The sequence below is a fragment of the Dipteris shenzhenensis genome, chromosome 10 (genome assembly GCF_047967505.1).
Source record: "Dipteris shenzhenensis isolate YYH24624 ecotype China chromosome 10, Dip_SZ_1.0, whole genome shotgun sequence".
NCBI classification, from domain to species: Eukaryota; Viridiplantae; Streptophyta; class Polypodiopsida; order Gleicheniales; family Dipteridaceae; genus Dipteris; species Dipteris shenzhenensis.
Window position 1 is genome coordinate 39637813 of NC_141605.1, and position 144179 is coordinate 39781991.

Sequence of the window (144179 nt, forward strand, 5' to 3'; positions counted from 1 at the left end):
TGTGCCCTTAAATAGAAGGAAGCCATAATTTCCCGCACCCAAGAACTTTGTGATAGGGACTACAACAAAATTGTTTCCATCTTCATGATCGATAGATTTTTTGCAATTAAATCATGATCGAAAAAGATCCCTCCCTTGAATATAGAGAATATGCAGGATCCTATCACTAAAAGCAGCAGACCATGAAGGAAAGCGTTCCATTGCACACAGAGAAACCCCGCATCGCACACAGAGGATGCCAACAAAAATTAAAGAACTCAAAAAACCCTGAATCATCGCATGCAGATGACGCCAATGAGCATAGGAAAAGCCTTAAAGTGCACATGCATAACTCCTGCACACCAACACAAAGAACACACGTGGACCAATTGAAATTTGAGCACACCAATAATCTAGAAAATCAACATTTTTTGGTTTGCCAAAAAGCAGTCGTTGCTTAGGCTACCCCCCAAGGCAGGCCAAAAAGGATGATGCAACGAAGCTACAACTTTAGCTATTGTATTGAATCAGATGCTTGAATGCTCTAAAAGCCATCTTTTTTGCTATTTTCCATCTGAATACGTAGACATTTTGAAAGTTAAGAGCATTGAAATTGTATTCTATAGCCCTCATTGCATTTTTGTTGTAATCCAAAGTCCTCTCAAGCCAACTCAAGTAGCTCAACTGAGAAAGCTAGCCAATGGTAAGTCAATAAAATCCCTTTGACTCCTTTGTATGGACTAAGCAATGTATAATTTGATAGTAAAATCTTCACAAAGGGTTCATTAACATGCTTTTAGGGATTGCCTTACTGCCATTACACTACTACTTGCAGACCTATTTCTGGCGAACATATTTGTGCATTGAAATAGCTTTTATTTTATCTCCCATATGTTTGTATTTGCCATAGCAAAAGTAATGATGTGCCCTTATGAGTATATGTGATGGTATTTGCAAGGGTATTTGTGACGAGTATATGCAATGGTATAATTGATGGACCATTGACCATACCAATCGGTCACAATCTAATTATGTAAACAATTATGTAAACTAGCACGAGTGATCAACACAAGTGTAAGTAATTTAGTAAGGATTTACAAAATATATGTTTTATGAGAAAACCAAAAATTGGTTTACAAGAGGGAATTTCTAATTCAAAAATTTCTAGAACACAACTAGAGTGAAGCCGCAAAGAACTCGAGTTGAGCTCCAGTTCACTAATTTTTGAAAAATAAAAGAAACATGTGGATTATTACACAACTTTTCCTAAAAGCCCCCAAATCCGAATGTGTGCTTAAAGCATTGGGCTGTAGCGAGCTAGTCTAGTAAAGTTAAGTTGAGGCATGATAATTAGATCTTTTGGAAGATCGAAGGCTACAATTCTAACAAGTGGCTTAATGACAAACTACCGTTGAACAAACTTGGAATTGACGTAGGGAATGCACTTGGACACAATTGCAGCTACACCATCATCCATGGCCTCATACTCCCATTCAATCGTTGAGTAGTCCTCGTATAGCTCTTCTGCAGAGACATGGGTGCGCAGGCGGACTTATCAATCGTTAAGCCTTCCGATACGCTCACGATCGATCCCGCGTTTGTTCAACCACCTGAGCATCGCCCTTCCCACTCCCACGATTTTTACAAACACACCCATGATCGTATCCCTCTCATCGATCTCGCTCCCCTCCTCTCTTCCCCCCAAGATCAGAAGGTCATTCATACCTTAGCGAATGAGATTGGAACGGCTTGCGAGACGTGGGGTTTCTTCAAAGTCATCAATCATGGGATACCGCCCAGCCTTGTCACCAGGCTGAAGGAGGAAGCCGAAGCCTTCTTCGCGCTGCCTCTGGACGAGAAACGAAAGGTAAAGAGGACTGCGGATAATCCCTTGGGCTACAACGACAGTGAGCTTACCAAGAACGTGAGGGACTGGAAAGAGGTTTTTGATTTCGCAAGTCGAGGAGAGTTAGAACTCCCGGTGGATTTTGAAGGAGATAGAACAGAGACTCAAACTGTCGAAAATCAATGGCCTACAGGTCTGCCTAGTTTAAGGTGATTCTGTCTGCCCCTTTTTCCTGCACTTCCGTTCATGCAGTCACTTTATGGAATCTCACACAAAAGAATCAGGTCTAGAGTAAACCCGCCATCATATTTGGGCTTGCGAAAATCGAATTGATTTTTGCTGCAGGGATGCTTGTGAGCAATATACTGCTGCAGCTGAGAAACTTGCGTTTTACCTTCTTGAATTGATATCTGAAAGCCTTGGACTTCCACGATACTGTTTCCATGAGTACTTCAGCCCGGGCTCGAGCTTTGTGCGTTTGAACCATTACGCTGTTTGTCCTGCTCCTGGGCTAGCCTTGGGTGTTAACAGGCACAAGGACGCCGGAGGTCTGACCGTTCTTTTCCAAGACGAAGTTGGAGGGTTAGAGGTGAAAAGGAAAGATGGAGAATGGATTGGTGTAAAGCCTGATTCTGAAGCGCTTGTCATCAACGTGGGTGATATGATACAGGTTGAAACTTGGCTCCACACCCATATAGTACAGAAGGATCAGTCTTCAATTGTTGATTGACACACGTCGCTATTCTCCACCTTCGCATACAGTTCATGAGTTGTTCTGGTGTGCAGGATTCTGAATTGTCTGATGAACTGTTTTTGCAGGTATGGAGTAATGATAGGTATCAAAGCGCAGAACACAGAGTTGTGGTCAATGAGAACAAAGATAGGTACTCGTTCCCTCTGTTCCTGAATCCCACCCATTCTGTTGACCTTTCTCCGATTCCAGAACTGACGGATGAGCAGAACCCTCCTAAGTACAAACCAATCAACTGGGGAAGGTTTCGGAAGAGGAGGACGGACAGCAACTTCAAGAATTTAGGGGTTGAAAATCTTCAAATCTATCACTATGCAATCAACACATGAAGAATTTCAGAAGATGAGAAGGAGATCACTTCCAGAGTGCACTGGTTGAGAATGTTCAGATCTAGCACTATGCAGACGATGTGCACGTCTTTAGTATGTAATATATATGAGATGAAGGTAAAGTTGTTTATTCAATCTAGCGGTGTCCAACATTGCTATGAATATCCATTGCTACAATGGATGTGATCAACATTGGAGAGATATGTGTTTGCGAAATATTTATATATACCATCTTGGCCCTCGTGCACATTTCCTTTCAAAATTCAGAATCTGAAAGGCGAGTTCGTCAAGTACTTGTGCTTTTGCAAGCCAACCCCACAGTTCATGGGTTCCTCACCTACCTTGAATAGGAAGCTTGTCATTTATCACTTAGTGAAGCACTTACCAGGTGAACCACATTTGCTCATTGCATAAATTTAAATATAGCAAGTATGTCCTGACCAAGAAGCTTATCAAGCAATTGAAGTGTGGTGCACCACATTTGGCATAAATATCCACCAACAAGTAAGGATTCATGTGCATCAAAAAAGGTTGTGTGTTGACATCCTTTAATACTTTGCATCCGTTAGAAACAATTCAACCATTGCCTACCCTACACAGGCAATGGTTGCCTTGCACGATTAAAAAGAGCATCTGAGTGACATGTGAATGCATGTAGTGGAAGGTGATGTCTCTTTGACTTAGAGGCCCTACATGTGAAACATTTGAGTGCTCAATAACCTTCTCTTGTTTGAGAGGCCCTAGATTTGATACATTTGTGCTCATTTTTAAGCACCTTTTGAGCTTTCCCACCTTGCAAGAGACTACACCCCAAATAGAAAGCTTGTCAACAACTTGTGCTTCTACAAATTCACCATATTTATTGTATACACCCACCACAGCAATCCCTCATCATGGAAAGATATCAACAATTCACTCTGCAATCCCTCATCATGGAAAGATATCAACAATTCACTCTACAACATAGCATTCTACAAAAAAAGCATGTCAAGCACTTCATGGTTTAGCACGCAAGACTGCATAATACTAGAAAAGAAGCACTTGTGCTCTTGCAAGTCCATATTTACAATACTCATGTATCCCAAACAAATTATCTTTACATGTGTTTGATCACAAATTTGTGGAAGCAATCTTTTCGAACAATTTGAGTATAAAGACCTTTACCCTAGTACAATTTGAATTCAAAAGTGTACTAAATATATCAAGTCCTACCCATCATATCCAAATAGAGGAGCTAACTCATGATGGTAATGGAGACTCTCTCTCTCTCTCTCTCTCTCTCTCTCTCTCTCTCTCTCTTTCCCCTCCTCCCCCCTTGGAAAGCTACATAACAACAAAAAGAAGCAATCATGGATAATATACAAATTATATATTCTATTTATAAGAGAACTGCAATCAAGCCTACAATGAACTTCTATTCATCAGCCCTCATGAACCATCAGTCTCCTCATACAATCCAAAATGCAATCGTGAGAGTGTGTCTGTCTCCTTGTTTGAATATGATGGTGAGCTAATGAATCTTTCAGTGTCCTCATATGAGCCAGAGTCTTCGAAAAGGATTGATCCAAAAGAAGTATTGTAGCGGTTCCAAAGTCACCAGCGCCTGCCTAAAGTTCATTCTATTACCACACAAGATATGTTAGAATATGAAGCCAAGTTGAGTCAGTTTGGTGTGTTTTAGTGTGAGTTCTAGTCTAGTATGTCCTATGGATGCCACGTGTCACATTGGGAGTTATCCCATATGCATAAGTGTTCATATGTGTGTGTGTGCTCTATATAGGAGTTGTACTTGTCTAGTCTCAATTTTATCAAGTATCAAGCTACAAGCTCTTTGGTCTACATGTGAGTACTTTCATTTTGGGTCATTGCTCTAGTCATTTCATTTATGTCTCTCTTTGCCTCTCCACCATGTGCCTTCATGTGGTATCAGAGCCTCCCTTCCTACCTTCTTCTTGCTCTATCTAGAGGATGAGAGAAGCCCGCAAAATATGGAAGCTCCCGTCTCCTCTAAGGTAGAGCCTCCCTTTCCTTAGCCTCGCCATGGTTCCTCGTCAACTGTGGGAGCCATATATTGATAGTGATAGGGTCTAGTTATCGGCCTGGCATATGAGTTCCAGGATGTTGGTGCATTGGTCTTCTAGACCTCTGAGTTGTTCATGCATCCACGCTGAAACATTAGCCTTTGAGTCATGTTTGGGATGTAAAGCCATGTGAGTGCTCAGTCCAACCTCTGAACCATGCTCAGACTTCAGCCTCTGAGTTGGCATGGGAGCCATGTCTAGTTCATACATTGCACAGTTTAGTAGTCATGTCTCACTGTCATGTTCTATCCTTGGTTCCATTCCAGTAGGGGGGATGTTAGAATATAAAGCGAAGTTGAGTCAATTTGGTGTGTTCTAATGTGTTCCAGTGTGATTTCTAGTCTAGTATGTCCTATGGATGCCACATGTCACATTGGGAGTTATCCCATATGCATAGGTACCTGTTCATATGTGTGTGTGTGCTCTATATAAGAGTTGTACTTGTCTAGTCTCAAATTAATCAAGTATCAAGCTACAAGCTCTTTGGTCTACATGTGAGTACTTTCATTTTGGTTCATTGCTCTAGTCATTTCATTATGTCTCTCTTTGAATATCACTTCTTGTCTCCCTAGCCTACCCTCTCTCTCTCTCTCCCTCTCCACCATGTGCCTTCAAGATATGGATGCACAGCAAATGCCTATGATAACTCTAGTCTCAGTTGTGCGTTTGCCTTCACAAGTTCAACAAAGTTCATCTAACCCTCCAAAGGACCTAATAAAAAAGGGAAGGATGCACACTGATAAAAGATTCATGAGTTACGGTAGGAGAAGAATGTAATTTCAGACAATTGAGGCTCAGTTAAAGGAGACAGGCAGTACTATGTGTTGTTTTCAAAATTGTTTGGGGAGATTAGGTGTGAGAAATTTGAAAGCTGTCAGGACATAGTGCTTTGGTTTGAATCATGAGGATGCAGCAATCATCCCCCTAAAGAATGAGCAGGTGGAGTATCGTTTAGGGAGTATGCAAATTAGAAGATCATCCTTTAAAACCATCATAGCTTGGGGAATGCAAGGCTTGCACATGTATAAAAGAGAACAAAGTGTTTTAGGAGTCCACGTTTGATTGGGCCTGTTGGAAACATGACCCTATCATGAATGGAAAGCTAATTTGCTTTGAATGCAAAAGTGCATCCCACAATAGGAAAACTGCACTTGATGGATAATTACAAGAGGTTTTCATGCTCTACAAGGAGGAGATGCCAAAGGGCAATGAAAAGTTGCTAGCTATAATAATTTCAGTAGATTATGGAGGAATTTCTTCAATAATGTGAAGATGGGGTATGTAGTGTATGTGCAAACCTCAAGATTCGGTGACAAAGGGAAACAACCTCAAGTAAAAGAGATACCAAGGTATTTTATATGTACAGTGTGGTTCATTAAAACATTTAGGATGCCTATTATTAATAATATTTGACTGTTTTGACATGCAAACCAAATCAATAGTTCTCTTAAGCACCATAGAGAGAAACATGCCCAAGAACGATCAAAGTTGGCAAAGCATAGAAGAAAGTGCTTGAAGAATCCAAGGACCTTGGTCTCTTTATGGATGGTCTAGATCAAAATATGACCTATTTGCCTCACTTTATGGGAGTACCAAAAGATGTGAAGAAAGAGACATTTGTGCAAATGCATCTCGTGGGATGTCTAGTGTATCACAAAAGGATCAAGCTAAGGTGTTTTTCACCTATCCAAATATGCATAGTGATGCAAATCTATCAATCACAATAACTCATCGCATTCTTGCATCATGGGAAGGCCACCTTCCAATAACCCTATATATCTAGCTTAACAATAAACAAGAGAAAACAAAAACCATACATTTCTTGCATATTTGTGCATGCTAGTGGATAAGGGAGTTGCTGATAACATCAAAGTTTTATTTCTCTTAGTTGGTCATACTCAGTAGCAAATAGATCAAATGTTTAGTACATTCTCCAAGAAGCTTGGAAGAAATAATTTGCATTCACTTTGGAAGAGATGACGGATCCTGTGAAAGAATCTTATACTCCACGGCCTCAAGTTTGTCACTTGAGAGAGACTTCCAATTTCAAGAGATTTATTCAAGGTGGGCCAAGTGATGAATTTTGCATCAAGAGATTGAATGACTTGAGCTTTCAGCATCAATTTCTCATAAAGAAAAAAGAAGATCAAAGAACATATCTATATTATGGTAACCAATATGCCTCTTCCCCAAATTGTGTACCCATGGATGGCTTGCAATTTCTATCTTTCGTGAAATTCATGCTTTAGTGCAAGAACCTCTAGTGATTGAGAGTGAGGTAAAGCAAGCACAAGCTCAAGGAAGGGATGTTGACTATGAAAGGTGCATGTCTGAGAAGAGAGGTTTGATAGAGAAGGCAAAAATGTACTCTAGAAGTGTAGACAATGGAATGTGGTGGAATGCTTTCTTCAAAGAACAAACCCTCATTCTTGAATGGTTCACTACTTTGTGGCAATGATTTTGTATGGCCAACACCTTGTCCTCCTTCAAAAAAAGTTGTACAACCTCATAGTCTATCACTTGAGGTTGAAGCTTTAATCAACACATCTACACAAGAGATGTATCTTGGTGCACGATGATCTCATCAAAGATGAGATGAGTGGGCAGGTTCCAAACAAGATTTGAAGGTTGGATCCATGATTGCAAATCTTGCTCAAGAGGACCCTCTTGGGTATCCATTCTAGATTGCAAAAGTGAGAGAAATTCAAAAGTCTATGCAAGGGCAGCCGTAACTCCATTGGTCCTTCTTACAACTTTTACTTAATAGGGTGTGACATTGGAAACCCTCTCTCAACCTATCTTGATAAAAGAGTTTCTTCAAAGAAAATTATTGAAGCAAGCCATCAAGGTAGTTTTGCCAACAATGAAACCCCTTTGAAGTAGGTCTTCCAAGGTAGTTTCACTGGCGAAACCACCTTAGACAACACTTTTGAAAGTGACATAACTTTCACATCCAATGTCCAAAATAGTAATTCAACCAATCAAATTGACAAAAAAACACCATTTGAGCGCATCTATGGGGTTAGATTTTGGAAATCTTTCATATATAGTATTAAATATTACATGTACTTTATGAGAGTGATATATAAGCCCAAGTTAATACTTATTTATAATAATTTAAACTTATTTAAAAACCCATCCATAAATATCTTGTTATTTATGCTATAAAACACTAGAAAGCTCTCGTCATATTGAATTGATATAAATGTGTTTAATAAGTAATTATATATGTATAATATTATTATATTGAGGGTGATTGTGAGGGATGTTTCTTAAAGGAGTTATTTTTCAACACTTGTTTTACACAGGTACAAAGGATGCCTATGAATAAGAAAATTTATGTTATGTAAAAATGAATGAGTGACTATTCTGTACATTTTTATGATAAAGGGATCTAATTCTAGTGAAAATAAAAGTGTTACAACCATGTTTCCTAAAGAAATACCATTTTTTAAATGTCTTGAAAAACACGCTCGGATAAACCTGCTCATAGGTTTTTGCTCGTAAAAATGACGCATCCCTTATGGTGTGAGCTGGCTTCACATAGGTGGGGTCCTTGATGTCATCAAATGGAATCCACCCCTCGTGGCATCTATTGTCCCAATCGACTAAGGGGGCTATCTTCTGTTCGAAATGGTTCACCTTCACAAAGGTTCAATCATCATGGGGAACCCAAAAAGTTCCCTGATGGTGTCAATGCTTAGCTGAAAATGATGTGTGACTCCCCATTAATTTGTGAAAGAGGTAACTTTGGTCATGTGATTGTAGTTGTCAATAAATTTCATGACTAGTTTTAGATCCAAGTAATAGGGGAGACATTGAATGAGAGGCATTAGGCCAGCAGCTTGTAGATAGGGCTTGACTTTGGGGTCATGGAAGGCCTAGTAACAAGTATAACTATGGTAGGACACTTGAAAATCAAGATTGGGCTTATAACGGAAAGAGGAATGGATGGAGAGGCCATTGAGAGAATTAACCCATTCATGCCTAGGGGAGAGGTATTGGTGTAGTGGTCATTGAAAGTTCTATATAGAGCGAGGCTATGGGGATGACTTTCCTTCGTTTGGTTTGGGTGGAAGTTAGATGCTTGGCTATATTCTTCAAGGCAAGGCTGAGCATTAACTTGTCTTGGGTAACATTACTAGGGAGGGGCAGAGAGATGGGAAGAGTGGACGATTGGGAAGAGATAGGGGAGGATGGACTTATAGTAGTGGTGGAAGGATTGGTAAATGGGCTAGGTCGGTTAAGGGTATTGACCAGTATTCGGCTAGACTCCATGGGGCCAAAGGAATGATAAATTGCAAAAAGATCATGGAGGGAGTTGTCAGAGCTTTCTGAGGTGGAACTCATGCGGAAAGTGACAGCTTGGGGGGATGGAAGGCAAGCGATGTGGCTTGGAAGGAAGATTTGCTGGCTGGGAAAGTTTATTTATTTATTTGCAAGAGTCTTTTTACAAATTTTAATGCAATATATTTTTACCTAAGAGGTCTATTTTTATAGAAAATTAACCCGATGCACGTTGCGTTATCTATCCTGGTGGATGTTGCATTAGTAGGCTGGCGTGTACAACAGTAGCATCTCGATATGCATGACCTTGATATCCCTAGGTGTGCTACGTTAGCAAGTCGGCATGCACCATGTTAGCAAGCCGGCATGTGCCACGTTATTATCTTGGTAGGTTCATGGGGTTACACATAATGCATCTTTTTTCCCCTAGTGGACCATTCTAGAGTTCTTCTTGATTTTTTTGGATATTCCTTGACATTTACCCAAAGTGTGTGAGGGATAGATCAGCAAGGGGGTTGATTATTTGGAGATCCCCTGGACCATGCTTGAGACTGACTCATGGGGGGATGAGACATATTCACCTAAGGTTCTTTGTGACTGTGGATTCTTAGGGGTAAAAATGGTGCCATACTCATCTAGGGCATGACATTCTGTGAAGGGGACTCCTATTTTCACCTTTTTGTGGACCTACTATTATCACCTATATCTAAGGAATATGAGTGGAGTCAACCATGTGAGGACTTAGCATACCTAGCGTCTCTCCAAGCCGCACATTTGATGAGTGCATTGGCAAACATGGAGGAGAGTTGTGCCTTGGAGTTATGAATAGACGATGTCCGACTGCAAGTCATCTTTATTGAGTTGTGTAGGTTGGGCACCAGCATCTATTAGAAGTAGTATGGCTTGAAGGTCCTGATAAGCTTAAGGTACTTCTTGGGACCTGATAAGCTAATAATGATAAGCTTGAGGAAAACAAGGAAGCTTTTGTTGTATTTCATGCTGGTTGAGTAGGCCTAGCGCATTGTTGGACTTACAAGTTGCCTATGGGTCTGAGATCCTGGAGCTCATTGAGATGGCTGAGGTGCATCCATCATTCGTCAGTGCTACTATGCCCTCACACCAGCCAATTTGGCAATTAACCTCCCAATGCCAAGTTCTACCAAGAATGACCTATTTTTTCAAGGCACCTGTAGGCACACCATAACATCTACTAGCCACGCTATGGCTATTTACTAATATAGGCAATCCCACATAACCTATTGCAGGAAATGTCTTTCCATTCACTATGCCTACCATGACAGGAGTAGGTGCCAGGGTTCCCTTAAATGTCAGGAGCTAAGTACACATCTCGTACGATATCAAGTTATGGCTTGCCCCAAGGTTGATGAAGGCTTTCACAGAGTAAATAGTATCGATACATACTTGAAAGTCCTCTTGTACCCTAGCCAAGTGAGATCATCCATGGGGTTTAACCCTTCCACGAATGCTTTGCAAATTGTTATTAGCCCTAATTTTTTCTCAATTTTTTATCCTTGGCTCTGTCTTCCTCTATTGTTTGTTGCTTCATATGAGTGACTTCCTTCTTTAGATCTTTCTCCAAATGGATGGACTATAGAATTTGAGCACTAGGGGACCATAATAGTGCCTGAGCTTACTGCTGTTAATGTAGCCATCCATCTCAATTCCATCAAGGGTTACAATTCAGCATGACCCTTGTGGTGTGATTTCCATGATTTTGTATGGACACATACCACGATATTTCAATTTGCATTTTGTGTTCCTTACGCTATATAATAATGCAAGGTCGAGCCATTTCCTGTGGTGGAGTTTCTCAACCTTAATGTTGTATGCCACTCATCATCATATAGGAACTTAGTGGTCATCATCACACCCACTTTCTTTGTGGCCTTGGCTTCTATCCACTTTATAAAATATATGTGGCCACGATAATATATCGGGCCTGAGTCCCTTCGGCTACTGGACTGGTTGCTCCTAGAAAATGTTGAGATATCGAGCTCCACTCGTGATATGCCAGGGTGACCGTTGTGCATTTATGTCACCGACTTGTTAGCTGCAGATGCGGTTGGTACACCGCCCATGAATAATAGCTAGATGACAGCTATCTTTATGTGCTTTAGTTAGTGGATCAATTAGTATGCCACCTAGGTTAGCTGAGTTTGGTTGGAGACCCACATATAGGGTTCACCTATTCCTTTTGTACTAAGTGAGTTCTTTTGGCTTTCACAACTAAGAAGAGGAAAACTATTTTCAGCCTCCACCCTTGTGTGTATTCCCCCATTGTGTATGTGAGAAAGCTGCAAGTGAGACTCCTTACTTCTCTCCCACTCTCTTCACATGGTATCGGAGCTCAGTTCGTGGTAAGGAGCTCAAGAAAGCAAACCAAGTTTGTGGTGTCTTGGTAAGAGGATCAATGTTGCTTTCCTTTTTCGAGTTTGGGAGCAAATCTCTGCAGGTAGCACAGCCGGAAAGTGCAAGAGTGCACTCAGATTGGGATGCCCTTCGCGGTGTGGCGAGAGGCAGTATATGCTACAAGACAAGGCAAAGCCCTGGGTGACATTATTTTTTTATTCAAGGCCATTTTAGGGCCCGTTTTAGTGGCAGAAGTTTTTCACAGGCACTCAAAAAAGCGCCTTGTTTTTGCTGTGCAACCACTGTTCTGCAGGTCGGTGAAAAGTTGCCCTAGAAATTGCATCGTATGCCTATGCGCAGAGATATTGGGAGTGACAGAATCATTCTTATTGCTTGTTCATGCAAAATCGTCACTAGGAAGTGACTGTGTGGTCAAATACCACTTTCGTCAGTTTTGCAGATTTGCCCTTGTGAGGCAGAAGTTGTATTTTTTGCACTGACAGAATATTTTTGCAGTGTTCTATAATGGCGTCTGATACTCTTTCATAGATAGTCACTGAAAAGCTTGACAAGAATAACTTCCAAGCATGGAAGTTTAGAATGATGAATTTCCTTAAGGGAAAAGGCAACTGGGAGTTCATTACTGGAGCTAAACAAGAACCAGTTATTCCACAAATATGCAAGCCAGGAAAATGCAGCTCAAGCAAGAGTTGCATAATGTGCAGAGAGAAAATATGAGCATCAATGACTACCACATGAAGGTGAAGAAGATTGCAGATGCACTTGCTTCCATTGGGTTGCCAGTGGAAAATCATGATTTAGTTTCTGTGACCTTGAATGGTCTAGGAAAGGATTATGCACAATTCCGGACATCCATTGCCGTCCGTGAAAAATTTCCTTATTTTGAGGAGTTGATTGCTTTTCTAATTTCTAAAGAGCAGAGAAATCGTAGTGCATCTTCTTCAAGAGGAACTTCAAAAGAAACTATCTTCTACTCAAATGCTGGGCAGAAATCAGAATATGCAGCAAATTCAAGAAAACTAGTCCTATGGAGGAGGACATGGTAACTTTAGAGGCAAGGGGAGCCAAAGAGGTCGTGGTGGATGGTAGAGAGGACAAAATGCAAACAGCAATGTTGAATGCTACTACTATGGTAAAATGGGTCATATGGTTAAAGACTGCTATAAAAAGCAGAATGACATCATGACTGGAAAATTGCAGCAAGGCAATCATGCATCCTCTAGTAGACAGGGTGATGACATAAATGAGCATTTGTTTATGGTGCGGCACATGACCAATTCTATGACAAGTGCAGAAGAAAGCAATGATGTGTGGTATGTTGACTTAGGTGCGTCAAACCACATGACAGGTCATGCAGAATGGATGCAGGATGCAAGGAAAATGGAAAGACTAGGATTTGTGGAGACTGGTGATGATACTGCACATCCTATTGTGCAAATTGGTAAAATTCCTTTGTCTATGCAGGATGGAAAAAAGAAATACATGTCTCATGTATTTCATGTCCCGAATATCACCAAGAACCTGGTTTCTGTTGGTCAAATGGTTGAGCAGGGCTTGTAGGTCAGATTTAATCCTCATGGATGCTTTGTTGAGGATATGAAAAATAAAGGTCGCCTGATAGCAAAAGCGAAGAAGAAGGGCAGGATGTTTTTATTGGATGCAGACATGCCTGAATTGAGTGCAATAATGTTTGCACATCGGACCGGTGTAGTTGCAGATATTGATATCAGGCATAAACGCATTGGTCATGTTAATGTACAGTGACTCAAATTAATGTAGGCCCAAAATATTATTGCAAGATTGCCTAAGTTTAAGGTTGCAGAAATGCTTAAGGTATGTGAAGCCTGTCAATTTGGAAAACAGGCAAGGAAACCATTTCCTAGACATGTTAAGAGAGTAAGAGGCCATTGGAATTAATCCACTCTGATGTGTGGACTACTAAAGCTGCATCTATTGGAGGCTGTCATTATTTTGTCACTTTTATTGATGACTACAGCAAAAAAGTTTGGGTGTATTTTATGAAAAAGAAATGTGAAGTGTTTGGGCATTTCAAAGCTTTTAAAGCTATGGTTGAAAAAGAAATAAGCTTGCAAATAAAATGCCTGAGGTCAGATGGAGGGGAAGAGTACCTCTCAAATGAGTTTGCAAGGTTCCTACAGGAGCATGGCATAAAGCAGCAATATTCATGCAGTCATACCCCACAACAAAATGGACTTGCAGAAAGGAAAAACTGGCATATTGGAGAGGTATCTCGTGGCATGCTCAACGAAAAGGCCTGCAAGATTATTATTGGGCTGAAGCAGTTGCTACAACAGTCTACATAATAAACAAGACTCCGACTGCAGCAATACATGGCATGACGCCAGAGGAGAGGTATACTGGTAGGAAACCAGATATTTCTCATTTGAAAGTTTTTGCCTATGTTCATGTGCCAGATGAGTTGAGATCCAAGTTGGACCCAAAAGCTGAGAATTGCATCTTTATTGGTTATTCTCTACAACAGAAAGGGTATAGATGCTATAACCCTTCTACTCGTAAGTTTACAGTGAGCAAAGATGTTTTTGATGAGATGAGCAGCTGGTATAAACCAGTAAATGTGATTGATGATGTAGATGCACAAAATGGTAATGCTACACAGAATTCACAGCAACAATCACAAAATATTAGTGGACCTGTAGTGTCCTCTAGCAGTGGTTCATATACTTTGCCATGGACAGGCAGATTGAGATCAAGAGGATCTCCTCAAAGCAGTGCAGATAGTGGTATGCAAGTATCACGAAAAGGAAAAGAGAAAGTAGATCAGCCCATGGTTGATGTGAATCCAGGTCACTCTTATGTGGATGGTGAATCCAGTGGCTCTGAACAGAGCCTTGATGATGAGTTGGGTATTCCTTCTATTGTTACACCTGGAGTAAGGAAGACAAGGGATGTTTTGAGAGCACCTGGTAGTGAGCCTATTTTGCACAGGTCTACCAGAGTTAAGTATCATGTGGATAGGTTGAAATATGATGGATTTACAACCATTCACTATGCCTATATGGTCAAAGTGATACATGAACTAGAACCCACTTCTTTTAAGCAAGCCATGGGAAAAGAAAAATGGGAGAAAGCCATGGATGAAGAAATGGATGCCTTGGAAGCAAATGCTACATGGGAATTGGTTCCTTTGCCTAAAGACAAGAATGCAATTGGCTGCAAGTGGGTTTATAAGATGAAGTACAATGCAGATGGTTCTGTGAACAGATACAAGGCAAGATTAGTTGTCAAGGGATATGCACAGACATATGGCATTGATTATGAAGAAACATTCGATCCCATTGCAAAAATGGCAACCGTAAGAGCAGTCATTGCTATGGCTGCATCAAAGGGATGGTCTTTACATCAGATGGATGTAAAGAATGCCTTCTTGCATGGTGATTTGCAAGAACAGGTCTATATGGAGCAGCCACCAGGTTATGTTCATGCTGTTCATCCTGAGTTTGTTTGCAAGTTGAAGAAAGCCTTGTATGGCTTGAAGCAAGCACCCAGAGCATGGTCTAACAAGATAGGACAGTATCTTGTCACTATTGGCTTTCAGATTTCCACGGCAGATGTCTCACTTTATGTGAGAAAAACAGAGAAAGGCATTATGCTGCTTGTCATTTATGTTGATGATTTGATCATCACAGGTGATAGTGATGAAGATATTCTTCATATGAAAATGCTATTGAAGTAGAAGTTTGAGATGAAGGATTTGGGAGAGTTGCGTTACTTCTTGGGCATTGAGGTGATTAGATCCACAAGTGGGATATGGCTCTTGCAGAGGTAGTGGATATGTGTTCTCTTTTGGGAGTGCTGTAGTCACTTGGAGTAGCAAGAAACAACCTATAGTTGCCTTGTCGAGCACAGAGGCTAAATACAAGGGTGCAGCAATGGCTGCATGTGAGACAGCTTGGTTGCATAAGCTACTTTATGATACGAATCAGTCTATAGATGGGCCAGTTGTCATTTATTGTGACAACATGAGCAGTATACACTTGGCAAATAACCCAGTCTATCATGCTAGAACAAAGCACATTGAGGTGCATTATCACTATGTGCGAGAGAAGGTTCTAGTAGGTTTTATTGATCTAGTTTATGTTAGCACAGAGGATCAAGTAGCTAACATATTCACGAAGGCATTGGGCGCAGAGAAGCTGCGCAAGTTCAAAGACCTACTTGGTGTGTAGGAATTGGGATTGAGCTCGAGGGGGAGTGTTGACATATCGAGCTCCACTCGTGATATGCCAAGGTGACCGTTGTGCATTTATGTCACTGACTTGTTAGCTACAGATGCATTTGGTACACCGCCCATGAATAATAGCTGGATGACAGCTATCTTTATGTACTCTAGTTAGTGGCTCAGTTAGTATGCCACCTAGGTTAGCTGAGTTTGGTTGGAGATCCACATATAGGGTTCACCTATTCCTTTTGTACTAAGTGAGTTCTTTTGGCTTTCACAACTAAGAAGAGGAAGACTGTTTTCAACCTCCACCCTTGTGTGTACTCCCCCATTGTGTATGTGAGACTCCTTACTTCTCTCCCACTCTCTTCACAGAAAATCAATACCCCACTTCTCAAAGGGTTGATGTGTATATAATTTTGGTTGTGAGGTATGAAGGCTCGTTGGTAGGGGCCATAGAATTTAACAAACTTAGTAGCATTGACGAAGAGAGATGACCATCATAATCATGCTTGCACTACCTTATGGGCTATAAGTTCTCTTGCAGAATGACCACCTGTGATGCACCCAAATGGGCTTCATCCAACACCTACACAAATTCACCTTTTTAAATGCAATAAATTGACTTCCACTCTCATCTAACTTTTGAAAAACTTGATCCAACATCTCTAACTACTCCTTACAATCACTATAAACACAGATATCATCAATAAACACCTTGTAGAATTTATCAAGAAATTATGCCAATACTCCCTAACTAGGTAGACTCTCCGTCAACATGTCTGAAGGGTTATCATTTATATGAACCTTGACAAGCTCTATGCGTTTGTCCTCAAGTAACTCCCTGATGAAATGGTACCTGACCTCAATGTGTTTCATCTTTCCATGAAAGACCAGATTCCATGCTAGCTGAATAGCACTCATGGAATCACTATGCAATGTCAGTACACCTGTATGAATCCCCAAATCTCCCACTAGTCAATCAAGCCATATAGCCTCCTTACAACCCTCTGTGGCTGTAACATACTCGGCCTCTATGGTAGACAAAGCAATGCACTTCTATGCACAAGACATCCATGACACTACACCACCTGCAAAGGTGAACACATAACCAGAAGTCACATCTCCTACTATCCATAGGCCCTGCATAGTCTAAATCTGTGTACCCAAGTACAAGCATCTCTCCTCTACCCAAAGTAGATGCACATCTCCTTGGTACCCTTCATGTACCTCATCATGCACTTAATTTCCTCCCAATTCCTCTAAATACTTGGATTAGCCATATACCAGCTAACAACTCCCACTACAAATGCAATGTGTGGTCTAGTAGTTATCATAGCATACATAAGACTCCCAACTGCTAATGCATAAGGAACCTTGGCCATCATGGCCCTCTCCTCATCTGATTTGGGACTATATGCTTGACTCAGTTTCACATATGGAAGCAATGGAGTACTTACCCCTCCATATTGAAACACTGCAACACTTTTGTAGCATACTCCTTCTGTGAAAGCCAAACGAGTTTCCTACTCTAGTCACACGTGATGCACTTAGTGTTCTTGCTTGCCAATGGCATATCATCCACATAAAGTGGCACGAGTATCAGGCTACTATCCTTAGCCCTTTTAGTGTAGAGGCAGTGATCAATCTCACTTCTTCTAAAACCTTGGGACCAAATGAATGCATCAAACTTCTGATACCATTCTTTAGGTGCTTACTTAAGGCCATAGAGACTCTTTTTCAGCTTGCAAACCAAATGCTCTTTGCCCTTTTCTTCAAATCCTTCCGGCTGTACCATGTACATTTCTTCATGCAAATCCCCATGCAAGAAAATTGTCTTGACATCCATCTGCATAAGCTCCATATCCTCTGCTGTAACAAGTCCAAGTACACATCTAAGTGTGGTCATCTTTACAATCGGAGAGATCTCATCAAAGTCCACACCCTTCTCTTGCTTGAACCCTTTAGCAACCAAACAGGCCTTGTACTTAGGCACATCATCACCTGTGACCTTTATCTTGTAGGCCCATTTACATGGCAAAGCTTTCTTTCCATGTGGCAAAGAAACCAAGTCCCAAGTCTGATTTTTCATGAGTGAATTCATTTCTAATTGCATATCATACTCCCACTTACACTGATCCTCACGCATCATAGCCTCCCTATAGCAAGACGTCTCCCCACAATCAGTAAGCATCACATAGTCTACCCTTGGAACAAATCTCTTAAGCGGTCTAGACACTCTAGCTGATCTTCTCAAGGGCATTTCTGATTGTTGTCCTACATGCATATTAGACACATTTGGCTCATAATTTCCACCAATAGATGATCCATCATCTTCCCTTGATTGTGTACCTGTGGGAGTACCTGGTGGCACCATTTCCTACACATTCGGTGCATGGATAGCTTGCTGTCTATCAACATATGTGGGTGGATTCACATCGTGGAAGGTGATTCTCCTCATTTCCACATCCCTCATGGGTGTCTTATGCGTCTTCTTCTCATTGAAGACCACATCATGGCTTCATATGATTTTCTTTTCTTGTGGATCCCAAAGACGATAGCCCATCTCTCCACTTTCACCATAACCCAGAAAGATGCATTTCCTAGACTTAGGATCTAGCTTCTTTCGAAGCTCTTTTGGCACATGTGTATATGCCTCACACCCAAATATACACAAATGAGAGTAAGAGGGCTTCTTGCCACTCCATGCCTCTTCAGGAATACCACCGCCCAAACTCTTACTAGGTGATCTATTGATCACATGCATTGTAGTCTTCATTGCCTCAACCCAAAAACCACCAGAAAGACTTGCATTGGAAAGAATACATTGCAACCTTTCCTGAATGGTGTGGTTCATCTATTCTACAATTGGATTTTTCTCTGGAGTACGAGGGGATGTGAACTCCCTCTTGATCCCACATGTATCACAAAAATGCTGAAAGTCATGAGAGAGATACTCTCCACCATTGTCAGTCCATAAGCATTTAAGTGTTCTACCTATTAACTGATTTTTAGCCAAAGCCAACCATTTTTTAAATACTTGGAACACATCACTCTTCCGAGCTATAGCATAAGCCCACACTTTCCTAGTTGCATCATCAATGAATGTCACATAGTATTCAGCCCTGCCTAATGATCATGTAGGCATCGAACCACATACATCTGAATGGACCAAATCAAACCTTTCAAGCTCTTTCTTTCCCCTTCTTTATGGGCTGATTTAGTCTGCTTCCCATAGAGACAATGCTCACAAAATTCAAAGTCACAAAAACTCAAATGTGGTACATAACCCAAATGGCATAAGAGTTTCATTCCATTCTGGCTCATGTGCCCCAACTTGCAATGCCACAAAGAAGTACTTGGCTGCTCGGTTATTGCAACAACACGATCAAACACCCCCAATACATGTAAGGGATACAATGTCCCACACTTAGCACACCTTGCCAAAACCATAGAGCCCTTCTAAAGTTTCCAACTCTCAAAGCCAAAACTGGTTTGAAAACCAGCATCATCTACCTGACCCATTGAAATAAGACTCTTGGTCAGCTTAGGCACATGTCTCACATTTTTCAAAACAAATGCAGACCCATTTGCAAAAGAAAACTTTATGTCACCTACTCCCACATGCATAGTTATTTCCAAGATGCACACAACCTGTCTTTCCACTATCATAAGTGGAGAACCATTCCCTGTGGGGAGTAACATGGAATGAAGCACCAAAATCCAAAATCCAATCCTAGGAATATTCATCATCTGAAGTGGTAAGCAAGTCTGCAGGTATACTAGACATGAAGAGAATGTCATTGTCACTATTATCATTAACTGCATTGATCTCCTCCATATTCATTTTTCCTTTGTCCTCCCTTGGACTCTCTTCCTTCTTATTTGCACCCCAATTTTCATTCTTTTTCTTGTCTTTTTGCTCTCTTTTCAGCTTGTAGCAATCCTTTTTTATGTGGCCCTTCTTGCAACAATGGTAGCACTCAATGTTCCGTGCCTTGGATTTGCTACGAGACTTCCCTCTTTCTTGGGACTTCCCTTGAACTGTGATCTGCCCCTTTGCACATTTAAGGCTCCATCTTGCTTGTTGCCTTCCATAGACTTCCGTCTACTCTCCTTGGCCAACAAGCTACCCACAACATCATCAAACTTTAGTACTCCACCAGGTGCAGAGAATAACTGATAGTTGTATGGAAGGTATCCCATGAGGATGGCAATGAACACAAGAGAAATATTATCTTAGTCTCCACATCAAAATTCATCTTCTGAGCTTTAAGCTGGCTGAAAATAATATTGAGTTCATTCAAGTGAGAAGCAATGGAGACCCCTTCCTTCATCTGCAGCTCAAACAACCTCTTCATGAGGTAAACTTTATTAGATGTAGTTTCCTTCTCATAAGTGGCACATAATTTCTTCCACAAATCTTCCGTAGTCTGCTCATTTACTATTGTGAAATAGACTGACTCTACAAGATGAAGTCTAACAGTAGACTTTTCTAATGCATCCAAGTCATTCCAATCATCCTCAAACATATCTGCAGGCCTAGCTCCAATCCCCACCAAGGGTTTAATCTGCTTCTTTTGATAAGCACATCCCTTATATGTTCTTTCCACAAAGAAAAGTTTGTCCCATCAAACTTTTTAATGTTGAAAAACTCCTTTTTATACATGGAAGAGGATGCCATGATGCAAATAAAACAAACCTACCAGAACCAAAATGTTGACGCCATCCTAGATGGGGGAGCGGGTGTGAGTGTCTGCACCAAGTAATGTTGGGAGAGGTGGGGAAACTTGACTTTGAAGACAACCCTCCAAACGAATAATCAAAGCATTATACTTAGATGCATTGTTAGTTGCGATACTTGGAAGCTCTTGTCCTCTTGCCCACACCTCTTGACCTTCATAATTCATCAAGACTATCCCCCTGGCTCCTTGTTGGCATGAAGTGTAAGAAAATAATACAACGTCTATGCTCAACAGATAATAGGATCTCGTATGCAAGAGAGAAAACAAGATAGTATGAAGAATCAAAATTTTGATTACTGTAGAACTGATACAATAGATGGTGCTGCCTCCCAACCATGCACTCCTGTGAAAGAAGCTTCGATGGTGTGCTGGAAAGAGTAGAAGACGGAGGCTGGATGCTAAGGAATCACGGTTGCTATAGTCAGTGATGAAATGGGCTTCACGGGCTTGCTCTTATATAGGCTCAATTGGGTGACCGACCCAGTCCGCCCAAAACGACCGACTGGGGGTCAGTCTTGAAATAGGCCACCGACCATACGATAGAACCGGTGCATAAAACAGAGCAACTAACCTACAGTCCCCGTTTGGCCCAGAGCCCATCCGGGATCATTTGAGGCTCCAAACGGGCCCCGCAACTCGAGAGTGGGCTGCCTCGGGACATGCTCTATCTACCCTCAGTGTGGTCAGTCAAGGGATGCCTTCCTGCACTTACATGTAGCCTAGTTGGCGGTGTGCCAACTCTATCTGAAGCTGTCCAACCACTAGGCCACACATGGCCTCCAGCTGGTGTCCAAACTAGGACCTACCGGATAACCGAGCTACTCAAATGCCTTCTTCTCATATGGGGGGCTTACAAGTAGAGTTAGTTGGTTCCCGCGTAGTTACATGAGAATGGAGCATTGATATCTACACACACAGTTAGCACCAGGTGATTAGAGTCCATTCTTGCATTTTTACAAGTGTTCATGCTCTAGCACACTGATCTCACTATTACGTTTGCACCGCACAAGTGCACTTTGCTCAGTCACCCTTTTTTCTGCCCCCCCCTTTTTCCCCCCACCCCACACACCACTCCTTCCTTCCTTTCTCTCTTTTACACAGTCACTACCCCGCCGGCCGTCGCCAACCTAGTACACCGCCGACTGTTGCCAAACAAGTACAATGTCGATCGTCGCCAAACAAGTATAGCGTCGATCGTCACCAAAAGAGTACGTCGCTGATCGTCATGATCCCAATATTCTGTCGGTCAATGCCAAAGACAAACGCCGCCGCTCATTGCCATGAAGGAATAAAAGCCCCATCAAAATACAAAACAAGAGCTGTTGGTGGTGTATCCCTTTCATCTTTAATGTTCTCCTTACATTTCTTTTCGTCTCCCAAATCCTCCCATCCTATGAGCAAATCTGCCATAGTGGACCTAGTGGTATATTCACTGAAAAAAGAGAAAGAGAACTCTTGAAGCTCTGACAACCATTTTGCAAATCTCCCCCCAGGATTAGGCTTGCGAACTAGATATGCTAATACAGACTAAGAGGTAAGGAAGAAAAATGGCCAAGGTAATAAATAGGAGCAAAACTTTCTGACTGAAAACACCAAAGAGAGAGCTTGCTGCTCCATTTCTTCATACCTTGTTTCCACCTCTGTAAGCTGTCGGCTGGCATAATAGATGGGTTGCATTCTACCTGCCTCTCCTTTTTGTAGCAATACAGCACCAACTGAATGCAAAGATACACTTGGATTTACATAAAAGTCTTGAGACCAATCACAGGGCTTCAATATTGGGCCTACTCATGGCCTCCTTAAGTTGCTGAAAAGACTCTTGTTGCTCCACATCCCATTGGAAAGAAACTCCTTTTCTTGTCAACAAATTCATGGGATGCACTATCTCTATGAAATCATCACAAAAGCGTTGATAATACTTGCTCTTTCCTAGAATTCTGTGAACACCAGTGACACTCTTCGAACTTGGCAATGCCATGATTGCTTGAACCTTGTCAGGATCCATTTGTAGGCCTTCTTCAGAAACGATATGCCACAATAAGGCTACTTTTGTTTGAGCCAAATGACACTTGCTAGGATTTAGACACCCTTTTGCTTCATCAATCCTAGCTAAGGCCATCTTTAACTTCTCCATGTGTTCTATGCGTCGAGAATAAATGCAAAAAAATCCAAAAACACCCTTATGAACTTTTCCAAGTAAGGCGAATCCAGACCTGAGGTTCCTCAAGAAGATGGATAGGGTGCTTCACATAGGTTTTGCTACTTTTCCTCTTTCTATAAACATCTTTCTTATTGGGGGACACTCGTGTTTCGTGAGTCAAAAATGCAGACGTAATATCTTGAACCTCCTGTGTAATGTTCTTGCATCGTTGTTGTTGTCTTTGGCAGGAGGATAGCGACAACATTCCATGTTCTTCAATGGGCAAGCGAGATTTTGCAGAGTAGAAGTTTCTCATGTGGACACCCAAAAGCTTGGAAGTATTTTCAATGCTAAAATCTTGGCATTCTTACTACCTATAAGAATTCGTCAACATCATCATAGTAGACCTTTTGAAGAAAACTTCATCATGGCTCCATGGTGACATGGGTTAAGGTGTTGCATATATTGAATACGATTTCTCTCTGCAACAAATGAACTTCCTTATTATAGTTGGTGCATTGGTCAACCCAAAAGGCATCACTCTATAAGCAAAAACTCCCCAAGGTGTGACAAATGATGTTTTCTTTTGATCTTCCTCCCGAATATGAATTTGAAAGCACCCAGAATACCCATCACATATAGAATACATCTCATGCCCTGCTACTTGGTCTAGTATTTCATCTTGGAATGGCAAAGGAAAATGATCCTTCTTAGTGCATGCATTCAAAGGACGAAAGTCCACACAAATCCGCCACTTATTTCCTTTCTGTGGTGTGACAACTATAGGAGATATCCATTCTGAATTATCAATAGGAAAGATGAATCCTGCCTTAAGTAGTTGTGTTACCTCTTTCTCTAGTGCCTCAACTTGGATCACCCCCAATCGCCTTAAGCGTTGTACAACTGGCTTGCTTTCTGGCTTCAACTCAATCTTGTGCTCCACAAGAGAGACTGGTCGAGCCTGTGAATAGCTTGTTGCAAAGAGACATGGAAAATCATATAACATATCCAAGTATTGGAGCAACTCACTACCTGATAGAGAATCACCAAGAAGCTCTTCATTGCGTTGGCATCATTTAGTGTGCTCCACATCCTCCACATGAAGTGTCTCTACAGGATCTTCTTGCACCACCACCTTGTTCCTTCCTGACTCATCCCGATCAGCACCAAGACAAAGACCAAAGGCCACTCTTTCTAGCTCATCCTTTGAGCTTTTCTTCTCGGAGCTACACCTTGTCTCTTCTTCTTCATCGGTTAAGTCAGAGCTCGAACTCTCTGATGTTGAAGACTCCTCCTTGACAACTTCCTTTTTGTGACTTCTGATGTTGTAGTGCACCTTCTTATCATTTCCTTGCAAAATCAATTCTCCAGTATCCCACTTTTGAACAACCTTCACCTTGCATAGCCAAGGCCTTCCCAAATCAATGGATAGGCACATGCATCTGGCTTGGTAGGGATCACTTGAAAAGTAGTCACCACAGAAATTTCACATACATCCACTTCTAGATTCTTCACAACTCCCAAGGTCTTTACCTTAGTGTTGTCAGCCAATTTGATACGATAAGGAGAGGTAGTACTAGAGTATTTTAAATCAGCATCTATCATGGTATTCTCACTCATAACATTAATCGATGCACCTCCATCAATGTACATGTTAGAAATCACTTGACCATCAATGATCACAACAACCACAGGTACATCATCATCAACATCTATATCTACCTTTTGAACAATAGGAATGGCACTTTTCTTCTTTTTCTTCTTTGACACTCTTGTGCTTGCTAGCTTTCCCCATTCCTTTCGTAGTTTTGGAGACAAAGCAAGTAATTGACCAAAGGTGATATGAGCTTCCTTTTCTTTAAGGTCGGACAACAAGTCATAGCTTCCAATGCCTTGGCCTAAAGGAAAGTTTGACTGGCTAATTCTCCTTCTAGATGCCCTCTTTTTCTTACTACGATGTTCCTCTCGCTAATGTTTCTCATCTACTTCTTCCTTGCTTTCTTCTTCTTCTTTTGCTTTACCACGCCCCCATTTAGCCATCATTACCTCTCTTTCCTCATCCTCTGAAGAAGCTTCTAATAAGGATACTTGTTTTTCTTCTTTCTTTCTCAATCTAGGACACTCGGGGCGATAGTGACCTTTTTCATTACATTCATAGCAAGTGACCCCACTCTTATCTCGAGGCCTATCTTCACTCTTTGGTGCTCTAGGTTGTCGTGCATTAACCAAATGCAATTTCAAATCAGCAAACTCTGCCATCAATTGGGAGATATTATGATCTAACTTAGAGGACTTTGGTACCTGAGGAGTACCCATTACCTCCACCTTAGAAGTTGAAGCTGTTGCAGACACAAAAGAGGATTCGATCTTTAGAGAAGCTTCTTTCTTGGTCGCAATGTGAAGTGCCTCCATGTATGTTGTTGGATATTTACTCATTACTTTTGAGCGAAGACGAGGCTCCAAAGCCATAACAAATTTGCTCATCTTTAAGTGCTCCATCCCTGAGAGACTTTGAGGGGCCGATGATGTAGATGCCATAGCTCGCAAAGCTGCCCTTTCATACTTTGTCCATAAAGTTTCATATCGGATTGCCAACGCAGAGACCATCTCACCCTCTCCTTGATAGAACTAGTCCAACTGCAACATCAAAGCGTTTGGCAACTCCACTGCCCCAAATCTCTGCTTCATTACTACCACCACTTGGTCCCAGTCCTCCTTGGTCGAGTCCGGCAAGGCCTCATGCCAACTCAAGGCTACACCTTCAAGAAAATCAAGCAAAATCTCAGCCCGATTTTTCATGGACCATCTAGAAAGCTGGCATCCTCGAACAAAATCCCGAAGATAAGAGTATGGGTCTTCCCCTTGGGTCCCTCAAAACACTGAAATCTTCACCATGATGAAACACAAAAAGGAATTACCAAGACCCAAATAATATCCCAAACAAGATCCCACAGAGCCTTAGTATACCAAGACCAACTTATTATGCTTAATTACTTGTTAAAAACCCTCCACAATGTGATCCTTAACAAAATCTTCAAAACTAAGTGACCAACCAGCACCATGACAACATTGTGTATACATGCATTCAAGAATCACCCTTCTCACAATTGGAAGTGCACATAACAGCTTCAAGATATTGTACTCTTCATCATTTTAATAGCAAAAGAAGTTGAAAGCATTGAGAATCACCACTCCATTGTTATAGTTAAAAACTACCCAAAGACTCAACTCTTCTTCACACCAAGCTGCTAGTGCATGAAACAATCCCCAATCTATCATTGTGCCTGCTGCCGGTGTTGACGATTCACCAACATATTCAAGAGTGCAAACATAAAGGATATGATCATAATGACCATGTGAATAGCTTGAGCATCACCTTCACAATCTTCTAGTTCTCTTAAATGGGCTACAATCTCTTCTAACGGAGTTCTTCCAGGCATCACATCAGAAAACACATGCCTATACTAGGCATAACATGCAATCAAGTACACCCAAGACCGTTTAGTAAGGTGGGATGAATCCAATACCAAACATACCCGGCGTCTCTACCAAAAGATGTGACATGAAGTTGGGGGTAATAAGCTTCATGCACTTCTTCACTTCGTACTGCTTTTGAACTGAGTGACAAAGAAATTTATCATTGAGAAAGGGACATTAAAAAGAAGCTTTTATGCCCAGATACCACACCATACTTTCCTCCCTTATATGAGAATGAAGATGGTAACATCCCAAGTGATGTTGTACTCAAGCATAGGGAGAAGGAAAGGATCAGCAGAGGCCATAATCTCAGCAAGCTGGACTGTGCCAAAGAGAAGAGCGATACGTTGTTGAAAGAAGATCTTGCGGCTCAACATGACATGAACTGATATATATCAAGGAACTTGAAGGGGCTGATTAGGTCAGATGGGTAGGTTCCGAGGAAACATTGCACCTCCTTCATAGATACCTTTATACTTAGCTCAAAACACTCTGCAAACTGTCATTAGACACAGAGGCCTATAACTTTTGGTAGAGACATGATACCAAAGATTCAAACACATATAGAGATGTGCCTTAAGATGGGCTTCGCACTGATATACATTTCGTAAGAAACAAAGAAGCTGCTAGAAAGTTATGGGCAGTTTACTAGACAAGGGTAAAAACTGTCATGAAAACATACTATCAAACACAAAGACTCATAACTTTTTGCTGTAGTATTTGATTCATGGTCTAATAACACAAAGAAATGCCCTTGAAGAGAGCTTTGCGCTGACATAAGTTTCATCAAAATCGGACTAACGAACGGAAAGTTATGAGCAAAACACCAATAGGGGGTCAAACTATCATGAAAATTGCCCTCCACCCATGATAATTTCTCCTTAGCAGGATGCTCCCTCAAGACTCCACCTTCATCAATGATCTAGCACTCATAAATTTTGCCTAAAAGAGAGTAAGTAACTCCCTTGGTGGCTTAAGAAATGGATGGACCATGTGTGTGCAATGAGTAGCCGAATAGAAAGAACTTTTAAGGCTTTGAACGAAAGAAAAGGGAAGAGAGACTCAAGAGAGGGAATACGAAGTGATCTTCATTGTCAATAGAGTGAGGCTCCACTCCAATACAACTCAAAATACTACAAACACAAGGGAGAAGAAGAGGTTTCATACATACAAGAGGGAGCGAAAGCTCCAAGACTACTCATAAAGAGAGAATGAACTAGAGAGAGATGGACTCAAGAATCTACATAAGAGAATATCTACAAGAGGGAGAGAAGGCTCATGGAAGAGGCTTGAGGAGACTAGAGTTATAGCAACATGAGGCCTAATGGTGGAAGAGATGATGAACAAGGGAGAGGAGGGCTCCTTTTATAGAGATTTTGTCACCCTCCTTCACCCATTTACAATTGTTGCCAATAGATTCTTTTCCCCATCAATCACATAAGCCCATATGTCACCATCCATGTCCTTTTTGGCTACTCTTGCCATGTGTCCTATCAAAGGATGCTCAAGACTCTTAAAATATTGAGAAAGTCAAGAGTCTCCCCACATGGAGCCCATAGGGTCCCTCTCTTTTCCATATGTCCACATCCTCCTTATTCCACATGGGAATTCTAGAAGGATTCCTCTTGCCTCCACACTCCTCCACATGCCTTCCACATGCTTGGCATGTGGCCTCTCTTATATTATTGGAACACATGGACATGAGCCCACCTCTTTACATGACCCACTCTTCCTATTTTCTAAAAACCCCATAATATCCCATACATAAATAACTCTCACCCCATACCAAGGTATTTATAATTCATACCTATGGTATTTACAAGGATCCATTCCACTCATCCTCTCAGTCCCATACAATATCTTAGAAAGTAGAAATAAGTGAGAGCCGCTAGGCTATCACTTGATACTCAAACTCTTATCAAACATAGAAGAAAACAATACCAATGACAAATAAAAAATATCAATTTTTGGCATCACAACACCTAAGCATCATCTAAATCTAGGAGCATTACTTAGATCTTTTTCAAAGGACTCTACTATGTACACTATCTAAGCATTTGTTTTCCTTGGAATTCTTGATATTGATAGACATGTTCTCATTTTGGTAGTTATCTTTGTGCTTATAAGTGCTTTATATTTAATTGCTTATTAAGATCTCTTTGCAAGATCTCCTTTGATTGCTTCAAATCTCCTTGCAAGGGGCGTATAAAAAGGCACATTGATCGTAGTTGTTGTTAATAGTACAATATGATGCACTTTGATCTGGATCAATCCTTCAAATCTCCTTTGATTGCTTCAAATATCCTTGCAAGGGACTTGTAAAAAGGAACATTGATCATAGTTGTTAATAGTACAATAAGATGCACTTTGATCTAGATCAAATCCTTCAAAAGCTAGGATCATGCTGTAGTGGTTGGACCAATGATAAACATAGTTTTAATATCAACCTTATGGAAGATGATTTTATACCTCGGGCTAGTGAGAGGGTAGGAAGGTTAGGATGTGTATAGAAGGGCCATTGAGAGGAAGGATGAGACACAACTAAAAGGCCAAGGGAGGCTGTGACACACCTAAAAGAGAAGGTTAAGCGCAATGATATTGATTTGGTTCTTGCTTTTGTTTTTCAGTGGATAGAAAAGGCTCAAAGAAAAAAATTGCCATTCCAAATGGCAAAAAAGTGATAAGAGACACACCATTAGATCATCATCAAGGATCAACAACCATAAGCACCAGAGGCTTCATGAGAGATGTGGCTTCCTAACAAGCATTTCTCCACTCATACCATCGTCTTCTCTAAAATTACATTGCCTAGAGAAAACCTCAATCATCCACCAAGCACATATAATTGCTTACACACATATGCTGGAACAAGAAGATGTTTAGGTTAAATTATTAAGCTTAGGACCTTATATCACGAAGAGGAAATACAGTGGAAATAGAGGAGAAATACGAGAGAAATAGAGGGAAGATAGAGGGGACCATGGAATAGCACCCCATGCTCTAGACCTCATGGTGCTATTTCCCCTACCTTGAGAAAACATTGATGTGACATTTCTCTACTAGTGTAACGTTTCTTTATGTCCCTCTTTGATTTTCTCTTGGATCATTACGTAATGCCCCAAGTGGAAATATGCTCTTCCAATGAAAAACATACAAATTAACCATCTTGATTCACCCTTATTTACATGACTAGCATAGTAAAATAAGGTTTTGGGTTCGAATCTTTTCTTGAACGTTTGGGGAAGCCCCCTTGGACATAGTCTATGCATGAAATAAATTAAGCCATAGAGAAACACAGCTTAATTAATGCATAAATAAATTAATCTATAGATAACCATAGCTTAATCAAGCCTCCATGCACCAAAACTAATTAATTAATGGGTTGGAATATGAGAGAGTGAATAATAGGAGAGTTAGAGTGAGAAAACATACAGGTAGAGTGACAATAAGCCACATGTCATGATTCTAATGGCTAAAATCGGGGATTGGAAAAGCTCAAAATAAATGACCTTGCTTTTTTGTTTCCAATAGGTTTGTTTCCCCACACTTGCCCCTTAATCTGGAATTCTGTACCAGATTCTTTTGGATTTCATGGAACTCCTTGCTTTAAAGATTGCCTTCAACAAGCCTAAAATTGGATCTTCATTGCATTCCTCTCTTTCTTCCCCATACACTTCATGGCTCTTCTTCCCCTTCTCTCAGTCTTGCAAAAGTCTTGCTCAGCATGTTTCACTAGGGGTTTTGCTTGCATGCTAAGTGAAGAATCCATGGACTTGGAATGAAGATCATTTAGCAAGGCTAATTTTAATCAAAACTCATTCAAATTCCATCCTCTAATAAGAAATGCTTACTCATCGATGGTATATTATAGCTTGGTAGATCTCCCATTAACAAACAAATCAAATGCTGCAAAGCCCATTATAATTTTTTTGGGCGATTTGAAAGAGAGAGTGCAAAAGAGCAATGTCCTTGTGAGATTATGAACTCTAAGATGATGAGTTAGTCTTGTAGTGTCAAGTACAATGTGTCTTATACTATCATGCCCTTTTTGGATACTTTGACCCTGACAAGTCGTTTTGCAAAGTTTTGCAATGTAAGATAACTTGTGGCTGTTTGGAATTGTGCACCATATTACTGTTAGTGGTTATTTAACAAGCCATATGAAAATCCAGTGCACAAGATGTAGGATCTCTACAAAAAGACTAGGCAAAGAAGAGCTTGATTATCTCCTGCATAGGAGCTTCGTTGAAGCTTCGCAATGGTGGCCTTTTTGGTTGCTATGAGAGCAGTTCAAAAGTGACCGTCTATCGAGATTGGTTGTTGCCATTCACAATGTCTTTAAAGCTTGGCATGAGTTCTTGGATAGCAATATGGCCTTGGATTACTATTGCTCTCCCTTAGTAATAAAAATTAACACCAAAACTCATCGCAATGATGTTCTCTCGTCTCCCCACAAGATGCCTACCCAAGTTGCATATTTGTCTAGCTGGAGTGCCCCAATAAACAACAAGGGGCATCCATGCTGACTCGCAACTCCTCATCTCTCTCATGTTCTCCTAATATGAAATTCGACATGGATAACTTTAAAGCACCTATGAAAAGAAAGGATGGTTTAATTTATTGAAAAGCAAAGTGTGCTGCAATATGTGACAAGATGAGATGAGATTTTTGAGAAGGTGAATCTATTAAGAGTTCATGCATAGCATGGTGTGATAATGACAGGTATGCGCTTGTTGGTAGTAATTATATAGACATGTGTTTGCATTCTAGTGCCTAGGTTAATTTGTCTATCTCAAGCTTGCAACTGTGCCTAAAGATGTTTAGTGGTAAGCGTGATTATGCCCGAAAATGCACAAAGCACGAAAGTTTATTTGAAAACTCCATGGCTATCTTAAAAACTTGTTTCTACCTTGTGTTGCCGACTTCAATGAATGAACCATTGTTGGGCTACTTGGAATTCATTAGCTCCATTGTGATTATCAACTCTTTACCCATAATTACCATACATTGTTGATCCAACCACACTTCGCTTGGACTATGCTCTTTAAATTTATGTTTTTGTGAACCTAGTCACTAAAATGTGTTTGTATTACTTTGTAGGTATTTATTCAAACACAATTGCTATCAACAACGAAAGGAGCATATGAGAAACCATTATAGGAAATCTTTCGAGATGTGAACTAGGCAAAGTATTAGAGATATTTGAGCAGAAAACTCGATAAAAGAAGAGCTGAAAACAAAAGATGATGAGAGAGGGGTGCTCTCTCTCATATTGTTCAAAACTAGAGAGAAGTGTGCCACTTCTCCGCATATATCACGTATACATTTGTGTTCTTTGTTTCACAAAGATCTTATTTTACAAAATTTTAAATTTTCTCACTTTTTATTTTTTAAAATTATATTATTTTGGGTTTTAAAAAAAAAGGGAAGACCTTCCTATCATCAGCTGAATATGTGAGTTCCATTTTTACAACACATTCATACTTAAATCCTATAAGGTTATGATTATACTTAAAGAGCATTCTCTTTGTTAATGCATGTTCTTGACGATGAGTGAGAGCTAAGGAATTGAAAGAAATGACCATCGAGAGCTAGGGAATGTGAAATCGAAGGACGATAACACCAACATTCATATGATCATAGTCCAATTGAAGAGAAAACTCATAAGCTCATGCGAGCAATCCTTGATTTATGTAATTTGTTGGGCTTTAGTTTCCAAAAAGTGCTAATTTTTATCCATTATGAATAATCAAAGCACTACCCCTGATATTTACAAGGAGGACCAGGTTCAATGGAATGCCATGTCTCATCTCTAAAATTATTCTAGCTCGTTTTCTACCTCCTTAAAAAAATGGTAGCTCCAAAAGTCAACAACAAATTGGCCTCAAAAAGGGTTCCTTCTACGAAGGTCTTTTTTTTAGTTTAATAGTAAACGTATTCTCCAAGTTTTGGCTTTGAATCCAATAATTTATAACTAAAGTATTGATAGCCTCATGTGCTTTGCTCCTTTTCCATTTGTGGACGCAAGTTAACATGGGAGTCATTAGAAAGATGTGGGCTTTACGGCCAATATGTAGAAATACGATTATGGCTATTAACATCAAGGTAATATGCCAGTACCTTATCCATTCGCGAGACATATTCTCGGCGTTTATATTCTCGAATCGCACGGCCTTTGCACCGGTGATGCTTCATTCAAATTTCTGCCCGGTGTTTATATTCTCAGCGCTATTATTCTCAATGTTATCTCGGCACCCAGGGAAGGGCCCTGTCCCTCGGATTATAACTCTTTGGGGAAGGAAGCGTGCCGTCTCTCCACCTACACTATGTGTGGTTATAACAATTATATATTATATATTATCATATAAATATTTTGAATTGCTCATCCATTTAAAATTGCTTGTTTTCAATCTGATCTCTTACAACATTCCTCTCTTTTAGTGCATGTTTTCGATGCGAGGGAGCAAGGAAAGCCAAGATGGATGCAAGATTGAATAATGACGACACCTTTATTCATATGGTTGTAGTCCATGTGACAATATTATATAGACTTCAACAAGGATCAATTATTGTATCGCCTTATTCATCTATTTGTTGGTTTTTAGCTTCCAAAATATGGACATCACGAAATCAATAATAAAATCACCACCCTTGACATTTGTAGGGGGGATCAGGTCTTAATGGACCCTTCGTCGTGTCTCATGTCCACATTAGCTTTTTTCCTTAAAAAGTTGATAAAATGCTAGGATTGAGGTTCAATGTTGATTTAGTAGTTAAGAGCTCCACGATGGAAAGGCTGTTTGCCGCAAATCTAGTTTTTCATTCCGTTGTATTGAAAGTGCCAACAGCCCCGGGAATATAGGCAGGGTGATCAAGATAGAATCCATAGCTACTTTGAAAAGGGCCTAGTAGAATAATGGGCAAGCCCTAATAAGTTCTTCTGATTGTTCCTCATTTATACTGCTTCCTCTCTCATATCTCTTGTTGTCTGTGCCTGAGCTGGTTCTCCCTTGGCCATGGCGTCCTTGGTTCAGTGCTCTATCGCGGTGATGTTTCTGCTCTGCCTTTTGCAGCCCCTCGTCCTCGCCGAGACTACCCACGCCTTTGTCAAAAGAGTGGTGGCCGATAATAAAATTGTTATCTTCTCCAAGTCTTACTGCCCGTGAGTCTCTCTCTCATTTATCCCTTTCATGCCCCTTAGGTTTTGATCGCTCCTACAATTGCACGTGGTTTGGTTCTCCGGCTACATTGTGTGTATTCGGGCGATCCGAAATGTCCCCCATCTAGACTGGTAGCTTTGGGATTGTCAGTATTGGATTCCTTTTTAATTACGGTTCTGATCATGGTTGTAAAAAGCACTGGCCGAAACAATGTAAGACGTGCTGCAGGATTACACAATAGATTAGGATTAACGCCTTCGGGAGCGACAGTAAGGGGGGCAGCGTAGTACAGGAGAATGGTGAGACTTACGGTGGAAGCAGCAGATTAGATCCTGAAGGATATATGTGGGAAGATGTGGGCAGCTTGATCTTTTCACCTAAGTAGATCAGACAACTCTGTTATGATTGTGTGCCACAATCAATGTTCTTAGAGGACTTCACAAGTCCTATTCGATGACGTTAGTGGTGATTTTGGAATATTACTAATAGTAATTAGGACATAAGATGTTGACTTTCGTGACAGATTCTCTTTTGCTGAACCAAATAGACAAACATATGAGTTTGATATGTGAGGGAAGTATATTGAGCGTTAGAATTTCGCAACAAAAAGTCCAATTTTTTATATTCTAGAAAACCAGGAGAGATCTGCCCTCGCGTTCTCAGGTTTGCTTCAACCATCCGCGAGGGACACACTTGATTCAGCTTTCATCAGCCTCATCTACCATTGGCTCAACTACTCTTTGAATTTGCGTATTGTCTTCCTTAACCTACAGGACTATTCGTCAGCATGGCTCAACTTCTCAGCTTTGGCTGAACTAACATGCTAGAGGCTTCCAGGCTGACCAGCCTTGTAGGAGGAGTATAAAAGATAGAATAACATTGTACGAGAGACATACTAGTTAATCTTGACTCAAGTAACTCAAATTACTTAAAATCCAATGCATATATCTTCAACTATATAGAGGATCTGCACTCTACATACACTCCATAGAGTGTGGAGTGCAGCGAAAAACAGCAAATGTTTTGGTGCAAGTGTGGGCAGATGCAATGGAATATGTGGGTCCATCTAATGTTGTGCAGCTTGTTTCAGATGGTGAAAATACCACAAAGGCAGCAGGTTCATTGTTGGAGCAAAGGATCCTCATATTTAGCGGAGTGCTGTGTTGCATATATATTCAACTATATGGAACCATAAGTCGGCATTTTCGCATATTGTAGAGGATCTGCACTCTATGTACGCTCTGGAATGCGACACCTTCAGAGCAATTGCGATCTATTTTACAGCTTGTTGCTGCTATTTGGTGTCATTAGTAAGGGTGTCATCTAGCTTATGAAATCAATATATAGCTTATGAAATCAATATAGCTCATGAAATCAATATATCTGTCATGTGTATACTCCTGTCTCATCTTGTCAAAAAGCAAACGCAAGTTTGCATTAAGAAAGACAAGATTGTTGGCCCTTTGTGCTTTGAGACAGATTCTCTTCTTTGTATGAAGCGCTTCATAAGCACTCACAAGAAGAGGAGCTATAACCTTCGCTAAGAATCCAAATGGCAAGCGATTGCAGCTCAAGGGAATCAGCTCCATAATCCTTCCACCTTATTTGAAATTGCAAAGCTCATAAATTTCTGATGTATGCATAGCATGTAAATTGCACTTAGATTAAATGTATTATGTATTACTAAAACCTGAAAATTGAATCAAGTTAAGATTACGTGTTGTTGTGCATTTGGCCATCCAATCATGCCCTCCTTATTGCAATAATTGGTGAGTTGGTCTTTCCCTGTCCACCAAGCATCTGGAGTTGGCACATCTTTTGAAGAGTGAGGTACCAACCACGGAGCATCTCTACATTACTTTTTTGTGCACTTGCCTTGTGTTGAAACTTCGAGACCAACACAAATGCAGCCGCATGAATCGGAGAGTAATATTGGTTTCACTTGCTCGTGGCCAACTCTTCCAACTTTCTCAGCCTTTGGGGGAATTTCTCTAACTCTCTGATATTTTCCATTATGCGATCCATCCCATCATATACCTTGTCAATAAAAGTCATATCTCCATCAACCTTTTTGAGGAACTTCACAATCGTCTTACACAAAGTGACCAGGTGTGATGCATCACCTAAAAAATGATCACTGCCTATACACAAGTCATAGCAATATTTTCCAAGGGCTTGCTTAGAAGTGGGCCATGCATCCCACTCTGGGCTTGCCACAACTTGTTTATGTGCAGATCTTATTTCAAGGAGTCTTGGAAGCATCAAAACATTGTACTTCAAAAGATTCTTCCTTGCAAAATCGCAATATAAAGAAAGAGAAACATGATGTTGTCTGGTAAACCAACCACCTCTCTTCCACATTCATTAACATTCTTTACCCAATCCAATTTACCGGAGACAATGTGCAACATAAGCACTCCACTGAATATGAGGATCCTTTGCTTCATTAATAAACGTGCTGCCTTGTTTCTATTTTCACCATTTGTGAAATACCTCTCGCTCTTGAAAGACAGCAATTACTCTTCGATTCACTATGAACCTCCTTCATAAAAGACAGCAAGCACAATGAAATACCTCTCGCTCTTGAAAGAAAGCAATTACTCTTTGATTCACTACGAACCTCCTTCGTAAAAGACAGCAAGCACACTTCCTTTTTTGCTCTCCCTCTCTCTCTCTCTCTCTACAGAGACACTAGGGCCCAGGACAACATGTCGGGCTGGACCCCCCCGAAGGTATTTTATTACTTGAAGAGAATCTATTACAAAAGTTCAGCATAGAGCTGTCTGATACACCCTCTAATCCAAAACGTGAATCCTTTATTACAAGAGCTTCAAGCTCATTTCAAATTGGCAACATGCCACTTGTCTAAAATCCTATAACATGCCACTAAGGGCCATTCTGGAGTCTTCAAAGCACTTGGTCACACGAACCGCCTCCTAGATGCTTATTAGGCTCTCGTAACACTTAGGAAAAATAACTCTTTCTAGTACTTGCAACAATTAATTAAAGCGCACCACCATGGCACCCATTAATTGTTAGCGCTTTGCATGCAAATAACACACTGTGGACTAATTCTAGTCACGGTGGGCATCCCCACTGAACACGTGCACACCTAAATAAATATAAAAAAAATATATTTATTCTGTGGTTGATCGGAGTCAACACTCTTGATTATAATTAAGGAGCTTTGACCAAGGGTCGAGGCGCATTTATTATAGCCAAGTCTCTCCAACCGAAGTTGGCACAACTCTCCAACTGAAGTTGGCACATGTTGGTTAACCGGGGTTAACCCTCTTGGCGCATGCCAAGTCTTGTTGACCGAAGTCAACACTCTCTGACTGTAGTCAGCTCTGTAGTTCTCTGGTTAACCGCAGTTAACCCTCTTGGTAATAAACCAAGTCTCCTTGACTGAAGTCAGGTTTACTTGACTAGAGTCAAGTATCTTTGACCGTAGTAAATCCTTTGACCATTAAAAGAATTCTTTGAGCATAATTAACACATATAAAACTCTTTAATTATGATCAAATAAATGGTCAACTGTACTTTGACTTAGGATATTTACATTGTGGTGACATCCCCTTGGCTTCTATTCAGTTGACCTCAACTGAAAAGCTTCCTTGTAAACATCCAAAAGCTGTGGATGATCGGATAACATGTCTTCGTCCATCCACTTGGCATTGCTGTTTGCGTAGAGCTGATGATTTCTCAGCTCTTGAAACACTATAGCAAGATGTTCCGTGTGCTCTTCCTCTGTCTTTGAAAAGACTAGGATATCATCAAAGAAAGTACCCGTGAAATGCGTGTGCTTTCGGAAGATGCGATCCATCATTCTATTGAATGTGGCTGGAGCATTTGTTAATCCAAAAGGCATCACTAAGTATTCATACAACCTGAATGTATTGCGGAATGCTGTCTTGTGCACATCCTGAGGCTGTATCCTCACTTGGTGATAGCCACTCTTTAAGTCTATCCTGCTGAAAACTGAAGCTCCATTTAACTGATCCAGCACATCATCAATGCGCGGAATAGACGAACATTTCTTGATGGTCATTTTGTTCAGTGCGCGATAATCGACGCACACACGGAATGAACCAACTTTCTTCTGTACTAGCAGTACAGGGGTCCAAAAAGGAGACGAGCTGGGCTGAATCAACCCTCCTGTACCTGAGCCATAATCTCCTCTTTCTGAGTCGCACTGACTGTATAAGGTGGTCTGTTTGGTGGCTCACGACCAGGCATTAACTCTATCTGATGATCTTCTGGTCTCTCTGGGGGTAACTCCCTTGGTAAAGCATCAGAAAAGCAATTTTTAAAGTTTACAAGAAACTGAAACTTATCTTTGTCTGCATCATTCATTTCAGCCTGCATATCATTCTCTTTTTCTTTTACAAAAACCATGTACGCAGAAATTGCAGACTTTATTGCTTTACCACATGTAACATCAGATACAATGGGGATAGTGTCCCCTTTATTCCTGGCAACTAAACGCTGATTTTTCCCCCTATGCACAAACTCCAGCACTCTTTCAGGAAGAGTCAACTTCACTGCCCTGTGATGAAACCAAGGCATTCCCAAGACTACATCATGATGTTTTAGTGGAGAAATGAAGAAGTCTTCTTGATCCACATAACTCTGTACATGAAGACGGAGCTTCCCTATCAAGGGAGTGACTGGAACAGGTTTCCCACAGAACATCTGATCGGCATCCAAAGCCCTGCCCAACCTCTCCGTCTTTATTCCCAGCCTTAGGGCTAGGTCCTCTGATATGAAATTATCAGAAGCCCCTGGATCAAATAAAATTAGCGCTTGCTGGTCTCTGACTTTGCCCCATGATAGCAGAAATTCTCGCTCTTTTGGGTTTGAAACAAGACCCACTATGTCAGGAATTCCTCCCGCCATTGGCTTTTGTGGTCCTCGTGGCTTCTCTGCCTCTTTTCCCTTCGAAGTTGAAGGCTTTTCTGGGCACTGGGCAGCCACATGCCCCTCTTTGCCGCACTTGAAGCATTTCCCATCTCTACGGAATTCAGCTATCTGTTCAGGGGTGAATAGAGATTTGCCTTTATAAGCCTTTGAAAACTGAGCACCCCTCGGCTTCTGAGGCTGAAACCCTTTCTTTTCAACCTTGGGGTACTCTTTCTTTTCTGATTTTGAAAAATCAGTTCTCTTTCTTTCGGCACGTCCTGCATGCAAGGATAGTACCGTGGATGGATCTTGTAACGGCACAAGACTAGCTACTGAAGCTGAATGCATAAGGTCTTGAATGTTTTTTGCCCCCAAAGCATTCACTACTGCCTGGATTCTTGGAGTGAGACTTGCTTTGTACTTTCTCATTTGGGTCCCTTTGGAGATCTTTTTGAAAGGTGCAACCTGCAGATAAGCATCCCAAAACTTTTGGTTGTACACATCCACTGTATCTCCTGCATCCATATGCAAACTGTCCCAATCTTGAAGAACATGGTCTCTAAACTATTTAGGCATAAACTGCTGGTAGAAGGCTTTCTTGAAGTCCTTCCACTTCCTTGGGGCTGACCCATCTGTGGTCTGTGCACTCCACCATGCACTAGCTGTCGTTGTCAAGTGCAAACTGACCATTCTTAACTTGGAGGATTGTGAAAACTTTTCTGTGCCGAATGCAGCATCAAACTGCCTGATGAACTGCAATGCCTTGTTTGTATGACCATACTGTCCATTGTAGGTCATAAACTTGATAGATTTACCTCCCTCTTTGAATTCCTTGGTCTCTCTGGAAGACTTTCTCTTCCTAGACTTCTTGTGTTTCCTTCTTTTCCTAGATGGTTTATCTGATAAAGAAGAAGAAGATACAGAAGTCGAACTCGAGGTAGACGGTGATGGACTAGGAGATTGGTGATGATGCCTCGATCTCTTTTTGCTATGAGACCGTCCCCTATGAGATCTCTCTTTCTCAGGCTGTACACACGAGAAAGTGCCTCTGGCATTGGCACGTCATATACTGCATTAGGCATAGCTTCTGCTTGAAACAAATGCTGAGCCCTTGGATCCTTTTTGAGATTTTCCATCTCTTGTATACGAGTGCGTACCATCAGCTCAAATTCTTGCTGAGTTTGTTGCACACTTCTCTGTCTTAGATGTACATCCCTATCTTGTGAATTCCACTGGATAGGTGATTTATCCATATTCTGAGATCTGCAAATTTTTCACACACTGTGTAGGTAACTGATGCACAACTACCTTTGCTTTTCCGACAGAAAAATACCTCAACAAGAGGTGTCTTGCATTCACAACTTGTGCCAGTAATTGGGCTATCAGTTCAAAGCATAAACCCACAAAATTGCTAAAGCATCAACAATTGTATTGCCCCTTTTCTGGCTACTGCAAAAAGCACTCAGAAGCATCTGATTCATCTTCCCAGTGCACAAAGGCATGCATTTTCTTTTTCTGCAGATCTCTGATTTCTCTGCCTTTCTCTGCTTTTCTGCTGCTTTTCTGACAGTAAAAGTCTGCTTTCTCTGTTTTCTCTGCTTTTCTGCTGCTTTTCTGACAGTAAAAGGCTGCTTTCTCTGTTTTCTCTGCTTTTCTAGGTGAAATCTGCTAGCAGAAACAGTCTCTGCAACTGTCTTTTTTTTTTTTGAAAGAACAGTAACCAAATGGAGTAACTCTAACCAGATTGACTGGTTCTGGTCTGGTTAGTCTGCAACTAGACTAACTGGACTGGTTACACCAACCAAACTGGTCTGGTTAGGCCAGATTAATTGGACCAATGTTGAACTAACTGGGTACTGGTTCAACTAACCAGAGTTGGCTAGCTGTAGTTAACTTAACCAGGGTTTCATTAACCAGGTCAACCAACCAGGATTTACTGTACCAGGGTTAACTTAACCACTGGCCTGCCAGGCTGGCTGCCATGTGTCAGTGCCACGTCATCTAGTGCGCTGTCTGCCACGTGTCAGTGCCATGTCATCTACTGCACGTGTAGATGCCATGTCAGCAGCTGCCTATCTGCCACGTGTCCTCTTGTGCCACGTCAGCTGGACCTGCTGGCACCCTGGCCACGTCACTAGGAGCCACGTAAGCCTAAGGTTTCATACCTTCACTTGGCTGCATCGCGCTGGATGGATAAAAAGAGTAGAGCCTAACCTGCCTTCACAGCCACCCTCATCCACGTTTAAAACACCCGAACAACACTATCACAAGGTCAAAAGCATTCATTCAACATCCTTCTCTCTACACGCTTCCAGACACAACTCACACTCTGGTTACATTCTTCGGGAACCCTCACAACTTCAAACAAAACCACTGAGTTATACAGCCCAACATGATGCTCCTACCACTCAGCTCAAGCTCACAAAGCATACAAAGACATAATGCATCCAATCCCTCAACTCATCGGACAACCATCCACAAATTCCGTATGGACTAAGGAAATCTGACATGCACTACGCTCCTGTATCACAGTTCACCACCCTTGGAGATCTTAATATACTGCCTGGTAAGGCCTCTCTGCCTTCAACCCACATCTAATAGAAGCCCATGCTCTCTTTAGAACACTCCTGGCACCTTCTTCATGCAATTCCACCAAGAAAAAGACCACCTCTTCCAAAATCCTACTAAGGTGTTCCTATAGTAGTCTTCTTCTTCTCTCAAAATTCAAAATCATAATCGAGGCTATAGCTTCTCTTGCTTTGACTGGTCCTCTTGCTTTCCTCCATGAATCTCTAGACTTGTGTAGCCGTCAAGCTCCTTCAATCCAGCCATGCAAAAAGAAAAAATTCCCACAAAGGCCACCGTCCACTCTCCAAAGCTCTCTTTTCGCTGTCCGTCTACGTACGTAACCTCCTTCACGTATCGGTTTTAGCTTCCTGCTCACAGTCATGGCCACCCTTTTTTCGACAGAAGAGCCTCTCCTCTACTCTCAGAACTCTCCTCATCTGTCACTTCTAGTCCCTGCCTGCTCCTCGACTCCTTCCTTCTTTTCGGTACCCTGGTCTCCTTTATCCTTTCCTACCACTCTCTTGCGTGATGGCTAGCTCCTTTTTTGATCTCTCCAGCAGCCGTGCGCTCTTTTGGGATCACCACTCTCCTACTCTTCCGTCATCCTCCGAGAGCTCTCCTGCTCTCTTTCTCTTGTGTTGTTCCGAGTTCTCGGATAAAAGCATAGCCCTTCAGAAAATAGCATCTGCCCCTATGCTTGTGTTCGCCGTCAGCTCGTCTCCGATAATTGGCTCATCCTCCAAATCACGTGATCATCTGCCTTCTTTAACTCGTCGCCTATCCTTCATGGGATGATCACCGTATTACTTCCCTTCTCTTGCTCACAGGGTTCATGGAGTTAATGGTCACTGTCACCCAACTCCGCCCAACCTGCAAAAATTCCTCGACCTCTGCTCCTTCTTCAAGCTCGCGTCCTGGCCGCTCTTGATTACTATTCACTTGCTCAGAAACTCTTATCAACGAGAGGCTCTCCATCCCTGAACTCACATATCACCCGGGCTGCTATGAACTGCATAGCGTAGTTTTGCTCACGGAGTTCTGCTCTGTGTGCCCAACAACCCCTTCGTTCACAACTTGCCACACCTAGCCGGACTCCCAGCTAAGGCAACGACCACCCTCCCGTCACCCCTCCAGTGATCACAGCCCATAACGCAACCTCCCCTTCCGCTCCTTCTAGCCCCTATGCTTCATCGAGAAGAGCCTCCCCTATATAAGAAGCTCCTTGCTCTCCCTCGATCCTTCCACAAGCTCGTCCTACTTCACGTTCATGCCAGCTTGTCGTCGAGAGCTTTCTCTTCCTCATCACGTAGCCACCTGCATGCATGCTTTTTTGATTATGGCCACGTCACCTTTTGCTTTTTCACCACTCTCCCCCTTCCCTTCAAACTTTACACTAAGGCAATTAGTGCACCTTATCCAACCTTAGGCACTCCACCTTTGCACATATCCTTCAAGCAAATTTTTATTATTTGATTGCCACATATAACCGCGAGTTCATGAAGCTCAAGTGCCTGATGCGCCCACATTGCTTTTCATCATCTCCCAGAAGTCCATGTAGAAGCGTCTTCCATCTCAAGACAATATGTCATCAGTGTGGAGTCCATCATGAGGCTACCCACAGCTCATTTCCACAACCAACTAGCTATGTACTTAGCTATGCACTCACCCAGCAACATGCAACAAGTGAAAAATATTTTTCCTTTTTTATCCACACAGCGCCTCAGAAACCATCGCGCGTCGCGCCTCGTTGGAGCCGTCTGTGTGCAGCGCAGTGACCTCCCCGATACCCCTTTGCCGTTCGACGGAATTATTATACGCTGATACCCCTTCGCCGTTCGACGGAAATCTTTATACGTTGGTACCCCTTCGCCGTTCGACGGAAATCTTTCCTTTGCTATTTAGTTGCAGGGCCTCGTGCATAGTAGATAGTACCGGGTAGAAGGAGACTCCTTGCTGGGTCGTCACAACCTGTAATCTTCAGATCGTCACTCAAGGAATAGCATAAGGAGAACGAACTAGGAAGCCTCCCATACGCCAATCTTATTGCGCAGGCTCAAATATCGTGCGCCCTCATCGTCACGCATCAACTCCTTGGATCGTCACTGTCTCAGAAGACAGTATAGCTGTGCTCTGATACCAATGAAATACCTCTCGCTCTTGAAAGACAGCAATTACTCTTTGATTCACTACGAACCTCCTTTGTAAAAGACAGCAAGCACAATGAAATACCTCTCGCTCTTGAAAGACAGCAATTACTCTTTGATTCACTACGAACCTCCTTCGTAAAAGACAGCAAGCTCACTTCCCTTTTTGCTCTCCCTCTCTCTCTCTCTCTCCAGAGACACTAGGGCCCAGGACAACATGTCGGGCTGGACCCCCCGGAAGGTATTTTATTACTTGAAGAGAATCTATTACAAAAGTTCAGCGTAGAGCTGTCTGATGCACCCTCTAATCCAAAACGTGAATCCTTCATTACAAGAGCTTCAAGCTCATTTCAAATTGGCAACATGCCACTTGTCTAAAATTTAGACTAAGTCCTATTACATGCCACTAAGGGCCATTCTGGAGTCTTCAAAGCACTTAGTCACACGAACCGCCTCCTAGATGCTTATTAGTCTCCCGTAACGCTTAGGAAAATTAACTCTTCCTTGTACCTGCAACAATTAATTAAAGCGCACCACCATGGCACGCATTAATTGTTAGCGCTTTGCACGCAAATAACACACTGTGGACTAATTCTAGTCACGGTGGGTGTCCACTGAACACATGTGCACACCTAAACAAATATAAAAAAAGTATATTTATTCTCTGGTTGACCGGAGTCAACACTCTTGATTATAATTAAGGAGCTTTGACCAAGGGTCGAGGCGCATTTATTATAGCCAAGTCTCTCCAACCGAAGTTGGCACAACTCTCCAACCGAAGTTGGCACATCTTGGTTAACCGGGGTTAACCCTCTTGGCGCATGCTAAGTCTTGTTGACCGAAGTCAACACTCTCTGACTATAGTCAGCTTTGTAGTTCTCTGGTTAACCGCAGTTAACCCTCTTGGTAATAAACCAAGTCTCCTTGACCGAAGTCAGGTTTACTTGACTAGAGTCAAGTATCTTTGACCGTAGTCAATCCTTTGACCATTAAAAGAATTCTTTGAGCATAATTAACACATATAAAACTCTTTAATTATGATCAAATAAATGGTCAACTGTACTTTGACTTAGGATATTTACATTGTGGTGACATTTGAAACAAGCTACACAACATTAGTTCGGATGGACTAACATATTCCATGGCATCTACCTACATTTGCACCAAAACATTTGCTCCTTTTTTGCTGCATTCCACGATCTATGGAGTGTAGATTTTTAAAAATATTCTAAAATGCCCTCAAGTGAGTGACTTCGCACATCACTCCAACCATCTACAACCAAGATATTTCTCCTTCTCAGGTCGAATGGCTTCATTAACTCATTAACCGCTTTCACCTCATCAATGCAAGTGGGAGGGCTATATGAGGCCTGAATACTGTAATTTCAGACACCATCTTCTTGAAAAAAGCAAGTGTAACATTGAAATTAATCCCATTTGAGTCAAAAAAACGGGCCACATGTACATCTACGTGTGCCTTCCTTTGCGGGTGCCATGCTGTGGAAAGGGTGCTTTGCCTCTATACAGGTGGGAGAGGTGAATGAGGTGCAGCAGGAATTGTAGCTCCAAGAACATGCACACTCCTAGAAGAAGAAATCGTAGTAGCAGTAGAGGGAAGAGGACTCCGCATTGTAGGACTGATAAATGATAGAGCAAGTACAAGGTACAAGAGTCGAAAGATAGTAGCCGTCACGTCAACTAGAGTGTTATGAAAAGAAAAGTACATAGTACTTTGTAGCTAGACCCTAGGACTAAGTGTCCTAGGTGTCTCATAGGACTAAGTGTCCTATGTGGCATAAAAGGCACAAAATAAACTAAGTGCCTATAACTATGCCTACATGGCACATACCAGGGCCCATAGGGCATCACTAGAACTGGGAGAAGATGGCCTACAAACCCCCCTCCATGGTATGGGCTGAAGTATTCTGGAAGCGTCTCAGAATACTTGGTATTTTTTGGCATGGTGGCACATGTTCATCCCAAAAAGATATAGCCACCTATGAATGTACAAGGTATGTCAGATCATGTAACAAAGGGAACCACGTGTAAAGCCTGTCGGAAGACTTCGAACTTAGGATGAGGAAGTGCCTTTGTAAATAGATCTGCTATGTTGTCCTCTGTGGGAAGATAGGACAACTCTATGTCTCCTGTTGACAACCGCTCTCGAACATAATGATAGTGAACTTCAGTGTGTTTGGTACGCGCATGAAACATTGGGTTACGCGCAATGGCCAAAGCACTCTGGCTGTCAGTGTAGACCATGGTGGAGGATGTCTGGCGAATACCAAGATCTCTAAGTAACTGTCGAAGCTAGACACACTCTACTGTAGTGGTGAAGGCTGCCCTGTACTCAACCTCACAGCTAGATGTGGCAATTGTTGGTTGCTTCTTGCTAAGCCAAGAGATACATGAATTGCCAAGCAAAAAACAATTGCCGGTATGTGACACTCTGGTGTCGGAACAACCTGCCCAATCATTATCCGTGTAAGCATGCATGGTAAGTGAACCCTGATCACCATTAGCTCTATCATCTAGAGTCATCTTGGGCTTAGACTCCTTTTTCTGACCAGCTGATTGCAAGTTGTCCTTATTTTGAAAGCTATCGTCCTTTGACTGAGGGCCTTTACTCGCTGAGTTGGTGAACTGCTGTGGGGCTTTGGCGGCTTGTTAGACCTGCTTAGGCTTTCAGCCATCATTTTTTGATTCTGAGCTAGGATAAGCGCAAGCTCGTAAGTGAGCGGGTCGAAATTAAGGACAGGTAATCGAATGTTACGTCTAACCCCCTAATAAACTGCTTGAGCTTGTTGGTCTCAGACACACCTAGCTGTTGGGCCAGGGTAATCACCTTATTACTATAGGTTAATACCGGTAGACACCATTCAGGGCAAGACGAGAGAATTCGTCTTCTGGGCTCAGCAAGTAGTGAGGTGGCAGAAACCGAGCTTTGAGGTGTGTCATAGAATGTTCCTGGATTCATCTAGGTATGTCTCACTTGAAACTAGTGACTTGTGCGGTCGGATTTGTATAAGATAGACCAATGTTGCAACCAGGTCACCGCTTCACCGGTCACGACTCACATGAGGGACGGCTAGATGGACTTTGTCTTGTTCGTCGTGAATACGAGCTAACGGAAAATGCAATACAAATTGATGAATAAACTGCAAAATGGCTGAGTGGTTGCACTTACTGTCGTGTTTCGTAAAATTCGAGAGTGGACCGAGGAAGCACTGCTCATGCTAGCTTGCATAGTAGCCAACTTCTGTTGGTGTTGGAGAAACACAACTTCCCGGTAGAGTCGGTGCTGCTTCTTGGCTTGGGCCAGCTCGTCACGCTGAAGTGCCGCCTCTTGTTTGCGCTCCTCACACATCAACAAGAGCAATTTTTCGACTTTTGAGAGTCCCTTGCCTTCTTCATGTTTGTCCTCCTTTGTAGTTTTTTTTTCTTCGAGCTGTTTCTTCTTTTCCTCCAGCTACTTGTTGTTTTCACCCCGACGACGCAAAAGTTATCAAGCTTGAGTAAACTCTTCTCCAAAGCATGGGTCACGACGATGTATCCGAGAGTTCTAGACAAAGTTTTGACATCAAGGGACCCATGAGGCTATATGGTAAGACAACAGCTTCTTCCAAGAGTTTCCACAGATTCTAGAAGACTATATGGAGACAATGCATCTAGTGCCAAGTTGAGGAAGAAATGTCACATGCACCCCTGCATTGTGACACATTGGACTCGACATTAAGTGCACCTTGTACATCAATAGCACCCTTCAATAGGGTTTTGTCATATGCCATGGCCCCATTGTGAGTCCCAATCCGGGGAGGAGTCAAGCACAAGCTACATACGTTAGTCTCTGGGCCTAAGACAACCGTCGGGCTGGACCCCCTCGAAGATTTTTATTCTTGAGAGAAAAAGGAATACACAAGTTCAGCGCAGAGCTGCTGTTACAAATTCAAAAACGTGAATCCTTTTTACAAAGAGCTCATGGCTCAATACTTTGGCAACATGCCAAGTGTCAAAATAATTAACTAAAATTTAGTACATGCCACAAAGGGCAATCTCTAGGGTCTTTGATGTTCCTTGGTCACACGAACATCTTCTGGTTGCTTGCTAAGCTCCTTAACCTTTCTTAGTACCTGCAACAATTAATTAAAGCGCAACCTGCAACAATTAATTAAAGCGCACCACCATGGCACCCATTGATTGTTAGCGTTGTTGCATCAAATAATAAACTGTGGACTAATCCTAGTCATGGTGGGTGTCCCCACTGAACACATATGCGTACAACATAAAACATGGTTGACCAAGATCCACCCTCTTGATCATGATTAAGGGGCTTTGACCAAGGGTCGAGGCGTCTTAATTATAATCACCGAAGTTGGCACATCTTGGTTAACCGCAGTTAACCTTCTTGGTATAAACCAAGTCTTCTGGATCGAAGTCAGGCTTACTTGACCGAAGTCAGTCTTACTTGACCGAAGTCAAGTATATCTGACTGTAGTCAATTCTTTGACCAATAGAAGAACTCTTTTGACCATAATTAACCTAAACGGAAAACTCTTTAATTATGATCAAATAAATGGTCAATTGTACTTTGACTTAGGATATTTACATTGTGGTGACATCCCCTCGGCTTCTATTCAGTTGACCTCAACTGAAAAGCTTCCTTGTAAACATCCAAAAGCTGTGGATGATCGGACATGTCTTCATCCATCCACTTGGCATCCAATGCCGTATAATTCTTGAATTTTGCAAGGTACTTGTAAAATTCCTTGCCCTGAGGGCCTTTGCGTAAAGTATGGTACACAATTTGGTCTGGTTGAAGGACCTCCCCTAGCTCATCCACTTATGGTAGATCCTCTGATATTGGTTCAGTAGGCTTTGGCCCTTGGAATTTCTTTAGAAGACTCACATGGAAAGCATTGTGAATCCTCCAATGTTCTGGCAATGCCAACCTGTATGCAACCTCATTTATTTCTTTTGTAACCTTGAAAGGGCCATAGTACCTGGGAGATAACTTTGCATACACTTTTTGTTTGCCTTTAAACTTGCGGAGCCTAGCTTTCTCGAACTTTAAAAGTACCCAATCCCCTTCTTGAGATCTAACTGTCTCCTATGCTTATCTGCAACTCTTTTATGCTTTTCTTGAGACCTTTCAATTGCTGTCTGGACTTGGCTGAAAGCTGTCTGGAGGTCTCTCACAAGCTGATCAGCTGCAAATATTTCATCTTAGGTCCTTAGGATAGGTGGCAGAATCACCTTCCCATAGATGACCTCAAAGGGGGCTTTCCTTGTAGAGCTGTGAACTGTATTCTTGTAAGCGAACTCTACCAATGGTAGGTACTTTTCCTAGTCTGAACCTTGGTCACCCACGTAGCATTTCAGCATATCCAATGCTGTAGAATTTGCTACTTCACTTTGACCATTTGTCTGGGGATGGAAAGAAGAAGAAAAATTCAGATTCGTCCCCATATTATCAAATAAAGCTCTCCAGAATAGACTGGTCATTTTGGGATCTCGATCACTGACAATGGACTTAGGCATACCATGGTGGTTAAAGATCTGTGCCATGAAAAGCTTAGCCATATGATTTGCCTTTATGGTTTTGTGAATTGGAATGAAATGAGCTTGCTTGTTGAATCTATCAATGATAGTCCAAATCCCATCATTCCCTGACTTTGATCTTGGCAAATAAAAAATGAAGTCCATTGCAATACTTTCCCACGGTGCCTGAGGCATGAGTAGGCCAGGTGCCTTCCGTCTATCATACTTCACTTTCTGACATGTAAGGCATTCAGTAACAAACTGATATATATCTTTCCGCATCCCTGGCCAAAAGAAATACCTCTCTAGTGCTTGAGTTGTTGCTGTAATTTCTCTATGTCCAGCATAGGGAGGTGCATGGCATTCTTCCAAAATCTTTTACCTCATCTCTTGGGTGATGCATAGGCAGTCATCATTTGATACCCATCTTTCAGGGAATAGTGACTGGTGGACTGCCCCTCTTGCATTTGCTGTAAAATCTCACCAAAATCTCCATCATTAGCATATTGCTCCCTCATGCCTTCCAGGTCATGATGATAAGCAATAGTCACATTGTTGATCTGGGGTCTTCGGGACAAGGCATTTGCCACTCTGTTCCGAACTCCTGGAGTATGGACAATCTGAAAATGATACATTGACAGCATATTTGCCCATTTCATATGCTTCTTGGAGAGTTTTGTCTGAGTCAAAAAATATCTCAGACTTTGGTGATTTGTTCTAACAGTAAAATCTGCACCCAAAAGATAATGCTTCCATGTATTCACACCATGAACTACAACCAACAATTCTTTTTCATAGATTCCCAGGTATCTCTCAGCATCACGCAATCTTCGGCTTTCGTATGCTACTACATGCCCATTCTGATGCAATCCAGCCCCAACACACTCTCCACAGGCATCGCAATCAACATCAAAAGGTTGATACAGATCCGGGACTACAAGAATAAGCTTTGTAGTCAACTTCTCTTTGAGTGTATTGAATGCTTTCTTCTGTGACATTCCCCATGTGAAGGCTGCATTTTTCTTGGTAAGGTCATGTAATGGAGCTGCAATATCAGCAAAATACTTGATGAATCTCTTGTAATAGGAGTAGAGTCCCAAAAAACTACAGACTTCATGCATAGTTTTCAGCTCTGGTCATTCTTGGATGGCTCGGATCTTTGCAGGATCCATATGTATCCCATTCTTGGATATTATTTGCCCCAGATAATGGATCTCTTGCAAAAAGAATTTGCTTTTCTTGCTGTCGGCAAAAAGCTGATGATTTTGAAGTTCTTGAAACACCAAAGCAAGATGTTCTCCGTGTTCTTCTTCTGTGTTTGAGAAGACTAGGATATCATCAAAGAAAGTACTCGTGAAGTGCCTGTACTTTCGGAAGATGTGATCCATTATTCTATTGAATGTGGCTGGAGCATTTGTTAACCCAAAAGGCATCACTAAGTATTCATACAACCCAAATGTAGTGTGAAAAGCTGTCTTATGCACATCTTGTGGTTAACCATTCTTCAAGTCTATCCTGCTGAAAACTGTTGCTCCTCTAAGCTAGTCAAGCACATCATCTATGCATGGTATCGGAATATTATTTTTGATTGTCATCTTATTTAATGCACGGTAATCAATACACATTCGAAAAGAACCATCTTTTTTTTGTACTAAAAGTACCGGTGAGCAAAAAGGAGATGAGCTGGGCTGAATCAACCCTTTGGATAGCAAGTCCTGCACCTGAGCCATAATCTCCTCTCTTTGAGTGGCACTGACTCTATAAGGTGGTCTATTTAGTGGCTCACTACCAGGCATTAACTCTATCTGATGATCTTTTGGTCTCTTTGGGGGTGACTCCCCTGGCAAAGCATTTGAAAAGCAATCTTTAAAGCTCACAAGAAAATGAAATTTATCATTGTTTGCATCATTCATTTCAGCATGCATATCATTTTCATTTTCTTTTACAAAAACCATGTATGCGTAAATTCCAGACTTTATTGCTTTACCACATGTAACATCAGATACAATGGGAATACTTTTCCCTTTTTACTGGCAACTAAACGCTGGTTTTTCCCTCTATGGATAAAACTCCGCACCCTCTCAGGGTATTTTTTCTTTACTTTCTTTCGATGGAACCACGGTGTACCAAGTACGACGTCATGCTACTTGAGAGGAGAAATTAAGAAGTCCTCCTGATCTATATAACTTTGTACATGTACACAAAGCTTTCCAATCGAAGGAGTGACTTGTACTGGATCTCCATGGAACATTTGATCAGCATCAAGAGCTCTGCCTAGCTCTTCAGTTTTAATCCCCAATCTCAGGGCTAAGTCTTTGGATATGAAATTGTCTGTAGACCCTGGATCAAATGGAATTAATGCTTGCTGATCTCTTACCTTTCCCCATGATAGCAAAAGCTCTTTTTCCTTTAGGTCTGAGGTACTACCCAAAACATCTGGGCACCATTGGTCTCGGTGGTAATTGTGGCTTTTTCTGCTCCTTAGAACCCGAAGGCTTTTCAGGGCACTGGGCAGCCATATGCCCCTCTTTCCCACATCTAAAGCATTTCCCATCTCTGCGGAATTCAGCTATCTGTTCAGAAGTGAATTGGGATTTGCCTTTATATGTCTTTGAAAGCTGAGTACCCCTCGGCTTCTGAGGCTGAAACCCTTTCTTCTCAACCTTGGAATACTCTTTCTTTTTCGATTTTGAAAAATCAGGTTTCTTCCTTTTAGTCACTCCTGCTTGCAAGGATGGCACTGTGGCTGGATCTTGCATCTGCACGAGACTGGCTACTGAAGCTGAATGCATGATGTCTTGAATGCTCTTCACCCTCAGAGTATTCACCATTGCCTGAATTTTTGAATTGAGACATGCTTTGTACTTTCTCAGTTGGGTTCTTTTGGAGATCTTTTTGAAAGGTGCAACCTGCAAATAAGCATCCCAAAACTTTTGATTGTACACGTCCACTGTATCCCTTGCATCCATATGTAAACTGTCCCAACCTTGAAGAACATGATCTCTGAACTATTTAGGCATGAACTGCTGGTAGAAGACTTTCTTGAAGCTCTTCCACCTCTTTGGGGCTGACCTATCTGTGGTCTGTGCACTCCACCATGCACTAGCTGTCCCTGTCAAGTGCAAGCTGACCATTCTCAACTTGGAGGATTTTGAAAAGTTTTCTGTACCAAATGCAGCATCAAACTGCCTAATGAACTGCGGTGCCTTCTCTGTATGACCATATTGTCCATTATAGGTAATAAACCTGACAGATTTACCTCCATCTTTGAATTCCTCGGTCCTGGAAGAATTGCTCTTCCCAGACTTCTTGTGTTTCCTTCTTTTCCTGGATGGTTTATCTGATGAAGAAGAAGATACAAAAGTTGAGCTTGAAGTAGAGGGTGAAGGGCTTGGAGATCGGTGATGATGCCTCGATCTCTTCCTGCTATGAGACCGTCCCCTATGAGATCCCTCTCTCTCGGGCTGTGCACGAGAGTGTGCCTCTGGCATTGGCACATCATAGGTGGGTTAGGCATAGTTTCTGCTTGAAACAGATGCTGAGCTCTTGGATCCCTTCTGAGTTTTTCCATCTCCTGTATACGAATGCGTACCATCTGCTCAAATTCTTGCTGAGTTTGCTGCACACTTCTTTGTCTTGGATGTGCATCCCTATTTTGTGAATCCCACTGGATAGGTGATTGAGCCATTTTTCTTACAACTTGTCTGAGATCTGCAAGCTCTCACACACACAGTGTATGCAACTGATGCACGCAGCCTTTGCTTTTTAAAGAGAAAATACCTCAACAAGAGGTGTCTTGCATTTACAACTTGTGCCAGTGCCGGGCTGTCAACTCAAGGCATGAACTCAAAGCTGTGTGCCCCTTTTCTGGCTACTGCAAATGACATTCAAAATGCATCTGTTTTTCCCCTTTTTCACTGCTCAAAGGCATGCATATTCTTTTTTTGCAAATCTCTGATTTTACTGTGTTTCTGCTGCTTTTCTGACAGTAAAAGTTTGACAGGTAGGTGGAAAACTGATGGCAGAAACTGTCTCTGCAACTGTCTTTTTTTTTTCTTTTTGACAATAAATGGATGAGTAACCGGCTGGTTACACTAACCAGACTGATTGGTTCTGGTTTGGTTAGTCTGCAACTAGACTAACTAGACTGGTCAGTCTGGTTACATTTGACCAAACTAGTCTGGTTGGGTCAAGTTAACTAGACCTCTAACTAGTTCACTAACCAAGGTTAAGTTAGCTTAATCCATGGTCTGCCACATCAGCAAATTTGTCTGCCTCAACTGTCTACCATGTCAACATGTACAGTCTGGTTGCCACGTCAGCCACTTGTAAGCCACGTGTCAGTGCCACGTCAGCATCTGAGCTGGCTGCCACATCAGCACCACATGTGTGTGCCACGTCATCTGTGTGCCACGTGTCTATCACCCTGCCACTTAGCCTAAGGTCAGAAACCTGGGGCGCAGGCGACGGAATTCTCTAGAGCATCGCACATCGCACCTTCACATCCGACGGGAAAAAGAAACCTTTTGTCAGCGCTCAACGTAGCTCACTCTACACAGTACTAGGGCCGAGGACAACCGTCGGGCTGGACCCCCCCGAAGGATTTTATTTCTTGAGAGAAAAAGGAATACAAAAGTTCAACGTAGAGCTGTTGTTACAAATTAAAAAATGTGAATCCTTGTACAAAGAGCTCATGGCTCAATACTTTGGCAACATGCCAAGTGTCAAAATAATTAACTAAAATTTAGTACATGCCATAAAGGGCAATCTCTAGGGTCTTCGATGTTCCTTGGTCACACGAACATCTTCTGGTTGCTTGCTAAGCTCCTTAGCGCTTGGGAAATCAACCTTTCTTAGTACTTGTAACAATTAATTAAAGCGCACCACCATGGCACCCATTAATTGTTAGCGTTGTTGCATGTAAATAATAAACTGTGGACTAGTCATGGTGGGCATCCCCACCGAACACATATGTGTACAACATAAAACATTTCTCTAGTTGACCGAGATCAACCCTCTTGATCATGATTAAGGGGTTTTGACCAAGGGTTGAGGCGCCTTAATTATAATCAAGTCTCTCCAAGCACAACTCTCCAACCGAAGTTGGCACATCTTGGTTAACCGCAGTTAACCTTCTTGGTATAAACTAAGTCTTCCTGGCCGAAGTCAGGTTTACTTGACCAAAGTCAAGTATCTTTGGCCGTAGTCAATTCTTTGACCAATAGAAGAACTCTTTTGACAATAGTTAACCTAAATGGAAAACTCTTTAATTATGATCAAATAAATGGTCAACTATACTTTGACTTAGGATATTTACATTGTGGTGACAGACGGCTAAGAATCAAATGCTAATTTCCTCTAGAGCTAAATAGTACAAATAAAATGCGTCTGACATGTATTCTGTGATAGGCTCATGCTTATAATTTGACCTCATTATATACACGGTAGTGCAACTCATTGGAGCCTATTGGAACTCTACGTGCTGCTCGTTGAAGGATGACATTGAATGTTGAAAGAGCTGCTTTGACATGTTATACTCACTCCAACTTCTACAGTGTGTGTGTCCAATCGCATGGTGAGTTTGCACATGAACTATTTGAAAATTTTACAAAAGAGTCGCACAGATTGCTCACGATCCTTGTTTTTTCTATAGGTATTGCAAGCGTGCAAAGAGTGTATTCAAAGAAATGCAGGAGACACCATTTGTTATAGAACTTGATCAGCGAGGTATTTTACTAGCTTCTAGCCTCCTTGCATAATGCTGAGGCTTGTGGTGAGAGATGATATATGTCGTCCAAGCTAAGGGAACTGTTGTGATTATATGAAACCAGCTGGTTGAACGGAAAAAACAAATTTCTGAATTCATGCAATTGCGGACTGAGGCTCCAACAATTATTTGCCATCAATCCCTTGATGCCCCTTAGAGATAAGAGCAAGAATTTAGAAGTTTAATTTATTTGTGGAGTGTTTTGATCATTGAACACTAGCTATGGTTGTACTTGGAGCCCTGTAGCATTTCGACTGATTCTGTTGGTCTTGATCTGAAACGGTGTTTTTTTCTTTGTTTTAGTTTTACTTTTTTTTTGGGGGGGAAAAGGGGGGGGGGGTGGTTTGAGTGTGGGTTCAATTGTATCAGTACAATGTTAAACAAATGAGCATGAACACTCTCAATAACTTAAAGAATATTGGATCAAAGCAGCACTCATATATGGCTATGAATTATGCCAACCCCTTAAATGTGAATTCTAATTTAGTGAAATCCATTAGGGTATAGCATGATTATGCTATTAAAGAAGAACCAAAGTTCCCGCCTCCACTGTTCAATCATATGGCTAAGCTGAGAAACCAGCTTATCAATGGGAGACTCCTCTCTCACTCTTGCATTTGGATTATAATCCATGTGTACGGGATCTTGAGTTAAAGGTGTAAACTCAGCGCCTTGCTCTTGAATGGACTCATTTCTCTCTTCATTTCTAAAGGGAAACTCCTATCAAGAGATTCTTGAAGGAGAGATGAAGGTAATTCTATACGTGGGTTATCATACTCAATATGTGTGTAACTCTCATCTAAATTATCCTCTTTAAGAAGAGGTGATGGTGTTCTCTCCCTATCTCCTTCTGATAGTGGAGGAAAAAGGACAAGTTCATTATTAAGTATCTCTTCCCCTTCCATTCTTACCTTTTAGTAATATAAGAGAGAAAATGAATTGCTGTAATTTCAGAAAAGGGGTTTATTTTACAGCAAAACTCAAGTACTATTGAGTTGGTGGTACTTATCCGACTCCCGCTTCGCTTGTGTCGAAAAACCACTTCAAATGACCTCTTCTTCCTTCTCTTTTAGCCTTTCTTCCTTGTTTTTATGCTGTAAACTCGTACACTCCGTTTGGGCTACTTGTTTTGAGTGGATTGGAGCTCTAGATGCCGTTATAGGGGGTACTTGGTGGGTGGATCACCCCCTTAAAATCTTAATCCTATCTTGGAGAGAATCGAGGGGGTCCCTTTTCCGCACGGTCTAAGGGTTTTAAGCATGGGGGGGAGCCACCCCGTTAGGACACCCTGTTCCCCGTCCAAAAACCAAAATTTTTCAGAGAGAGCCCTTACCTCAAGGCTCTGAAATTCAGGGTTTGCAGACCGTCCTTGTCCCCTCTTGTCCTACACTGTGCTTGCTGTCCGTACCTCTGTCCCGCATGCTCTTTCTCTTCTCTTGCTGTCCCGGTCATGGATTGTCGTTGCTATGATACCAAATGTGAAGAACTAGGCTTCTCGAGGATGTGAATGTGTGTAATGTCACCACAATGTAAATATCCTGAGTCGAAGTACAGTTGACCATTTATTTGATCATAATTAAAGTGTTTTATATGTGTTAATTATGGTCAAAGAGTTCTTTTAATGGTCAAGGGATTGACTATGGTCAAAGATACTTGATTCCAGTCAAGTAAACCTGACTTTGGTCAAGGAGACTTGGTTTATTACCAAGAGGGTTAACTGCGGTTAATTAGAGAACTACAGAGCTGACTACGGTCAGAGAGTGTTGACTTCGGTTAACAAGACTTGGCATGCGCCAAGAGGGTTAACCCCGGTTAACCAAGATGTGCCAACTTCGGTTGGAGAGACTTGGCTATAATTAAGGCGCCTCGACCCTTGGTCAAAGCTCTTTAATTATAATCAAGAGCGTTGACTCCGGTCAACCAGAGAATAAATATATATTTTTATATTTGTTAGGTGTGCACATGTGTTCAGTGGGGATGCCCACCGTGACTAGCATTAGTCCACAGTGTGTTATTTGCATGCAAAGCACTAACAATTAATGGGTGCCATGGTGGTGCGCTTTAATTAATTGTTGCAGGTACTAGGAAGAGTTATTTTTCCTAAGCGCTACGGGAGCCTGACAAGCATCTAGGAGGCAGTTCGTGTGACCGAGTGCTTTGAAGACTCCAGATTGGCCCTTAGTGGCATGTAATAGGACTTAGTCTAGATTTTAGACAAGTGGCATGTTGCCAATTTGAAATGAGCTTGAAGCTCTTGTAATAAAGGGGATTTTTCACGTTTTGAGAGAGGAGGACGAGACAGCTCTATGCTGAACTTTTGTAACAGATTCTCTTTAAGTAATAAAATACCTTCGGGGGGGTCCAGCCCGACATGTTGTCCTGGGCCCTAGTGTCTTTGTAGAGAGAGAGAGAGAGAGAGAGAGAGAGAGAGAGGGAGAGCAGAAAAGAAAGTGTACTTGCTGGTTATTACGAAGGAAGTTCCGTTTAAAAATTTTTGCTGTCTCTCAGAAGAGCGAGATGGATTTCAAAGAGCGTGAGGGATTCCATAGGGATTATATTGGTATCAGAGCGTAAGGTCTCATTTCCTTCCTAGGAAGTGACGATCCAAGTAAGGTTGAAGAGTGCAGGCCTTTGACGCAGAAAAGTGACGGCATAGCGCAAGAAGGTGTAGTGTTGATCACTAGCACGTGAGAACCTAAGGCGGGCGGCGTCATATGGAAGATTAAAATTATAGTGTATGAATTCCGTCATGCTGGTGTAGAGCTGCCAACAAAGTTATCTATCTGGACGTCGATGCAAGTAGCGAGCAGACGACGATGTGGCTATTGATAGCGCAAATGAGCTCCATTGCCATAGGTCCGATGATAGCAGACAAAGGAGAATACGCCAGCGATAACTGATAAGATAGACATCGTATGCAAACGAGGAGTAGACGATTGCGTACGCTCAGGGCGGAGGGCTAGGAGGGAATATTGATGCTGTCACGCGGGCACACCTGGTCCTCACGCAGGACGTATTGTAACACGGCGTTTGCGTGACGAGCAGCGACGAGGTGGCTCCGTCGACCATTTCCTTGCGCAGGGTGCCGGCGTGATGCTGCCAAGGTCTGAAACCTTTGGCTGTTGTTGACGTGGCCAGGGTGCCAGCTAGGAGGACACGTGGCGCTGACGTGGCAGGCCTAACCGACAGATGACGTGGCAGCCAGCAGGTCCAGCTGACGTGGCAACCACATGTGCGAGGTGACGTGGCAGCCTAGTGGCATGCATGTGCAGGTGCTGACGTGGCAGTACATGTGGCAGCCAGCTCAGATGATGATGTGGTACTGACACATGGCAGACAGGTAGCTGATGTGGCAGACCCTGGGTTTATCCAACCTAACCTTGGTTAGTGGACTGGTTAGAGGTCCAGTTAGTTGACCCAACCAAACCAGTCTGGTCACTGTAACTAGATTGTGACCAGTCCAGTTAGTCTAGTTGCAGACTAACCAGACCAGAACCAGTCAGTCTAGTTAGAGTAACTAGCCAGTTACTCCATCTGGTTACTGTTCTTTCAAAAAAAAAAAAAAAGACAGTTGCAGAGACTGTTCCTGCTAGCAGATTTCACCTGCCTGTCAGACTTCTACTGTCAGAAAAGCAGCAGAAAAGCAGAGAAAAGCAGAGAAATTAGAGATTTGCAGAAAAAGAGTATGCATGCCTTTGAGCAGTGAAAAGAGGGAAAAACAGATGCCTTTTGAAGCCATCTGCAGCAGCCAGAAAAGGGCAATATAGTTGTTGATGCTTTGGCAACTGTGTGGGTTTATGCCTTGAATTGATAGCCAGTACTGGCATAGATTGTGAATGCAAGACACCTCTTGTTGAGGTAAATTTTCTCTTTGAAAAGCGAAGGCAGCGTGCATCAGTTGCATACACAGTGTGTGTGTGTGTGAAATTTGCAGATCTCAGAATATGGATCAATCACCTATCCAGTGGGATTCACAAGATAGGGCTGTACATCCAAGACAGAGAAGTGTGCAGCAAACTCAACAAGAATTTGAATAGATGGTACGTGCTCGTATACAAGAGATGGAAAATCTCAGAAAGGATCCAAGGGCTCGGCATTTGTTTCAAGCAGAAGCTATGCCTAATGCAGTATATGACGTGCCAATGCCAGAGGCACACTCTCGTATACAGCCTGAGAAAGAGAGATTTCATAGGGGACGGTCCCATAGCAGGAAGAGATCGAGGCATCATCAATGGATCTCCTAGTCCATCACCGTCTACCTCGAGTTCGACTTCTATATCTTCTTCTTCCTTATCAGATAAACCATCCAGGGAAAGAAAGAAACACAAGAAGTCTAGGAAGAGAAAGTCTTCCAAAGAGACCAAGGAATTTAAAGAGGGAGGTAAATCTGTCAAGTTTATGACCTACAATGGACAGTATGGTCATACAGACAAAGCATTGCAGTTCATCAGGCAGTTTGATGCTGCATTCGGCACAGAAAAGTTTTCAGAATCCTCCAAGTTAAGAATGGTCAGTTTGCACTTGACAGCGACAGCTAGTGCATGGTGGAGTGCACAGACCACAGATGGGTCAGCCCCAAGGAAGTGGAAGGACTTCAAGAAAGCCTTCTACCAGCAGTTTATGCCTAAACAGTTTAGAGACCATGTTCTTCAAGATTGGGACAGTTTGCATATGGATGCAGGAGATACAGTGGATGTATACAACCAAAAGTTTTGGGATGCTTATTTGCAGGTTGCACCTTTCAAAAAGATCTCCAAAGGGACCCAAATGAGAAAGTATAGAGCAGGTCTCACTCCAAGAATTCAGGCAGTAGTGAATGCTTTGGGGGCAAAGAACATTCAAGACCTTATGCATTCAGCTTCAGTAGCTAGTCTTGTGCCGTTACAAGATCCATCTACAGTGCTATCCTTGCATGCAGGACGTACTGATAGAAAGAAAACTGATTTTTTAAAATCAGAAAAGAAAGAGTACCCCAAGGCTGAAAAGAAAGGGTTTCAGCCTCAGAAGCCGAGGGGTACTCAGTTTTCAAAGGCTTATAAAGGCAAATCTCTATTCACCCCTGAACAGATAGCTGAATTCCGTAGAGATGGGAAATGCTTCAGGTGCAGCAAAGAGGGGCATGTGGCTGCCCAGTGCCCAGAAAAGCCTTCAACTTCGAAGGGAAAAGAGGCAAAGAAGCCACGAGGACCGCAAAAGCCAATGGCGGGGGGAATTCCTGACATACTGGGTCATGCTTCAAACCCAGAAGAACGAGAATTGCTGCTATCATGGGGCAAAGTTAGAGACCAGCAAGCGCTAATTTTATTTGATCCAGGGGCTACTGATAATTTCATATCAGAGGATCTAGCCCTGAGGCTGGGAATAAAGACGGAGGAGTTGGGCAGGGCTTTGGATGCCGATCAGATGTTCTGTGGGAATCCTGTGCCAGTTACTCCCTTGATAGGGAAGCTCCGTCTTCATGTTCAAAGTTATGTGCATCAGGAAGACTTCTTCATTTCTCCACTGAAACATCATGATGTAGTCTTGGGAATGCCTTGGTTTCATCGCAAGGCAGTGAAGTTGACTCTTCCTGAAAGAGTGCTGGAGTTTATGCATAGGGGGAAAAATCAGCGTTTAGTTGCCAGGAATAAAGGGGACACTATCCCCATTGTCTCTGATGTTACATGTGGTAAAGCAATAAAGTCTGCAATTTCTGCGTACATGGTTTTTGTAAAAGAAAAAGAGAATGATATGCATACTGAAATGAACGATGCAGACAAAGATAAGTTTCAGTTTCTTGTAAACTTTAAAAATTGCTTTTCTGATGCTTTGCCAGGGGAGTTACCCCCAGAGAGACTTGAAGATCATCAGATAGAGTTAATGCCTGGTAGTGAGCCACCAAACAGACCACCTTACAGAGTCAGTGCGACTCAGAGAGGAGATTATGGCTCAGGTACAGGACTTGCTGTCAAAAGGGTTGATTCAGCACAGCTCGTCTCCTTTTTGTTCCCCTGTACTGCTAGTACACAAGAAAGATGGTTCATTCCGTATGTGCGTCGATTATCGCGCACTGAACAAAATGACCATCAAGAATAGATTCCCTATTCTGCGCATTGATGATGTGCTGGATCAGTTAAATGGAGCTTGAGTTTTCAGCAGGATAGACTTAAAGAGTGGCTATCACCAAGTGAGGATACAGCCTCAGGATGTGCACAAGACAGCATTCCGCACTACATTCGGGTTGTATGAATACTTAGTGATGCCTTTTGGGTTGACAAATTCTCCAGCCACATTCAATAGAATGATGGATCGCATCTTCCGAAAGTAGAGGCATTTCACGGGTACTTTCTTTGATGATATCTTAGTCTTTTCTAAGACAGAAGAAGAGCACAGGGAACATCTTGCTATAGTGTTTCAAGAGCTGAGAAATCATCAGCTCTACGCCAACAGCAAAAAAAGTGAATTCTTCTTGGAAGAAATCCACTATCTGGGGCATATAATATCCAAGAATGGGATAAAAATGGACCCAGCAAAGATCCATGCCATTCAGGAATGGCCAGAACTGAAAACTGTGCATGAAGTTCGAAGTTTCCTAGGCCTGTGTTCTTACTACAGAAGGTTTGTCAGACATTTTGCTGATATCGCAGCTCCATTACATGACCTTACTAAGAAAAATACAGCCTTCACATGGGGAATATCACAGAAGAAAGCATTCGATACACTCAAGGAGAAGTTGACTACAGAGCCTATTCTTGTAGTCCCGGATCTTTATCAATCTTTTGATGTTGATTGCGATGCTTGTGGAGAATGTGTTGGGGCTGCATTACATCAGAATGGTCATGTAGTGGCCTATGAAAGCAGGAGACTTCGGGATGCAGAAAGATATCTAGGAATCTATGAGAAAGAGTTATTGGCTGTAATTCATGCCATCCATACATGGAAGCACTATCTTTTGGGTGCAGATTTTACTGTTAAGACAGATCACCAAAGTCTGAGATACTTCTTGACTCAGACCAAGCTTTCCGAGAAGCATATGAAATGGGCAAACATGCTGTCAATGTATCATTTTCAGATTGTCCATACCCCAGGAATTCGGAACAGAGTGGCAGATGCCTTGTCCCGAAGACCCCAGGTCAATAATGTGACTATTGCTTATCATCAGGACCTGGAAGGCATGAGGGAGCAATATGCTCGTGATGCAGATTTTGGTGAAATTTTACAGCAAATGCAAGAGGGGCAATCCACCAGTCATTATTCCCTGAAAGATGGGTATTTAATGAAAGATGATTGCCTATGCATCACTTAGGAGATGAGGAAAAAGATTTTGGAGGAATGCCATGCACCTCCCTATGCTGGACATAGAGGAATTACAGCAACAACTCTAGCACTAGAGAGGTATTTCTTTTGGCTAGGGATGCGGAAAGATATACATCAGTTTGTTATTGAATGCCTTACGTGTCAGAAAGTGAAGTATGATAGACGGAAGGCACCTGGCCTACTTATGCCTCTTCCCGTGCCTCAGGCACCATGGGAAAGTATTGAAACGAAAAAAATTATCTTCATAAAATTTTGCCAAGATTTATGTTAACATGAAAGTATAGCTTCGATAAGAACATTGATGCTCCAAAGTATCATGCCCATCCAACATCATTCCCATCGTTGGGCATGACTATTTTCTTGTTTTCCAGTGTGTCTCATACTTGAGTATTAAAAAATATGCATCATCGTGCTCTTATCACATGGGCCTTTGTTGGATGGGTAAAATAATTTGTTTGCACCTCAATATTATTCACTTTAAGGCCCCTATAGAATATCATACCCATCAAACACTATTTGCATGATTGGGCATGCTTATTCTCTTGTTTTCCACCATGTTTCATTTCAATTGCATGCAACCTTTTCTAGAGATTTCGTTATCATCCATGTTATGCTCAAGCCGAGATAGCATGACCTCGGATAGATCGGTGGGCATTTTCTCTTAGATGGCCAACTTTTGTAATAATTAATGTGCGTAATTAAATGGTCAAGAGAAGTAACTGCCAAGGTCCAAGGTGAGGGCGTAATGGCATTGACTAGATAGTTCTAATAGGGCTAGGGCCTAGGTGCATCTAATATGTAAATTGCCAAGGGGCAATTGTTTTAAAGGGGAATTCCAAGAGAGGGGTGAAAAAGGATGCATCTAAGTAAGGGCCTAAAATGTGACATGTGGCCAGGAACTATCTAGGGAGATTGGGGTCTCAAGGATAAGGATGAGGGATAATCAAGTTGAATTACGAAATGAGTCGAATCCTTCCTTGAGAGTTTGGCTGGGTGGACTAATAACTTGCCATCGCCCGTGATTGCGCTAGGGAAGGAATAGTTAACAAGATGGTTTTAACACTTGGTATCAGAGCGCAAGGAACAGGAAGAGGTTCGTGAGCTTTGAGGGAAGCTACGGACGAACAGCAGAAGTCTAGTGGGAAGGTACGTCGTCGATCATAGCAGTCTGGACTTCTCAAATGGTGGCTGGATCTAGAGGGTCGCCGTGACGACGAAGAGACCGACGGAAGTTGGTAGGGACGTCGAGAAGAGCCGTCGCTGACGAGTCGCCTATTGACGTGCTGAGTCGTGGAATGGCCACCGTGGTCTACGAAGGACTTTAATCAACGGCTAAGCTTGGGACAGCGCAGTTGGTTCGACGGTCGAACGAAGAATAAATCGGTTGGCTCGGTACACCAAGAGGAACACTATAACCTCACGGGAGATTCAAACGGCGGTGAAGTTGCTGCTTCCCGGGGAATTAGCCAAGCATGTAGTTTCAGAAGGCACCAAGGCTGTTACGAAAATCATAAGTGCCTGAGTTCAGCGGTTTTGCGTCCAGAATGTCTAGATAGCTCTCGACACGATCTCAATAGGTTGGCAGTAGTTTCTGTTCATTTTTTGGTTGGGGTGTGAGATAAAGCGGAACGGCTGGACAAGATACGAGGCTGCGCACATTCGTGATTTCTTCCTGGGCTTCTCTTGTTTGAGCTCGTGTGGGGTTGGTCTACAAGAGATTAAAGGCTGCTTGCAGAATTGGGGAGACAGCCGTTGCGGAATTCGAGAGAGCACATCGAGTCCGAAGAATCCCAGGGAGCACAGTTTTTATATCGCTTTCCAGTTTTTTTGTTTGCAGTTTATATTATTAAAAAAAAAAAAAAACAGAAAAGTAAGAGTGAAAAAAAAAAAAAAAAAATTTCCCTTTCAACAAAATGGAACCAGAAGGGCAGAGTTCAAGGGTGAATCCTAGTGAGTCTAGAGCTCAATCTACACAACAGATGTCACATCACGCAGCACCTACATTGGTTGGTAGGATTTCAATATTAGAGGATGCTTTACAGCAGATTATGAACCAGCAACTTCAGGCGAATGCTGGTCAAAATGAGATTAGGGAGATGGTGCAAGCCTTGTCGGCTAGACCGTCTAGGATTGATAAGGGCAAAGCTCTAGCTGAGCCAGAGCCCAGTGTACATTCCTTAGAGCGCGCAAGGGTCAAAGTGCCCAATATTGCTAATTATAGACCGGAGAAGTATGCTGGTCGGATGACCGAGCGCAGCTCTGATGTGATCGAGGTTTGGTTGCACAAGTGGGAAGAAGCCTTCGCCATTTGTGAGATTAAATCCGATCTAAAGAAAATCCGCGAGGCCACACACCTGTTTATTGAGGCAGCGGATAGATGGTGGATAAAGCAACAGAAGGATCAAGTTGCTCCAACCACCTGGGAAGGGTTCAAAGCGGAGTTCAAGAAACACTTTCTCCCACCTGATGAAGAATCCCGAGCTTGGGATGCTTATAGAAATCTTCGTCAGAGGAGCTTGTCAGTGGCAGAGTACACTGACAAATTTAGGGAATGTGTTATGAAAATAACAGACCCTCTCCCTATGTCGGTTCAGTTAAAAGACTATATCTATGGACTGAACGACAAAATAAAAATGGAAGTTCGGGCTAAATATGTGACTACACTAGATGAATCTATAGCAGTAGCCCTGAACTATGAGGATGCCAGAGGTAGGTCTGGTGGATTTGTGCAGGCAGGGACTCAGTATGAGCACCCGAGGAAAGGGGGATTTCAGAGGAAATGGGTTTCAAAGACAAGTGTCTCGCAGCCAAGTGGCCAAACCAAGCAGGTGAAGCCGGTTGAGGGACCAACAAAAACAAGTACCACCGTTGGGGTGAAAAGGAAAATAACTCCAATGGCAGCCCGGGCTTGGTCAAAGTCCTCATTGACCCCTGAACAAAAAGAGAAAGCTAGGAAAGAAGGATTGTGCTTCGGCTGCCTTCAGCGACATCAGTGGAAGGATTGTCCACTGAATAAAGATCGTCGCACGGCTAGTATGATAATATCTGAATGCGACGTGGAAATGCAGGAGAGTCCCAGTGCGGAACATATGCAGATGCAACTGGCGGGACCTTCTCAGAGGTTAGTACCTTGTTTGTTATGTGTATCTGTTGCTAAGTTAGTGACGAGTGCACCTGATAACATCCTATCTAAGCCCGCAGCAACGGGGTATACAGCCTTCAATGATACGGAGTTAATCAAAATGAAAGGGCAAGTGGCCAGTCATGATGTCATTGTGTTGTTTGACTCAGCGTCAACTCACAATGTGATTAACTCCAAGCTCGTGAAGAGGCTGAAATTAAAGACAAGTCCATCTGACTATGCGTATACAGTCAGGATGGCAGACGGAAGTTCAACTGAAGTATGGGACCAGAGGGTTACCCAGTTGGAGCTTCGGATTCAGGACTATACTGAGAAGCTTGATTTTGAAATGACCAAGCTTGCTCATGCGGATATAGCCCTGGGAATGGCGTGGCATTCTAGGAAGAATCCAGCCATTGATTGGAAAAAGCACGTATACCAATTCAAGATGAATGATGTGCTTTATGTCTTGCGAGGTGAAAAAGATATACCTCAGGGACCGTTGGTTTCCGTGATGGAAATCAGAAAGGCTCAAGTAGAGTTTTGGTACCTTTGCACCGCATCGGTAGAGTCGGTGAATGATTCTTCGACTAGCACTGATGTTACGCAAAGTGATGAGATGGCCAAGCTGGCTAATCTTATAACAGAGGAGTTCTCTGAATGTTTTAGGGATGAACTACCTTATGGGTTACCTCCAGAGCGGAAAGTTCAGCATAAGATTGAACTGATCCCAGGGGCAGAACCTGTAAATAGACCTCCCTATAGAATGAGTTTTACTGAAGAAGCGGAGGTGCGTAGGCAACTGGAAGAATACCTCAAGTTGGGGCAGATTCAACCAAGTTTCTCACCTTTTGCTTCACCAGTGATATTAAAGAGGAAAAAGGATGATACGTTTCGCCTCTGTATAGATTACAGAGCATTGAATAATATCACTGTTAAGCACAGGTATCCGATGGCTCGGATTGATGATTTGCTAGATGCATTACATGGAGCCGTGATTTTCAGCAAGATAGATCTTAAGTGCGGTTATCATCAGATCCGGATTAGAGCCGAGGATGTGCATAAAACCGCTTTCAGGAGCAGGTTTGGTCATTATGAGTTTTTGGTAATGCCCTTCGGACTTACCAATGCTCCAGCGACCTTCGTCATGCTTATGAACGATTTACTACGTCCGTATATCGGAAAGTTCGTAGTACATTTTATTGACGATATCTTGATATTCAGTAAAAGTGTTACTGAGCATCGTGAACACTTAAGAATAGTGTTCAGTACTTTGAGGAAAGCCAGTCTTTACGTGAATAAAAAGAAAACTATACTGTGTATGGTTAGGCTTGAGTATTACTCCACAGGGGGTAGAAATGGATCCGAAGAAAGTGGCTGCGATACTAACTTGGCCAATCCCTCAGAGTCTGACCGCGTTGCGATCATTTTTGGGATTTGTCCAGTTTTATAGAAGGCATATCAAAGGATATTCCGAAATAGTATCGCCATTGACTGATCTGACCTCAGATAAAGTACCTTTTATTTGGGGACAGAATCAACAGGAAAGTTTTAACACCATAAAACAAGCTGTGGTCTCAGGACCGGTGTTAAAAATAGTTGATCCCCAGAAACCGTTGTTCCTAGAAACCGATGCAAGTGGCATTGCGGTAGGAGCAGTCCTCCTTCAAGAGGGAAGGCCAGTAGCCTTCGAAAGCAAGAAGCTTTCTCCCTCTCAAAGGAATTGGCCAACTCATGAATTAGAGTTGTATGCTGTTATCTATGCTTTGAAAACATGGAGGCATTATTTGTATGGTTCAGAGTTTTATGTGGATGTAGATCATGATACTCTGAAACATTTTTGTAAACAACCTGACTTGAGGGGCCGCCAAGCTAGGTGGGCAGAGCTCATGCAGGAGTTTAATCTAACGATTCGGTACCGAAGAGGAAAAGACAATAAGGTAGCTGATGCGTTGTCTCGCATTATGCACAACCTGAGTTTCACGGTATTAGAGAGTGCTCTAATGACCGAGATCAGAGAAACTCAGAAGGTGGACGAGTTTGTCCAGAGCTTATGGCCTAAGGCTCATGTATTAAAACCCGGGGAAAGTGAAAAGGATGACCTGGCATCCAGAAAAGGCCAAACTTATGCAAGATATACCATAAGGGATGGTATGCTAGTTAGAAATGGCAAGGTTGTAGTACCTGGTCAGAATGATCTCAGGCAGAGAGTCATTCGACAATGCCATGATAGCCCGTGTGCGGGACATCCAGGAGTCGAGAAGACATATGATCTCGTGAAGCGAGATTTCTTTTGGCCAAAGATGAAAAAGCATATTCATGAATATGTGACACGGTGTTTCTCGTGTCAGGTAAGTAAGGCCGAGCGGGTGAAGCCACCCGGACTTTTACAGCCCTTGGAAATACCACTAAGTAAATGGGAGAGCATTTCCATGGACTTCATTGTAGGGTTACCTGCAACACAAGGAGGGTATAATTCTATCCTTGTGGTGGTTGATCGTCTAACCAAGATGGCTCACTTCATTCCGACTAGAGAGTCTGTTAGTGCCCCGCAAGTAGCGGAGTTGTTTATTAGACATATATTTCGTCTGCATGGATTGCCTAGATCCATAGTGTCAGACAGAGATGTCAGGTTTACCGGTCACTTTTGGACAGCGGTATTTGAGACACTAAGGACTGAGTTAGGAATGAGTAGTGGGGATCATCCTGAGACGGATGGTCAGACGGAGAGAGTCAACCAGACTTTAGAGGATATGCTGAGGGCATATGTGTCATTGAGGCAACATACATGGGACAAGTGGTTGCCATTGTTGGAGTTTGCCTACAATGATCGAAAACATTCATCTACTGGGTTCAGTCCGTTTGAGCTGAACTATGGTTATGGACCAGCCAATCCGACTATAGTTGGAGTACCTCAGAAAGTGCCTAGTGCCGCGAACTTTGTAGTTCAGATGCGGGAGATGCTAGCACTTGCGAGAGCTAATATCCGCCAGGCTATGGATAGAGCCAAGGTGTATGCGGATGAAAATCGGTCTATAAGAGTATTTGAAGAAGGAGAAAAAGTTTTTCTCAGAATTCCTTCGCACTCGAAGTCGTTGACTTCAGGAGAGTGTGCTAAGTTATCACCTCGATACTGTGGGCCGTGGTTAATTCTGAAGAGAATAGGCAGTGTAGCCTATAAATTAGAATTGCCACAGGGGTGTAAGGTGCACCCGGTTTTTCATGTTTCGCGCTTAAAGAAATTTTTGCATACAGGTGACTCACTAATCGAAGGTGTGGTTTTGTTTCAGGAGATAGAGGATATTGCAAGGCGCAAACCAACAAGAATCCTGGACCAAGGAACAATGCAAATACGAAATCGAAAGATACCCACGGTGTTGGTTGCATGGCATGGTCAGCCTCTATCGGAAGCTACTTGGGAATCCGTGTACCAGTTGCGGAGAGCATTCCCAGATTTCATCATCGAGGACGCTGATGCTTGAAGAGGGAAGGAATGTTATGCTCAAGCCGAGATAGCATGACCTTGGATAGATCGGTGGGCATTTTCTCTTAGATGGCCAACTTTTGTAATAATTAATGTGCGTAATTAAATGGTCAAGAGAAGTAACTGCCAAGGTCCAAGGTGAGGGCGTAATGGCATTGACTAGATAGTTCTAATAGGGCTAGGGCCTAGGTGCATCTAATATGTAAATTGCCAAGGGGCAATTGTTTTAAAGGGGAATTCCAAGAGAGGGGTGAAAAAGGATGCATCTAAGTAAGGGCCTAAAATGTGACATGTGGCCAGGAACTATCTAGGGAGATTGGGGTCTCAAGGATAAGGATGAGGGATAATCAAGTTGAATTACGAAATGAGTCGAATCCTTCCTTGAGAGTTTGGCTGGGTGGACTAATAACTTGCCATCGCCCGTGATTGCGCTAGGGAAGGAATAGTTAACAAGATGGTTTTAACAATCCAGTCCTGCTTGCACTTGATGTTGTTCATGTCGACAGTAAAACGTAGTTTTTCTTTTTTTCGGAGGAAGACTAATTCCTATTCTTTGCACTGTAAGCAAATCTATTGTCATTCCACTTCGAGCGAACGACGGGGAGATGTATTTCAGAAATGTATAAATAATAAATCAAAACCAAATTGAGCCAGAAGCATACAACTGTGACAGGAATAATCCAAACCCAAAGCTGCATTGCATGTACGACAAAAGTTCCAGCACCATTTGCAACTTCATTGGATCCCTTTTTTCGAAGGCACAAATGTTTATTTTTTGGGTCAAATTATGTTCCTACGCTTTAGGAAATAGTACTTCCGCGCTCTAGCCGGATGGCCCTCGAGCGTGTTATAACCTAATGGACCTACTGTGTTGTGGCTCCTTATGTAGTACTGCTCTAAAGTTCGTGCTTTGTCTACAGTGTCTGTTGTTTCTAAAACTTTGATTTCAAAATTTTCTTTGAAGGGCTTGTAACGCTGCAAGTCCTCTTTCATTTTCGCCGGTGGTTTTTTATTGTGCTGTTTGATCCTCCGCGGCAGGTCCGTTGTGCTCCCTATGTATTTTCTCTTGTTGGGCTTGCATGCGATGCAGTAGACGACGAGGCTCGCGCAATTCCCTTGCGTGGGTGCTTCAGTGGAGGCTCCTCCTTCATCTCGAGGCTCGCGTCTTTCAATGTCGTACCTGCGTAAACATTGACAATTACGTTAGTCATCGAGGTTTTTGGTCTTTTTTTTTCCGTTTGAGGTCCATAATAGAATGCATTTATTTACTTGCCCTGGTTTTTCTCTGTTGGCGTGAAAGGATCGTTTCCAATACCGAAGCGCTCCTCGTATAAGTCCCTGTCGAAAATATACGTAAGCTTCTCCATTGTCATCATCGGGTGCGTCGCGTCGTGCGTCCCTCCAAATTGTTCCATTCCTACCTTTTCCCTAAATCTTAACCACTTCCCATAACCGATGGACCAAACAAGAACTTGCAGCATAAATTTCGAAATTAGGGCATACCTGGAGGAACAAATTGTCCAAAATTCTTGGAACAGAAGTTCCTACCTGAGGAGTTGGCTCTGATACCAACTGACACGTCCCAGCATTCCTGAAACCTCTGATGTGCAAGCAAACACAAGAACACACACAACGTGAAAACTGAGCATGCTGCTCACCACCCAACCATGACATCTACGGGATGTGATCCCGAATCAGGAGATGTCCCCTCCGAGCCACGAGTTGAGCTACTAGCACGAACTCGCAACCAGATCCTAACCAACCTGGTGTCCCATACCACTAGGTGGTGCTGTGAAGCTTGGAATCTGCTACTGGGCCTTGGGCTATGCTATGATGTAGGTGCGCGTCCGCGACTCAATCCAGGATCAGACCTAGCACCTGGGAACGAAACTTGCTCCCATCGGCTCCCTAAGAACTGAACCTCTGGGCCCCTTATATAGACTCGGGCCCCAAGCGCCAAAAATAGCGAAGACCTCTAACTGGTTCGTACCCTTGCCACTCAACCCGAGAATCAAGCCTGCCTAGCTCTAAGCCTCCCCAGGCTACCTGAGCTAGTCTTGTGTACCCAGTATACGTCAGATACCAATCTGTGCACATGACAAAGGGGTCCGTTTTATAGGGGGCTGAAAGGGCCTCAAACTGGCCAACTTTCCAGCCAGTCCAGAGTCTAGTAGGCTGACCTGTAGATTTCTCTGCTACGCCTTCTTTGCTGTAATTCGAAGTTAAGTCCTAGCTGTCCCAACCTCTCAATCAGCTTTACCTCAAGCACAGAGATGCTTTCACAACCATGCTTGTCCTTCCAGGATTTACTAAATCCTCTTCTGGCTGCTTCTTCCAGGGACGTGCATCTCTAGCACACCCAATGGAATTTACGCTTTTCCTCATAGCAATAGGCTATGAAATGCCTCTGGCCTGATTTAGTAAGCAACTAACCCGAACTTGAGGCACACTTGCAAACAACTCATAAGGGTTGGAGCTAGTAGCTCACCTCCCAACTTTAAGCTTAGTATGCGGAACCACCCCTGAGCTTGAGGTATAGACCACCATAGAGCTAGCCAGCCTCGAAGCCTAGACATGCGTCCCATACATCATGCCCTTGCCTCTAGCTGATGACCCTAGGTTAACACGTGTACGTCCTAAGGAGCGCACTCCTCTGGAACCCCAATATTGATCCCCTAGTCCATACTTGTAGGCCAAGCCCTAGCTATTCTTAACAATGAGCCTTAACTTTGGCATGCATGCCTTAAAGTGACTTGACTTTACTTGGGCACCATGCTGCTCTATGTTTAGCCCAACCATGCCTAGTTAGCCATGCCATTCATAGCTAGCTCTATTTAGCCAAGCCTTAAATGGGCTAGCTCAATCTACGGGATCTAAACTTCATCCACGCTAGCTTTGGTCACAACCCTAGTTTATTGTCAATCTCGTTGTTAGACCACGCTCTAACCTTAGAAGTGATCCAAGATCTGTCACCACAATGTAAATATCCTAAGTCAAAGTACAGTTGACCATTTATCTGACCATAATTAAAGAGTTTTCCATTTGTGTTAATTATGGTCAAAGAGTTCTTTTAATGGTCAAAGAATTGATCACAGTCAAAGATACTTGACTCTGGTCAAGTATGCCTGACTTCGATCGAGGAGACTTGGTTTATTACCAAGAGGGTTAACTACGGTTAACCAGAGAACCACAGAGCTGACTATGGTCAGAGAGTGTTGACTTCGGTCAACGAGACTTTAGCATGCGCCAAGAGGATTAACTACGGTTAACCAAGATGTGCCAACTTCGGTTGGAGAGTTGTGCCAAGGGGATGGATGAAGACATGTTGTCCGATTATCCACAACTTTTGGATGTTTACAAGGAAGCTTTTCAGTTGAGGTCAACTGAATAGAAGCTGAGGGGATGTCACCACAATGTAAATATCCTAAGTCAAAGTAAAGTTGACCATTTATCTGATCATAATTAAAGAGTTTTCCATTTGTGTTAATTATGGTCAAAGAGTTCTTTTAATGGTTAGAGAATTGACTACGGTCACAGATACTTGACTCTGGTCAAGTAGGCCTGACTTCGGTTGGGGAGACTTGGTTTATTACCAAGAGGGTTAACTACGGTTAACCAAAGAACCACAGAGCTGACTACGGTCAGAGAGTGTTGACTTCGGTCAATGAGACTTAGCATGTGCCTAGAGGATTAACTACGGTTAACCAAGATGTGCCAACTTCGGTTGGAGAGACTTGACTATAATTAAGGTGCCTCGACCCTTGGTCAAAGCCCCTTAATTATGATCAAGAGCGTTGACTTCGGTCAACCAGAGAATAAATATATATTCTTATATTTGTTATGTGTGCACATGTGTTCAGTGGGGTGCCCACTGTGACTAGAATTAGTCCACAGTGTATTATTTGCATGCAAAACACTAACAATTAATGGGTACCATGGTGGTGCGCTTTAATTAATTGTTGCAGGTATTAGGAAGAGTTATTTTCCTAAGTGCTATGGGAGCCTAACAAGAGTCTAGGAGGCGGTTCGCGTGACCAAGTGCTTCGAAGACTCCAGAGTTGCCCTTAGTGGCATGTAATTAGGAAAGCAATGTAGAATTTGACAAGTGGCTTGTTGCCAAGAAAGGGAGCCTAAGAGCTCATGTAATGATTCATTTTTACATTTGGATTTATGTATGAACAGCTTCCACGCTGAACTCTTGTACTCAGTTTTCTCTTAAGTAATAAAAACCTTCGGGGGGGTGTAGCTCGACGATTGTCCTGGGTCCTAGTGTATCTGTTGAGAGAGGGAGAGAGGGAGAGAAAATGACAGTATCTTTGCTGTCTTTTACGAGTAAGATTTCATTGGTATCAGAGCATAAGGTCTCATTTCCTTCCTAGGAAGTGACGATCCAAGTAAGATTGAAGAGTGCATGCTTTGGCGTAGAATAGTGACGGCATAGCGGAAGCCCAAAATTGAAGGTGTAGTGTTGATCACTAGCATGTGAGAATCTAAGGTGGGCGGCGTCACACGGAATACCAAAGTTATAATGTATGAATTCTGTCATGCTGGTGTAGAGCTGCCAACAAAGTTATCTGTCGGGAAGTTGATGCAAGTAGCGAACAGACGACGATGTGGCTATTGATAGCGCAAATGAGCTCCACTGCAGACGAGGAGCAGACGATTGCTTGACGCTCAGGGCAGAGGGCTAGGAGGGATTACCGATGCTGTCACGTGGGCACACATGGTCCCCACGCAGGACGTAGTGTAGCATGGCGTTGGCGCGACGAGTAGCGACGAGGTTTGTAGGTTCTGTCAACCATTTCCGTGCACGGGCACTAAGGGTTGCTGAAGGGACCAGGGCGCCGGCACGATGCTGCCCAGCCAGCCAAGGTCTGAAACCTTAGGCATACGTGGCTTTTGCTGACGTGGCCAGGGTGCCAGCTAGGAGTACACGTGGCTTGCACAGGCATTGGTGTGGCAGCCAAGCAGTAGATGACGTGGCAGACAGCTTAGCAGATCTGACACGTGGCAGGAAAGGTAGCCAGCTGATGTGGCACATGTGTGACCTGGCATGTGGCAGTGATGTCATATGCTGACGTGTCAAGTTGACACGTGGCAGGTGACGGGGCAGTGAGGACACCAGCTGATGTGGCAGACCCACATGCAGGGATGACATGGCATGCACGTGTGAGACGACCTGGCATTCCGACAGGTGACATGGATGCTGACATGGCTGACCTGGGGTTAATCTAACTCAACCTTGGTTAGTGGACTGGTTAAAGGTCCAGTTAGTCGACCCAACCAGTCTAGTCTGGTCACTGTAACCAGACTGTGACCAGTCCAGTTAGTCCAGTTGCAGACTAACCAGACCAGAACCAGTTAGTCTGGTTAGTGTAACCAGCCGGTTACTTCATCCAGTTGCTGTCCAAAAAAAAAAAGAAGACAGTTGCAGAGACTGTTTCTGCTAGCAGTTTTCACCTATCTGAGAGAGTACTTACTGTCAGAAAAAGCAGAAATCAGAGAAAATCAGAGATTTGCAGGAAAAGAGTATGCATGCCTTTGAGTAGTGAAAAGAGGGAAAAATAGATGCTTTTTGAAGTCATTTGCAGTAGCCAGAAAAGAGGCACACAGCTTAAGTTTATGCCTTGAGTTGACAGCCCGGTACTGGCATAGATTGTGAATGCAAGACACCTCTTGTTGAGGTAATTTTCTCTCTGAAAAGCAAAGGCTTCTTACAGCAATTGCATACATAGTGTGTGTGAGAAACTTGCAGATCTCAGATGAGTTATAAGAGAATGGCTCAATCACCTATCCAGAGGGATTCACAAGATAGGGATGTACATCCAAGACAGAGAAGTGTGCAGCAAAATCAGCAAGAATTTGAGCAGATGGTACGCACTCGTATGCAAGAGATGGAAAATCTCAGAAAGGATCCAAGAGCTCAGCATTTGTTTCAAGCAGAAACTATTCCTAATGTAGCTTATGATGTGCCAATGCCAGAGCCACACTCCCATGAGAGATCTCATAGGGGACGGTCTTATAGCAGGAAGAAATCAAGGCATCATCACCGATCTCCTAGTCCTTCACCGTCTACCTCGAGCTCGACTTCTATATCTTCTTCTTTATCAGATAAACCATTAAGGAAAAGAAGGAAACACAAGAAGTCTACGAAGAGCAAGTCTTCCAGAGAGACCAAGGAATTCAAAGAGGGAGGTAAGTCTATCAAGTTTATGACCTATAATGGACAATATGGTCATATAGACAAAGCATTGCAGTTCATCAGGCAGTTTGATGTTGCATTCAGTACAGAAAAGTTTTCAGAATCCTCCAAGTTAAGAATGGTCAGTTTGCACTTGACAGCAATAGCTAGTGCATGGTGGAGTGTACAGACCACAGATGGGTCAGCCCCAAACAGGTGGAAGGACTTCAAGAAAGCCTTCTACCAGCAGTTTATGCCTAAACAGTTTATAGACTATGTTTTGGGATGCTTATTTGCAGGTTGCACCTTTCAAAAAGATCTCCAAAGGGACCCAAATGAGAAAGTACAGAGCAGGTCTCAGTCCAAGAATTCAGGCAGTAGTGAATGCTTTGGGGGCAAAGAACATTCAAGACCTTATGCATTCAGCTTCAGTAGCTAGTCTTGTGCCGTTACAAGATCCAGCCACAGTACTATCCTTGCATGCAGGACGTGCTGAACTGATTTTTCAAAATCAGAAAAGAAAGAGTATCCCAAGGTTGAAAAGAAAGGGTTTCAGCTCCGAAGCTGAGGGGTGCTCAGTTTTCAAAGTCATATAAAGGCAAATCCCCATTCACTCCTGAACAGATAGCTGAATTCCGTAGAGATGGGAAATGCTTTAAGTGTGGGAAAGAGGGGCATATGGCTGCCCAGTACCCTGAGAAGCCTTCAGGTTCTAAGGAGCATAAAAAGCCACAAGTACCACCGAGGCCAATGGTGGGAGCAGTCCTAGATGTTTTGGGGAGTACCTCAGACCCAAAGAAAAAAGAGCTTTTGCTATCATGGGGAAAGATAAGAGATCAGCAAGCATTAATCCTATTTGATCCAGGGTCTACAGACAATTTCATATATGAAGATTTAGCCCTGAGATTAGGGATAAAAACTGAAGAGCTAGGCAGAGCTCTTGACGCTAATCAAATGTTCCAGGGGAATCCAGTGCAAGTTACTGCTTTGATTAGAAAGCTTCGTGTCCATGTGCACAGCTATGTAGATCAGGATTTCTTAATCTCTCCTCTCAAGTAGCATGATGTTGTACTTGGTACACCATGGTTCCATCGAAAGGAAGTAACACTAGCATACCCTGGGAGGGTGCTGAGTTTTATCCATAGGGGAAAAAACCAGCGTTTAGTTGCCAGGAATAAAGGGGAGACTATCCCCATTGTATCTGATGTTACATGTGGTAAAGCAATAAAGTTTGCAATTTCCGCGTACATGGTTTTTGTAAAGAAAACTAGAATGATATGCATGCTGAAATGAATGATGCAGACAAAGATAAATTTCAGTTTCTAGTAAACTTGAAAGATTGCTTTTTTGATGCTTTGCCAGGGGAGTTACCCCCAGAGAGACCAGAGGATCATCAAATAGAGTTAATGCCGGGTAGTACCTTATAGAGTCAGTGTGACTCAGAGAGAGGAGATTATGGCTCAGGTGCAGGACTTGCTGTCCAAATGGTTGATTCAGCCCAGCTCGTCTCCTTTTTGCTCACCTATACTTCTAGTACAGAAGGAAGATGGTTCTTTTTGAATGTGCATTAATTATCATGCATTGAATAAGATGACCTTCAAAAATAGATTTCCGATACCATGCATAGACGATGTGCTTGACCAGCTCAAAGGAGCAACAGTTTTCAGCAGGATAGACTTGAAGAGTGGCTATCATTAAGTCAGGATATAACCGCAAGATGTGCATAAGATAGCTTTTCGCACTACATTCGGGTTGTATGAATACTTAGTGATGCCTTTTGGGTTGACAAATGCTCCAGCCACATTCAATAGAATGATGGATCGCATCTTCCGAAAGTACAGGCATTTCATGGATACTTTCTTTGATGATATCCTAGTCTTTTCAAAGATAGAAGAAGAGCAAAAGGAACATCTTGCTTTGGTATTTGAAGAACTTCGAAGAGAGTTTTGCCAATAGCAAGAAAAGTGAATTCTTTTTGGAAGAGATCCAATCTGGGGCATATAATATCTAAGAATGGGATACAGATGGATCCTGCAAAGATCCGAGCCATCCAAGAATGGCCTCAGTTGAAAACTGTGCATGAAGTCCGTAGTTTTTTGGGACTTTGCTTCTATTACAGGAGAGCCATCCAAGAATGACCTGAGTTGAAAATTGTGCATGAAGTCCGTAGTTTTTTGGGACTTTGCTTCTATTATAGGAGATTCATCAGGCATTTTGCTCATATAGCAGCTCCACTTTACTAAGAAAAATGCAGCCTTCACATGGGGAATATCACAGAAGAAAGCATTCAATACACTCAAAGATAAGTTGACTACAGAGCCTATTCTTGTAGTCCTAGATCTTTATCAACCTTTTGATGTTGATTGCGATGCTTGTAGGGAGTGTGTTGGGGCTGCATTACATCAGAATCGACATGTAGTAGCATATGAGAGCCGAAGATTGCGTGATGCTGAAAGATATCTGGGAATCTATGAAAAAGAATTGTTACTTGTAGTTCATGCTGTGAACACATGGAAGCATTATCTTTTGGGTGCAGATTCTACTGTTAAAACAGATCACCAAAGTTTGAGATATTTTCTAACTCAGATAAAACTTTTTGAGAAGCATATGAAATGGGCAAACATGCTGTCAATATATCATTTTCAGATTGTCCATACCCCAAGAATTCGGAACAGAGTGGCAGATGCCTTGTTCCGAAGACCCCAGGTCAACAATGTGACTATTGCTTATCATCAGGACCTGGAAGGCATGAGGGAGCAATATGCTAATGATGCAGATTTTGGCGAGATTTTACACCAAATGCAAGAGGGGCAGTCCACCAGTCACTATTGCCTGAAAGATGGGTATCTAATGAAAGATGACTGCCTATGCATCACCCAGGAGATGAGGAAAAAAATTTCGGAGGAATGCTATGCACCTCTCTATGCTGGACATAGAGGAATTACAGCAACAACTCTAGCAATAGAGAGGTATTTCTTTTGGCCAAGGATGCGGAAAGATATACATCAGTTTGTTACTGAATGCCTTACATGTCAGAAAGTGAAGTATGATAGACGGAAGGCACCTGGCCTACTTATGCCTCTTCCCGTGCCTCAGGCACCGTGGGAAAGTATTACAATGGACTTCATATTTTGATTTGCCAAGATCAAAGTCAGGGAATGATGGGATTTGGACTATCATTGATAGATTCAGCAAGCAAGCTCATTTCATTCCGGTTCGCAAAACCATAAAGGTAGATCATATGGCTAAGCTTTTAATGGTACAGATCTTTAAGCATCATGGTATGCCTAAGTCCATTGTCAGTGATCGGGATCTCAGAATGACCAGTCTATTTTGGAGAGCTTTATTTGATAATATGGGGATTCGCAAAACCATAAAGGTAGATCATATGGCTAAGCTTTTAATGGTACAGATCTTTAAGCATCATGGTATGCCTAAGTCCATTGTCAGTGATCGGGATCTCAGAATGACCAGTCTATTCTGGAGAGCTTTATTTGATAATATGGGGATGAATTTGAATTTTTCTTCTTCTTTCCATCCCCAGACAAATGGTGTAAGTGAAGTAGCAAATTCTGTAGCATTGGATATGCTGAAATGCTACGTGGGTGAGCAAGGTTTAGACTGGGAAAAGTACCTACCATTGGTAGAGTTTGCTTACAATAATACAGTACAAAGCTCTACAAGGAAAGCCTCCTTTGAGGTCATCTATGGAAAGGTGATTCTGCCACCTATCTTGAGGACCAAGGACGAAATATTTGCAGCTGATCAGTTTGTGAGAGACCTCTAGACAGCTTACAGCCAAGTCCGGACAGCAATCGAAAGGTCTCAAGAGAAACATAAAAGAGCTGCAGATAAGCATAGGAGACAGCTAGACCTCAAGGAAGGGGATTGGGTACTTTTAAAGTTCGAGAAAGCTAGGCTCCGTAAGTTCAAAGGCAAACAGAAAGTGTATGCAAAGTTATCTTCCAGATATTATGGCCCTTTCAGGGTTACAGAAAGAATAAATGAGGTTGCATACAGGTTGGCATTGCCAGAGCATTGGAGGATTCACACTGCATTCCATGTGAGTCTTCTAAAGAAATTCCAAGGGCGAGAGCCTACAGAGCCAGTATCAGAGGATCCACCAGAAGTGGATGAGTTGAAGGAGGTCCTTCAGCCAGAGCAGATTGTGTAGCATACCGTACGCAAAGGCCCTCAGGACAAGGAGTTTTATAGGTATCTTGTAAAATTCAAGAATTATACGGCATTAGATGCCAAGTGGAAGGATGAAGACATGTTGTCCGATCATCCACAGGTTTTGGATGTTTAGAAGGAAGCTTTTCAGTTGAGGTCAACTGAATAGAAGTCGAGGGGATGTCACCACAATGTAAATATCCTAAGTCAAAGTACAGTTGACTATTTATCTGATCATAATTAAAGAGTTTTCCATTTGTGTTAATTATGGTCAAAGAGTTCTTTTAATGGTTAGAGAATTGACTACGGTCAAAGATACTTGACTGTGGTCAAGTATGCTTGACTTCGGTCGGGGAGACTTGATTTATTACCAAGAGGGTTAACTACGGTTAACCAGAGAACCACAGAGCTGACTACGGTCAGAGTGTTGACTTCGGTCAACAGAACTTGGCATGCGCCAAGAGGATTAACTACGGTTAACCAAGATGTGCCAACTTCGGTTGGAGAGTTGTGCCAACTTCGGCTGGAGAGACTTGACTATAATTAAGGCGCCTTGACCCTTGGTCAAAGCCCCTTAATTATGATTAAGAGCGTTGACTTCGGTCAACCAGAGAATAAATATATATTCTTATATTTGTTATGTGTGCACATGTGTTCAGTGAGAATTAGTCCATAGTGTATTATTTGCATGCAAAGCGCTAACAGTTAATGGGTACCATGGTGGTGCGCTTTAATTAATTGTTGCAGGTACTTATTTTCCTAAGTGCTACGGGAGCCTAATAAGAGTCTAGGAGGCGGTTCGTGTGACCAAGTGCTTCGAAGACTCCAGAGTTGCCCTTAGTGGCATGTAATTAGGAAAGCAATGTAGAATTTGACAAGTGGCTTGTTGCCAAGAAAGGGAGCCTAAGAGCTCATGTAATGATTCATTTTTACGTTTGGATTTATGTATGAACAGCTTCCACGCTGAACTCTTGTACTCAGTTTTCTCTCAAGTAATAAAAACCTTCGGGGGGGTCCAGCCCGACGATTGTTGTTGGCCCTAGTGTATCTGTTGAGAGAGGGAGAGAGGGAGAGCAAATGAGAGTATCTTTGCTGTCTTTTACGAGTAAGATGTCAAGATCCCAAGTTATTCTGGCCTTGGCTTTAATGAAGGTAGAGTGAGATCATTATTGTGTTAAGGATCTTTGATAAGAAGAGGAAAGGGTGTCACTACAGAATGACCACTTCGACAGCTCAGGCCAGTATTGCTTCAATAAGCTGTGGCATAAGAGGTATGGGCATCTTCACATGGATAGACTCTGCAGCATATATAAGAATGGATTCGCCCCGCAATCCACTCATTTGTGCTTCTTGCATGAATCAAGGCAGCCATTTCCCGAAGAAGCTACATCCAACAACTCAAATCTGTGATATATGATCACACCATCACTTGGAGATGGTATTTTTTGAACATGTATGATTTCGGGAGAAAAATTTGCGTATACTTTCTATAGAAGAAATGTGAGCATTTGACAAGTTAAAGGAAGTGATGACAACAGTGTTTTGAAATTGGAAAGAAACTGAAGTGACAACGAGGATAGATAGGAGAGGAGAGTTCTAATCAACAAAATCAATCAGTTCTGCAGCTCAATATTCAGCTGACTCCAGCTTTTACTCCCATCTCAACATGCGGTAGCAGAACACAAAAACAGATCCATGAAGATGGTGAGGTCAAAGCTGGATGGCAAAGGACGTCCCAAATGTTTTTTGGCAGAAGCAGTTCATAGTGCAATGTATCTACTCAACCGGAATTTGAAAAGGCAATAAAAGCTACTTGCCATCTATCAAGCATATAATTCTAATTGCTATATACATGTTCTAGATGAACACAAGTTATAACTTGATGTGAAAATTGGATGGCAATGGACTTCCCAGAAATTTTCTAGGCAGAAGCGGTTCATACTGCAATGTATCTACCTAACGTGAAGCCTACTTGCCATCTGTCAACCATATAAAGGTTTTTGGTTCGAAGCCCATGTACATGACACATGTTTTGGATGAACTTAGGATAACGTGATGTGAAAATCAAGTGTTTTTAGGATACGATGTGGAGTCAAAGGGATATCGGCCCTATAATCCAATCATTAGGAAGATAGTAGTCAGCAGAGATGTTGTGTTCCAGGAGCATGACAATCAAGTAAGTGTTGAAGCCCTGATAGAAGTACCTACTTTCACAGATGGAAGTGATAAAGAGGGAGAGGAGGAAGAAACAAGGGAGGATGTTGACATTCTTAAATTCTGAAGCCACCACAACGGACACTTCAAGAGAGAGCAAGAGTATCAGGCATTGTGCATCCCAGCAAGTTGTTCCTTCACGTCTTGTCTTAGTAGTTGTGCAAGAAAGGCTTCTGACATCCAGTAGAGGAGAGGGTGGTTTTTAGATATTTTACCTTTGGTGGAGCTTCAGTTTTCAGCATGATTGACTTGCCAGGGTATACTCAGATTCACATCCCCCATTCATTGAGAATCTCTATTGGGCAATTTCCGGTTTCATCACATCACTCTGCATTTGAGAGTAGGCGAGCTGAGGGAGTACCCAAGGAGAGGTGGATATGTGCCTTGTGTGATCTACAGGAGATCGAGTCAAGAGGTGCATTTCATCTTCAGGTTCCCGGTGTACTACGAGATCCAAGGCCGCTACTATTGTCTAGCTTTGGACTGCTCTCCCACATCCTTTCTTATCTAGTCAGAGATGCCTAGCTGCCTTCATCCATGAGGCAATTAGGCATCGAGAGCGCTTACTCAGATCAGAGACAGAAACGGGACACATAGGCAGATGTATCTCAGAGTATGATGATAGAATTCTTCCACCTAGACCACACAAACCACCGTTCCACGGGAAGTCGGCGAGGTAGAGATATAGAGCAAGCGACACGACACACCGGCCGGATGTACAGATCATGCTTGGAGACATCCCTTCCGTGTTCAACAAGACTGGGGGCATGACCGACGGATTCCTGTGGTCCTTGTCAGATGCAGAGCCACCGCCAGGTGGCCAAGCCAGACTTCATCCATAGATAGCCGCTAGCGTTCTATCTCTAGCCTTATACCATCCATGATGACCTCCCTTCTAGAGGCCTCCAGTGTACCAGACCAGACTTGGCATTGGATGTGATATGATGATGATGATGATGATGTTGATGTTGATGTTATGACTGTAGTACTGATGATTTTATGACTACGTAGCATTTAGCATCTAGCATGGGTGATGATGCTCGTTTTACCAGCTTTACCCTTTCAGCTTGTTGTATCAGGTTTTCAGTCTCAAGACCGGTCTTCTAAAGACTTTAATAAAATCTCTCTCTCTCTCTCTCTCTCTATCTATCTATCTTTTTATATGTGTGTGTGTGTGCGCGTGCGCGCGTGTGACCAAAAAAGTGTGTGTGTTGTGTGAACTATTTTGGTGAAAGGTTGCTTCTGACCTGGGCTCTGTTCCAGACGATGCTAATTTACCTTAGCTTCAGGGCTTCCAAACCTGTGTCTTTTTATCCTTAGGGTTTGCTATTGGATGATCTCTGAGATGCAACAAACCAAGCTCTAGGTCCAATTCTCAATAACCGATATTTTTTAATAGCCAATCTTCCCTCCTTCCCATCACGGCCTTCTTTTAAGATTTATCAATATCATATGCCATGCATGCTTTGTATGGACATGGCTATTTTACAAGATCGTGGCTGTTGGTACTGTGCAAATTGCAGAGGATGGAGGAGATATTCAGAAGGCTGTAAGTGATCTGGTGGGTAGGCGGACTGTACCACAAGTGTTCATTAACAGCAAGCACCTTGGTGGCTCTGATGGTATGATTATCAATATCTTTATTGGAATTGCACTTTATTTCTGAGGTCCTTTAGCCTGGCTGTCTCTGATTTCAAAGGGCATTGTTTGTAAAATAAATGAAACAATGAAGCAGTATGGAAGACAACTTGTGTACAAGCCACTAAGACGATTGTTTACATAATGCAGACACACTGGAGGCTTTCCAGAGTGGAAAGTTAGCTGAGCTTCTTGGTAAAAAGCATGATCCTGATCTGTGACTGAAAAATTGTCCTGTATTTGTTATCACTTTTTACTTGGTTAAAAAAGGATCTACAAATTTGATCCCTTCAGGTCTTTGTTGGTTGATACTCGATTGTATCACGTCATGAATAACTCACTATGCTGAATTGCTTTAGAGGATCAAAATTAGAGGTGCTGATTTACTGAAATTCGGGATTTGTATACTTGCAGACACTACTATAGTGGCAGGATGATATGCAATGACTGAAGTGATGGCATTAAGCCTGCAATGGCCAGTTGAATTTCTCCCAAATTAAAGTACGATTGCTTGTAATGATTGATAATAAGATTAAAGAAGGTGGCTAGTTGAAACTCTAGGTTCTTTTCAATCGTAATGATTTATAATAAGATTAAAGGAGGAGACTGTAGATTATTTTCTGGAGTATAGGCATACTTTATCATTGTTTGGTCAATTTCTTTGGGCAGTGAAGCATAGTAGTTTTGCATTTGATGTGGAATGGATGATATGCATCGTTTGGATGATTGAAAAGACGTTTTTGTCCCCTCAAACATTAATATTGTACAATTTGTTTCTATGTGAAAGAGCTGATGTGTATGGGATTGACACGAGTTTTTCAAAAGGAGGTTCGGTTAAACAATGTGTGAGAAAGATAGGGCATTGATGATTTGATCAGAAGTGTGTGAAGGTGTAAATGCATATCTACATTGTGAAGCTATATACCAATGAAGATATAACAATCGATGTGGCCAGATGTTACAATAGAGAGAGAGAGAGAGAGAGACCTATGATAACCAATTTTTCAAATACATTATGCTCATACCTCGGAATGAGGTGTGTATTACACCTCTACTATATGTAATGCCAAAAGGAAACTATAAAACAAGTTTCAAATTTTGTGGGAGCTTGGCGTCGTAACCAATATTTGAAATACATTATGTTCATACCCCCCATGCAGGTAATGAGGTGTGTATCATACCTCTGCGATATGTAATGTACAAAGAAACTATAAAACAAGTTTTGGTAGTAGGATACACGTTGCCCAATTGTTGAGGGAGCTTGGCATTTGTGGGGTCTACAAGCTTGGTCTACCATGTTAATTTCTCATGTTAATGATGCCCACCAAGTGGCTCTTTTGTTTTGTAGAGGTATGTGATGTTTTGTTGATGCTCTTGGCTAGCTACTAGTTGCATGACCTTTGGGACAAAGAGGAAGCTTGTCACTGGTCTAGGTAGTCATTACCTCATGCGTATCTTGAAAAGGCCGTTCACAGAGGTAGTGGTAGATTCCATGCATCTCATAGTTTGGGGGTCGTAGATGGTGATTTTATAGAACAAAATTTAGACTTGCATCATGAATTGTTGTGAAACCCTTCATTGTCTTGCACAAAGTTTCAAAAAATGATAGAGCAAAGAAAAGAATAATTGGGAAGGCCATATTGTTAGATTTGCTAAGTCAAAAGAGGTTGATAGAGCAAAGAAAAGAATAATTGGGAAGGCCATATTGTTAGATTTGCTAAGTCAAGAGAGGTATGAAAGCCAGGATCTAACTTGTCTACATGGCTTATCAACATGGCCTACATTCAAGTTTTTAGCCAAAAAAGCAATTATGTGGAAGGGCTTTTGGAGATTCAAACTCAAACGAGTGCATGCTTGAGGAATCATGCAACAAAAAGTTGCAAGAACATCTTGGGGGTAGGACTATGTTTAAGCCCATTCTTGATTTGTCCTCATTTAAAGGCACATTCCATACACATTGTCCCCTCGTGAATTTCAAATGCACTTCTTTCCCCCCATCACCGTCTTTATAGAGCACTTTGTTCCCCCAAATTTCAAATGCACTTCATCCCTCCCATTGTCGTCACACTCGCTTAAGATGGGGCTACTGAGTTGCCACAGTGTCGAAGCAGAGCTCAAAATGTACACCTTTGCCTCCCCTTGCCACCCCCTCCCCCCCCCCCCCCCCCCCCCTCTCTACAACGTAAAACACTCAAATGCATTGCTGCTACAAGGAAAAAATTCCCATGTGTGTGATTCTCGCCATAGGAATCACTTCAGGTGAGTCAATTTGACTTAGTTGGCAATGCTTCTATGAAGTAATAAAAATCTTTATCTATCTAGCATTTTGGCTCCTTGCCATTAGTGCTAAGAAGTAAAAAGCCTCTCTTATTTATTTCTATCTTCAATAGCTTGATTTTTCAATAGCATGCATTTCAGACATCTCGTTGGCACACATTGAACATACGGTTTCGGTAGTGGATGCGATTCTGTCAATCCAAGGAGGACTCAATAATGAGTATAGACTATATTTATTCATGAAAAACACATGCTACTTGACGTTTCTCGAATGGTTTGGCTCTTTGTGTTCATACAACCCATACTGGGTAGGGTAAGGTTCTCCCAAGAAGGAAAATTGCATGGAGGTGTGCACTAGATTTGCCAAGAATGTCATGAAAATGATAGAGAAACAGGGTAAGCTCCATTAGAGGATGGATCATTGGAGGCAAGACAAAAATGCATTGAACATTGTTTTGCATAACAATACATCTACTATGAGAACTAAATGATTCATAGAGTTTAGAGGGTGGAGTGTACGTAAATAAGGTAGCAGTGATGCTCGATATAGCAAGGGATGTATTGAATGAAATGAGATGTATTCATCAATAAAGCAAGTGCTATAGTGAATTAAAAGAAACAAGCTCTCTAGAAGGCAACTGTTGCATTGCGGGATGCAAAGGAAAGAAAACATGAACATGACAGATTTAACATTGCAATTGGAAAGTTAAAGGACCTTTTGAAGTCCAGTACATAATCGAAGGGTGTACATGTTGCGAGTTTGAGGCAGAAATAGTGGCCTTGAATAAGAACATGTGTTGTTCTAGATGGTCGTTTACACTCCTCATCAACATTGGCATCCGGCATGGCATCCTTGTAGGTTAATAGAGAGTTTTGTTTGTATGTGCATTCCTTTCAAGTGTAAACCACTTTACAAACATCGTTTGCCTCTTAATTTTGCAAGAAGACTATGATAGTTTAATTGAAGAAATTGAAGAGTCTGTTTGCCATCGTGCATTTGTGGATTCTCTATTTCAGCATATGCAAAGTGGCTCACTATCAACACTGACAGAGCTTGTGTTGTATGTAGCCTATCATTGAACGACATGGAGGTGGTGGGTGCGTGCATGCTCCCATGTGTACACCCCTACCATCTAATATTTTGCAATCTTATGTTCGAGGTGTTAGAATAGTTTCGTGTAATTGAAGCAAGACATGGATGCATGGTAGAGTGGTTTTGGCCAAGCATGCAAGGAGCCAATGAGTTGTGGGTGAGTGGATTTTGGGATGAAGACCCTAATCCCATTTGTGTATAACAACACACACCATTGAAGTGTCTGGCGTGGAATGAAGTCCAATAGGTGAAGTTGGATAATTCTTGCTCTTGGCGTCTCTCTTCTCATAGTTCCTTGAGATTCCACCATATGCATCTCTCTCCATTTGCACTCCAAATTTCTCTACATGGTATCAGAGCTATGGTTGCTCTTCTCCCAATTCTTGTCTTGCCATTTGGTATCTCTTGTTGCTCATGAGTGGTAGTTTGAAGTTGTCATGTTCCTTTGAGAGACGATAGTCCGTGGTTGCCTCTCTTATGCTTATATCGACTTCAATTGTCTTCTACAATACTTTATGGCTAGTGTTATTCAATGACGGATGGGTTAGTCTAGCTAAAGTACTATACCTGAAATCCTTCTCATGGGTTTGGAGCTACGATACCAAGCTGCTAGTTTTTCCATATGGGTTTGAGGCAGCTCTTGTTGCAGCTATCTTCAGAAATGCATACTATTTTCAACTCTCGAAGAAAACAACCAAATGCAAGGTGTGCTTATGCTACTGGTTCTTAACAAGTTGAATCACGTTCAAGTGGCCTGGGGATTCGCAATAGGAAAGAGGAAAGGAAGGAGAAAAAGTTGGAACAACATTGTGGCCAAGAAAAAGCGGGGACCAAAATAGAAACAAGAGAAAAAGGGGGAAGAAAAAGTGGAGCCTCAACGAATCACCAAAAACCTAGAAATATTTAAAAAATTAGTGAATTTTAGCTTCTTAAGAGAGGAATCGTCAATATAGCCTACCTTATGGCAAGCCAAAAAGGATGTGTGAAGTAGCTTCTTACAGAGATGAGGCATGCCAAAGCTCCAACAAAGGATCTGCGATGTAAAGTTTGTGAGGTCGCCATTTGCTTGGAGGAACTTGCATCCTCTCAATCGTCTCAAGCAAAGTTGATGTCACCATGAGTTTTTTTCTTTCCTGTTGCATATTTTATTAAGTGGGCAGCTATTCTTACTTGTCATCAATCATTGTTGCTAGTCGACGTTTTTTCCCCGAAAAGTAACTAAGGCAACAACTACTTATTGGACCACCCTCTTCTCCGTGGCCTTCTATCACAAGTATTGAGAGTCTACAAGATTTTAGTGAGAAGATTTCTTGGGGATACTCCAGCCCTCTTATGTGTTTTCCATTAATCTATAATGGCGATGATGATTTGTTGCAGATTTCCAAAGTGTTTTTGGCAAAGTTACAAAAGTCTTGTAATATGGTGATACGTGGCATAACCATTTCAAAGGTGCATGTGTGGAAGTCAACCTTGAAGTTCACTAAAATTTTAAGCCATTTCCCCCCTTTTAGCTCTCTACTTTAATTTTTTCCTAAATTAAACTTGCATGGGAGTGGATTACCCCCTTAGCTTTAATCCTAGTAAATTGTTGGCCCTTAATTACCACTCGGGGATGAGGATTACCCCCCTTAGGTTGTTTTTTCACTTTCTCAAAATTATTTAGAATGTAAAACCTTGCTATTTTCTTACGATTGGCTACTCTAAAGGCAACTGGGCTTATGCCACTTTTTGGCAATATTTTCCTTTTGTTTTCGGGCTTTAATTGTTGCTGAAGCATTCTTCATTGGTAGTCAATTTCAAAATGGCAAAAAGTGTATTGCCATATGTTTTTGGGGGAAGCTTTTCCAACCTAGGACGTACACAAAAATGGTATAAAGTGTATTGCCATATGTTTTTTGGGGAAAGCTTTTCCATCCAAGACGTACAAAAAAAGAAGAGAGTTGGAATCCTCTAATTGGAAGAGGATAATTCATGTAGCGAGGGGATAATGCAATCCCTTGTGTTTTTAATTCAATTATGTACACACATGAACTTCTCTAGGTGGAAGAGAAGAATGATTGTATCTTTGGCATTTTCAAACACTCATCATGTGTGCCACATGTTGGCATCGAGAGGGGATGCTAGAATATCTCTGTATAATTGAAGCAACACATGGATGCATGGTAGATTCGTTTTGGCCAAGCATGCGAGAAGCCAATGAGGTGTGGGTGAGTGGATTTTGGAATGAGGACCCTAATCCCATTTTGTGTATAAGAACACACACGGTTGAAGTGTGTGTGTGGAATGAAGTCCAATAGGTGAAGCTGGATAAGTCTTGCTTTTGGTGTCGCTCTTTCTCATAGTTCCTTGAGCTTCTACCATTTGCATCTCTCTGCCTTTGCACATGACAATTCTCTACAAGAGGAAGGATGAATCTCTAGAGCATGGCTGCATGCACTCTATCACCGAAGCTATAAAGCAGATCGCGTTGTTGCGGTCCCTCCTAGGGTATGTTTTTAAATCTCTGCTTCATAGTACAAATGTACCACATACTTTGTCTTATTTCTGTGTGATACAAATTTGTCTTTTGCCACTTGAACCTATTTTAAAGCACTTTCTAAACACTTTTTATCACCTTTTAAGCACCTTTTTTGCATTTTTAAGAAGGCTTATTAGTACATTTGAGCACTTGTAACAACATCTTAACAATATCAAGCAAATTTTCATCCATTTTTAGCTTCCCTCAGCACTCTTTGAGCACTCTTATGGAACTTTCTAGGACTATTTAGCACTTTTCCATGACATTTTTACATTTTAAAGCACTTTTCCATCACTTTATAGGATTTTAAGCACTTTTGAAGCATTTTTTTGCACTTTTTGACACGTTTTAGCAAATTTGACACTTTCCTAATAATTTTTAACACTTTTTAGCTTTTCTAGTACTTCTAGAATTTTAAAACATTCTTTAGCACTTTGTAACACTTTTTAGCAATTTTGGCACTTTTTTACACTTTTTAACACTTTTTAGTACTTCTAGAACTTTTTTGCATTTTCTGACACTTTTTATCATTTTTTGACACTTTTTAGCACATTATGCCACTTTCTAGAACTTTTGACACATTTTAGCACTTTGGCCACACACTTGAAAGTGTAAAAGTTTGTGGCAATCCAATGCCCGTTGCCCTTGTGTCTTTGTGTAGGAGCTGGTCTGTCTCTCTAGTCTTGACCCATAAATCTTGGCTAGTGTTTGACCAATCATGAGTGCGGTAGTTCCCAATATCCATGGGATCCCCTACTTTGTGTATCGTCACAATGGTGGTACTCCAAGCAGGGGGAGTTGTGGCATATAGCATGATTGAACATATGTGTTAGGATCGGGGCCAAGACTGTAGCCCCTCGTGGTCCTGGGCTTCAGTTCTGAAGCCACGTAGTGCAGCTCGCACATTCTTTGCGGTGGTGAATAAAATGCAAGTGGGGGGTCTAGGGAGTCCGTACATATCATGTGGTGCTTGAACCGAGACATGATAGAGGGATGTCGCATAGGTATGCCACACATCCAGGCCTGTGATGGGATAGGTGCCCTAGAGGATTTCTACCTTGGTAAGACCAAGGTCATGATTTTTAACAACATTGGTTTATCAAGGGGAGCTGATGGAGATCATGCATTCCTACACTTACGGGAGGGCAATTATCATAGGACCAATTTTACAATGGTTCATGAGACGTGGCTTAAGAGGGGGAATGGGGCTCTAGATCAACATTTCTAGGACCCCTCGATGAAATCAAATAGCAGGAGGTGATGGCGACATGGGAGACTATGCTAGACTGGACACAGCGGCCGCTAGATGTCTCTATAAGCTTGCCTGTTGAGGAGGATATGAGGACTATATCATCTGCATATAATAGTATTTGTATCATCAGGTCAACAAGCAATGTCCCCTCACCTCCAACGCAATCAATGAGGTAGTGATCTAGAGCCCAAAAGTGTTAGTTAGAAGGGGCATCTCTACTTCACTCTAATTGTGCTCTCAATCCAATCTAACAAGCCAGTCGGGGTGTGCACTCTCCTACACACTAACCACTCCTATGACGTAATGTGGTGTATGCGAGTGACCTATCACGTGAGCTACAGACCCCCCTTCAAGATGATGTAGAGCTTGCCCATGCCCCATGCCCTCTTGTATCGTTGGTCCACAATGCTACTGCCAAATCATTGCCATGCACGACTCAATCTACATTAGGCCCCCCAAGCCTACACCCTAAACCTCAAAGCTCATGGTTTGATGCTAAGTGTCAAGAGATGCGATCCTACCGTATGCACAAGCATGCTATAGGGGATACTAGCGGATCTCATGGCCGCCCATCCCCATCATGCTCTGCTATCTAGCACACATACATCACACTACTCTATGCTGCCCTAGTCCATGCACAACCTCTCTGGCCCTTTCCCCTACAGGTGTTAGTTGCATCTTGAGTGTTCCAACTACAACTGGGAGGTGGATTCCGAGGACTTTACTTCCGAGAAAATCTTGCTCCAGCCCTTTCTCCTATACGTGAAGGTCCCAAGTTAGTTGAGATTTCTCAGCTGTTGGAGCAAAGCTATTTTCAGAATAGGAATATGGCTGGCCCTTTGAAGTGAGTAAATTCCGTGACCTAGCTCGTGCGCAAGGACTCTCAAACTCCCAATTGTTTCAAAATCCAATTCCCTCCCCGAAACGCTCCACGTGGGGGGGGGTGGGGATGGCTCAAATGGCTCGCAGACCAATGGCGAGGGGCCGTGTTCTCGAAAAGGCCTCCTTCGACCCATTCCCCTTTAAGTGCGAGTTGTATCGCGAGTCCCAACGACAAGGGCGGGTGCATTCCCGAAGCAGCAAGGGAATCGAGGGAAAGCAACTGCGGGCTGATATGCACATTGGTAAAAAAACATGCTCTTAGGTGTGTTATCCAACTACTCTTGAAGCAATGATGACTCGATTCTCGATTGTTGTATAGTTGTATGGCATGCAAGCTCCGGGAGAAGAAGCAGTCGATTTGGACGGAGCTCTTGAAAGAACGACTTGACAAACACACCACCTCTCCCCAACACAAAATCTCCAATGTATCCCATCCAGCAACACTTCTGGAAGATCATCTTGTCCAACACAAATCGCATTCCCGCCCTCGAAAGTTTACCCTGCATCTGCTCGAACAATTGGGTGTTCGTGTCGACTTTAGTACTTACTCCTCTCTTCTAGAGCAATACGGCGACCTTAGGGCTCTTCCAGCCGGCAAACGAGTTCACTCCCATGTTGTCAAAAGTGGGCGTGAGCACGACAGATTTTTGAGCAACCTCCTTGTGCTTATGTATGGCAAATGTGGGGCTTTCACGGATGCTCGGGCAGTTTTTGCAAGAATGCATCAGCGAAACGTCTTCTCTTGGAACATCATGATCGGAGCATACGCTCAAAATGAGAAGGGAAAGGAGGCTCTCGCACTCTTCCACCAAATGCTCTTGGAAGGCGTGAAGCTCGATCAGGTCAGTTTCGTGAGCATTCTTTCTGTTTGTGCCGACCAGGCTGCCCTAGGTGAGGGCAAACAAGTCCACGGTCTCATTGTGGGCAGTCAGTTTGAGTCCGATGTTGTCGTAGGGACCGCCCTTGTCAATATGTACGGCAAATGTGGCACCTTGGCGCATGCTAGGGAAGTATTCGATAAAATGCCTGAGCGCAATGTCATCTCGTGGAGTGCAATGATCGCATCATATGCCCAGCATGGAGAGGGCAAGGAGGCCCTCGAACTCTTTGAACAGATGGAACAAGAAGGTGTGAGCCCAAATGAGGTCACTTTTGTGAGTATTCTCTCTGCATGTAGTCACAATGGCCTCGTGGATGAAGGACGTCGTTTCTTGCAGTCCATGAGTAGAGATCATGGTATAACACCAAATGAAGAACACTACAATTGCATGATAGACCTCCTTGGACGGGCAGGGCGACTAAGCGAAGGAGAAAAGTTACTTACTAAATTTCAACCTTCTGCAATGTCCTGGATAACCTTGCTAGGTGCCTGCAGAATAAATTTGGACTTAGAGCGAGCAGAGCGTGCTGCCGAGCATGCGTTTAGGTTGGATCCAGAGAATGTTATACCCTATGTGTTACTCTCAAATGTATATTCTGCAGCTGGCAGGTGGAGTGATGCAGAAAAGATAAAGAAAATAATGAAGGACATGGGTCTGAAGTGTGACCCAGGCCGCAGCTTTATTGAAATCAATAATACAATGCATGAATTTGTTGCAGAAGATGATTTGCACCCACAATTGGAGCAGATACATGCTGAATTGCAAAGGCTAGGTGGATTGATGAAGGATGCAGGCTATGTGCCGGACACAAGGGCTGTGCTTCATAATAAGAAAGATGATGAGAAGGAAGACATGCTGAGCCATCATAGTGAGAAGCTCGCCATTGCATATGGGCTGATCAGTACAGCCCCTGGAACTCCTCTTCGTATTGTCAAAACACTTAGAGTATGCCCAGACTGTCATTCTGCAACCAAATTTATATCAAAGATTTGTCAACGTGAAATTGTGGTGAGGGATGCTAAACGCTTCCATCATGTCAAAAATGGGGTGTGCTCATGTGCAGATTACTGGTAATCTCTGCTGCAAAAAAATTGTTGTTTAAAGCATCCAAATGTCTTTTACTTTCCTTTATTCTGTTTATCCTAGGGTTCAAGCCAGTAAGAAACAGCAGCCCACTACTCTATGTTAGTCTATGAGTAGCTAACAACCTCATTATCAATTTAGGCTAGAAGCAGTGTAAGGTCAAATCAAACTTATGAAAATGGAAGTATGATGCGGTTTGTTTCTGCTATCATTTTATCCAAGAGATGCGCTAGGTGGCATTGACAGAAGTTCTCTTACCCTCTCTTTCTCTCTCTCTCTCTCTCTCTCTCTTTCTCTCTCTCTCTCTCACTCTCATGTACGCATTCATCCTCATCAAGGGCTTCAGCTTTTGTGCAGGGCCTGAGCCTGCTTAGGATGGTGGTGCAGCGGGTGTGCTCCGCTCCCTTTATTAACCCAGACAACTCAGGTCCATCAGCATTTTGCTCAGCCTTTCAGCCTCACTATTACGGCCTTTTCTTTTAGTTTTTCCAGCCACTCCAAGTCTTCTTCCTGGCTTCTTCACACCAGTTTGTAGCTGAATACCTTTCCTTTAGTCTCTAGTCATCTCTTTATACGTTTTCTCCATCTTTCGGTTATTGTGGGCCCCCATGCCCAGGCCCCAGCCCAAGCGTCAAATACCACCAGCATGGAGAGCTGAAGTGCAGTCAAGCAAAAGAGAGCACATCAAGACTCAAAAGCAGATGCAGCAAACAGTGACTCGCCTGGACATGAAGGCACGCTATTATGCAATTATCACACCTCTGGTCATCCAAGCACAATGGGCTTATGCGTCAGTTTCTTCTTCTCTGCTCTTCATGCCATTTGTCATGCTAGAGCAGTAGGTGACAACTGCAAGGATGAGATATTAGGGATGGTGTTCAAGTGCTTCTACATTCCTTTGCACTTTTTGGGGAGTGGGAGCCACCGGTAGTTTGATGACCAGGTGTGAAATTTACCCGTACTCGGCCGAGGGAATGTGCTCCTGGTCAGGTGGTGCCAGGAAATGACACGACACACCCCTTAGCAGGCGCTTGACCAACTGGGTACCCAGACGGACTAAAGGTAAAATGTGTTAAGAGGTCAAATGAAGAGGAGATTGGTGCAGGCTAGCCCTCTATGGACATGTCAGCAAGTGACGATTTATCGCTCCCATAAACTCTGGGTGGCAATTGTGGGTTGAATATAAAGAGCTGGTGTTCAATGAGGTGCCTATATCCCCGTGACATTTTGGGGCCTTGGGTGGTTTAGGTGACAAGGCTGTGAAGCCCTGTACGCGGCCCTACACTGGTACTTAGTGGGCATTTACATGGCACTTCTGTGGCATGTTGACTTGGGAATTAAATGGAGGGGCAGATCACAATATAACTAAGCATGGGCATACGTTGAGAAGCTTTGTGGAAGCATAAGGTGCTGATCGCCAGCCAAATGAACTGATGTGCAGGCACTGATGCACACATGTGAAGAAAACAAAGGTAGAGGCATGGTTGGCTATTTTTTAAGTCTCACATGAATGCATAAAAGTCAAATATTTCATTGAAGCAACATGCAGCCAGTCTGATCACAAACCTTTCAGAGTCTAAATTTTTAGGCAGTCGGGTACAAACCAAGACGAGGTGATTGTATGTACAAACCTTTGCATTCAAAGGAACAGGAAGGAAACCAAGAGGAGGTAGAGTCTGGTACAACATTCATACAAGATGAATTTGTTCATGGGTATGTTTGGATAGATCAAATGAAAAGCTCACTGAGAGATTCTGTACTACTGGGGTGATTCTGCCGTAGTTACTAGGGAATGTCTGTCCCCTTTCTTGGAATTGGTGAGTGCTGTTCTAGAGGGTCAGGCTAAGGGGAACCTTTGGAATGCCCCTGGATGCTCATTATTGCGGACCTGAAACCACAGTTCTTGTGGTTGTTACCACACCGTCGACGGGCCTAAAAAGCCTGAAAATGCCTTTTTTGGTACTGCCTCGTTGCTCCATTACCTCCTCTCTAAGCTCTTCGCTCAAGCCCTCAAGCTTCAGTATCCCTGCAGTCCCCATCTCCCCTTCACTCGCTCTCACACTTCAGCGTTCTACCCTCCCTCTCTTTTCTCAAGCTCTCTCTCTCTTCCTTGCCTGTTCTCGCTTTCCCTTGCAAGGTTTCAAGCTTTCCTTCTCCCCCTTTCTCTTTCCTCTCCCTCTCCCCTTTGCTTTGTTGCAAAATTTCTAGCTGCTCTCACTCACAATACTCTGTGGAGGAACAAAGACTAGAGTGTGAGCTCATTTGTTGAGAGTTAAAGAGGAAGAGCATCTCCTTTGCCCTTCTGTGCCAACAATATATCTAACAAGTTTGAAGGCATGTACAGAGAGACTGGATAGTATCAAGGCACGATCTGTTTTTCTTGATCCTCAAGGTTGAGCATCACCAGCCTCAAGTACAGCAGGATCTTCCATGTGTGCTGGAAGAGCTCCTTTTGGTTTTGCATGTAGTTCTTTGGGAGTACAGCTTCATCCGCACATACATGTGCCTCAAGACGTATCAGCTGCTCTATTTAGACAATTGAGTATGTGGGTGCAAATACAACATATTCTTTCACTTCTTGCATGGCACATGGGCTGAATAATATTCTAAGAGATGTTGGTAAGTTGGATTGGGTAGAGCTTTCCATTGAGATAGGTAATTATGTTGTTACATCACTTGCCACTACTATATTTTGGCTATATTTCGCAAGCTATCTCCAAACGGTCTCATGAAGTCTTTTGACACACACTTGAAATTTAATCATGCTGAAGCAGCTTTAAAAGCTTATAACTTATCTGAGGCGGCTTGTTGTTTGTCCCAAGTGGGATCATGGCACGAACGTAACTCTATAGGAACTCTTGGACTTAAAATTCATAGTTCTGGATGATACTTTTTGCGATGATGTTGGCGTATTGCTTCAGGTGACAAAGCTTATTCTTGTTATGTCGAGGCTTTTTGATGGAGATGACCCTTGCATGGGAAGGTGTATGAAGGGTTGGATAGGATGGTTGAGAATAGAGGCTCCATTGTTTCTTTTGGATTGAGAATGTTAAGCGAAAGGACAAGAATCAGATACAAGGTGATGAAAGCATGGGAGACTATTGAGACAACTCATCTCAAACATGGAAAAGTGTGGGAAGGCTACAGGAAGGGAAAAGGGGTATTTGGTTTGGAAGATGTACAAAAAGATGGTTTAAGGGGTGGTTGAGAATAGAGGCTCGATCCTTTCTTTAGGATTGAGAATGTTAAGGGAAAGGACAAGAATTAGATACAAAGGCGGTGCAAGCATGGGAGACAATATTGAGACATCTCATCTCTAACATATTGTGGGAAGGCTACAGGAAATAAAATGGGTGTTTGGTTTTGAAGATGCACAAAAAGATGCTCCATTATTTAGAGTTTCGCCATTTGCATACTTTGCCAATGCATCAGCTCTTCACCATGTGAGTGGTTGTGAAGTAATTTTGAAAGCATTGCATCCAAAAAGACAATCAAGGTCGGGATTTAGAAAGGGAATGTTCTTGTATTTATTAATTCAAACTTGGTTTGTTTAACAAGTTCAGGACATAGTGCATTATTGAACCATATTTGGATTTTGACTAGAAGAAGATATCCCAAGCTTGCGGCGCATCAGGATTATGTTGAGGCTCAGGAGGATTGGGAGACCTCTATTACTATGCCACCTTCAAGCCTTCAGGATTGGCTTTTGAGGCTTCATAGATGATGGATCATGACACATGCCTCTAGTTTTATCATGCTTTGTACTCTTTTTTTCCCCATGTATCATGTATTTGATTCTAGACTCGATTTTGAGTTTTACTTATTTTGCATTGAGGGCTAAGGGCCCAAGATACTTGTTTGTGGCAATATATTACTTGGGCCATAGTTGTCTTTTCTTATATATGCTTTATGAACTATAGAGTATCATCTATCATCTATGGCATAATGTAGTTCAATTTTCTATCGATTTTTGTGTGTGTTCAAAAGCTTAAAGATGCAATGCAAAGTTCATAGTTGTAAAATTTTCACATTTTGATATATTTTTGTCATATGATGATGTGTTTATGACTTGGCATTCCCATTCCTGGTTCGTGTTCCCTTTCAAAAATGTTACATTCTTGCATCAATACTCCCATTCGTAGGTAACTATGGATTTTGGAGAACATGGATGCATGCTTCATAGAGTTACCATGTGAGGAGTGAAATGGCGTTTCAAGTGGTATCATGAAGCATGCACAACATGACATTGCTAGGCAAGTCGTTAGAAGTACCACCAATTTGGAAAAGAGAACAACAAAGAAATTAGAATACAACCTCGAAAGTAGAAATAGCTCTCTCTCTCTCTCTCTCTCTCTCTCTCTCTTTTTTGGAGAGCATCGAGGCATGCTTCCTAGAGTTACCATGTAAGGAGTGAAATGGAGTCCGTTGTTGCTCGCTTAGAAAGGTTTCTAAGGTACCAAGGTTCACCTAGTTCAGCCGCCCTTCTCTTCAGTTTACCTCAATTTACCTCAGTTCAAGGTTCAATTGAAGGTTTAGTTCAGTTGACTCCTTGCTAACCCCGAGTTGGGCTAAACCTAAACCCCCAGTCCAACCCGGGGGTTAGTTCTAACCAGGGAGTGCCGAATCCACATAGCCCCACCATGGAATTTCCCAAGGTCAAGACCTTTGCTTCGACACCAGCTACCAGCAAGGTCTTTTGTTACTGGCTCGACCATTGCCACCCTCCCATCGCCTTTCCCCTATCTGAAGATTCAAACATTGAGTATATCATTTCATACTCGTAGGAGCAGATCTTTTGCTTGCAATAGGAAATACGGGAGCTCAAGCTCGCACTTGCAGCTCTTGGAAGTTATAGGACACAGAGAGTACTAGAAAACTATGACAAAAGTACTACACAAATGCAGCATATCTCCATCATCCCCACAAGTTGGTCTCGATGGTTAAGGATATGACCACTAAATCAAGTAAGATCTATCAAAGAAGATATGATTACTGATGCAACAATGTAAATAAAGATGATCTGTATATGGAAGTAAAAGAGCATGAATCTAGGATGAAAAATAGAACGGTATTACACATAAGGGGGTTGAAAGATGGTTGCCTTCATGATGATGATATCTTCAATGTTAGTCAAAATGGCACACAGGCACATGTCTACTTTAGAGGGAGGGCAGCAAGGCTTAAGATCCTCAAACAAACACATAAGCTGAAGGGTATAAAGGTTTGGATATCTAAGGAGCTCACCATGATCCAGCTCAAACAAAGAAATAGTGAACTCACAAAGGTCAAGGAAGCATGCAAAGTAGGAAAATAAACAATTTATCGAGATAGGCAAGCATTTATTAGAGAATTTAAATCTAAATCCAAAGACTCGAGAAGTGAACACAAGAAAATGGTGCTGCTGCTCCTCCCCGACCTGTGCTGCTTTGCTCTCTCTCCTTAGCTGTACGGCCCTCCCTCTCCTCTCCCCTCTGCTAGCCCTCTCCTCTCCCTCTTGTACCTCCTCTCAACAAAGACTCTAGAAGTGAACACAAGAAAACAGTACTGTTGCTCCTCCTCGACCTGTGCTGCTCCGCTCCCTCTCCCTAGCTGTACGGCCCTCCCTCTCCTCTCCCCTCTGATATCCCTCTCCTCTCCCTCTCGTACCTCCTCTCAGCCCCGCTGACCTCTCCTCTCAACCTCGCTACCCTCTCCTCTCAGTCCCGTTGCCCTCCTCCTCAGTCGTACGGTCGTACGGCCCTCCTCTCACCTCTCTGCCTACCCCCTCCTCTCCGCCCGCACTCCCTAGCCCCTCCGCCTACCCTTAGCCTCTCTGTCCTCTCTCCCTAGCCCCTCCGCTTTTCCCCTAGCCTCTCCGACCTCTCTCCCTAGCCCTCCCTCCCTCTCCACCTACCCTCTACACCCTCTCTTCTCCCCGCCCTCACTCCCTAGCCCCTCCGCCTACCCCCTCCCCTCTCCGCCTACCCCCTGGCCTCTCCGCCTTCTCTCCCTAGCCCTCCCTCCTTCCCGCCTACCCTCTACTCCCCCTTCCCTCTCCGCCCTACCCTCCTGACACCCTCTCTCTCTCCCTCCCTGCTACCCCCTTTCTCCCTTGAGCCCTCACCCTCCCCTCCCTCAGCCCCCCCCTACTCTTCCTTCTTCCTCTTTCTATCCTCCTTCCTTCTCTTCCTAGCCCTTCCTAGTAGCACTTTTTGGTTGGACGGAGCCTTTTGTGTTCGAGCCGGCCTTCCCACCTTGATTGACAATGGCCAGCCAATCCTTGCCCGCTTCCACCGGCCACAAAAACCATCACTCTCAAAAGACGAGTTGCAGCAGCTCAAAAAAGATACAGAGCAGGAGAGCTCGACATCGCTGTTTGCTCGCATCCATGGGTCCCACCCTTCCAGGTTACAGGCCAAGGATTGGATTATCAGCGCTCTACTTGGAGACCTCGTAGGGCAATTCATAGATGTTTGTCTGCTTGGGCGAGGTTTCTTCCAGATTGTTTTTGACTCCTCGGAGGTAGCACGTAAAGTGCTTTAGGTTAGCTTGTTAGCACTGAGCTCAAGGAGGATTTTTTTGACCCCTTTTTCATTGGGGTTTGATCTTGTTGAGGAGGACAGTCAGACGACGTGACTCTTCATCAAATTTCTAGGACTTCCTCGGGTGTACCATTGACTTCTATATTCCATTGGATCCGCCTTTGGAGTGGTTATTGAGATCCCCCCTCTCCCTGAGATGCCTTCTTCAATAGCAGAGGTAGTCAGGTCCGATGCGGTACCATGTGTTAGGGTCATTGTCTCTGACCCTAACATCTCGGATGACCACATTATGCTTCAACATCCAAATGGCTCCTTCTTCAGACAAAGAGTCCAGATTGCAAGGAGACAGGATCAATGTAGGATCTGCAGAACCCTTGCGCACTTTGCCAAAGATTGCCCTAGGAAAAAGAAAAGACCTAAAAGATCCATGGGTACGCTTCATAGCCTCACCCGACCTGGACCTTCCTCATGACCAGCTCTTGCCGCTTCACGCGCTGCTAGACCTTTGACTTCACAGCCAGGACCGTCAGCCTCTCGTCCTGGTACTTCTACAGTGCGGGCAGGACAGTCAACACGTCTTGTTTCGCTCGTCCCCCCCTCCGTTGGGTGCCTGTCAGAGTTGGGGAGCCAGTTCCACCTCAAGCTACCACTGATGGGGTCGCGGACCCGTCTCTTCAGGTAGGAGACATTCATGTCCTGGTTTTATGTGCAGATGAGACTGCTCCTGCCCCTTCACGTATTCATGTGCAGGAGCGCTTACCTAGGGAGATCCTTTTAGCAGAGACCCGTGCCTTGAGAATAATGCTAGAGTCGTGGTCGAGGTCATGTAGATTCAAGCTGAGGTCATGCAGCATGACGAGTTCTTGCAACACCCCCCTCCCTCTTCTGCACGTCTGTCTACATTTGACAGAGGTAAGGGGGTTATTGGTTCCACTCCTTCTGGAGGGCTCCTTCGCACTCTTACGCCAGAGGTACTTCGCAACAATTCATTTTCAATTTTAACAGACTTGGCCGAGTTTGGGAGAGAGGAGAATTTCGTACCATCTATGTTCGGGGAGCACATTTTTCAAACATCCGTGGTGGACAGAGGTCCCCCCTCAACAGGTGTGGGTGTGCTAATCCCTAGTTGACTTCCCTCCTCTTGATAGGAGAAACTTTTCGTAGGAGAGTGTTTTCTCCACTACTAGGTCGGGTAGGATCTTCCATCCGGCCTCCTCTCGCAGATAAGGATTGTTAGTTGGAACGTTCAGGGCCTCGGGGGTGTACCTCATCGCCGTTGCAGGCAGCTAATTCATAACCAACTTCATCCAAGTGTTGCTGGGAGTCCCATGGACATTCTCGTGATTTAAGAACACAAATTCGAGGTCACGGATTGTGCCAAGTCAGGTAAGCTTCTTTCAAGCCATACTTTTTGGTCACCCGCCTTGGGCACTAGGGGAGGTACTTGCATCTCTGTTTCTTCTTCTATACTCCCTTTGGTGATTGGACACGGGATCATGGTCCCTTCCATAGCTCAGTGGATTATACTTTTGATTGGTGGGCATAAGGTTGGTCTTTTAAACCTTTATGCACCCAATTCTAGAGGGGATCGTGTTCTTTTTTGGAAGGAACTGCTCTCTTGGTCACATATTGCAGATGCTTGGATTATAGGGGACGATATCAACATGGTTGAAATGCCCTCAGACAAAAGGGGTGGTAGGGAGGGTGGCATTCACTCCTTAGAGAGAGCAACGTGGGATGCCTTCCTTTTTCAGTACAGTGGCAGGGATGCTTGGCACGATGATGCTTTTCACACAGCCACATTCTCTCCTATTTTCTTGGTCGAACAGGAGATTGCAAATGCCTATACATGCATGGATTGATAGATTTTATGTGGATGATTGGGCTCTTGACAGAGGTGGTACTATTTGCATTGCAACTGGGGTGTCCACTTCGGATCATTTTCTAGTGGTTCTGATTGTCTCAGATCCTCATGTGAGGGGCCGCTCCGCCAGTGTTAGGATTTCATATTTCTTTTATGCAAAGGAGGGCCTTACAGTGACAGTGTCGAGGACTTGGGTATCTCATTTGCAGGATGGGCAGCTTTCTCCTTCAGATTTAGCCGTAGCCCTCTCTGATATTAGCGACTTTATCGTTCAGTTGCTTGTATCAGGAGGGGTGAGATCCTTAGGAATGAGTAGGTATCCGCTAGCAGTTGACTGCCGTCTAGAGGGAGGAGCAGAAGACGCCTATAGATGCTTGGATTCACGAGCACCTTGCTATAGCAAGGGCTCAACAACAGTCACCTTTAGATCAGAGAGCAAAGTATGCCTTTCATGCTAGAGAATCATTTTGGACTCAGACGGGAGGTAGGGTCAACAAGCAATTCTTCTCTACTCTTGGCCCTAGACATAGTAGGGAGAGCGTCTCACAGCTTGTTGATTCAGGCGGAGTTCTTTAGACACATCCAGATGCCGTCTTACAGGTTGCCACCGATTTCTGGGATCCATAGTTTGCCTTGGCTCTCCATCTTGCAACACTCCACCAGCCATAGCCATGACCAAGGGATTTGCAAGATGGGGAGCCAAGGAAAATGGGTTGTTGTTCCGTCATCAGGCATTGGTAGAGAACTCAACTTGGTGATGAGACTCTCATAATTGCGCACAACCTTTGGCACTGGGGAAGGAGAACTCAACTTGGTGATAAGATGTAACACACTAAGAGCATGCGTCAGTGTGCTAGAGCTCACCACCAGATTGAGTTCCTTGTCCACTATCGAATGTTGTGCTCAATTGAGCTCACCATCAAGTTGAGTTCACTCTGCAAGTGCCTTGAAAAAATTTGCTATGACGAAGGCAATTCCTTAAAAGACTTGAAAGAAAAACCTCATGACCAACCATGTTGCAGGATGGGGAGCCAAGGGAAACGGATCGTCAGCCTCTCGTCCTGGTACTTCTACAGTGCGAGCAGGACAGTCAACACGTCTTGTTTCGATCGTCCCCCCCTCCGTTGGGTGCCTGTCAGAGTTGGGGAGCCAGTTCCACCTCAAGCTACCACTGATGGGGTCGCGGACCCGTCTCTTCAGGTAGGAGACATTCATGTCCTGGTTTTATGTGCAGATGAGACTGCTCCTGCCCCTTCACGTATTCATGTGCAGGAGCGCTTACCTAGGGAGATCCTTTTAGCAGAGACCCGTGCCTTGAGAATAATGCTAGAGTCGTGGTCGAGGTCATGCAGATTCAAGCTGAGGTCATGCAGCATGACGAGTTCTTGCAACACCCCCCTCCCTCTTCTGCACGTCTGTCTACATTTGACAGAGGTAAGGGGGTTATTGGTTCCACTCCTTCTGGAGGGCTCCTTCGCACTCTTACGCCAGAGGTACTTCGCAACAATTCATTTTCAATTTTAGCAGACTTGGCCAAGTTTGGGAGAGAGGAGAATTTCGTACCATCTATGTTCGGGGAGCACATTTTTCAAACATCCGTGGTGGACAGAGGTCCCCCCTCAACAGGTGTGGGTGTGCTAATCCCTAGTTGACTTCCCTCCTCTTGATAGGAGAAACTTTTCGTAGGAGAGTGTTTTCTCCACTACTAGGTCGGGTAGGATCTTCCATCCGGCCTCCTCTCGCAGATAAGGATTGTTAGTTGGAACGTTCAGGGCCTCGGGGGTGTACCTCATCGCCGTTGCAGGCAGCTAATTCGTAACCAACTTCATCCAAGTGTTGCTGGGAGTCCCATGGACATTCTCGTGATTTAAGAACACAAATTCGAGGTCACAGATTGTGCCAAGTCAGGTAAGCTTCTTTCAAGCCATACTTTTTGGTCACCCGCCTTGGGCACTAGGGGAGGTACTTGCATCTCTGTTTCTTCTTCTATACTCCCTTTGGTGATTGGACACGGGATCATGGTCCCTTCCATAGCTCAGTGGATTATACTTTTGATTGGTGGGCATAAGGTTGGTCTTTTAAACCTTTATGCACCCAATTCTAGAGGGGATCGTGTTCTTTTTTGGAAGGAACTGCTCTCTTGGTCACATATTGCAGATGCTTGGATTATAGGGGACGATATCAACATGGTTGAAATGCCCTCAGACAAAAGGGGTGGTAGGGAGGGTGGCATTCACTCCTTAGAGAGAGCAACGTGGGATGCCTTCCTTTTTCAGTACAGTGGCAGGGATGCTTGGCACGATGATGCTTTTCACACAGCCACATTCTCTCCTATTTTCTTGATCGAACAGGAGATTGCAAATGCCTATACATGCATGGATTGATAGATTTTATGTGGATGATTGGGCTCTTGACAGAGGTGGTACTATTTGCATTGCAACTGGGGTGTCCACTTCAGATCATTTTCTAGTGGTTCTGATTGTCTCAGATCCTCATGTGAGGGGCCGCTCCACCAGTGTTAGGATTCCATATTTCTTTTATGCAAAGGAGGGCCTTACAGTGACAGTGTCGAGGACTTGGGTATCTCATTTGTAGGATGGGCAGCTTTCTCCTTCAGATTTAGCCGTAGCCCTCTCTGATATTAGCGACTTTATCGTTCAGTTACTTGTATCAGGAGGGGTGAGATCCTTAGGAATGAGTAGGTATCCGCTAGCAGTTGATTGCCGTCTAGAGGGAGCAACAGAAGACGCCTATAGATGCTTGGATTCACGAGCACCTTGCTATAGCAAGGGCTCAACAACAGTCACCTTTAGATCAGAGAGCAAAGTATGCCTTTCATGCATGGATGATTTTTTCAAGTTAGTTTCGTTAAGAAGCTAAACGTTTATATTGCCATCGAAAGTTGTATGCCCTAATAAAAATAAAAGTGTGAAACATTCGCCAGGATTTGAAACTTTTATGCAAAAAAATATAAAGTTTCGCTAGGATCTACGCTTTTCCCTTCAAATTTCAAAAGAAAATTAAAAAAAAAGTAATACATTCTACCAATATTGTGAAAGTAAAAAAATGAGCTTGAAAACTTTCGCCAAGATTTTATATTAATATATAAGCATAGCTTCGATAAAAACATCCCTGCTTTCATGCTAGAGAATCATTTTGGACTCAGACGGGAGGTAGGGTCAACAAGCAATTCTTCTCTACTCTTGGCCCCAGACATAGTAGGGAGAGCGTCTCATAGCTTGTTGATTCAGGCGGAGTTCTTCAGACACATCCAGATGCCGTCTTACAGGTTGCCACCGATTTCTGGGATCCATAGTTTGCCTTGGCTCTCCATCTTCCAACACTCCACCAGCCATAGCCATGACCAAGGGATTTGCAAGATGGGGAGCCAAGGAAAATGGGTCGTTGTTCCGTCATCAGGCATTGGTAGAGAACTCAACTTGGTGATGAGACTCTCATAATTGCGCACAACCTTTGGCACTGGGGAAGGAGAACTCATCTTGGTGATAAGATGTAACACACTGAGAGCATGCGTCAGTGTGCTAGAGCTCACCACCAGATTGAGTTCCTTGTCCACTATCGAATGTTGTGCTCAATTGAGCTCACCATCAAGTTGAGTTCACTCTGCAAGTGCCTTGAAAAAATTTGCTATGACGAAGGCAATTCCTTGAAAGACTTGAAAGAAAAACCTCATGACCAACCATGTTGCAGGATGGGGAGCCAAGGAAAACGGATCGTCGTCGTTCCGTCAGGCACTGGGAGAGAACTCAACTTGGTGATGAACCTCTCGTAATTGCGCACAACCTTCAACACTGGGGAAGGAACTTAACTTGGTGATCAGCTCTAACACACTGAGAGCATGCGTCAGTGTGTTGAAGCTCACCACCATATTGAGTTCCCTGTCCACTGTCAAATGTTGTGCTCGATTGAGCTCACCTCCAAGTTGAGTTCCCTCTTCCAGTGCCTTGAAAGAAGTTGCTATGAAAAAGGTTATTTCAATTACGAGGTGCTCGTATTGTACCCTGCATACAAGGAGTTTCGGGTCAAAATTGTAAGAAAGTCCTACCTACGATAGCACTATGAGGTGCTTGAATTGTCCCTTGCATACAAGGCACCAAGTCAAAAGTGTAAGAAAGTGCTAACAAGGGCAAAAAGTGTCACCCAGTACTGCTACAGTGGTGGTCTTGACAAGTGCTAAAAGTGTTTAAAGAAGTGTCACAAAGACAAAGTGCTAGCATCTTTGTATGTAATCTGTTTTATTAAATGTTTGCTTCGGATGTAATTTATTTTGTTTCAATTTTGATGTAATACTATTATCGCAAAAACTATGGGATGTAATTTCTTTTGTTTCAATTTCAATGTAGTTCCATTATCGCCAAAACTATTGTTGTTGTTACTTCGGTAGTGAAAGTGGCTCTAAAGAAGAACAAATGGCATATTTCTGCCCTCATTTACATTTTACTGCAACCATAGGGATTGTTGCATAAGAAATTGTTAGAAAAGCTATTGTTACTGTAGTGAAAATGGTTCTAATAACCAACACATTGGTTTAGAACTATAATAACTCTAATAACCAGTGCGGTGGTTGCAAGGAAACTATACTAAATTGAAAATGTCTATATTTTCCTTAGCTTGGAACTTATAGCTCCAAGAACGTGTGCGGTGGTTGAGAAATTGTTGCAGAAGGAGTAATGCGACTAAAATATCTCCAAAGTAACACTATTTTCCTTGGTTTAGAACTAAAATAGCTCCAACATCTAGTGCAGTGGTTGCGGATATGAACCTTGAGGGGTCCCCTTTTGAGATTGACATGCCACGGTGGTCTTCATTTCAACGTGGTGGTCTCTCCATGCCAACATCATTGCTTGAACCAGTAGGGTGGTCAGTGTAGCAAAAGATTGTGTTGCGCAGTGATAGATGGCGAAGCTGCGCAATGACAGGTGACAGATGGCGAAGCTGCACAAGCAAACATGGCAAGGCAAAGGTTGTGTGATGTAGTTAGGCCAGAGGTAGAGCAATAGTCTTTGTGCTCATGAGTAAATGCATATAGTGCCATGTGTCAAGCTCTGCGCTATTGACCATGATAATATTGTGTCTCAGTGGGCCAATCATGATGTCGAAAAAACTTTAGGCAAGAGCGCAGCTCCATGCAAAATTCAAAATCTCACCCACCAACGCGTCACGTCGCGATTCTAAAATGGCCCCAAAAATAGTTTTGCGGTCGGCTACACCCAAGCAAATGTTGACCCAAAAGTGTTACTTGGTGACATCACATTGCAACATTGTGAAAGCAAAGAGAACATTGCAAATGTCAAATTTATCCAACCACTTGGAAAAGAGCTTTTCGAGAAGTACCAACAACAAGCCCTTGGTTTGACTAAAAGGAGGGACATTCCCATTAAACTGTGTAATGGAATTTAATATTTAGTCCTTCTTCATTTCCCCATAATCATCATCTTGAGTGAAGGCCTACTTCATGATGTTGATTTTGAGCACAGGTGTTGAGGAATCATCTCAACATCATGTGATCATATGTGCATAGCACTAACAAAAAAGTGTGCCAAAAGGCACAAGGGTTGGAAACTCTAATCCTAACCCTAACCCTAACCCTAACCCTAATGGGGTTTGTATATATTCATTCTTTTCAAGTAATACTAGTGTATAGTTAGTCATCTGTGGTGTGCTCTCTAGATGTTCCCTCTTTCCTCATCTCTACTCTCCATTCTCCTCTCCCTCTCCATATTTATTCAGCCCTCATGAGGGTCTTTAGGGAAAGATTATGCTAGTGTACTTAGGCCTCCTTGCTACTTTGCAATGCAAGTAGGAGTGAGGCACATACCAAGGACATGGAATCCCACAATGGGATCCTTATTTATAGGGCTAGGAGCCCCTAGATTTGGTCGACCCAAATTAGGGTTCAGCTTTTCAAATCTATGGATTATGTAGATCTAGTCAATAGAGTTATTGTAGCAAGTGAAACTTCACCAATTGAATAGCTGAATACAACCTATAAATAAGCTATATCGTATCATTGACTATCCCTTGGACTTGTTGCCTACCCCTGGGGAATGAACATCCTAGAATAGATATAACACCAAAGATGCAACTAATATAAACACGACAATCTTGACTTGACAGACACACTTATCTAAATCTACCTTCCATTTCACAAGGGTACTTGTCCTTTGAATGTTGGAGTTAATTTGTAATTTTGCAATTCTTGAATTGAGGTCACCTTTCTTTCATGCAAAGGTCCTCTTTTCTAAGCAACATGCAATTGTGAGTCTCCCTCGAGACTCTAATACCATGGTAGAATAATAGATGGAGGTTCCTTGCTATAGCCGACACTCCTACTGCAATGGAAGAATATGCCTAGTTATTACACAATGTGTAGATTGAATCCCACTCCCTCATGCACACAAGTGCTACTAAGGTAGACACATACAATAGACATCCAAATAAAGTATCTATTACACTCTCAAGAGAGACCTAACCATTTACAAAATGCCATCCTCAAACCATGCCACATGGACATCTTGCTGCTACTTCTCCATCTTGTACCAAACAGAGGCATCCTATTATAGTTCAGCTCCCTTCATATGTGTGGACCAAGAATGGCCTTTAGTGTCTATGGAAGATTATTCAAAGCAAGACTATGCTAGATTTTTAGGTCTCATGCTTGCTCTATAATGCAGCCAAGAATGAGGCACACACCAACCCCCCAATAGGGTCCCTATTTATAAGGCTAGATCCCAATAAATTTGGCCAATCCAAAATAGAGTTGAAGTGACTAGATCTATAGATTTGAAAGACCTAACCTATATAGTTATTATAGCAAACCAACATGTACCTGTTGTATAATTGACCAATAGTAGCATGTGCTATTGATCATTCCTTGTACCAATTGCTTGCAGTTGGCTCCAATACTTGACTGCTACAATCTATACGCTCCTATCACCATACTACAGTCTCTATCAACCTGTTACAAACTTGTGCCTATCATAGCTACAATAAATGATGTATCGTGTGAGGCCAGCCTAGCTTGTCACATGGAGACTCATGATGATGAAAAAGTTAAGCAAGGAAAATGGGATTGAGAAGTGCATGAGACGGCAAGACTTGAAGTCCAAAATCCTCTTTTATTCACTTTGACAAATATGCATACATATATAGAATGTTAACAAAGTCATCGGACACTTGGTAACCCATGTTTCACCACGTTCCCTCCATCAAGGTTATCATTCAATCAAGGCCATGAAAGGATGATGTTAGGTTAACACCTAACAAACCACTTGACTCCATTAGACTAACGAATGTTTACATTCCTCACCCTATGTGCAGCATTACATCCATAAATACCAAATAAAAGGATGACTTTACATTGGTATGGCATCGAGCTATAGTTGCTTCCTAAGGATTTGCCTCCTTTTGTAAAGCAGACCACCTAACCCATCTCCCCCCTTGACCCATGCCTAGCCCTCCCCACATCCCCTCTAAGAATGTTGGATATAACTTGAAAACATGGTGGATCATCTCTGGTGATCATAACTATGAAAAACTATTCGTAGTCCTTACTTGGACTATTCAATGCAATTTCAACAAGTCTCTCATTCTTACTTTCCTATAACTAATGGATGTTAATTGATCTATAAGATCTTTAAATCAAACCTAGTAGTCAAGGCCTATCTTAGACTATAACTTGAATCTATAAGACCTTTAAATCAGACCAAGTAGTCAAGACCTATCTTAGACTATAACTTCTTGGCATTGTTGAGTTGATTTCCAAGCATGATTATTTTGGACATGTTCTTAGATGTAATTTATTCTCAATGGTTTCCATGAATTCATAGAAAATGTCTTACTTTCTATGATCAGAATCATGAATGAGGTCAAGTGCTAGTTGAGCTCATTCAGCTCCAGACTAGCAAAAGCAAAAATCAAAGAGAGAGGAAGGAGAGAGAGAGAGAGAGAGAGAGAGAGAGAGAGAGAGAGAGAGAGAGAGCTCAACTTCAATCGTCTCAAGTGTAAGGTGTTTCTTTACTACTCTTTGATTGATTGAATACTAGTATTTGAGATTGTGACTTATTAAAACTATTGATTACCTTATTGCCTAATTCATTACTCAACTAGATGGGGCCTTGAAGACCAACTAAATATTCTCAACCTTTACCAGCCTCCTCACCATGATGAGACCATGATGGATTTCACCAAGATGGGTCTCATAGGTTGTCCAGATCGCAACCATGTGTTGCCTCATCTCAAAGTCCACATTCATCTATAAGAAACAAGAGACATACAATGAATTAAGATGGTATTTTGAATTCCATTGTTCTCTTAAATGTATAAGAGGGATTGGTTGATTTCAATGTTCTTGAATAAATTTCCACTACTCTTTGTGATAGCCAATAGAAAAGTCCTTAAAGTAGTCTTGGCCTCTTTCCCTATCTTCAAAAAATTTGAAATATGCATGTGAAAGAGCATTCTAAACACAAATTTCAACTCATATTCAACTTTATTTCAGAAAAAGATACATTAAGTACACTAACTATTGTTTCTTGCTTGTGTTATTCAATATAAAAGGGTGTTCTTGAAGGTGGAAAAGGCTACCCATGCATGTTTTCCTCGTGATTCCTCTAGTAGTCTTATCTTATCTAAGGCATCATCTGTGTCGCAAGTTTGTTTCTAACTACCGTCAAACTCACACCAATACCCTATGGAGAATCATACGGCTTCTTTTAAAGCATAATCTTCTACAACGCTCCCTTCTAGACTTGCTTTGTTCTTCATTGAGATTTTTAGCTTCTTCATCTCAATTGGGTACATCCAATTCATCCCTAACGGAGCACACAATTTTATTTTCTCCACTTTGTGAAGGAGTAAGTGTACTATCATATTGAAGAAAGAAGGAAACACCATCCCCAAGTTGTATAGTGCCACTACCATAGTGTCTTCAAATAGAATCAATGTTAGCTACACAAAACCTTCATAAAACAAGGGTTAGCCTCATGATATCCAAGTCACTCTCATAGTCATGGATTTATGAATGGAAAGAGGAAGAAATTCGTGTATACAGACATGGTAGTTGTGGCATTTCATTCCAAACAACTTTTATCAGAGACATGTTTATTCAAAGGTGCACTATAACCTAAGGGGATGATGATGGTTTTAATGTATTTTAAGAACATATTAGGATGGTAGTATCACACTATTTTTATCTTTACTATGTGTTTTTCAAAGCTAAATACAATTAGAAATACTTTTCATGTTCTTTTAACGTATCTTTGCCAACATTGAACAATGTCTTCAATATGTTATCGACAATGCTTTGGGTTTACATGCAGGACAAAATTGTTATTACATACTATCAATTCCTATCATACAAAACAAAAGCAACATGTTTCAATTATTACTATACATATGTACCCAATGTAATTGCTGATTGCCTATACAATGCATCAGTGTATACTAAATGGTAAAAAATAATTCATAGCAAAATTAGAATAGATGATCTATGTACACATGCAAGCATAATACCCTCATGGATGAAAGCATGGATTGATGGTACCACTTTTCTCCTTTTTGGAAGGCTTTCACAAGTGGTTGTTGTTTGGGGTGTAAAAGACACATTTTCCAACATTGGGGGACGAAGTTTAGAATTTCAAAAATGATATGATGAGAAGCAGGGTTGTGCATCCTAGATGTACCATTTCACTCTACTCTCTCAGTCCAATGCACACACACTACGACAACTAGAGTGCTTCTTTTTCTCTCACACTTCTATCTCTCTCACTGTGCATCCATTATGGTTCTTCTTATTCTCCCTCTCTCTCTCTCTCTCTCTCTCTCTCTCTTTTCCCTTACTCATTTGTCTAACCATGCCTTCCTCATTTGTACAGAATGAAAACTCCTCTAAGAAGGAGTGCTAACAAGAATGTGCGCGCTCTGATGATGCTAGAATAGGAGGGCCATAGTTAAAATCTCTTTTGCAAGATAAGATGTTTCTATTAAGATACATTAAAATGCCTTATTCCTTGATTGTTTATATGTGATTCTATAAAATGTTTATATGTTTCTATTAAGATCAATTAAAATTCCTTATTCCTTCATTGTTTATATGTGATTCTAATAGAGGCAAGCAATCCTCATTCAATCTTGACTCATTGTTAAGCTGTATGGTTTTTCTGTGTGATTTTTCTATGTAGGCAGTGGTAAGCAATTTTAATATCCTTGTCTCACTTGGTTTTGCTATAAGGACAAGGAATTGAATGCCTAATATGGACTGAGCTTGTCAGGCAAGATCATGGTACATATAAGTGACACTAATCTCCCAGAGACTCAGTGGTTTAACAATGTTCACTAGTAGCCACATAAAAGGCAACAATATTTTCCAAGCATGGTTAGCCCAAAATTCTTGGATGAGTGATGGCTACTTTATTCCTAGGGCGCTAGCTCCCTTTAGAAAGAATATCTATGAAAAATTTGAGAATGAGATGAATTTAACAATATGCCATGAGTAAAAGTAAGTCAAGTTAGCGTGATTGTGTTCTCTACTAAAAGAGCTTCAAATGTGTCTTTACACCTTGAAATTTGGGTAATAGATAAAAAAGTTACATGATTTTGAAAGGAGTTAGGTTTTTATATTTTAGTTTATTTTTCGTTTTTACCCAACTTATCCAATAGATCCCCCACCTTGGGTCTCATGTATTATAAAAGACATGTACAAATTTTAAAATATTTCATATTTTTTGAAGTATAAACCTTATGCTTTGTGGTAGTTGGAAGGATTGGAGGTTTTCATATTTTACCCTTGCATATTTAAAACTTTTGTAGGAGATCCATGCATATTATATATGGACCTTGTCGCCCCCATACCCTAGATTTTGGACAAGGGTCGTAACAATACATATTCAGTTGGTGCCCCAGGACTTTATAACAAAGTATACTTGGGGATTCTTCCCAACAACCATCTCATCACCAAGTTCGCAAAGTGCTTCGCATTTGAAAAATGTGAAGCAACCAAAGATGACCCAGGAGGGAATCAAAATTGCATGGGTAGCTTTTGGTGAAAATGTCTTGAAGATGGTTATGGCCCAAGCGGGTGGCCTTAATAGGAAGCTAAAAGTTTGAAGAAAGGCCAATGGCCTAATAAAAACTTACTCTCATGCAATGGGATCAATGTCCCTATAGGAGATGACACAATGCAAGAATTTGTATGTGAAAGAGAGGGTCAACGTTTGCTTGGGTGTAGCCAATCACGGAACTATTTTCGAGGCCATTTTGGGGCCATGGTGCGATGCACGCCTGGGTGAATATTTGAATTTTGCGAGGACCCGCACTCTCGCCAAAAATTTTCCCGATGTCATGATGGCATAGTGGCATAATAATGAGACGCAATCTATTTATTCTGAACACTACATAGCTCGACACATGGTATCTCTGCACTGCTTCACGTAGCATAGTCTCTGGCCTGCTGAGCCGCCTGACCACTCACCATTGCACAGCCTTTTGCCACATATTTGCCACCTGTCACTGGGCACCCCATGCAGATCAGTAAAATTGAAGGTTGTCTTGGAGAGACCACTGCGCTGGTTCTTGGCGTAATAATGAGATGCGATCTATCATTCTAAACACCGCTACAACGTAGTCTCTGGCCTCACCACATGTCATCGTGTAGCCTTTTTCCGCATCTTTGCCCATGCAAATAATAGGTTGGCTTGGAGAGACCACTGCGCTGGTTTTTGGGATAATAATGAGACTCAATCTATCATTCTGAGCATCGCTTCAGCGTAGTCTCTAGCTTGCCTTGACGACTTGTCATCACCTAGAATTCAAGGTTGTCTTGGAGAGACCACCATGCTAGTTCTTGAAATTATAGCTCCATTACTTATTTTTAAGTATTACAAGAGGAGGTCTATGACAACCAGCACACTGGCAAATAGAAGGAGTTTTGTGAGAGCCACCGTGCTAGTTCTTGGAGTTATATATTTGTGTACCAAGCAAAATGTATTCCGTTGTGCAACCAAGCAAAATGCAATTGACAATATGGCCCTTGAGGGGTCCCCTCTAGGGGCAAGGGCCATATCGACATGCCATTTTTGTCCAGTGGCATCTTGGATATTGTATAATGCATGTCGATATGGCCCTTGCCCCTAGAGGGGACCCCTCAAGGGCCATATCCTTACTTGCATTTTCTGAAAGTTTAATTGTATTTTTCTAGATGTATCTCCATGCAACCACGACGGTGGGTTGTTGGAGTTATTTTAGCGCTATTTTGGTCATAAACCAAGGAAATTGTAGTCCTGCTTTACTAGTATTGTAGTCCTTCTTGTAGTAAATATAAATGAGGGCAAAAGTACAATTTATCGAGTGAAAATTAAGCAAAAGAGATTACAATGTACACCTATGTCCAATAACAAGTTCTATAAAAATTAACAACTTATACTATGCAAAAATTGAACCGAGGAGCTTACATTTATAAGAACTCAGCAATTGCTGAGAGCCTTAAAGGCCAAAATATTACAGCAGCTAGCGACCATAACCATTCAAATATAAAAGCTCACAATAATGCATACTGAGAGCCTCAAATTGAAAAAAAAGATATTACACAAATGTAATAAAAACTCATCAATTATGCTGAGAGCCTTAGAGACCAAAACATTACATCTAGTGAGCCAAAAGATCATTGAGAGCCTTAGAGGCTAAAAGATTGCATCCAGCCATTGCTGAGAGCCTCGTCTGAGCAAGAGGGAATTTGTACAACTCAGTATTTTCTCCAGTCTAGCTTGTTGCATTAAAAATTTTTAGGGAGCCAAAGGAGAATACGATCGAGAGGCCGAAGACCATGCACATTGCACTGTTGGAAGTCCAAAGAGTAAGCTACAAGACCCTGCAACAAGATTATGAAAAGGCTGTGCATGAGCTTGCCATGGCTTTTGACAGTTATGAAAAGCAGTGTGTCATTCTGAGAGATTTCCAAACTAGAGTGGAAGTCACCCTGCAACAAGATTACGAAAAGGCTGTGCATGAGCTTGCCATGGCTTTTGACAGTTATGAAAAGCAGCCTGTCATTCTGAGAGATTTCCAAACTAGAGTGGAAGTCTTGGAAACGGCCCATGTTGATGTTTTTGAGCAATTTTAGAAGCTTCAACAGATGCTGAGGGATTCAGATGAAGCTATTGCACAGAGTGAGCAAAGAATGGAGGAGATGAAGGAGAACATCTGTAGCCTTCGGATGAGGGAGGAAGGAATCAAGAAGCCTATGAGATCTAGCCCCAAAACTCTGTACACCGATCCACCTACTACGAATCTATGGCATATCCAAAAAACCTTGGAATGCTTTTGTTCTATCTGAAAATGATGTTGTATGACCTCCTTGCTGAAATAGACCTGGAGAAGAAGGAGGAAAACTACTGCACAAGGAGGACATGCTTCGGTGGCGGGTGTATTACTTGGAGTCGGCACAGACGGTGAATATTAATTTCCCAGCAAAAGAAGGAGTTACTGTGGGCATACAAGTCGACAGAGTCAAGCAAGAAGTGTGTAATTTGAGTGTGTGAAGAGGTCTGCCATTGTGCATCAGATTGGCCTAAAGAGCTCAGAAATGCTTTCTATAGAGAGGCTGATAAGATAGTTGGGAGTTTTGAATTTCTTTGAGCCACAAAATGTCGTCATATTTTGAAAAGTAAAAATCTTGCAAACATTTCTTGGACTTGTGGACTTTCTCATGGCACTCGTAATACGTGATTTTGTGTCGACCTACTTCCATGTTAGTACTTAAATGTTTTAAGTAGCCCGGTGGTTGAAATTTGGTGGTTAACGATAACTAATCTAAAGGGGACCATTTTACTATAGCATTGTGTAACAAATTTTAGGATAGCACGAAAGTAGTGCAGGGATAGCAAGGTAGTAGTATAGGATAAGTGATCACCAGCATGGTGGTTGGTTGCACTAGGATATTAACAACCACCAACACGGTGGTTTACTTCTATTATTACAAGATGAATGGATTTGTGGATGTGTGGATTCGTTATGGGAAACCAGCGCAGTGGTTGTGGGGATATACCAAAAACAAGCATGGGATGAAATCTGACGATTAACGATAACTAGTCTAAAGGGGACTATTTTAGTATAGCAGTGTGCAACAAATTTAGGATAGCATGGCAAGAGTGTAGGGATAACACAGTAGTAGTGCATGATAAGTGATCGCTAGCACGGTGGTTGGTTGCACTAGGATATTAACAGCCACGAGCACAGTGGTTTGCTTGTATTATTACAAGATGAATGGATGTATAGATGTGTGGATCCATTATGGGAAATCGAGGTGGTGGTTGTTGGGATATACTAAAAACAAGCATGGGATGAAATCTAACAGTTAACGATAACCAATCTAAAGGGGATTGTTTTAGTATAGCACTGTGCAATAAATTTTAGGATAGCACAGTAGTAGTGTAGGGATAGCACGATAGTAGTGCAGGGTAAGTGATCGCTAGTGCGGTGGTTGGTTGCTTTAGGATATTAATAGCCACCAGTGCGGTGGTTGGTTGCTCTAGGATATTGATAGCCACTAGTGTGATGGTTTGCTTCTATTATTACAAGATGAATGGATTTGTGGATGTGTGTATTCTTTATGGGAAACCGGCGCGGTGGTTGTTGGGATATACTTAAAACAAGCATGGGATTTACAAAAACAATTTAATAAAACCAACACAGTGGTTGTTTGGGATATACTAAAAAGAAGCATAGTCTCAAATACATTTTCCATTTTCTAGGACAAGTGGAATATTGTTTCCCTGCAATGAGACTACATTTTTTTAGTACAATCTTAGTCATCCTCTTCCACCGCTCTAAGACACCCTAAGATGTGCACATGTGTGTCTAAATCCAATTTGAAGACACTCTTTCCCTTCTTTCATTGTGGCATAGGTTGCATCTGGAACTTAATAGCCCTTACTAGATGAGAGTAAAATGTTTGTGGAATCTTATGTAGCAATTCGTAATTGTGGTCTCTCTTGGATGTTTTTTGTGCCAAAAAGCTCCAACTACTACATCCCACTTCTCATAGGTTGTTCCCCAATTATCCTTAAATGTTTCCTCAACGTTGTGCTTAGGCTTTTTGTACTGCAACAAAAAGTATGGGTCATCTTCCTCATTCTCCCAAGATGCTATGACAACTACAAAGTTATCCCCATCTTTCGGACAGTCAGTGAGGTCATCGAAAATCTCCTCAAACTGTGGCAAGTCATTTGTCTCTCCATTATTTGTCACTCAATCTGAACGTAGAGGGAAAACTTGAACTCGCTCCCATGTCTTCACAGTTGTAATGGTCTCACAATCATCATGATCCCTATGATGCATGCACTGCAAAAACAAGAAAGTTTTCTTGTTTTAATTAGTTGGTTGTTTGAAAAGCCCCATATGTTGTGTAGACCATGAACTCCTTTAATTTTCTCGCAATCATGTCGGATTCTCCTTTACATTTCATCCACTTTCACTTCATGGAACACTCTGCATACTACAGTATTCTTAAGGCTTTGTTTACTATATGTTGAATGCGCACCTGTGGAGAGGTTGGCTGTAAGCCATGTTACAGCTTCATGGTGGACATCATTGAGTTTTTCTTGGGGGCATGCTAATTGGTGTTTAAACAGAGCTTTCTTAATAACAGCACCGCATCCATCACGTTCACCCTTGCCATGGCTAGACTCAAAGAAATTCCACATCATGTCTAGACCAGTAAGGGATTTGAACCTTGAGATGAAGTAGAATCCATGGGCAGCCTAGCCTCGACTATCAAGGAGCTTGTCATATACATCATTGTAATCCTTGGAACTTGGAAAATGTCTTAGACATTTGAGAATTTTTTGTCACCGGAGCTCCAAAGAAGATGAAGATCTTAGTGGATTACATGTTTATAGAGCATGTCAAGCATGTCAAGCCCAATGACAAAATTACATCTAGAAGGCTTGCATGCTGTGATGCTTATTTGGAGTAGCACTATGGGATAGCATGAGAACAAACCGAGGTAGCCAAGTGGTGCAGATCAAGAGACACAATAGAAGGAGCACGACTAGGACTCGAGATCATCAAAATGCAACAAGGGAGTTTAGAATTGATGGAGCAGGGACTGAAGTGTACTGTCAGCATAGTACTACATTCTTGCCAATATTACATATACCATAGCATGCTTAGACGCGGTGTGTTCAATCCTTACAAAGAAGAGGTTCACATCTAATGATATATGAGCAATTAACAAAGTATAAGCACATAAATAAGAGTGTAACAATATACGGGATGAGAAATTTAACAATGCTATTTGAATAAACCCATTTGGAGGAGCTTTATCTCACCTCACATAGCATGACATTGTGTGTTAGCCCTTTCAAGGAAGAGGTCCTCATCTAGAGATAAAGTAACAAAGCTAAGCACACAAAGAAGTGCATAGAGTTATTCTCTCGCCCACGAGCATGATAATGTTTGGCTACAGATTCTATAGGTGCGATTGAATAGGAACTTTTCCATTGTATAGCTACAGATTCTATAGGTGCGATTGAATAGGAACTCTTCCATCGTGCAGGAGGTATTATTGAGTAGTCATAGAACAGCCATGGCGAGAAGTGGTTTTTCCTTCAGCAAAACCATAGCATAGGTCTCTGACATATCGAGCTCCATGTTCGATCCATCCTCAGACTTTGGAGGCCGCCACTCGAAACCATGCACAAGATTGGCCAGCATCAGCTCCACATTCAACAGCCCTAGCGTCCACCCCGGCCATCCCCTCCTTCTGTACCGAACGGCAGCAGCTGAAAATGCTGGCCACGCACATCTATGTCGCTATGCAGGAACCTCTCAGGCGAAAATTCCAAGGGCTTGTCTCATGCAGTTGGGTCCCTGCCTATCGCCCATACGTTCACAAATGCGCGTGTTTTTGCCGGAATGTTGTAACCAGCTCTCGCAAGCTTTTGTCGACTCGTGCGGTACTAATAAGGGCAGAACTGGGTGTAATCTCATGGTTTCCTTCACGATTGCTCGTAAATAAGGCAATCGAGAGAGATCGGACTCATCAACAAGTCGTTCTTTCCCTACTGCTTCATCTACTTCCGCTTGGACCTTCTCCATGATGGTTGGCTACCTCAAAAGTTCAGCAAGCGCCCATTCGACTGTTACAGACGATGTGTCTGTTCAACCTGCATAGATATCCTAAACACACATAGCGCACGTATGACACAAATGTCTCAGTGGGAAAAAACGCAAAGACGCGTGGAAGGCTGAAGCTATCTTATTACCGTCAAAACTGCCCTAATATTGTCGTCTGTAATCGGCACGTCTCCCTGGTTCTCCTGGGCGACTGACAGCAGCAGGTCGAGCAAGTCTTGTGACGATCCCGAATTCAGTTTCCTGAGGCCACGCCGAGCGTCGATAATCTCTTGGAATATGGACTTGGACCTGCCCCCGACAGTCTTTATGCGCCGCACGTAGCCTTGTAGATCCATCCATTGCAGATATGGTATGAAATCTCCGATATGAATATACCCCAGTCAGGTTGACAATCTCATGCAAAATATTCACGATGTTTCCTGAGGGATCTTTACAGTCACTGGCAAGGTCTGAGAATGTCTTCCCTAAAGCCATCCTAGAGATGATGTTATTAGTCGTGAAGGATAGTCTTGAAAGCACAGGTACCAACCTTTCCTCCTTGGCATCTACCAAAATAGATCGCAGTAGTAGAGCCACCTCTTCTTCTCTCACAGGTCTGAAAGCCTGAAGCCGTTTGCTACTCAACAGATCCGTAACACAAAGTTGACGCATCAGTCTCCAGTAGGGGTCGTAATGAGCAAAAGCAATGTTGGTGCAGTTGGATACAAGGTAAACGGCCGCTGTTATTCGCGGGCGAGAAGCGAAAGTGAGGTCATGCGTTTGAAGGATTTCACAGGCCATGTCAGGGGTGGAAGCAACGATGTAGGCCGGGATGGAACCCAAGCGGAGACTGATCAAGGGGCCATGGATGGTGGACAGTCGGTGGAGAGACTCGTGAGGAAGCTTTCCGAGCAAGTGGAGGTGGCCAAGGACGGGTAAGGAAGGGGGTGCAGGAGGCAGGGAATTGAGCTCTGATTTTCTCAACCAGAGGAGGAAAGCAAGGATGTAAACCAGGAAGCTCGGAAGTAAAAGCAACAAGGAAACTGAATTTAGGCTAAGACAGGAATTGGGAGAACCACTAGGAAGCACCTGGCATGTCCAGCTCCACCCCATTGATGGGCGATTCTAGATTGAAGCTGAACTAAGAAGCTTGGAGACTTGAAGCCATTCAAATAGAGAATCACATATGATATCAGGATTCCTTTTCCAAAAACATGATACCAGGAGTAGATCTCTCGTCTTTTCTCCAAACACAAAATTAGTACAAGATCAACATTTTGATATGGCAATGACACAGGATCAACATTTTGAAATGGCAATGACACACTGAAAGTTCACGTGAAAGATGCCTTAAATTAAAATTTCATTTTTCTTTCAAATCGTATGCTCTCACAGTCAAAACGCTTCCTGAGATCACACCCGCCTTGCAAGTAAAGCATTACATGAATCGCAATCAACACAAATTAAGATAATTACCTTCACTAAGCAAACTTGATTCCTTCACCTTTAAAAGGCACCTCTTGTGTAAGTGGAATTGTCTCCTTCTCTATCAATCTCCTCCTCCATTGTTTTTCGTTATACCTCTTGTTGACCTCAGGCTAAGCATTAATCCACTTTTTTTCTCTATTATTTTTCACAACAATGTCTTAGCAATCACCTCACCCAACTTTCCTATGATTTGATAACTAAAGCACTTCAAAATCACTCCAAATGACTCAAAAACACCTCTTTTCATGCACATGCTTCTTATTCTCTAAAACTAGCAACTATTCATTAAGCTTCTCAGTGCTAGGCAATGAGTAGATATTGAGAGAAGCAAATGCAAGCAAAAGTGTACCTTGAAATCCTTGTCAATGGCACCAAAAATGTGTACTCCTCGATGTGACTCATGTGTTGTGCGGATACGGAAGGAATGTCGATGGAGTGGCCCACTCCAAGCTACACTCTAAGAGAAGAAATGGGTGTAGAAGTTGTCCACAAATGTCACCTTTGTAGCTCTCGAGTTGTTGTGGCACTGACTCCACAAGAAGAAAAGAGGAGGAGAAGAGGGGGGGGAAGGGAATAATAAGGGAAAGGGAGATGGAGATGAGAAGAGATGAAGGGGGGAAGAGTGGAAATCACAAGAGGCAAGCAAGAAGACAAGAACTAGTCCAAAGGAGGCAAGAGAGCTTGTATTCTTGAAATGTGCATACAACAACTAAAGAACAAAGTCAATGGTCTTCCCTTTTATAAATGCCAGTACCTTGTGAAGGGAGGGCCAACCCTTTGCTCTCTTTCTATCCTTTGCACTCCTACTACTAGTTTTACAACCTCCTTGTGCCTAACTGGCTCCAAGGCATAATCCTAGTGTTCTCTATGCTACGAAATAGATCTGGATATATCAAAAGGTGGCAATACTAAGCAATGTGGTGAACAATTCACGTGGACCATGGCCTAGTAGGCCAACGGTCTATGCGTGCCACCGTGGCTTTAATTACCAGCGATAGTAGCTAGTTGACCACCATTATGGTCAAGGTGGCCCACATGCATGATTTTAATCAAGTTTTAATAGTTTAATTCTAGTCATCGTTATACTTGGAATTGGTAGATCGAACATGCAAAACACTAGATATCATCTATGAAGAAGAATCCTATCTATGGAAATTCAAGCCTACTTGGTATCATGTGTTGCACATGGGGAACTAGTGCAAGGGTTGGAGTGGGCTGCAAGGCTTCTTTATGTCTATGTGTCCCATTGTAACCTTAATTACCACCTTGAGTGGTATTTAGCATGTAGAGTTAGCTCTAACATACCTACCTCTGATGCATCCACCTACTATCAGTTGTCACATTTAATGTGATAGCTCATCAACCTCGTGGAGTTAGCAAAAGTCAACCCTAGTGAGTTAGAGTTTACCTGATTGACCCAAGAGGTAAGGCTAGTTTAGTGGCCTACTAAATTAAGCATAATTGAGTGTGCTGAATCATTAACTCAATGATATGTATAAGCCATTATATGCAAGAGAAAGTTCAAGGAGAAAAGTCATCATTCACCTCGTCCGATGTGTCATAAACCTTGAAGGCTACTAGCTCATTTGAAGCTAAGGAGGCAACCACAACCTCTAAGGGAGTGAACATGGAGGAGTTGGCTACAAATTCATTAATCTTGCTAAGTCAAAAGTGGAAAGGGGGATCTGTAACAAAGGAATATCCTAGTAACCATCATCTATATCCAAGTCATGACAATGCATGGTGTGGAATCTGCACAGGGAACCATCCCAATAATGAGTGCCCCCATCTTAGGGCTAGGCCAACACTCTATTGTGCCCATTTTTTGCAAAATGAAAATCATGATACATCACAATGCTAGTCTAAAAAGGTAATTCCCTAGCCTAGGTACCAACAAAGGCCACAACTGACTATGCTCACACTGCCTAATCCATCCACCTAGGGATAATTAATAATACAAGGACCTAGAAATCAACGGCAATTTAGGGCTCAATATATTTTGTAATTACACCTGCCTATATTGGGACCTCAACGACCCCAATGCAAATCACTCCTATAGACATAGGTGTTGGTAGAGGAAGTACTAAATGAATGGGAAGACTTTAATCCTACACTAAGTGGAAGTGACTATTCCCAATATGATAATATTGCGAATTAGTCCAGTTTATAATGCTTTTATAAGTCATTATGTTATGCACGATGGTAAGTATATTTCAATATTCCAAATGGCTCCTGTCTTTAAAAAAGCTAGAAATATGAATACGTTGACAAGAAGGCCACCCATTCAGTCCTATACATGTCATGGTCTTCATAGGGCCAATGGGTGTCATATAAGAGAACAATTAACCAACAAGATAATTATTATAAATGTTAGGGACCTCATTACCTAAAGGAATTCCCTTACAAGGACCACAACCAATGTCAGCCATAATTTTTTCCAACACAATCCACAATTGTGCTTTAGCTGCAAAGTGGATCACCTCTATAAGGATTGCCCAATGCGGAGACCATCTGTAGACTATTCTTATCTCTAAACCTAAAGCCAACCTTAATTTTCTAAGCACTGTAAAGAGGCCAAGTGTTTGATATCTTTGAATACGATCACAAGGGCCCAAGCTAAATCCTCCGGTAGGGGAATCCATAAGTAGTTGAAAAGGGAAGGCTAGCATGTCATAGCCTAGAGTGACAACTAAAATAAACTCTACAAAAGTTGGGAAAGGTCATGACAAGGTGATCATCTAGAGTCAACAAATGACCAATCATCCGTATAGAGAATTAGAAGATACAAGAAGAACTATTGGACAAAGTCTAGCCATAATACCAAAGCAACATGGTGATTATACTAATCTCCTCATGGAAAAGTAGCACCTTATTTAGGCATAGAAATTGGTACACGAGTGCCAAGAGAAATTCAAAACAATGGCTCAAGGCAAGTAAGGGAGATGATAGCCATCCCGCCCATGCACCAAATATCCAATCAAGCCTCTAAAGCCTTAAGTATGCCTACAAAAGTAGAAGAGGAATGCACATCGAGTTCTTTAAAAGAGTCTTCTTGCTAAGGCATTATTTTGATGTCTGTTGGATTGGCTAGATTGGCCACATTGCTATAGACCAAAGTGAAAATTCCCATTGCTACATTATTAATAAGTAACCTTAGTCTTTGTAGGAACCTCTCCGATGGGATGAATGGGCAGATATTGACACAAGGGCCATCAAACCCTTGGAAGTGTCAAATCCCCAATTGACATTAAAAATCTTCCAAATGTGCTGATTAATAAATTGGGCAAGTATTTTGAGAGTGACGATACAAACGCAATGTTACCCTCTTAATCCAAATGTGTTGATTAATAAATTGGGCAAGTATTTTGAGACTGACGAAATTAGTGCCCTCTTAATCCTGAAAGTACTACATAGTTACATGCAATTCATTCCCTCCACTATCACTAAACAGCTTATGGGCATCTGTGCTGATACACAAGGGTCAACCAAGGAATTCCTAACCAAGTGACCTATATCTGAGCCCTATCTTACCGAGGAACCTATTGCTTAGTATGGTTTCACTTTGCTTCCATTATACAACTTGGGGAACACATTTCCTTGCAAATCTCAAGTTGGGTTGTCTTGTTAGACAAAACTTTAGTCGACTTGCAAGGCCCATTCCATCCAAGTTTGAAATTTATTTTTATTGGTCCCAACTTAGCATTATATAGTAACACCAACATATCTTTTTCCAAATTTTTAGGCACAATATGCCTATCATGCCACACTTTCCTTCTCCTCTTAATCACCTGCTATGATCATGCTTCTTAGTTGATCTAAGTGGCTTAGCTTGACGCAATCACACCTTGATTGTTGCCTCAGATTCACCCAAGTCATATTTAGCTACCATTCAGAGGCTAGGAACAATAAATACCAAGGGTACTACCACTTCCAAACCAAAATCCATTTGGAATGGAGTTAGATTTGTGGTGACCTTAAATGCAATTCTATAAGCCCATAGAGTAGCATGGAGCTTAGTGTCCCAATCACTTTTATTAGACTACATTGTCTTGGTCAAGACTAATTTGATTGTGTTATTTGTAGATTCAGTTTCACCATTACCCCATGCATAATAAGTGGTAGAAATTGTGTGTATAATCTTGGATGAACCTACAGCAACAACTGCATAACATCATTGAGAAGTGTGACCCTTGATCACTGAAAATATGTATTGGACACCCGTATCGGCAAATAATCTTTTGAAAACAAACTTAGCTGTGCTCTAAGTAGAGTTATCTCAGAGTGCATTAGCTTCTACCCATTTGGTAGAATCATCAATAGCAATCACAATATACCTATTTTGTGTAAAACCTGGCAAGCTCAAATTCTAGTCCCCATCATGGGAAGCTTCCCAAGGACAAGTAGGCTATAATGTCATAGATTGATTTGGCAATAAATGGCCAAAATTTTGGCATACATCACACTACATACAATTGGTTTGAGCATCCTTGAATAAAATACCCCACCATAGTCCTTCTTGCAATTCATTTCAAGCGGTCAATTCACCCTAGAAGTGTCCACCAAATGGACCCAAATGAGCTTCTTGCAGGGCTATAGCCCATCATGTGGGATAATCCATCTATGTAGAACACCATCTGCATACTAACGATAAAGATGCCCACTAGTTAAGGTGAATTTCCAAGCCTTCAAGGATAGTTGCCTACATTTCTCACTCAACATACTCTAAAAAATGTTTCATGAGATAGATAATCCATCAAATTATCATACTCATGTTGATAGTAATCAATTGCAAATAGCTCGATATCTTAAAGCTCGGTAACTATGCCTTGATTATTGTCTAGTGATAGGTAGTCTAGATAGATAATCGGCTCCTACACGAGCTTTACCAGGCTTATGAATGATTTTGAAATTGAACTCTTGTAAAGAAGCATCTAAAGTACAAGGCATCCTTGAATGATATTTTTGTTAATTAAATAAAGCCAGGCCTGGTGATCAACATTGAGCACAAAGGGATTGTTGAGTAAATAATGCCTTAATTTGTGCACGCTAAATATCATGCCCAAAGCTTCACACTCAATAATGCTATAGCTAGACTCCATAGGTGCCGACAATCAAGACTGGCATAATACACTGGATAATCCAATTGACGGTCTGGTTGTGTCAATATAATCCCTAATGCATATCCAAAAGAATCAACATGCACATGGAAAATGACATCCCAATGCCCATCTTGGTTGTCTCAAAATGCATGTAGTTGCGCAACTTGGCTTCTCAAATCATTAAATACAATAGACAATTGAGTAGTCCATTCAAACTTGGCATCTTTCTTAGTTAATTCATATAATGGAATGGCAATGTTAGAAAAATCTTTAATGAACTGCCTGTAAAGATTTATACTAAGCCCACAATAGAATGCAATTAGGTTAGATTATGACTTGGGGGGGTCACTATGCATAAACCCTCTATATCACGTGCGTTCAAGGCCTATATTTAAAATCCCTTATATGTAAAATTTTCATTAATAAAATGTACCCCTTTTCTATACAAATCTGTAAATTTTTTCCAAAACTATTTAAAATAGTCCCTTATGTATAGTTATTTCTGTAAATTTTAGAAATAAAAAATATCCTTCTGTTGAACTCACGTGATAGGGTTACATATGATGAGTGATCTCCCCAAGGATTATGAGGATCTAGGATTTGTTGAATGGCATGAATTTTACCTAGCTTGATATAGATATCATGTTGTAAAATGACATGCCCAAGAAAGATACTCACTTAGACATAGAATACCCTCTTTGCTAGATTAAGTGAAATGCCTAGTTGCCTACACCTCTGAAACACTCTCACTAGGAAGAAGAGATGATCCTTGTGTCCCTTTTGCCGTTGGACTTATTGGTCATATGAAATCAATGCCCCATTTCTCAAAGGATTGACTAGTGAGAACTACCATTAGAGACATAAAGTCTTGCTTATGAGGTATGGAGGCTCATTCATAGGGATCACATCACTTAAAGGTTTTGGTTGCATCTACAAAGAGACTAGGCCACCATAAAGTGGCTTGTAGCACCTTTCAGGCCATGAGCTCTCCTGCAAATTGTACTTCTGCAATGCCCAAATGGGCTTCCTCCAACACTTCTACAGACTCATCATCATAGACACAACAATGCATCATGCCATTCTTTATAACCATTTGGTAGAGTTGGCCGGCTATCAATTGGTATGGTACTGCATCTTTGATGAGTTTTTGGTCCATGTCCTTGTTTAAGGGTGTTATTCTATGGTAACCCATTGGCCAAGAAATGTCCAATCTCTTGAGCCCATTCTAGTATTAAAATCTACAAGGAATAGCGGGAGATCATCATCTACCCTAGTTGTGGGTTATCTATTTGGGATCTGGGACATATGATCATCCATGAAATGGGTATGTCCCTTGCAAACTGCTACAATGAAAGCAAATTCTAAAAGGATGAGCATCCCACCACTGTATGAAGCATCCCATCATCCAGGGTTTATTTACTAGGTAGAGGAGTGCCTAGTGGTCCATAGAGAACACAAACTGGTTTGCTAACAAGTAGTGACAAAACTACTTCACAACATAGATCATTGCAAGGCCTTCCCTCTCTATTGTCATGTAATTCATCTCTGCATCATTAAGATGGTGACTTGTAATATATATCAGATAGTCTAAATTATATTCACCTAGATGTGCCAACACAGACCCTATTGCAAACTTGGAGTCATCTTTATGCACATGAATTAAATTAAATTCTAGTCTGATGCTCACAAGATCGGGGTAGAGGCTAGGATGAGTTTGAGAGTCTCATATAACTTGGATGTTTGGTAGCCGCCGTCCAATTGAATAAGATCAACAACTTATACAAGGGGGTGATAATCCTCAACATAGTAAATCTATGCACACCCTTTGCATTGGTAGGGGGCGGTAGCTCCAAGATGAGCTTCATTTTGTTGTAATCTGTAGAAATTCCATTCTTGGTTGGCACTTGAGGGGATTGAGAGAAATCCTATAGAGCCAACATCTCTCAAAAAAAAGTCAGAGTTATTTGAGGTGATCATCCTAGGAAATCCCTCAAGTATTCCATGAATTCTATGATCATCAACCATTGGAATGTAGCAAGATCATTGGTGAGTCCAAAAAGCAACATCCTAGAAGTGTATACTCCCCATTCCATGGCAAATGTAGTTTTATGTTGATCCACTGATGCTATGGATACTTGATTGTACCCTGAGAATCCATCTAGGAAGCTATAAGCCTCCTTCCCTGCAACTCTTTCTAGCACATGCTCTGTAAATGGCAGTAGTAGATAATGGTCTTTTCATGTCACAGCATTGAACTTTTTAAGATCGACACATACTCAGATTTTGCCATTCTTTTTAGGAATAATGACAATGGGGGACATTGAGTCTGTATGTTCAATCTCATAAATGAATCCCATCATCCATGTCAATGAGTTTTTGTATTTCTTTCTCATTTCTTTCCTCACAATCATTGCATATTTGGGATTCATGGGGTAGGGTCTTGGCCTCATTAGTTTGATGTCATCCATCATTAGGATGGTATGTTGCATGACCTCGAGGGAAAGACCCTTTATGTCAATATACTTCCAAGAAAAGAAATCTTTGTATTCTCGTAGGGGGGCAATTAGGGCATCTTCTTGCTTTATTGTGAGGTCATTGGCTATATAGATTGGTTTAGGTTCTTCATCTTTTCATGCAAGGTTCACTTCCTTGACCTTAGCCGGACTATCATAATCATATTGATTTACCTCCTCGACCATCCTCTTTGCTTTATTGAGAGGTATCATTATGGTCTTGCACCGTGTGATATTTGAAATGCTTGGGGACTTGGCATAGGTGATCCTCTCCTTCTTCGTTTTCCTTCAAGCTATTTTGTTCGGTTTGCTTCTCCTTATGAGAATTTTTCTTCTTTTTGTCCCTTGGGGACTTATGTTCCTATGGGGATTTAGCTTCTAGTAGGGCCTTATACATGGGTAGAAGAGTTTCCTCTACCTTTAGGGACCTAGGGGGCCTTAATTTTGTCTAACCTAGCTCCCATGTTGTGGAGCAGAACTCGTGATGCACCATGATAGCAACAATGTATCTCAGCCACCACAATGGAGTTAGTGTGGACCTTTTGTATCCCTTTTCCATCCTCAAGTGCCCACAAAACATTAATAATATTTAGTGGGACTGTAGCTCAGATGACCTTCAGATCATACGTCGCTATCTCTGAGCTATCTGTGTTCCTGTCTTCTCGACCGCATCTATGGTCATGAGGACATGCATCCAATTTTGGGAGAACTCAAGTTTTGGTAGTGGAGAATGCCATTGTTTGTCCCAGTCCTCTTCTATGTCCTTCTTGTTGCAGGCTTGGAACAAGTTTACGGAGGTGGTTTGTTGTGTGGTCTTGGACTCAGCCACAAATAATAGTGTGGGCCTTCCTTGAAGATTGCCGCTCATAATTCGCTCATGCTTCCACAAATAGAGTATATTGCAGGAATAGTCATGGACTAGTCCTACTACATGCATAAAGGATCTTCCTAGAATAACGTCATAACCCATCTGGTTAGCCATGGAGATCCATAATTATGAACCACACATAGTAGGTAAGTTTGAAATTTTTTCAATCTCGATGTTTCTCAGGACTTCCAATGATTGAGCTATCTCTCCATCCTCTAGCTTGACCACCAGATTGGTACTTTCAATATTAGTGATTCTTGCAGTTCTCGTCACTCCAAGTCCAATGCATTCTATTATGAAGATCCTTGTTCTACCTTTGAAGCTCTTGTATATAGTTATGCATTGCATCAATGGTGTTATTTTCTAAATGTGCTAGCTATTATGCTTGGGCTCTATGCAGCTCGCTTGCTTGCATAGCCATTGTTTGATCATTGCTCAATCGATTGCAATAACCAAGCAACCCAGCATGTCCATTGCCAACAAACCAAACAAGCTCATGCATTGTATGAAAAGGAGGGCTTTTTTGGGCGGCAGGATCTAAAGGATACAAGGATCCTTCTACCCAAAGGTCAATATGTGCCTTTTCTTACAAATGAAGACTGGAGATTGGAAGCTTCCCTCAATCCCAAACTGCTGCATATTCAGCCTCTAACTCTAAGTGAGCCTGGTACTTATTGGAGATGTCCTCGAATGGTTCCATAAGTAAAGGAGTGTAGGAGAGGCATGGAGAAGGGGCAGGTTTGGAGAGGTAGGCATGGAGGAGAAGCATGCAAGGATTTTTGCCATGTAGCTTGAGGAAAAGTGTTTCAAAATGTCTCTTTGTAGTTTTTCATGAATTGCTAAAGTTGATGACATGTAGCTTGAGAAAAATCTCTTTGTATTGTTTCATAGATTGCTAAGATTGATAAATAAAGGAAATAATTCTTGTATATGCATGTGAAATAATATCATTGTCAATACAAATACAAACTATATAGTTTCACAATTTTGTATATGCACAAAGAGAGAAAATTCAATGCAATATCTACAAATTAATTGAGCTCAATTGAATTGTAGTGCAATGAAATTGAAAATATGGGAGATTCTAAAGTAATTTGAAGCCAATATTTTCATAGATAGTTGGCAATATGGAGTACCTATTTGTCCTACTAACTTCAATATGTACTCATGAATGTAGCATTTCCCCATAAAATTTGGAGCTTCATAACATGTAGTTTAAGAAAATACGTTTTGACAAAGTTTTTTGGACCAAAATTGGGAGTCCTAAAAATAAAATCCACTTTTTCTAAAATGGCCTTCATGTGCTTTTTAGAACAAAAAGCATACCAACCAAAACATGCACACAGCCCACAAGCTCAAAGTAACTTCCCAGTAATGTCATCATCATCGGTTCAAAAAGGTGGTTGATTTCATGTTGGTTATATCTAACAAATACAAGGACTTAGATAAATTATGGTCTTATGTCCTTATCAATTTTAGAAAGATCATTCTTCATAGCAAGACATCTTGTGGTCAAAGCGATTTGACATTGACTCTTTGAATGCAATTACCATAGTGGAATTTCAAGCTATATATCTCTCGTCAATAGGGTCCTTGCAAGCTTATTATTTAGTGGCCAATTTGCTAACTTTAAATAACAAATTGAGTTTATGTAGTTTCTTGTTTTATTATTTGCAGTTAACATAGAGCATTCAATGTCACATGTAGGACAATTCACATCATATGGCCAACATATGTTTATGAAACATTCCATGTTACTCTTGAATGCCATAAAATAATTAAGAGATCTAGTATGATGTAAACCTCACATTTTAATTGTAGTCAATTCAATTTCAAGCATTGATAAAATTGCAACATGGCTTTTATGACTTTCATTATTAGGAAATGTTCCTCAACAACTACATTGTAGATCACCTCAATTATAAGCCTCTTTTAGTTTGTACTATAAATGTTGCACATCAACTAGGCTTCTTGCTATTATCACATAGATCCTTCTCAATATCGATAAAACTTGGCAATCGTGGTTTTTATGCCTTTCATGATCGAGAAATATGCCACAAAATTGCATTGTAAATCACCTCAATTGTGGGCCTCTTTAAGTTGGTACTATATATGTTGTACACAGGTGTTGTACACAGGTATCAAGTGATGAGTCAATATGACTTCTTATTATTTTCTTATTGATCCTTCTCAATATTTGTCAGCTAACAACAGTGTTTAGTTTCCAACTTTTGGACACAAAGGCAACCATAATGTTATGTTCACGTTAATGATATACTTGACAATAATACCATTGACTAAAGTGACTTTATGTTCATACAAGATGTCCATGGAGACTACTCTTTTCTTAAAGCATCAATTATAATTTATTGTAGAAAAATAATTTTTTAAAGCAAGTAAATTGCAATGTCATAGGCTAAGATTCATCCATGATAAACATCACGTTAGCATAATTGATGTTTTCTAGCACCATTTCCAAGTTCTGCAAGCTTGATCAAGCTTGATCTCTTCCCAATAATAACTTTGCAAAATGTTTGGTTTTGATTTCATACATGATACTTGAATATGCATATCAATCTCAAACCTTTGCACACCAAATTACAAGGACTATATCTATGTCAGTAGCCATTTTCTAATTGAATTTGAATTTTGGCACCTTAGAAATTGCATATCAACATGTCTACCACTCTTTCTACAACCATTCGAGAGTAATTTCATTCTATCCTATTGCATCATTTACAAGCCTATGTGAATGGCTTTGTCAAGAAGCATCTTTGCACTATTTTTTCATCCAATTACTCCTAACTAAGAGTGGAAATTTGCAGACCCAAGAGCAAATAAGTTGCTTAATCGAGGTTGAGACCATGTAAGTTTCTCATACTTATACTTTGAACGCCCAAAAAACAACTCTTGCTTGGGTATTGAAAGGGAATTTAAGTACGTGCAGCCTCTCACGAGGGCCAGCGTCCAAACCAACCGAGTTGCTAGTGGTTCTTCGACTCCGTCCACGCCACTTTTTTATGCTGGTCATGTTAGCAAGAGGTGGCACGCTTTGATTTGCTAAGAATTTGTTAAAATGTGATCCTTAGTGTCCGTACTCTCCACTATATTGGTGAAACTTGCAAGTTCAGAAAGTTGTATTTCCAGAGTGTCATTAGCGGGCCTCCCCGCACTGCTTCTAGCAACTTTAACTCCACTGAAACATCTGCGAATCTGCTGATTAGGAGAACGGGAATTAGATTCTCTCGTGCTGATGAGGAGAACCAGAACTAAATGATCAATGCCCAAAGAGCACTGGCCGTCACTGGACTGAGCCGGTGCAAGAGGTCCACTATTTGTGAGAGAGCCTCGCACTCAAGAGCGTGGTTTCAGGCAAGTTTTTTGTGCAGAGTGTAGTTAGATTGGAGCACTTCCAGCCCAATGGGCACCACCCGAGCCTCTGGAGGTGAGTGCGGAAGTGCTTTTGTTACAAGCATGACATCCAAAGTCTAAAAGGTCGTCGTAGTTTGGGACATGACAGCCTTAAACTTAAGTAGAGTGTCATATCTAGTCGGCGGCCCCGTGAGCTGAAAATATGGAGGGCCGAGAAGCTGTATAGTCTTAAAGGGAGACCGCTGCTTTGCGTCACTCTCTTCTACACTTCGTAACCTTTGAGTGCTTCTTGGCGTTTACTCTCCCTCAACTTCTTAACGTGTAAGTCAGGCTTGTTGGTTATAATGAGAAGCATAACGCCTTTTCCGTTAGGCGTGCGTCCTTAGTTTGTTTCGCATGATCATATGTGAGCTCTTAATCTAGCAGTCAGGAAGCATCTCCAGTTGTATTTAAGATGGAAGTTTTCATCTCAGACAACGACGTAAGGCGCGTGATGGAATTTTTGCAAACAAGGGCAGCTTCTTGTGAGGATGAAGGAGCCACGCCGCTTTCTGAGGTCACCCTGGCTACAGGGATTTCAACAGAGCTTTACAAACTTTGGGCTGTCCACCATCACAAGTGGGGACTGAAGATTGCATTGGTAGACAGCTATATCGTCGCAGAAGAGCTTCCAACTACTGCACATGCTGATGCAGTGCAAGAACTGGTGAATCAGTGGGAAAGACAGGATGTGAATAACAACTTCAAGCTCTCTACGAAGCAGTATTTCTACTCTGTCGTAGGAACTGTTGTTGAGAGTGACATTATAATTAGTGTGAAAGGGCTCTTTGTGGGTGGACATAACTCGCCTAATATGCCTCCTGACTCGTTTCCAATTGGGGTTGTGGATGTTGGTATATCACAAAGCGCACCGGACTTGCAGAGAAAGATGGATGCTTATATCACGACAACGCCAAGCATACAATTTTACATGGCCATTAAACGCTATGGTGGAGCAGGAATGGTAGTGTTCATCTTTGAAAGAAGCAACGATTGGGACGCTCCCAACATTATCTCTTTTGGATGCGAGTCACTACACAAATCAGTAAAGATGTACTTCTATGACCAAGAGTGGGGAGGTCTTTTTGAAGGCGTTGGATTCGGAGATCCTCCTTGCAACGGGCCTGATCTGCCTTTGTATCTCATTGAAGTACCTTCACGGACGTTATTCGGTGGGTTGGTTGGAGGAGTCCCAGAAGGAGAACCTGAGACATATCAGTTCGATCTTTATATGATCCAAGGGGCATTGAATCAAGAGCAGTAAAGTTTACTCTCACGTCCATGCTCTCAGAGTTCCTAGTTTTGATTGTACCAGTTGTGAGTCTCAGGCAAAAAATCTACATTTCGACCTTTTCATACTAATCTCTCAGAGAGCATTTGGAGCTTTTCAAATTTTGAGTTTTGTAAACTTCTTTGAGTTCTCCGGTGTACCCAATTTCCATTGTCAAGCCATTTGAGCCATGTAGCGTTTTGAAAATTGCAATTTTGCTTCTCTCATACTTTATGTCCATTAAAGTCTTCAAAAGACGGATGGGTCTATGAGACTGTGAAAAACCTAATACAATGAGCTGTGGTAGTGGAGCTACTAAACGAGCATCCACACCAATGCAGAATGTAAAAAAATTCAAATGGTAGTACTAAGTCCTAAGTACAATATAGTCATATCTTAAATGCACTTATGCAATTCATCACCTGGCAAGTCACCTCTTTTGTTCAAAGAAGACTTGTGAAATAGGAAGACACCTGAAACTACTTGGTTGATTAGCTATCTAGTTGCTTTTACAAGGCAAAATATAGTCTTTTATGATAATCGCAAGAAGCAGTTATCTCTACTACTTTATTTCTAAAGAAACGTGTGTCACTAAGAGGATGTGCCACGTGTCTGTCATGTGGCTCCTCCAGAGTTTCCTCTCCTCTCTAGTATAGCTACCTCTCCAACTGCCTTTCCAGCATGGATGATTGCCCACACAACCATGAATCTTTGTCATTCTGCTAGAGAAGGGTTTGATTTCGGTGGTCAACCCTCTGCCCTCTTCCAGCCTGCATTCCAGTCCCCATTGAATGTCCTCAGCCTTATCCTCCTCCACCGACTCTCTCCTCATGCAGTCGCCCTCCTTTTTCCCCATGGATCCCAACAACAAATTCTTTGAATATGAAATGAAACTCAGCCTCCACCCCCCAAATCCACAACCCACTGGCCCCTCTAAATCCCAGAGTACATCCTCAGGGACAATAAGAATCCCTAGATACCATGTGCATTCAAGGGGTATTGAAAACTTCCTAATTCATACATTTTGCAAGGATAAAAAGACCCAGTTTTCTATACAAACTTTTTTTTTTCAAAATTCAATTAAAAAACCCATTTGTAAATACATTTCTATAAATTTACCTTAAAATTTTTAATTAAATAACCCCTCCGTTTGAACCCAGTTGGTATACTTACATATTTCTCCAAAAATGGACATTGGAATGGCCAAAATTGTCAAATTTCTTCATCAACTCCTTTGAAATTGTCAACATAGATAAACATAAAAAAAGAAAATATTTACAAAGTAACTTAGCACATGACGATTGGTCAATATGACAATTTGTGTAATGTTTAGAGCAGCTCTGCTAAGACCCTTAGGCAATAGATTTTCTATATAATTTCTTGCCCTTGGAGGAACCTTGTAGGTTGGCTATGTCAATGTAATTTTTTATTTAATCCAAAAGACTCTAATCTTCCACTACATCGCCTTGTCAATTTTCATTTTCTTTGTTTATCTTGCCTTTGGAGGCACCTTTTAGGTTGGCTATGCTAATGTCATTTTGTATTTAATATCTCTAAATCAGCTTGAAATAATTTGATGCATTTCATGTTTTACATGAAGAGGAATTCAACAAATTTGGTTTTCCACTACATCACCTTGTAAAAATGTCATTTTCTATGTTTTCTTGCTCATGGAGGCACCTAGTAGGCTAGCTATGTCCATGTATTTTATTAATTTAATTTTCAAGTTGCTTATATCACCTTGTAAAGGATTGATGCATTTCATGATTTTTTATGAAGAAATACAGATTTTGAAGGGGGGAAATCTTTTGGCGAGCTTTTTAATGTGAGCTTTTTTACCATTTCCTTTGTTTTTGCGAGCTTTTTTTAGAAATCCATACATGTTTTTGTTATAAGAAAGATGGGGAGGTTAGAAAGAGGGGGAGAGAATATAGGATATGTTCATTTTCATAGCATGTGGGAGGGGTGGAAGAGTGTATACTATGCACAAGGGGGGGAAGGATATGAGTGGCAGTAGGAGGCAAACAATTATGGAAGATATGTCCATATTCAAAGTAGAAGGGAGGAACTATGGGAGATATGTACATTTTAAAAGTGTATAATTTGAAACTTTTGACCTCATATTTGGATTCCTCGTCGAATTCCGGTCATTTTGAGTACCAACATGACCATATTCTGATAAAAATTGGAAAAATGGTATTTTTGTCATTTTGGCCTGTTTGGGGCCTGTTTTGAGTCTGCGCTAGACTCAAAACAGGCCCCAAACAGGCCAAAATGACAAAAACACCATTTTTCCAATTTTTATTAGAATATGATCATGTTGGTACTCAAAATGGCCAGAATTCGACGAGGAATCCAAATATGAGGTCAAATCTGTCAAATTATACACTTTGAAAATAAACAAATTTCCCACATGGTCTCCCTTCCCCTTTACATTTAGTACATGAACATAACTTTCACATTCCTCATCCTCTCTTTCCTCCTTGCACTCCTCTTTGCATACCTTATAAGTTCCCCCTCTACGTTCTCCACTATGATAATGAATATATGTTCCAACTCCCCTCCCCTCCCTTCTCCATGCTACCTTACCCATGTGCCCGTCCCTCCCCCTTTCCTTTATCTCCCCTCCCCCCCCTCTCTCCTCTTAACTGCAACCACAACCCAAACTTTCAACCCACCCCACTCCATGACCCCCCCCCCTCTCTCTCTCTCAGGTGAATGAAAAGCTCGCAATATTCATGAAAATTGAAAAAAAGCTCATGACAAAAAGCTCACCAAAAAATCACACCCATTTTGAAGGGGTAGATGAAGGAATTTGACAACGTCGGCCATTTTAATGTCCATTTTTGGAAAATCTAGAAGGAATTTGACCATGACGTAGAAGGCAAAAATGGTCGGGATGTCATGGGGTGTCCAAAAATGCCAAAACCTGCCACGGTGTGAATTTGGCCATTTGGACACCCTCCAAACGGTCAAATTCGTGCCCTGGTGGGTTTTGGCATTTGTGGACATCCCGAGTGTCCAAATGACCAAGTTCACGTCATGGCGGGTTTTGGCATTTTTGAACACCCCATGACATCCTGAACAAATTTGTCTTCTACGTCGTGGGCCAAATTCCTTCTAGATTTGCCAAAAATGGTCACCAAAATTACCAAATTTTGTCCATAGTATTTTATTCACTTGGAATATTCCTAATATTTTCCTAAATTGCATTTATATATATATATATATATATATATATATATATATATATATAATTGATAGAACTTAATTGCATGGAATATGAACAGAATAGTAGAATAGCTAGAACTTTTCTAGTATAACTCCGATTGTAAAGCTTTTTAGTTCAAAATCAAAAGCATGAGTAGCTCTATCATATTTGACTATAAAAATTCCTTGAATGTTAAAATTCAATGTAGAAGACCGTTAAAATCAGTCACAAATTGAGGGGGTCATAAATTTGTAATTACTTTGGATACAAATGAAGGAAAAGAGACAAGTTTGCATATAAAAGGTTCACCTCTCTACACAATAAACTTGGAGGTGGTGTATTCAATACTCTATAATTGAAAGCGGTATTACCTTATATTGTATTAACACATTCAAAATTAAACCATAGATGAATGAAAACTTACTTATGACATGGTATCTTGCAAGAATGAGAATGTGATTAAAAGTACATGTTTGTATTATAATCTCTCCATTCAAATACAAAGATTCTTCATAGCCTATACCTCCTCTTCACTACCTCTAATACATAAAAAATGGAGTCTTTTGAAATTCCCAAGTAGGTTGCTAATACAAATACCATTAAGGCTCTCCTCTTAGGGTAGCGAAGCACAAAGTTTATTACATCATTGCTATTTGGATACAAATGCAAAAGGGGAAGCCATGTGATGGATCACAATGATCAAGCTATCAATATTTTGATGCACTTCAATAGTTAAGTAGCCTTTGTGAAAATTGGATGTGGAAGACCACAACGTATCCTCCTGCTCGACTAATACAGTGCACCAATGAGTGATTTCAACCAAATGTGCTATGAAAGTTGGCCTACTGAGGAGATAACTCCTCAATCTCAAATGGCTCTTGCAACAATTCAACAACCATTACATTAGCAGACCTAACAAAGCACATTGGATTAAAAGATCATAAAATATAAAGTAATACATAGGTTTCTTAACATCAGGGGCTTCCCTTTTTCGAGCCTAAAACCTTGAGCTTTGAGCTTGCATTACCAAGGTAGCTTCAAAAAATAGCCACTCAGACTACTCTTTCTTGGAAAAAGGATGATATATATGTCGTTCGAAGGAAGTACTCAACCATGTGCAATGTGAGTCTTGAAGTCTTGGAGTCTTACCCAAGTGCAAGAGTCACCCTTTACTATTGTAATTATCATAGGATGTCTCTAGAACAAGATGAGCCCTAAACTCAAATCATGAGTCAAATTTGTGTGTGTGTGTGTGTGTGTGTGTGTGTGTGTCACATAGAAACAATAATTTTTCATATTGCCTACATCTTTGGGTGAAAGGATACTATTTTACACATGCATTATACTTTTGTATAGTACCTATAACTCATGATAAAAGGAATACACGAGAGAGAGAGAGAGAGAGGGGGAGAGAGAGAGAGAGAGAGAGAGAGAGAGAGAGAGAGAGAGAGAGAGAGAGAGAGAGAGAGAGAGAGAGGACTTTAGAATCATACCCTTAGGTCATAAGGGATAACAACATCATGTTAATTTTCCATGGTTTCAAGGAGACATGCAACCCTTAGCACGCATTTTGCTAGCAAAGGGGTTTATTAACCCTTGAAACCCCCCTTGTTGGGCTTCATCATCATGACTTGTATTGGTTGGGTGGATGAACCCTTTGTCACCCCTTTTTTTAGTGAAAGGGATGTTGAACACTTCATTAAGCTTGTAGTGGAAAGGACACTTTATGAGCCTATTGGAATGTACTAATGGTAGGATATGTTTCACCATGAAATCCTTGGGGAAATAATTGTAATGCACATGAGTATCCAATAGTTGTAGGAAATGCATGCTCTTATGTGGATGCCACCATGACACCTTTCACACTAACAAAAGGGTACAATGCACCATGTATATACTATCTATCTTTTTCATTATGTATATACTTAGCATGCCATGCATAGACTCATATTTGGAATGTAACCCTCTCTAACCCTTTCTTTGTGTTGGGAGGTAATTTTTTCCGTATAAGATTATTTTCACCATTAGGTTGGATAGATTTTTATAAATATATCTTTTCACATCTCATCAATTAGAGCTACGGTTTGAGAGTTATGATTATTTTTAATTCTCATCACATCTCCACCAACCCTTTCATTGGTGAAAGGACACTAGAAGGATGGAAAGACTCAATTTTGATTTCATGGCTAGATAGAACCAAAAAAAAAAAAATTTCTCTTTCTTCAAAAAGTTGCTTTTGATTGCATGGTTAGATAAAGCACAAATTTTCCATCTTTTTTTCTTTTTATAGATCATCAATCTGAGCTACGGTTTGAGAGTTATGACCATTTTTCACGATCATCACATCTCCATGGACCCTTTCTCTAGAAAAAGGGTCTTGGAAGGATGAAAAGTATTATTTTTAATTGCATGATTAGATGGAGCACAAAAATTACATCACTTTTTCTTTTTATAGCTGAGCAATCCGAGCTACGATTTGAGAGTTATGACCCATTTTTTACGTTCATCACATCTCTATGGACCCTTTTGCCAGAGAAAGGGTCCTAGGAGGATGAAAAGACTTAATTTTGATTGCATGGTTAGATAGAGCATAAAAATTCCATCTTTTTTTCTTTTTACAGCTCGTCAATCTAAGCTACGGTTTGAGAGTTATGACCATTTTTTCACCATCATCACATCTCCATGGACCCTTTCTTTGGAGAAAGGATTTCATTGACCAATACATATGTTGCGACCTCACATTTCTCTTTGAATCATTCAGGCAACAAAGTGTGATAGGCATTCGCAAGCATGTAGCAAAAAGGGGAGAGCAATAAAGTTGAACCGTGTCATCACAATTAGCATCACCGAGATATACATGGAAAGGACATGGCTTGTACTGAGAGTACAAAGATGGCCTTTTTACATGAAACATCTTCTCCAACTCTCCAAGGGTGGCTTCAAAATATACATGAATGTACACATCATTCATATGCTTGGGATGCGATGCACAATAGGCCAGCTACGAACCTCCTCACATCACCTCCAAGTCGAGACATGGAGATACTCACAAGAGTCACAAGAGGACATAATATGTTAGATATGCCAGACGGAGATTGAGACAAAGGAGCACTATATAGACCAATGCCCTACCAACTATGAGATATAAGGATGCTGCCATTGCCTATTCAAAGAGAGGAACTGGTCCTCTCAGTAGGGTCATGGCATTCCCAGATCAGAGGTGCCAAGGTTTTACTTCTAGAGCTCTATCAACATAGAGACTCATTGACATGACCCCAAGTAGTAGAGTTGATACATGAGAGGAGACAGCAGATAATTACAACTTCTTATGGACACTACCCCAGCACCAACTCTGCTAGCCTCCATGGGAGCAACATAAGATATCAACAGAGGACCACTAGGAATGACCATTGAGAGGCCCTTAGTAATATGCAAATCCCAAAGACTTCATCCTTTTGGCACCAAATCACACCCACAAAATCCATGCCATCATCTCCCACCATCACAGTGCATTTTCAAGGTAGCTCGAGGGCAGCCCACCTCAACAAACATGTTGGGCTCTATCCACAATCCCATGCTATATATATTAGAGCTATTGGAGAACCATATGGCTCCTTATACACAGGTTCTAGCTCTACATGTAGCTTTTACCTTTGTGTCCTTTTTGTTTATTAATGATGAGATATACCATGTATCAGTTGTACTAGCTATCATATATCATTTTGGCCTCTCTCTCTCTCTCTCTCTCTCTCTCTCTCTCTCTCTCTCTCTCTCTCTCGTAGTAAATTTGATACAAAGATGGACATGACACTTGTATCTTGAGCATAGAAGGTACAAAATGGATGAATGGCAATAGTCCTACACAATTCAGATCGGCACTCCATATATGGAAGAGGAGCCTTTGATAACACTGGATACGTCCTCACCTTAAAATATAGAGCTCTCTTCTTCATACATTCCAAATAAGGTTGAGCAAACATTAAAGCAAACACAGGCACTAACACTAGGACTGCAACACTGACGATCACAACACCAAAAGTTATTTTGCACAACTAGCTCATTTAGATAGCATCATTTTGACAAATTCCTCGTACTTCACTTGTCCATCACCATCTACACCTACCCTGTGAATCATCTCCTCACATAAGTTAAACTTTCTCCAAGATTAGTCATCACACGACAAAGCTCTGCAGCAAAAATGAAGCCATTCTGATCCTTATCAAAAACCTTGAATGCGTCCTTAAGTTCTTTAGAATCAGGGTCCTATTGCTACAAAAATGACCTGTTTGTGAGAAAATTAGATGAAGTGCTACCATTTCCATTCTGCCAACACTGTGCATCTAACTTCATCTTTTGGTCCATGAGTGGAGAAACCTATGGGTAATTCCTAAGACTCCCATGCAATATAAACAAATCGATCAGGTACGCTACTGGTGCCCCTATAGTAGGCAGTCCATGGTTTCGGAAATCAAAATAGACACGATCACAAATTCATGATTCACCAAAACTATAGAAACCAAGAACAAGGAAACAAGTGACGGAGAGAAGAGAAAGAGAGAGCGATAGTGCATGGGGTCCAATCTGCCCCCCCTAGCACTTGCTTCTCATCTAGAGTATTTATAATTATAATTCGAAAAAGCAAAGAGCCAATAATAGTACATCCAAAAGCATCCCTTGTCCACCATTAGAGGGATTGCTCAACATAGCTTTACGAGCTTAAACAATTAATAAAATAAATTAGCCCACGGCTCCATTCCACAGTATCCAACTCGTCATCTGTACTCAAGCCACCAATTGTGTTAGTTTTTACAATCAATTGATGAATCATCACACCAGCTCATCCCAACACAATTGTATGCTTGATATACTGACATCAAAATACACACGTTGCAACCAATTGCAATAACACCAGTAACACTAGCGACATTAGTATTAACATGGAATCACCCACAATACTAACCATCTAGCATGGCAAAAACACAGGTAGTTAGGCATCCCCAACTAATCCCCATAAAGCATCCACTAGGACCCCTGCCATGTCCAGTGCGCTCCTATGGAGTACTTTTCCATAGTCACACCACTTGACTAAAATAAAATTATTTCCATAGCAAGAAAATACAATTTTGTAACATCCCTCTTACTTGGATTGCTATCGACATTGGTCGTGTATTTGACTTTTTGAGTCAACGAGTAGAGATGTGAAGAGTAATCTCTTGGATATTCATCAAGTATCATCATGGTCAAAAAAATTCTTCAAGAGATCTTAAGCTCTCATTAACCAAGAGATAAGGAATTTAGCCAATTCTAAACTTAAGAAAGATTATTTTTATTCTTATCTTGTACCAAGAGAAAGTACTATACCACATCTATTCATTGCTAAAGTTATTTTGTTACAGGTCCAAGCATTGTATTTGTCATCTTACTCAATATCTATACCATCCCATACAAGTATGATATTGAGAAATAATAACAAATACAAAGCATAATTCTTTTTCCTTTTGATGTGAGTAGCAATAAGTGACATATACTATTCTATGATCCAGCAGAAGGGTATATGTACATCATTGTCTAATCACACGTCAAAGTTTTTTATTTATCTTGGTAGCTATTAATGAACCAATATGTATTTTCTTCAGCTATACGTCATTGTCTAATCACATGTCAAAGTTTCTGATTTTACTTGGTAGCTAGTAATGATCCAACATGTATTTTCTTCAGCTTTGCTAGAAAATGCATAAAAGATATTATCTGACATACCAACTATTTTTCATTATCCATATAAAAGCAATTTCATAAAGAAATTATCAGAGCAAAAAGCTTGTTAGCGAACAATCATGCCTTCCCTCTTGCTTAGCAAAAATGTCATATGTTTTTTCTTCTCTAATTAAGTTAACTTTAGCAGCGGAAAACTTTATCGAAGCATATTGTTATGTATGACATAATAATAGTTTTGTTATCTCCAATTAAGCTAGGATTGGCATCTACTCAAACAAGCTATGAGGATACAAGCCCTTTAAGTAATTGTATTTCTTATGATATACATATTCTCATCCTTACTAATGCACATAATCATTCTTATTTAATCATAAAAAACTCTTAGCTTACCTAGACTATCCTAGATCTTATATAGGCTATTTTATTCTCTTTTTCATGCTATTTTAATATGATTTATCACTCTTCTTCAAATTTAATTATTCCCTTCCATCGCCATACCATTCTTTCTTGTCTCTATATGAGTATTTCTATGAGAGTAAGAAAAATGAAAATATAGGAAAACAAAAATGTGGGAATAGATACGTCTCTCCTTTGTCCTTCCAAATCTTTGCTTGCTTGGTTGAGACCCCAATCAAATTTCTTTTTCTTCCCGTTGAATAATCGGTCTGATAACTTTGTGGTTCAAAAGAGATTCCTTACAGAGCCTCTCTTTCATAGTGACCTCATCATATGCACCTTAAGAAAAGCAATTAAGTAAAGCAAAGAAGAAGGGTAAAAGATGTATCTAGAGATGCCTTGGCAGTCTTGTCACAATGCTTGTATGCTTGATTGTGTCTACTAAGCTGACAAGAGAAATTTTTGATTGTTATCGAAGAAATAACATGCGTATTGTGCATCTATTTGCCCTTGTTTCATTTGTAGATCTCGATTTTTTATTTAGTTATATTGCTTTCTTCCAAATTAAATAGCCATGGTCTTTCGCTTAGGAGAGAGACATCCGTGTTGCGATTTTTGTATGACTTCCATTCTTGAAATCACATGATGCTACTATTACTTTAAATATTGTTAATTCTACAAGAATAAGAATATTTACTATCCTCATGCCCTAAGGTTAAGTAATCTCTGGTCATGGCTGTTCATCTTCCTAAGCTTCTACCAATTCATTGACAGTAGACAGTGAAAAGAAACAACCATAAATTTCTTACTTGAAGTTAGAATATATTGATCCAACCACTCAAAAGAATCGACGCATACCCTTTGAACAAGCAACGTAGGCTGTTTTTGTCAATGGCGATTGTAGCATTGATTTTTGAAGCATCTTTGATAACTTTTGCATACAAACTCAAAACCTAGAGATCAAGTAGTCGAAAGGGGAAGAGAAGAGAAAGAGAGAGCGACACTACATGGTGTCCAATTTGCCCCCCCCCTAGATGGTGGCCCTTGCTTCTCATTTAGAGTATTTATAATTGTAATTCCAAAAAGTAAAGAGCCAATCATAAGACATCCAAAATCATCCCTTGTCCATAATTAGGAGGATTGCTCAACATAGCTCCATAAGCTTTAAAAATTGATAAAATAAATTAGCCCATGGCTTGAAATTCATTACTTTACAATATGGCCCATGGCCTTTGATAGCCACCATTAAATACTTCAATCAATCCAAATCACTTTCACCATCTCCGTTCCTCGTTATCCAACTCATCATCTATACTCAAACCGCCAATTGTGTTAGTTGTTACAATCAATTGATGAATCATTACACCAACTAATCCCAACACAATTGTACGCTTGATATGCAGACATCAAAATACACACCATGCAACCAATTGCAATAAAACCAGTAACACTAGCTACATTAGTATTAACATGGAATGACCTATAATACTAACCATCTAGCCTGGCAAAAACACAAGTAGTTAGGTGTCCCCAATTAATCCCCACAAAGAATCCACCAGGACCCTTGCCGCGTTTGGTGCACTCCTATGGAATACTTTGCCATAGTCACACTTGACCAAAATAAAATAATTTCCATAGCAAGAAATATTGAAAATAAAATTATGTAACATCCACCCTAGCATCCAAGAAAAATGATGGCAGATGGCAATGCAATCATGTATACAAGGAAGCCTATAGCGTCACATGCACGCCACCAAATCCAACCCCAATAATGGGTTGCATCGACCATTTTTGTTGGATATAAGAGGCTACTATAAGATGAAGAGGTTGCAACCCAAAGGATATAATGCTCACAGGGTGCCACAAATTTTCCCGATGGAATCGTAGATAAACCATGGCATTTGTCCCAAGCCGCTTGATGGCAATGTATGTTTGAATCAATGGCACAGTGGCATACAAATGAAGCTTTTGTGCAACATACGTGGGACAAATGGTTGCCATTGTTAGAATTTGCCTACAATGATAGAAAACATTCCTCTACAGGGTTCAGTCCATTTGAGCTGAACTATGGTTATAGACCAGCGAATCCAACTACAATTGGAGTACCTCAAAAAGTGCCTAGTGCTGTGAACTTTGTGGTTCAGATGTGGGAGATGCTAGCACTTGCGAGAGCTAACATCCGCCAAGCTATGGATAGAGCTAAGGCATATGCAGATGAAAACAGATCCGTTAGAGAATTTAGGAAAGGAGAAAAGAATGAAATTCAAAACAAAATAGCTTGCTATCAGAAA

At 41.8% G+C, this 144179-nt stretch overlaps 2 protein-coding genes and 3 pseudogenes across 3 annotated transcripts; 3 read left to right on the forward strand and 2 right to left on the reverse strand.

Moving 5' to 3' along the window:
• The first annotated feature begins 1451 nt into the window (after window positions 1–1451).
• Window positions 1452–3139, forward strand: LOC147897807 (fe(II)/2-oxoglutarate-dependent dioxygenase 4-like). Its single transcript, XM_087380314.1, has 3 exons — window positions 1452–2034; window positions 2171–2495; window positions 2645–3139. Exons 1-3 carry the CDS (start codon window positions 1514–1516, stop codon window positions 2903–2905), a joined length of 1107 nt encoding a protein of 368 aa, XP_087236440.1. The 5' UTR covers window positions 1452–1513; the 3' UTR covers window positions 2906–3139.
• A 29920-nt stretch (window positions 3140–33059) lies between these two features.
• LOC147897808 (glutaredoxin-C4-like) lies at window positions 33060–83069 on the forward strand. 2 transcript variants are annotated; one of them, XM_087380534.1, is made up of 5 exons: window positions 33060–33389; window positions 54193–54266; window positions 82299–82397; window positions 82564–82608; window positions 82828–83069. In XM_087380534.1, exons 1-5 carry the CDS (start codon window positions 33244–33246, stop codon window positions 82848–82850), a joined length of 387 nt encoding a protein of 128 aa, XP_087236660.1. In that variant the 5' UTR covers window positions 33060–33243; the 3' UTR covers window positions 82851–83069. The 2 variants fall into 2 exon arrangements, with proteins under 2 accessions (XP_087236660.1, XP_087236658.1); XM_087380532.1 differs by having other exon boundaries at window positions 82564–83069.
• LOC147897809 (uncharacterized) lies at window positions 47057–52134 on the reverse strand (annotated as a pseudogene).
• A 7647-nt stretch (window positions 83070–90716) lies between the features above and the next one.
• On the forward strand, window positions 90717–92391 carry LOC147897810 (pentatricopeptide repeat-containing protein CRR2, chloroplastic pseudogene; annotated as a pseudogene).
• A 24983-nt stretch (window positions 92392–117374) lies between these two features.
• On the reverse strand, window positions 117375–119030 carry LOC147897811 (cytochrome P450 71A1 pseudogene; annotated as a pseudogene).
• Between the last annotated feature and the right edge of the window lie 25149 nt (window positions 119031–144179).

Excerpts from the sequence above, each read along its gene's own strand:
- LOC147897807 (XM_087380314.1), top strand. The coding sequence starts at position 1,514 with ATGGGTGCGCAGGCGGACTTATCAATCGTTAAGCCTTCCGATACGCTC. Across the intron at positions 2,035-2,170 it reads ACAGGTCTGCCTAGTTTAAG|GGATGCTTGTGAGCAATATA; the intron begins GTGATTCTGTCT and ends TTTTTGCTGCAG. Across the intron at positions 2,496-2,644 it reads ACGTGGGTGATATGATACAG|GTATGGAGTAATGATAGGTA; the intron begins GTTGAAACTTGG and ends CTGTTTTTGCAG.
- LOC147897808 (XM_087380532.1), top strand. The coding sequence starts at position 33,244 with ATGGCGTCCTTGGTTCAGTGCTCTATCGCGGTGATGTTTCTGCTCTGC. Across the intron at positions 33,390-54,192 it reads TTCTCCAAGTCTTACTGCCC|GTATTGCAAGCGTGCAAAGA; the intron begins GTGAGTCTCTCT and ends TTTTTTCTATAG. Across the intron at positions 82,398-82,563 it reads GCACCTTGGTGGCTCTGATG|ACACACTGGAGGCTTTCCAG; the intron begins GTATGATTATCA and ends TACATAATGCAG.